Below are 132,315 nucleotides of genomic sequence, written 5' to 3'. Positions count from 1 at the left end.
GAAAGAAAGAGCAATAACATTTGACCGTTAAACTCTTGACACCCTGAGGCCCACATTTCAATCCTAATTTGTACTCTCGGTATTAGGTTACACGTGGCTTTCAAGTTACTTATTTGAGAGGGTTACTTCCAATGTAGCCCCTAATTGTAATTCATTACAAACTTTGACCCCCATATTTACAAGCAACTAAATTTGGTCCCAAACCCCCCATACAATCAACTAACTTTAGCTTTTGGTTTTCAGTTTCTTTTTACCATTTCTTTTTACAATTATTTTCTCTCTTTCTACTGTAAACCATCTTCATGTCTCGAAGACAAGTGTCGGTCGACCATCTACTTGCAAGTCGCACACATAAACACAAACATACATACTCTCTCTCCCTTTTTATTTCTCTTTGCATCTCTTAATCATATCTCATTCTCTTGATCATTCCTCTATCTCCTCATCTCACTTTCACAAGTTTAAGGAGACATTATCCTCGAGGGTTAAAAAAAATTATAGAGGATTTTGAGATGTGCAGCAACCTATGGATGCCAATGGAAATGAATATCCCATTAATTAAATTACCAAGAACCTTTCAGAGAATTAAGATATCAATAACTAAATTTTGAAAGACTTTTTAGTACAAAATGATTTTGTAAGGTTTCTTTTACGCAAGTTTAATGAAAGTAGTTAAGATGTTTGCTATTTCTGTATATACAAAAACTTGGGTAGAATTTCATGTTTGTCTGGGTTAAAAGTATGTTTAAATACTTTTCGAAATTCTACTGCTTGAGCAAACTCGTGCACAATGTAAAAACTTTTGCATCGTGTAAATCTTGCATAATATGTGAACTTCTATAAAACTTACTATGAATCCCATGTTGTACTCAAATGAGTGAAAAGTCTCAAAACCATATAGCGTATTGGATTGAATGCCTACATATAAATAAAAATTCTGGTGGAACTCAAAAAAAAAAACTTACTATGTGCAAATTCGTGAAAATTTACTTGCATAGTTAAGATTTAGAAAATTGATGGAAAAATGACCTAAGGACCTTTGGCAAAATAATCCTATCTACATACACAAAGTTCGCTTCGGGCCACATTTTCTTAGTTCGCTTCGGGCCTCACAAAAGTCAGGGCCGGCCCTGGCGGTGGTGAGGCGGTTGCCGTCAATCCGAAGGGAAAGTTTCCTCCCTTGAGTATCTAGGGTTTCTCTCAGAGTCTATCCCGAATTTTGATAAGTGGAAGTTCCTAAGTTCAAGGATTTTCAGTAGATATCTTGCCGGTGTGATAGACTCTAACGGAGAAGTTTCCTCCTTTAGATACTTAGAGTCCAAGCTAGCTTAAACACTTCGAGATGTATGACCGACTGAGGTACTTCTAGAAGTTTCGGGATTAAGTTGATAGGTCGCTTGGTGCTACTGCCTCCCCAGCTCTGGGCGTAAGGCACTGGCCGAACCTGTGTGGACCCCCCTCACTCCTTTGAAGACCCCACGGCTGATCTGTCCATGCCAAGGGCGTCTTGCAGGGTTGATTTTTTCTAGCCGACCTCCCAGTTAGGAGAACATTCGGTGGACCATCAGGAGCTCAGCGGTTCTGCTGCCTTTCACTATAAGAAAAAATCAGATATAATCGACTCCGATGACTCCAATTTGCGATAGTTAGTTTTTTCTCTGTCATTCATTAAATGGATCTTTTCCTCTGACAAAAAAAAAATCAACCCTTTTGAAGTTGGGAAATGATAGAGTGCCCAGCAATTTTGCCCATTAAAATGCCCAAATTTCCTCATTTGGAAATAAAAGCGGTCCCCACCGTAGTCAAACTTTGAAAAAACCTTGTCTTTTAGTGATTCCACGTCAGCTGGGCATTTTAATGGGCTAAAAACTGGGCACTCTAGCATCTCCCCTTGAAGTTTGGTTTATCAAGTCCAAGGGCTATACATAAAATCACAAAAAAAAATCAACCCTTTTGAAGTTTGGTTTATCAAGTCCGAGGGCTATACATAAAATCACAAAGCATCTTCTATAATCCTAATAGTTTTTATTTATCGGGTCTAAATTGTAGTAATGTTTTTTCTATAATCTCAATATAATATTTGCTAGATAACACTAACACAACTAATTTTGTTTTTGTTTAATAATGTAATAATAGAAAAGGTTGTGTCTAGTAAATAATTTTGGGAAGCTAAAATATAGTTGTATTTAGCAATTTAAGATTCAAAAAATTATTTACTAAATAAAACCAATAAATTAATTTTTGGTATTGTTTAGCAATTTAATAAAAAGTAAATGATTGTATCTAGTAAATAGCTTTTTGAAGCAATTGTGCAGCTTCATCTAGCATTTATCTATTTTTAATTTAGGAAGTGATGGAAGGAAAAGGAAATAGAAGAAGAAAACTGTTTTTTTTTTCTCTGTTCCCAAACAATCATTGCTATTTCAGTTTCTAATTTTTTACTTATTTGTTTTCTGTGTAAAAAGAAAAGGAAACTAAAAATCAAGCTATTGACTCCCAAAGTTTGTAGTTAGGTCAATCTCGGCTTGATTCGGCCGAGTTCATCGAGTTACTCATTTACCCACTAAATTGAGGTTTCGGCTAAGGATTTGCTTGGGTTCTACCTGAACCGTTCCCCGAGTAACTCGGTTAAATCGTCTGGGTCAGAAGACATAATTCATTATTAATGCCAGTCTCATGTTTAAGCCCAACATTAGGTGATAGGAAATTGTAGAAGCTTTACATATGCAACATTTCTTTTAAGTGAAATGGATCTAGGCCACAATTTTAAAGTCCACTTTCGACCTCCAAATTCCCCCCACCAACTCTGAGATCAACAGATTCTTATAGTACTAGTGATGATGGAGAAGATCGACAAGAATTGGTAACAAGAAAAGAGGTGGACAGATATTTCTTAGAGGCCAGGAGGGGGAGGAGAGCACGAAAAATGAGTAAAAAAAAAGGAAGAGGTGATCTCCATATAGAAAATTGATTTTTTTCTATAGAAAGGGAGAAATCCTATTTGGCCTGAAAATAGAGACCGATCGTAGGCCCGAAAGTCTATGTGGCCGACTCCCTTTGGTTTGGGTGTTTTTCTCTCCACATGTTCGGACCAATGGGAACCGACCACATCAACTTTCGACATGTGGCCGACTTTCATTTTCTGGCCAAATAGCATTCTGTTAGAAAAAAACAATGTAGTCCAAGATATAGCAATTAATGTGAACATAGTATACGAAAACTCAAAAACATGTTTGTTTACATCTCCTTTGTTATCTCTGTTTACATTTTATTTGCAGAATATTTGGCATTACAATATTCACATAATGAGCATTATCATTTCTCATGGGGTTGGTCCTGCCTATAAAACAAGATGTGAATATACAAATATTTGAAGTTGAGGATCAACCAAAGATTATTATAGTGCAAAACAATAAGATGGAATTAAACAAGAAACCTAAAGAAAGATTTCGTATGTTTCCTTAACACATCAAAATTTAATTACATAGAATCAAAATGCCACATCTTATACATAGTATAAAAATTGTACAAAAAGTTTAATGATCTCTTAAACAATTTATAATCCTTAGAGAATTGATAAGACTCATTTTTAGACTCAAATAATGTACATAAGATCCTACCAATGACTCCATATATATCTTCATTGTATAGTCTCTATTGTTGTTGATAGCTTGAATCAAATTCTTTTCATATCGGCTTCGAGTTACTGAAAACAGGTCCACCTCTTAAAAAACAACTTCACTAAACACAATTCGCGTATAGCAAAATCAAGCAAAACTTAAATAAATAAATAAAATCAGTTGTTAAGTTGTTTTTGTGACTTTCAACAAAAAAAAGTTGTTTTTGTGATTAGTATAAGAGATCTAGCTAGCTCCATGATGAGATTCATCAGTGACCAGCTCCGCGACGGCTTGGACCAGAATACGCTTGTCTTGTCCTGAAATGGTTGCTTATTGATGTAGGAGAAGGATTTTCATGGAGAGGCCTTGAACCCTCAACCGATGTCGAACAAGAAATAATGAGGAAAGTATAGATGATGATGAAGATTAAATTTAAGACAAAAATATTGAGATTTTTCTTCATTGTGTACTTTTTTGTTGTTGAGAGAAGAATATGAGAGTTTAGAAAAGTTGGAACTTGGGAGCCTATGAGATAGTGGTGTGCTAAAGAAAATAGCCCTTGAAGAGATTTTATATGCAAGGGATTTGACTTAGTTGTTTGAAATCCTTGGAGGGGGAGAAAGTTGTAGAGATAGTAGTTGGCTTGGGAGGGATAGTGTTTTTGGGTTTGAATGGGTATATGCACAAGATTTTGACTTTGAAATAGCTTCAAAGGAGATGGAGAGAAGTCAAGAAGTAGGCCTAAAATAAATGAAATTTAAACATTCTTCTCTCCCTTTTAGTATGATTTGGTAGGTTTTTGTTGTTAAATAAATAACTAGTCTTTATCAATTTCATTCTTTTTTGTGTTTGTGTTGTCCCTTTTTTGTGCCAATTTAAGTCTATTGTTTGATATTTTCTTTGACTCACTTTTACCTAACAATTAACAATAATCTTGATTTGTTCCCTGCCTTCCCACTCAACCTACCCCAAGTACTCAATTTTCATCTTTCTAAATTAAGATAAGTAAATTAAGTTTAAGAATTTTTCTATTTGACTGGAATGGGTCGTAACATCGGTCCAAGTATGTTGTCTCAGTAACTCGGTTCGGTTAGAGAGTCTAAATTTGATTCATATATAATATATTTTTTTTTCCATATAATTATATTTTAAACCAAAAGAAGGTTAAAATGAAAATCATTTTATTGTTAAGAATTAAAAAAAAGGGGGAGAAAGAATCAACATGGACCCAAATCATGAAGAATACTTTACTAGCTAGCTAGGTCAATTTGCATGGGTCAAGGAAGCTCACATCACCTGTGGATAATAAAACCTTATTTTGGACATTCAAATCTTAGATATCAACTCTGACCTTGACCTTAGTTGTTTCTGATAGTTTATAGTTGAACTCGGCCAAATTAAGCTGCAACTTCGGACCGTATCGTTCAAAATGAACTTGAGTTGCCAGTGGCATGTGACAAATCTAGACAAATAGACCTAGTTGCGTGGTCGCAAGCTCTCGTGTTACCAAACTAAGTTGGAATTCTCCAAGAAATGGATGTGGATTAGAAATTCAAAAGCTGAAACTTGAAAGAGTCAAAAGTTAATACTGGTTATCTTTTTCATAAACACAGACTAGACAAGTTATTTAAATGTTTACAAATTTAAAAAAGAGTATTGAAAATTTCATTTCAAAGTCTACCAACTTAGTAGTAAACAAATAAAGGTGGTAAAGATGAAGTCATTGTCGGATTTGGAATTCCTTCAATTTACTGATTTTTGGAGTTCTTTGATAGAATTTTGGATCCGTCTGTTTTCAATTCTTTCCTAAAAGTACTAATTAAACAGAGTTCCTCTATGTTGAAATTTATGCTATTTTTTGAGATGTTTGATTACCACAAATTATCATTTATTGAAGAGCAAAAGCTCATTTAATACTATTTTAGATTATGATGCTGGTTTCTTGGAGCAAATTACATAATAATTTGACATCGTTTGGGAACATGATGATTGTTGTACTGCAATTTTGTTTATTACTTTTGTATATAGTTTGAGAATTTGTTGAAAAGATCTTGACCACTGGAATATGTTGTATTTGTATAATTGTTGTAAGTTTGTTGTATCAATATTCGATCTATAATAATTTTAGAGACAATAGGAAAACAGTGATTCTAAAGTATCCCCTCACTTCTACTCCTACCTTACCTTTTCTCATACGTATACAATACGATAAGAAGGAGAAAGATGGTTTCTATAGAAAGTGTGATAAGTTGTGTACGACAAGAATTCATGTTATGCAAGTAAACCACGAATTAAATTCAGAGATCAATTTTAAAATGAACAAAAAGAAAACCCAATTCATTGCTATATACATACAACAAGTAAATCACAATACCCAGAAAGACGAACTTCACATTTTCCTGATTAAAAACATAAAGAATTTTCGCATTGTGTTTAATGTGATATGCTGGTCGTGCCAAAATGACCTCAATTAGTTGTCCGCTAGAGAGCTCTTTGAGCTCTCCAACTTTGAGCAATGAGATTAGTGGTTGTGAAAAATGAGAGATAAGTGATTTGTTTGGTTTTTCCGTTTCACCGTCTCAACAGATAATTATAACCATCACTCTTCTCAAACTTAATGCTTCCAAGCTACATTTGTTTCGTAAAATTTTAGTTTTTCGTCCTTAATTTGATCTTTCGGATGAAAATCTAACAAAAGAACAATTAAAAATTAAACTGCATTAGTGTGTTTGGTATAATGATGATGTAATCCTTGTATATTTTCTTTTCCACTTACAAGAAGTGGAATGTCAAATCTAGTCGATATATTCGACTTTCCTCACATTATTGAATATTGATTCTTCATCAACAACAACAAAAAGATCAATGTTACAATCTTTATTTATTGGTCATGAACTCAAAAAGTTTAGGCCAAATTTCCTTTTTGCCTGCGCCTCTGAATTCCCAAATCTTAACGGAATAAACAACCCTAGTCCTTCTTTAAATCTTGACCTAATTCCTATTCCCATTACACATAAGGTGTTTGCATACCCAGTTAGCTGGAAAAAGTGGACAGAGCACAAGCCACACGGGTGGCCTGGTTGGTCCAGGTGGGGAATTATACTTGGCCCATCTGGGCTGACCATTTTAGGTATTGGCCTGTGGGAGGGCCACAATGTCGGTACAGGGCAACAACCTTCTTACCCATGCATCACCCACTTTCACAAAATCAAAGTATAAGTCAAACAAGAGCAGCCTAAATGTGAAAAATGAAAATCAAGTCAACTTAGACACCTCACAGAGATATAATACCTAACCTCTATACAAAAAGAGGTTGAGACAGGAAAATGCAAAAAAGGTCACACCTCACAAAAGTCCTTTGCCGTCCTCATCTAACTTGACAAATTCTATCTCTTTCTCACTATACACAGTCTATATCTATATATAGATAGATATAGAGAGGGAGGTTTTAGAATGATAGATGGTTTTTGTTCATAATATAATAACAAGCATGAAGAGGTTTTATATGGTTTTAGTATTGATAATGGTTGTTATATCCATATGTCCTCGTATTGTTGAGTGTAGATTTCTTCGATCAACAACAACAACAAAGAGGAACGACGATGAGACAAGTGGTTGTGAGAAGATAAAAGATGATTCGGTTAGATTTTCTCAGTTCAGAGTCTCCACCAATAATTCTAAGCAATCTTCTCAAAATGATAGCTACGAAGCTACCTTAGTTTCTGGACCTAGTAAGAGAGGCAATGGCCATTAGACATTTTCCTTAACAACTTCTTTTTTTTATCTTAATTTTGATTATGCAATTTTGTAAATGAAATAGTTCTTCTTAGTCTCTCAAAGATTATATTTATGTCTTTATAGGTTTACTTGAAAGTTAGTAATTAAGTGCAATTACTTGTAATTAAGTGCAATTACTTGTAATTAAGTGCAATTACTTGTTAACAAATGGATAGTTTTTTTTTTTAATTTATACCTTACAACTATCAATATAGTTTGAGTTTCTTTGAAAATAAACTTGGTATATTTGATTTTGGTCTGATATAGGCCCAACACAACTCAAAATTGGTGTCAAGCTGGGCATGTTATGCGTTTTTTTTCTCATTTGGTTCTTCGGGTGTGGTTTGAGCCGATTCTAGTATTGCAGTGGTGGTCATATAGGTGATGGCGGCTACTCGCACTATGGATATCAACTTCTATTATGCGGCTGAGGTTATGGTTGCAGCCTGCAGGTTAGCTGGAAAGCTGCTAGATCCTAGATGGTTTGTGCCGTTGTGCGACATCTTTTGATACAACCTGCGGGGTTACAAACTCACAATAAGGAAAAACGAGTTTCAAGTTGTATTTTTCGGTTTTTAAATCTTATGACGTAACTTTATTTTTCCGTTTGTAAACTTTTGAAATATAAATAATACAGTGTTTACAGTTGTCTGAAGAAGAAGTTGATGTATTAGGCGGAGAGCGATTGCTCAGATAACCGCTTATCAATTTTGAAACGAACACATGGGAACTTCATAAGTGTGACTGAAAGTGAGAGAGAGCCCAGGCCATTCCAAGAGGTAGCTTTGCAATTTAACTACCTATTAACATACAAAAAAGATATTGTTTCAAAAGAGGCATCCTGTTTCTTGATCTCCATGAGAGTGTGTACTTTTTGCTGTCCAGTGTACTCTACTATGTTTTCCATTGAAAAAGTTGCATATGTTGAGTGAATCTCCCTTCAAAAGTAGTTTTCTGATGCCATACTTCTTAGCCCAATTGATTCCATCCATGGCTGCTTGGCTTTCCCCTTCATCTACTGTTCTTATGAGGAAGATGTTGGATTCTCCTGCAATTTGAATTCCTGCAAAATCATGAACTACAATTGGCAGAGAGGAAGTGAGCTATTGACAAAGGAGACATCATAGTTCATCTTTAAAAGCCCAGGGGGTGGCTCATTCCATTGCTCTGCCAAAGTTATGGTGTTACCGTGTTAGGATAATTTGTTAAGGGTCTTTCCTGTGTGCATTGAGATTTTTAAAGATGTAATAAGTTGTTCCACGTTATGATTTGCTTCTTTGAAATTTATATCGCAAACTCTTCTTCCACATACGCGAAAGAGTAATGGATATGATTTCTATAGTTGGAAGAGATTCAGATATAGTAGACTCCTTTATGTGGATGCTTTATGGAGTATATATTATAACAAATGACATAGGTTTTGGTGTCATGTCATAACTTTGGTTTATAAATTTCGGTCGTCCAATTTTCTTTTGTAAATCATAACCCTTCATTTTAAAGAGTCTTTGAAATCTATGACATAGATTTTTGTGCCATGTCATAACTTTGGTTTATATATCTTGGTCGTCCAATTTTCTTTTGTAAATCATGACCCTTCATTTTAAAGAGTCTTTGAAAAATAGATATTTAATATTCAAAATACCTACCCACTCCCTAAAAACTCTCTAACTCTTTTTCTCTCTTTCCTCTTTTCTCCCTTCAAACAACTCAATATAACTTCCAAAAAAAACTCAATATAATCTGAGTTATTATTTTAAATATATTTTTATTACTTCGATATTCGTATTATATCAAAATATTTAATAATTTTGTATAACATAAATATAAAAATTTCCATGCCCTATGGGCACGGGCTATACCCTAGTCACTCTATAAGGATGTTAGAAGGAATAGTTTCAAACAATAGTGCCATGGGTGAATATACACACTAATGTGGGAAAATTCTTCTCAGTTGGATATCGTGTTGAGTGTATATGTCAGTTGATGCTTACACTTGGATTACACTCCTCATACAATCCAATAAAAGTAAAGAATAGGAGAAATCGTCAGTTTACTATGCGAGCTGATGCCAGGGGCGGCCCGTGATCAAAGCTACCAAAGCGGTCGCTTTGGACCACAAATAATCAAGGGTCTCATGTTTCATATTTCGTATGTAACTTTCGAAAAACTAATTATATTTTAAATCAATTTCTAACATAATTTAAGGTGTAGTTTGGTGGTAAAGGGTTTAAATCTTGAATAAAAAGTCAGGGGTTCGATTCCTACCATTTGCATTGTTTAAATTTTATTTAGTTTTTTTCTAATATCCATTGTATGGGCCCCAATTTTTTATTTTGCTTGGGCCCCCCGATATACTAGGGCTGGCCCTGGCTGATGCCCTTCCAGTGGCGTGGCCGAGAATTTGGGAGTCCGGTGCGAAAAAAATTGGGGGCCTTTCTCTTCTAATATTAGAACGTAATTTTTTTACACATAATACATTTAATAAATATCACAAATGAATAAAGGTAGATAAATATTTTTTTTTTATCATGATGAATACAAATTGTGTATTTTTTTTCCTCCTCAACATTTATATGTAAAAACCGTACATTGAACCACACACCTATGGAAAAAATAGAAAAACAAGTATTTAACTTATAACTAGTCTTTAAGTATAACTAAAACTAATTGATTACCTTAACTAATAGTAGTAGTTGTTTTTTTTTTTGTTGAAATAGTTGTTGTTAGTAATACTTCAAGGTAATTCCTTAACAAAAACAAAAAATATAATGAGTTGATAAAATGAATAAAAATTGCCAACTAGGGGTTTTGAACCCGAGACATCAAGGTTATGCACAAGAGGTTAACCAATTAAGCTGCGTTGCTTTTTGGGATAATTATTGACTGCCAAATTATAATACCTGTTCCGTATTTAGGGACCCCTATCTCTCTCACAAAATTTGGTGGTTTGAGGGGGTCCGGTGCGACCGCACCGGTCGCACCCCCTCAACACGCCCCCGTGCCCTTCATGTTCACTTTTCTTTTATCAACCAGTAATCTAAGGGCAACTTCAATGTGGGCTGGCTGGGGCTCCCAATTCCCAGTCCAGCCCTATGAAGATCCAATCCGGGACCCCTGGGACTGGCCACTCGGTGGGGCTCCCAACCCTTGTTTAAAAATTTTGACTAACAAAACCTAATCTCTATTTCTCTTACTCCTTCCTCCCTAGACTAGATAAAAAGAAAACCCTAAAATCTTCTCTCTCTATCTCCATCTCTCCACAATCTCTCTCTCTCTCTCCCTACTGGAGATCCAACACAAGGTTCAATCCTCTCTAAAGAGCCGACAACAAAGTTCAGTCTCTCTCTCTAAAGATTCGACGACAAGGTTCATGCTCTCTTTAAAGATTCGGCGGCAAGGTTCAGTCCTCTCTAAAGATCAAGCAACAAGGTTCAGTCTCTCTCTCTCTCTAAAGGTTCGACAACAAGGTTCAGTCTCTCTCTCTAAAGATCCAGCGGCAAGGTTCTCTCTATAAAGATCGGAAAAGTAAACCCTCGCTAGATCCGACGAGGGTTCAGTCTCTTTTTCACTCTGCAAAGATCGGCAAAAGGGCTTCCTCTCAATCTCTCTCTGTAAAGATCGACAAAGTAAACCCTCGTCAGATCATACGGGGTTGTCTCTCTCTCAATCTCTTTTTTCTTTGAGAAATCGACTACGATCTACGTTAGTCGCTACAAGGCATTGATACATCATGAAGATCTGATAAGCACGATAACCGCCTAATTTAAACCATAATGAAAGAGGCCCAAAACCCAACAAATTTATTACAATATTTACTTTATATATTGCCTAAATTACATGGGACAAATGTTGATGGCAAACTACTTTCACCGAGACTCGATCCGACGACCTTATGGGCTTAAGAGGGGTGTCTAACCTTTACACCAAAGGATGGTCGACCTTTCAATCTCTTTTTTGACTCTCTCTCAGTCTTTCTTTTTTGTCTCTCTCGATCTCTCTCAGTTTCTGGTGGTGGTGGTCCGGTGGTGGTAAAAGATTTGACGTGAGAATATTTTTGATTGATGCGAGCATAATGTCACTTAGCACATTTCAGATTTGGAGCCCTTGTTTCAGACACATTTTGAAGTCTCAAAAATGTGAAATATTTTTCAGCCTATTCAGAAGTTGACACAATTCAACTCACATTTTAGATTTTAGTAATTAAGAAAACAAACATCTGAAAAAGAGACTGAGAGAGACAACAAACACCATCTTGTTCTAATCTTTTGTGTTAATATAATTGAGCCTCTAATAATAAGACAAAGGTTTGATGAGAAATGAATATTTGCAAATATTGTTAGAATTCATACATGAAATGTTCATGAACAAAGAACTCAGCCATGAAGCATGACCCTTTTCCATTTCATGTAAAACTTCATATATAACTTATCTAGTGGTGAGTTACCTTTTGAGTTAAATTCCTAAGGGATTTTTTTATTACAACATAAAAGTTATAGTAATGTAAAATAAAGATATTGGAGTAAACTAAAATACATAGTCAATGTTTTACTTGTTGGTTCATTTCTTAAAGGTGGTGGATTTGTATGTGACTATGTTTGGAGTAGGATTTTCTCTAGTGCGAGGTCCTCTATAAATTTCACATTGTTGGGATTTCTGAGCTAATTCCTCTAGAAATGTCATGCAAGTATCACGGTCTTACTGAAAAACCCGCTACCATAGAATCTCTTTATCATGGATGTAGTTGGATAGTCTGGTTCATCATAGAGAATCTAGACTAGTTTCATTTTTTCAAACCCATGATGTGGACACTGAAGTACAAATTCTTTAAATCCTTCAAGATACTTGGAGTTGTTCCACAAAGTTCTTAAGACTTTGTCTTGTAGAGGTAGTTTTGTGTTCCAGGAAGAATTTTAGAAGGAACGAACTGCTCAATTCTTCCCGTGTAGTGATGGAACGAGGTTGTAAGGCATACAACCAAGATTTTGCTTTCTCTTTCAGCGAGAAAGGGGACAACTTAAGTCTTAAAATTTCAGAGGCATATTGGAAAATTCACAGTCCCACAAATTTCTTCAAAATCCCCTAACTCGCCCATCCCATCTGGTCTTTCTACTAATGGATTGTTTTGTTACAAACTTGAAATAGAATTTTAACTTCATTGTTCATGTCGCTTAAAGTGAGTTGACAATACAAATCGAAATGTAATGTTGATCCCAAAATCCCCGTTTCATGAGTCATAGTGGTATAGTTTGCCAGATCATGAGGCATGGTGTTACAATTATGATGACAAGATACAAAATGAAACAAATGGAACTCTAACGAACGATGTTTTTTTTGTTGAAAAACGAACGATGTCTGATATCCATATTTATAGGTTTCACTTCCCATAGAATTTCCTCTATGGATCCTGTAATTGGGTCACTTATGATTTTGAAATCTCCATCAATTATGCAATTTTGCATTCCAACTTTGTGGGCCAATTCTAATGCTTGAAGAAAATCCCACTGCGGTGGTAATAATCGAGTTACCATTTATTTGTTTGGAGCCCCTGACAAAATGAAACCTAGCTCACCTCTCGCACATATACTGCTCGGAAGGTAAAATCGATCTGTCTACATTGATTTTATGGTGATTTATGGGGTGGTGAAACCCAAGTTGTTTGATATGTAGTGGTTGAGGCCGGTTACTTATTTATCTTTATCATAAGTTTGTTTTAAATTAGGGCAATGCTCTAAACAAGCTGTTAGACGAAAGAGACATTGTTGTCATGGCTTAGGCGACAAATCATTCTTGCAAGGGGGTATCCCTACTGTGGTGTATCTTGTTGAGTGAGTCAAATTCTGCTCGGAAATTCGAAGAATCCAGCATCACCCAGGTATTGGGGTGGATCTCCTTGATCGGCGATGTCAAACCCAAGGGTTTAACCTGCAAGGTTTGTGCAACTCTCAGAATTCTGAAGAACTCTATAAATACAAATATGTATTCGACTATCATACATAAATATTTTGATTACCGAAGTCATGACCGATTGGGCACAATGTGTCAATACACATCAGACACACAAATTGGCTCCTCTTATCATCAAATGATCTTTTTAGTGTGTCACCATCTCATACAGATACAACTGGAGATCATAAACCACATGTGATTTCTTATAATGTCTCTATTACATATCTCATATGTATATACATAGAATAAATCTTACAATGTAGGATCTAGATCCCAGCAAGTTACATTTTTTCTTTCAAGATTTACATTTTTGGTCTTTTTAATTTCTCACCTTCCTTTTACCCTCTCTCTCATCTTTTCTTTGATACGTTAATGAAAAGTAAAGGTAAATGAAAATAGTCGTAGATGATGGTAGTTATCATGGCCTTCAGCTAGACTTCACGATTCGTTTGTGTAAAGAATTGAACTAATCGAATATCAATCTTATTAGCTAGGTTACTCGAAAAGAGAGATATTACAATGTTTATGATATCCTTATATAGTCTTTAGAGAGAGAGAGAGAGATTAAACAGTATTTAGAGAGAGAAAGTTTAACTAACATTAACTAACTAATAGTTAGTTTATTAACAGCCTAGCTAAGAGCGCCCTAACACGAGTGCCTTATGCAATATAATCAGAGTGCCTTCAATTATAGCTGAGTGTGCCTTTATCCTGACGTTAGTTATGGTAGTTGACTTCATCTTCTTCAACTCTTTTATCAGCTGCATCTTCCTCATATCCCTTATCTCTCACAGCCCCCCTCAAATGAATGATTCGATGTTGGGAAGAACCATGAGTTTGCTACGAAAGAAATCAAATTGAGAAGAGAGAATACCCTTTGTAAAAATATCAGCCAAATTTGCTTCAGATGAAACAAATTGAATCTCCAAGGTTGAACTCATAACCAAATCTCGAATGAAATGATAATCAATCTCAATGTGTTTGGTTCTAGCATGGAATACTGGATTAGAAGCAAGATACTTGGCCCCCATATTGTCACAGGAAAGTCGAAAAGGAACAGAAACTGAAACCCCAAGTTCCTCAAGTAGATAGGACATCCATAAGAGCTCAGAGGTTGCAAGAGACAGAGCTCGATATTCTGCTTCTGTGGAAGACCTAGACACTGTTGTCTGCTTCTTTGAAGACCATGAAACCAAAGAAGAACCCAGAAAAACACAATACCCACTTGTAGATCTTCTGGTATCGGGACATCCCCCCCAATCAGAGTCAGAAAAGGCTTGTAACATAGAAACATCTCCTGACTTAAGCAAAATACCAGCACCAATGGTACCTTTTAGATACCTTAGGACCTTTTTGAGAAGGATTAAGTGAGAAGTCCTAGGCTCATGCATAAATTGTGATAAGTAATTGACACTATAGGTCAAGTCAGGCCTAGTCATAGTAGCATATTGCAAACCCCCAATTCAGAAGATATGTAGCAAATCTTGTAAACCAGGCTCTTGGAGCCTGTTTAAGCCCATAGATGGCTTTGTGCAGATGACACACATGATCAGGATATTGTGAATCAGAAAACCCTGGTGGTTGTCTCATATAAACTGTCTCGGTAAGATGCCCATGAAGGAAGGCATTTGAGACATCCAACTGCTGAATAGGCCAATGTCTAGAGATGGCTAAAGTGAGAACAACTCTAATGGTCTGGATTTTAACAACTGGGCTAAATGTCTCCATATAGTCAATACCCTCTTGCTGATTATACCCTTGAGCTACAAGCCTAGCCTTGTACCTTTGAAGAGACCCATCTGAGTTACATTTAACCTTGAATACCCATTTACACCCAAGAACATTCATATGGGTGGTTCTTGGTATGAGTGACCATGTTCCATTTTTGAGGAGAGCTTGAAATTCTTCTTCCATGGCCTGTTTCCATTTAGGGTCTTTAATTGCAGTTTTATAGCTTTTTGGTTCTGCTATAGATGATGAAGAGTGAGTGTTCACAGTAGGAAGAGCATGAGGTACTGAAAAATGAGCTACATGGTCAGGAATGGTCTTGGGTTTAACAATTCCACTCTTGAGTCTTGTTTGCATAGGATGTTTAGTGATATTGGGTCTTGGGTCCTCTTCATCTCTTAAGTCAGAACTTACTTGAGAAGGTGAACCAGTAGGAGATGAACCCTGGTCATCTATTGCAGGAGACATGTGTTCTGATGATGAGACAGTAGATGAAGGGTATACTTGATCATCTAAAGAGTATGTGGTATGATATGAAGGAACAGACATATCAACATTGATTGGGAGAGGTGGAAGTTGGAAAACTTGATAAGGAGAATTTGACTCTTTCTGTGATTTTGAATTTGAAAGGGACTTGTCTATTGCAAAAGGAAAGGTAAACTCATCAAAGATGACATGTCTAGATATGTACTCTCTACCTGTTTCAATGTCTAAGCACTTATATCCCTTGTGTGTTGGGCTATACCCAATAAAAACACACCTTGAAGATTTAGGACTTAACTTGTCAGGCTTAATGTTTCCTAAGTAAGGATAACATAGAGAACCAAACACTTTTATCATAGCATAGTCTGGACTTTTATCAAATAACATTTCATAAGGAGTTTTATATGAGAGAAGCTTACTTGGAGTCCTATTTATGATATATGTGGCAGCAGAATAAGCATGGAACCAAAACTCCTTAGGCATAGAAGCCTGAAACAGCAGTGTATTTCCCACAGAGGTTATCTGTATGTTCTTCCTTTCTGCTCTCCCATTTTGTTCAGGAGTATAGGGACAAGAACTTCTAAAGATAATTCCACATGACATAAGATGAGCATAGAAGTCACCTTTACTGAGTTCAGGAGCACCATCACTTTGAAAGCACTTGATAGATAAAGAAAAAAGTCTTTCATTTTGTGTCTGAAAGTGTTGAAAGCATTTCAAGCTTTCTGACCTTAGCTTCATAGGGTAAATCCAAAAGAATCTACTATAATCATCAAGAAAGAGTATATAATATCTAATTCCTGTCTTAGTAATGACAGGTGATGGCCCCCAAATGTCACAATGTACCAACTGAAGAGGAGCTGTGGTTGAACTTAGTGATATAGAGAAAGAAAGTCTCTGATTTTTCCCTAATTGACATGATGAACAAACATCTTTAAAGTTCTTAGATGTTATCCTAATCCTCTTCTCCCTTTCTAGAAGTAAAATGACCTCTTGAGATGCATGGCCTAACCTGTTATGCCATGTTTCAGCTGTTCCTCTAGCCAAATAGGCCATTTTTGTGTCTTCTTTAGGTGTGACATAAGGGTCCATCTGAAAATCAATACTGTAAAGATTGTTTACCATTGGTCCTTCTCCCAAGACATCCTTGGACCACAAATCTCTTATTAAGAAACCCCATGGGAGAAATTCAACACTGCAAAAGTTCTCTTTTGTAAATTTTGAGATAGACAAGAGATTCCTTTGAATTGTTGGAACATGAAGAACCTTCTTGAGATGGAATGTGTGTGAACCAGTAGCTAAACTTGCTTGTCCTGTACTAGCAATATGTAAACACTTTCCATCTCCTATAAGAACACCATTCTTTCCTTGATAAGGAGTAATATGTTCTAAATCTTCTTGAGAATGTGTCATATGGCTTGTTGCTCCTGTATCAGCTATCCATCTCTTATCTTTATGGTTTATAGAGAGATAGCTGTTTTCTTGTGACTCACTCTCAAATTCTTCCTCAACACCAAAGTGAGCTTGCTCATCTTCTAGTTCTAGAGGGTCAGATTCCTCTTCCTCTTCCTCTTCTTCTTCATCTTCAATTTCTTGAAGATGTAAATTTGCAAAATTCCTACTTGCTGATCTTGAGGCTTCTGAGGAGAAGTCCTTAAACCTTAGCCTACATTGTCTGGCTGTATGTCCCCACTTATAACATATCCCACAAGGTACTGTGGTGAAATCAAAAAAATTGTTCCTATTTTGAGGGGAAACTCTTACATTGGGTCTGAATGGTGTCTTTTGACCATTTTCAAGAATTTGGGTCTGATTAGAAGGCCTCATAGATGATGATCTTGAGCTATTTCTATTCTGTACTTTCTTGACAAAGTATAGCTCACTTGAATCATTATTTGATTCTTGCTCCTTCAACCATTGCTCATGGTGGATCAATCTACTTCTTAATTCACCAAAACTCAGATTACTATCTCTATTTTGTATGGTAATAACAAATTGAGAGTATTCTCTTCCTAAACCTTGAAGAACTATTCTTATTAACTCACTTTCACTCACTTTATCATTCACAGCTACAAGGGAATCAACAATATTTTTGATTTTACTCAAGTATTCAGATATGGGAATCGATCCTTTCTTTATGTTTTGAATTTTATTTCTTAAAGAAGACTTTTGTGCTTCGAATTCTTGAAGAAATACTGTTTCTAAGTAGCACCATATCTCCCTAGAAGTCTTTAACCCTAGAATATCAGATGCTATAGAATGTGTAATTGTGGCTTTGATGCATGACTTCACAAAGCTATCGGTTTTGCGCCATTGAAGGTAAGCTGGGTTTGCTATATCTCTTCCTTCCTCTACAATCAATTGAGAGGGTTCACTATAGGTGCCATCGATGTAGCACACTAGGTCATTGCCAATTAAGGCATTTTCAACTTGATCTTTCCAAACAAGAAAGTTCGATCCATCTAATCTCGCAGATATTAAATTCATAAGATTTGGATTATAAGATACCTGATTTTGATTTGAGTTCATCTTTGATTGTTTGAAGTTTGATGATGATGATAAAGACTGTATCTCTGATTCCTTGATGACAGAAGATCAGCTTTCTTCCTTGTTCTTGATTTCGGTTTGCTCTTCGAAAATCAATTTTAGGGTTTTTTGCTCTGATACCATGTAAAGAATTGAACTAATCGAATATCAATCTTATTAGCTAGGTTACTCGAAAAGAGAGATATTACAATGTTTATGATATCCTTATATAGTCTTTAGAGAGAGAGAGAGATTAAACAGTATTTAGAGAGAGAAAGTTTAACTAACATTAACTAACTAATAGTTAGTTTATATTAACAGCCTAGCTAAGAGCGCCCTAACACGAGTGCCTTATGCAATATAATCAGAGTGCCTTCAATTATAGCTGAGTGTGCCTTTATCCTGACGTTAGTTATGGTAGTTGACTTCATCTTCTTCAACTCTTTTATCAGCTGCATCTTCCTCATATCCCTTATCTCTCACAGTTTGCCAATGTTTCCTTTACTTTCCATTGAGGTCTATGTGTTTATACCATCCTATTAATGTATTTGTGCCATCAAATGTAATGCCTTCTCGAGAAACAAAGAAATAAAAAATTGAAATGACATTTACGGCTAAGACTTAAGAGAGGCCTTGGGGCACCTCGGCCACCATTTTTCTATCATTATCCAAATACTTGTGTTGGTTATCCTCTCAAGCCTCAGCCACCAATATTTCTTGAAGAAATGGTATTCATATAAATTGTTCAATAGCTAGGAAAACCATCGCCATCTTCACTACTTTTCTATGGTGGATAGATGTTCTTGAAGCAGATATTTACCCACATACTAGCAAAAAAAAACCAAAATTTAATAGAGACAAAGTTTAGTTGTACGTGGAATCGTGGACTATCATAAACCAAATACTCTTGTAACTTTGTACTCTTCATCATCATTAATGGTGTTAATTAAGTAGATATGTACATCATCAACATTCATAGCTAGCTACTCTTCATCTCTCTCTAGATTTTCTCTCCCTAATTAACGCCACCTCTAATATCAAAGACGAGGCCCACTTATAGCCACTATTCCATTTCTTAGTATGTAAAATCCTCATGATCCTTTGAGTGGCATAGCTTCATCCTAGCTTGGCAAGCAAGACATTGTTCCTAGTGTTTAAAGCAAGATTGTTAGCTTTGCTATTTAACTTCCTATTTACGTACAAAAAAGATATTGTTTCAAAAGAGGCAGCATGTTTCTTGATCTCCATGAGAGTGTATTTTGTTGTTCAGTTATTGTACTATGTTTTCCATTCAAAAAGTTGCATATGTCGAATGAATCTCCCTCCAAAAGTAGTTTCATGATGCCATGCTTCTTAGCCCAATTGATTCCATACATGGTTGCTTGGCTTTCCCCTTCATCTACTGTTCTTGTGAGAAAGATGTTGGATTGTGTTGCAATTTGATATCCTGCAAAATCATGAACCACAATTGCGAGAAAGGAGGGGAGCGAGCTATTGACAAAAGAGACATCATAGTTAATCTTTATAAGCCCAGGTGGTGGTCATTCCATTGATCTGTCAAAGTTATGGTGTTGGGATAATTTGGCAAGAGACTTTCCTGTGTGTGCATTGAGATTTCTATAGATGTAATAAGCTGCTTGATGAGACATGAAAATGTCCCATCTGAATCTCTTAACTAGGGCTAGTTAGTCCAGTTCGAGCAGTTACTCTGATGAATTGTGTGTTTCTTTTGTCCAGGTGTCTTCTACGGAATTGAGCTCAAAAAATAGCTAAAATCGGGAGAAAGACATGCTAGGGGCACTATGGTCATTTGCTGGTCCTGGAAATCTTAACCAACGTTGGTGCTCAAATGAGAAGTGGGGTCTATGACGAGTCCGTAGGCGAAAACATGAGTCGAATCGGAATCCGGATACGAAAATTGAAGCAAGTCAAAGTTGGGGTCAAAATTAGTTGACCAAGGTCAGCAAGGAATTCACTGATACACGTGGCGCGTTGAAGGGATGCAGATCGGGCGGCTCAGATTTAGATGCTCCCGGTGCTATTCTGCTGCATGCGAGGCGATCAAAACTGTCCGATGATTATCCTACTCTTCTTCCAATAGTCCTTGTTCCAGCGTAGCTACAATTCTAATTACTCCAGCCTGTCACCAATCACGTACACCCGCGTGGCCAGCAACCATCTTGCTCGGTCAGTCTTTCTCCCTTAGAGCATCTCCAATGCAACACTCAACTTGAAAAACTCAATTTGACACATAGGATTAGTTGAGTTTTTAACAAAAAACACTCTCCAATGCAACACTCAACTAAAATCTCAATATGATGTGGCAACAATAAAAAATTGAGTATCTCAACATTTATTGTTGTATTTCAATTGGTCCACGCCATCCTTTTATATACTAAAATAAGAAACAAAAGTAAATCGAAAGTAAATGTTGAGTTTTTTTTTTAGTGTTGCATTGGAGAAGAATTTTGAATTGAGTATCTCAATAGTGGCACCTAGGAAAGAGAAACTCAATTCACACTTGACACATTGGATTAATTGAGTTTTTGTTGAGTGTTGCATTGAAGATGCTCTTATCCCAACTATTTTGAAAATTAAGAAACTAATATCTTTAGAGAGAGAAAGAGGATTTTTCTTCTCTGATCTTCAAAATAATTAAAGGAAAGAGACCGAGAGAACTTGCTAAAATAGATTGTTCAGAGTAGAGAGAGAGAGGGAAAGAAATCAGAGATTGATTGAGTTATTCAGAGAGAGAGAGAGAGAGAGATTATATTTCTTTCTCTTTTAACCAGCGAATGAAAATCGTTATTAAGGGAAAAAAGAGATTGAAGAGACAGAGATGATTCGGTTATTATAAACAAAGAGAGAGCTGAAGATATTTGACTGAGCAAGGTGGGATTTCTCGGCTAAAGAAGGAATTCTAGAGATTGGGGAGATCTCCTACCTTCTGTTTTTAGAGAGAGCTTTCGAGAAAGAGAGGGAGGGGATTGTTGGATACTCCTTTCGGGGTTTATATAACAGGAAGATAAAGAAACAGAGGGATTATCTCACGACAAAAGAAAAGCCAAAACAGAGAGCACCATTGTTATCATCTCTCGGCTTAATCACCACCATCTTCTATTCTCATGTAATTCTATCTTTTTTGTGAGAGAAAGGTGAGATTATTAGAGAGAGAGAGAGGGAGTCATCTCTGTTTTGATTATTGATTGTACAGGAAATTGGGCAGGAGGCCCAATTTCTTGTATTTTTTTGTTAAAAAGACAACCCATCTTTTTAACTAGCTAGGCCCCAAGTAAGTTATAAAAATAGACTTGAAGGACATTTTTAAAGGCACCAACTTTTTAAGAGTCAAAAATACCCTTCATTCAATTAGAAATACTTAGTAATAATCTAACTAATAAATCAGGAACTTGAGTTTTTCTCATGAACGAACCGAGTTGGATTGTCGACGCCGATTAAAATTTCTGGGGTTTGAATCGATTTGGCTATAAGATAGGTTAATGTTTTTAGGTTTTGGTGATTTAATCTATTTGCTTGTTGTTTGAAGAGGCTTTTAAGGGGTTTGATTTAGTTTTTGGTTCTAAATTCTAGAGAGAGAAAGTTTTATATACTTTCAATGGAAGGAGAATTTGATAGTGTTCAAGGTATAATCCAACTTCTTCATTACTTTATTTTCATTGAGTTATGAACGATGGATGACAATTTGTTAGTTTTGATGTTTATGTTCAAACTTATTTGTTGGATTTATATGGAAGTTGTGAAAGTATAGTTGATGCAAGCAATGTGTTTGATAAAATGCTTGAAAGAGATGTTGTTGCTTGGAATGCAACGTTAGTTGGTTATACAAGACGTAGGTTGGTTGAAATATCTATAAAGTTGTTAGATGAAAGGCTTAAGAGAAATATTTTTTTCTTGGACAATCATGATTGGTATTTATGTTCAAATTTAGAATTTCATGAAAGCTTTGGAAGTTTTTCGAAGAAAAGTAAAATGATGGTGCTAGAGCTTATAAAATGACTATTATGAATTTGTAGGGGTTTTAGCTAGTTTTTCGATACAACATTTTATTAGACAAAATATAATAATTTGTAACAAATTTTATGTTAAATCAATTCAAAACTAATTTGCAAACCATTTGCATGGCATTGCAAGGTGTTTGCAAGGCTTTGCAAGGTGTTTGCAAGGCTTTGCAAGGCTCTGCAAGGTGTTTGCAAAGCTTTGCAAGGCTCTGCAAGGTGTTCGCAAGGTTGTGCAAGGTATTTGCAAAAGTCATGCAAGGTGTTCGCAAGGCTCTGCAAAGTTTTTGCAAGGCTCTGCAAGGTGTTTGGAAGGCTCTGCAATTTGTTTGCAAGGCTATCCAAGGTGTTTGCAAAAACCATGCAAGGTGTTTGCAAGGCCCTTCAAGGTGTTTGCAAGGCTCTGCAAGGTGTTTGCAAGGCTTTGCAAGGCAGTGCAAGGTATTTTCTTAGACTAGGGTTAGGTTGGTCTTTTTACTGAAATTGAAAATTACATAATTGCCATCAGGGAGGTGAAGCCTAAAAAACTTTGATGAATCCTTTTTAACCAAAATCATAATTTCTTAGGGAGTTTTGGCCAAATTCCCCATTGATTGTAGAGGGAGAGACAGAGAAAGAGATTTTTTTGAGAAACAGGGAATTTAATTGATCATTTAATTTCAATTTTCATCTTCATTTTTATCTCTCTATATTTGTCTTTATTCTTGGATGTATGAGAGAGAGGGTTAGAAGAATTGAAATACAGTGGAGAGAGAGAGAGAAAAAAAAATTGTGTTGAAGAAGACCTTGTTTGGTTAATAAGTTCTGCTGGAAAATTATTTTCCTCTGTTGCTGGAAAATCATTTTCTCAGAGGGTGCGTTTGACTTCTGAAGGGAAAATAAATTTCCAATGAGAAAAATTCTTTATTTCTCCCTCTTTATCTCTTATTTTCATATTTACTGATTTAATCTTGTTTGCCATGAGTAACTAACCATTTTATCTAGGGTTTTAGATGAAGTCCATAATAATTATTTTATCGATCTGATTTATATGTGAGTCAATCAATTCCGAGATCGAATTTCGTATGATTTAAGTTCTTATTGTTTTTAATGATAACATCTTCCGGATTTTAGACCATTCATGTTATAGAATCCGAGTAGTATAAAAATTAGTGACCAATGCAAGTAAATCATCTTTAGAATTGTTAGGTGGATGAATTCGAAAACCCTATGTTCTCTCCTTTTCTGAGTTTCTCTAGTACTAAATTATTTGTTATTTAAGTTTATTCGTTTATTTTATTATCATCTTACCACAAAACCACTTTCGAAAAGACATTGTAATAGTTTTAAGGTTAGAAATCGAGTTTGACTAAGTCTATGCGGATCGACCCCGGTCTTACCGGGAAATTACTACTTGACACCCGTGCACTTGCGGGTGTAGACCTTTTAAGGAAACTTTATAGGCCCATCACTGCTCCATGTTATGATTTGTTTCTTTGAAAATTATATCGCATCTCTTCTTCCACATATGGCAAAGAGCAATGGATATGACTTATATAGTTCGAAGAGATCCAGATATAATACTCCTTTATGTAGATGCTTTATATCACTATATAAGAACATCTCCAATGCAACACACCAACACTCAATAAAAACTCCAAAATCCTAAGTGTCAAGTGTGGGAAAATGGATGTCTAAATAGTCTATTTCCTACTGGGTCATTTAAAGATACCCTATTGAAAGACATTCTCTAATGAAACGCTCAAACGAAAGTTCATATTTTGACTCTAAAACTAACTGAAATGCTTATGCGACACAAACAGGAGGCCAAAAAAGAAGTTGGTCACAAATTGGGAGGCAAAAAGAAATTAACTCTAAAACAAATTGAAATAGAATCTTTCACTTCATTGATAATGTCGCTTAAAGTGAGTTTACAATATTAATCAAAATGTAATGTTGATCTTAAAATCTCGTTCCATGAGTCACAGTGGTATAGTTTGATAGATCGCGAGTAATGGTGTAACAATTATGATAACAAAATACCAAATGAATCAAATGGAATTCCAACCAATGATGTGAAAGATTTAGGTTTTGGGTGAGGAAAATCATATACCACCGTGTTTATTTATAATAGAACAATACTACAAAAGATGGAAATAAATAAAGAGAAATAACATAACTATAGAAACGACCCAAATCCTTAGTGTATCCAATCCTTTCATATCATAATAAGGGTAATAAATAAATCAAGGTAAATCTTCTTATGAATATTTCCAAGATATGAAAGGTTTGGATACACTAAGGACTTGGATAGAATTTCTTATATCAGAATATCTCTTATAACTATGTAATGAAAATAATAAATAGATATTATCTTCTTATGAAATATCTTCTCATGGAAATAATAAATAGATATTATCGTCTTTCGACAGAATGACTACATACTTTATTAACCACAATTGTGGTGATTCGTTACAATAATTGAATAGTAATCAACCTTTAGTAAGACCAAGTACAAGGAACCAAAGTCCCACTTCAGAAGTTTCACATATTGTATTATTACTTCATGACAGTGAAAGAACAAAAAGCATCAAAAACTTCTTACAAATCCTGGGCGTGAAGGTCTGGGCATTTAACGAAGTAACACAACTTCGAAAAAGTTTAAGGTATGGAAGACCCTGGTTTAGCTACCCGAACAATAATCTCAACTCTTCAGGGAAATCCAATTTTGGGTATTCATAAAGTGAAACTGATGGGTCTTCTCACCACAAAAAGTAAGCACATCATCGTCTTCTTTTACACTGGTTATAATCTTCTTTTACACTGGTTATAATTGACGACAACGTTGATGGTTTAGCCGAGGTGTGTTCAGTAATATCTACTTCCCACAAGAAGCACTATGTTCCTCGACTTAAAGTTGTCAAACTAGTCTCATGTTCGATATATAATGAAGATATGATGATCCATAGGAACAGATTGTTAAATATCAGTGACTATACTATAGGAAAACCATATACCTCTGTGTTTGTTTATAATAGAACAATACTACAACAGATTGAAACAAATAAAGAGAAATAACATAACTATGGAAACGACCCAAATCCTTAGTGTATCCAATTCTTTCATATCTTGGAGATATTCATAAGAAGATTTACCTTTGTTTATATAATACCCTTATTACCATCCCGCAAATTGAACGGAGGATCAAAGCGAAAGTTCAATTTGGAAAATAAATCCATGAGACGAAACTTGATGAAACCATTCTTCTACAAATTCTTCAGTACGACAATCATGGAATACATTGATGAACAAACTTTTATTTGGTGTAGATCGGTATTAATATTACGACAGTAATGACGAACAAACATGGCATAATCACACTGGATTCATGACCATTTAAAAGACACGGGCTAAACCACACTAGATTCAAAATCCTTTGCACTTAATCAGAACGGATCAGAGTCTCACGGCAAAAACACAGCTAATTTTGCTTATAAAACAGACAAAAACACAAACGGGAAGACATCAACCTTGCACTCCAAACAACAATAACAATTACAACCGATATTATCAATCGGTGAAATCTGCCCTTTACGGATATCGAACTTGCACCAAAATTGGACTAACTTCAAACTTACTTCAACACCAATTTAACTCTCAAAGCATCCATGAATCCCTTTCCCATTATAAAGAACATATCCATCATTATTATATACTCCAAACACATAAAAGATTTGGCATTGTGGATGCACTTTCTTTCTTGATGATATAAACCTTAAAATCCACAGCTGAACACTATAATATTTGTAACTAGAGTCGCCACCACTGAATATTATTGAAAAACATTTAAAAAAAAACTTCGACGGTAAACCTTGACTAAATTTATTGAGAAGTATGAACTAAGCTAATTAAAAGTTAGAAAAGAAAATAAAGGAAAAAAATAACTATGATTCCGGGGGACGGTAGTCATAGAAGCGGCTACCGCCCCGGTTAAGCGGAAGCTAAATAGGATCGAAACTCTACTTGTTAGAGTCTTTTAGGCTCTGATACCATGAAAGATTTAGGTTTTGGGTGAGGAAAACCATATACCTCCATGTTTATTTATAATAGAACAATACTACAATAGACAGAAACAAATAAAGAGAAATAACATAACTATGGAAACGACCAAAATCCTTAGTGTATCCAATCCTTTCATATCTTAGAGATATTCATAAGAAGATTTTTTATTTATATGTTACCCTTATATAAGAAGATTTTCATATCTTTGAGATATTCATGAGAAGATTTTCATATCTTTGAGATATTCATGAGAAGATTTTCATATCTTGGAGATATTCATAAAGGTAATATCTATATAACAAAACAAAACGGATTGTGATGACTGGGACAAAATAAATACACGCTGAATGGGACAAAATAAATGCTCTCCTCTCATCTTTTCCTCACTTTTCTCCCTATGAAAACCTTTCACTTTTCTTCTTCAAAGTAAATTACTACAACTACCCACTTACTATTTGTGAATTTCATTGGTTTCAATCTTTTTGTCTCCTCAGTTAACACTTTACCTCTCTTTCTTTTTCTCTCACACACATAATGAAGAACACTGTAACCGATAAAAGTTAATTGGAGACAAGTTCTCCCAATAATCTCTTCTTATTCTTCCCATTCTCTTTAAAACCCTCTGTTCAACCCAAGTTATTTATCTTATTTAATTATGAATCTCTTACAGCTAGAAAACTTCAATTTTTATTTGTTTTCTTATCATTCAAATCTTGGTTAATATTTCCAGGTTCACTTCAACTTTTTAGGCCTAATCCTAGGTATAAGTGTAATATTTCAATTTTGGTGATTCATATGATTGTTTGATGAGTATCAATAGAGTTCAGAAAAACCATATATGTATGAGATTTATGGAAATTCAAACTGGAGTCGGATTTGTTGGAAGAATGAGATCTTTTAGACAAGCATAGATGCCTTCTGCTACTCTACGGCTGCAATTGTAATCCATGTTTGTTTTCTGTGTACTCATTTAAAATCCAGAGTTTGATTGTATATGATCGCAACTTGATTATGTTTGTCCTTTATTACTTGTTTTGATTTGGGTTGTAAGAAAGTTGTTGTTTTTGTTTTGTAGTTGGAAAATGCAAATTTCGGGATTGATCTCTTGATTACTGGTTTTGGGATGTAAGAGGTAATTCATTTCTGGGTATTTTTATAGCTTCTTTTTGGGAAAAAGATCATCAATTTATGAAAGTTTTGATGCTTATGTTTGTAAGGTGGTTTGTTTCTCTTTTATGAAGTAGTCATTTTATTTTTTCTCCTCAAAATCCAACTAATTAAGTTTTGTCGATAAGGGGACTTAAACTTGGGAAAACTTTGTGTTCTCTTGAATGGTGTTGTGTAACCTGATATCTATTTTTTGTTGTACTCAAGGGACCAACCATATAGAATGTGGAAGTTTCACAAACCAGAAATCGTTTAAGGTGTTAGAGAATATAGGCCAACGACGGTTGTAGGGGATACCATGTATAGGCGGGTCACGGGTGTCAAACAAAATTCCAACTACTTAAGAATCTCTATTTATTTCTTAGCACTCATCGGGATCGTCTGTGTATGGTGTTTGATCAAATAATAATGTTTACAGAACCATGATTGAAGATAAAAAACGATTCATAGGGACGTATATGGATGTGGTTTTTTCCAATTACTTTAATTCTCTATGTTCAACTTGTTCTTGAATATTAATATGGTTCAAAATTTATGTAAGAAAATGAGATTGTTTTGATGCTTCCAAGGTCAGGACATATGTGTTTCAATAGTGCGTTACATATGTATTACAATATGTGTTTTACTATCTACACATACAACTTAAGTAAAAATTATCTACCCATCGACAAAAAAAAAAATAAAAAATTATCTTTTATAGTGAATAACTTACACAATCAACTAAAATACAACAACTTCTACAAAATTCCACATTTGGTTTAAATAATTGTACAAATTTAATTTATTTTTATTTTGTATCACAATAATCTTGTAAATTTGATTAGGGCATCATATCGATGAAGCTCTACACAATTTAATGTATAGATTTAAAAATAAGAGAAAAGTGTTTGTAGTTTGTACATGAGAAATTAGTATTTGTAAAGGGTTCGTGGGTATATAGACCAAAATAATATTCAAAAAAGGTTTATGATCCAATCTTCCCAAAACATAGATATTTAGTCTTTTTACATTATAGACATAATAACCCATTCTTTATGAGAGAACTACCGTCCATGTCCCTCCTACAAAAATCACGGGATTTTTAATTTTCCAGGATGAATTTGGAATGTTTCTAATGTGGGCGTGATTTAGGGGATTTAAAACAAGTAACGTATAAATCCGATTTTTCTCTATTTTCTAATCGTTTTGGAAGGCAAATCTATTTCCAAATCAATTCAAAACAAAAATCGTAACCAAATCAATTTTCTCTCTCTTTACAGATTTGGAAACCAAATCAATTTTCTCTCTCTTACTATGTAAATTTTTTTAGATTCAAATCAATTTTCTCTCACTTAACTTTCAGATTTGGAATATATTTTCTAGGATCAATTTAGCGTGATTTGGGGGTTAATATACAAAACATATATACCACTTTCTCGCACTTAACTTTTTGTTTTGGAAATAGTATATTTTTCTAGGAACATTAAAGCAACATATGTTATCGTTTTTACTCATACATAAATACACATAGAATACAAATTATAAACAAATACGTAAATTATGTATTATTTATGACGAGGAAACCATCATTTGTCAAGTATACAACATAATTTATCAAATGTATGTGGGTCTTGTTCAATAAATTACACACAATTTCTTTTACATTACATATAATTTCTTTTACATTACACATCCTTTACATTCTGTTACAAAAAAAAAGTACAAAATCTTTTTTGGTTCAAAAATGGTGCCCATCCATGTACTCTCCATTAGTTTCGTTGACTCACTTTGATTTGATGATTCTCTTTGAAATTTCATCTGGTATATCAAATCTACAAACATAAATACAAATACATTAAAGAAAAAAAAATCATATATTGTATTATAAACTACATGTACAGTTTCGTAAATTATATATAATGTTTGTCAAATTTTGGCAACATTTGAAGGTTTTGAGTAGTTTGGTAAACTTATCAAGGCTACTGTTTTGGGTGAAAATTACACGTAATGGTAAATAAATAATAAATAATTTATGTGCACTTATACTTAAATTATATACATAATGGTAATAACATGAAGATATACGTAAATTATATATACTTTATTGCAAAGTACACGAGATTTGATAGTAAAGCGAAGTATTTCTACTAATGAAATGAGTACTGTTTTAGTGTTAAAGCACGGGTAATGTTCTATAAATTACCCATAATTTACTATAAATTGTGGTAATTTACGATACAGTGCATGTATTGTAAATTCTGTTATGAGTAACCGTACGAAAGAACAAATGTTTCATAAATCCGTACGGATTGAAAACCAGATCTGAAAAAAAAATATGAGAATATCATTAAGCTTAAACTACAAATCTAAAGATATCTACTATGATGATTGATTGCAATAATGTTAAACTCGAGTTGAAGGATTAAACATCAAGATCAAAAACATAAATGAAATTTTAAGAGAGAGAAAGAAAATAAACATCAAACATTCGATTGATGATTGATAATCTGATCTCACGAAATATCAGAAACAACAGAAGATTAAACATAGATCTAAATAAATATGATATTATCACTGGATGCAAACATAACATACTAACTTTGAAGGAATCATTGAATGAGGAATAAACATAAAGATCTTAAACAGTTATGCAAATTTTAGAGAGAGAAAATAAACATCATACATTCGAAGTTAATGAATTAGTAAACAGATCTTATAGAACGAAATAATTAGGGTTTTAGTTATAAGAAGAAATATTAGATATTAACAATGGTGTTTATAAAGATTTCGAAAGTATTAAACCTGATAAATGATGAATTTGGACAGCAATATAATGTAGAAGAAGAAGATTTTCTGAGTTTAATGGAGGTTTGTCAACTAAATCGGTTTTAGAGAGATCAAATAAAGAGTTTCCGTTACTAAAAATAATGAAGATATCCTTACTTTGAATAGAAACATGATTGGAGAGAAATATGGAAGATAATAATGAAGATATCCTTACTTTGAATAGAAACATGATTGGAGAGAAATATGGGAGATAAATATGGAAAAAGATATGCATAGATTTCGAAGATAAATCAGTTATAAAATATGGAAAGGTTAGAGGGATTATGAAATAATATTTATTCTAGAGATTTGTGTTTTTTCTGTAGATGAGACCAAATGGACTAGATATCCATTTATATTATTTTTTTGGTTTTAAAACCCTTTATAGGATTAGAGAGGATTATATTTGTTATTAGGACCCCTTTTTTGGTATTCTAAATGTATTTATTTATTTGTAAATAAGTTATTTATACCAACATAAGTGAAAAACATTATTAACATAAGTGAAAAAGAGGCTTCAAATTGAAATCGCTCATTGTCTTCTTCAATAGATGAACTTTTTATTTCTCGAAACCATGTATCTTATTGTTCAATCTCTATATTCATTTCGTTGATTTTTCAGTTGTCTTCATTTTGATATTATTCAGTGCAGAGTCATGCATTTTTTTAAGACGCTAATCGAACACTTTTCTTCATTATTGTGTTCATAATCTTCTTCACTGGCGAGTTTTTTTTTCTTTTATGAAAACACTGACGAGTTTCACCGTGTCGGAGGCACGGGTTATATCTAGTATAAATCAAGGTAAATCTTCTTACGAATATCTCCAAGATATGAAAGGATTGGATACACTAAGAGCATCTCCAATGCAACACTCAATCTTAGAAACTCTGAGAGCCACCTAGGATTTTTAGAGTTTTTTCTTAAAACTCCTCTCCAATGGAACACTCTATTTGGATCTCTAAGATGACGTGTCGAGGGTGGAATAGATATATCTCAAGAGGACACTCTATTTCCAGAGTGTCCTCTTGAGATATCTCTAATTGTTCAACTCATCAATATTTGATTTTCAACCAATAGAAATCGAGTCTTCAATATTTTCTAAAATAACTAATTGTTTATTGACAAAAATAACTATGCCACATAAGTAAATAAGATAAGTTTAGAGTTTTGCATTGGAGACAAAAAAAATTGAGGATATCTATTAAGGCCACCTAGGAGCGAGAATCTCAATTGGAACTTGACACATAGGATGAATAGATATTTTTATGAGTTTTGCATTGGAGATGCTCTAAGGATTTTGATATAATTTTTTATATCAGGATATCTCTTGTAACTATGTAATGGAAATAATAAATAGATATTATCTAGTTTCCTAATTTAGTTAGAAGAAATTAGGAAATCCTAAATCCTAATTTACTCTATAAATAAGAGATGGGTTCTAGGAGTTTATGCATCCGATTACTATTCAATTACTGTAACGGATCAAAACAATTGTTGTTAATAAAGTATGTAGCCATTCTGGCTTTATCCGAGGATGTAGGCCGTGAATATCCGACTAAATCTCGTTAAATATTGTGTCTTTGCTTTATATTCATCTATCTGATTATAATATAATCGTTAATTTAATATGGTATCAGAGCAGGTTGTTCAATCCTGACTTAAGCTTCTGCAATTTTCTGACGATTTTTTAGTCGTTGTGATTAATTGATAAATCACTGCATCCATATTTTTTTAGATTTCCAAGTTAATCTTGTGACTTTTTCATTCTACAATCGTGAGTACGGTGCAACCGAGATTACAAGTTTGATTTAAGACGACAATTCTCCTTTCTTTTCCGTTACAAAATGTCAAAGAAACTTACTTCAACATGGAGTTCTGCAGTATTTTGATCTTTCCTCTTCAAGTTAGACACTTCACATCTTTCATGCTCCAACTTGCGGGAGGGGGTGGGGGGTTGAGATACGAGATACATGAGACGCATCGAGAAGGCGAAGATCCGACGATCAAGACTAATCAGGATATTAGAAGATATGGAAGATATAATTTCTTATATCAGGATATCTGCTCTAACTTGCAGGTGGGTGGGGGAGGGGGGGGGGGGGGGGTTGAGATACGAGATACATGAGACGCATCGAGAAGGCGAAGATCTGACGATCAGGATATTAGAAGATATGGAAGATATAATTTCTTATATTAAGATATCTCTTGAAACTATGTAATAGAAATAATAAATAGATATTATCTAGTTTCCTAGTTTAGTTAGGAGAAATTAGAAACCCTTAAACCCTAATTTACTCTATAAATAAAGTTGTAATGAATTACCACAATTGTAGTTAATAAAGTTCTAGGAGTTTATGCATTCGATCACTATTCAATTGTTGTAATGAATTACCACAATTGTAGTTAATAAAGTATGTAGCCATTCTGGCTTTATCCGAGAATGTAAGTCGTGATTATCCGATTGAACCTCGTTAAATATTGTGTCTTTGCTTTATGTGAATCTGTCTGATTATAATATAATCGTCGGTTTAATATGATGTCTCATTTTTTTCTTGAAAAACAACGATGTCTAATATCCATATTTATAGATTTCACTTCCCACAGAATTTCTTCTAGTGATCCTGGAACTGCGTCACTTGTGATTTTGACATCTCTATCGGTTACGACGCAATTTTGCATTCCAAGTTTGTGGGCCAATTCGAATCCTCCGTGAACAACCCACTTCAGTGGTACTAATTGAGTTACCTTTGTTTGTTTGGAGCACCCTCACAAAATGGAACCTCTCCAATTTCTTGCTATGGCCACACATGTACGACTCGGAACATAAATCGATTTGTCTACATTTTGGGTGATTAATGGGATGGTGAAAACCAATATTGTCTGATATGTACTGGTTGACGTTGGTTACTTATTTATCTTTATCATAAGTTTGTATCAAATTAATCCAATGCTCCTAAATAATTTTGCAGCCGAAAGAGACATTGTTGTCATGGCTTAGGCGACAAATCATGCTTGCAAGGGGGTATTGCAATTGTGGTGTATCTTGTTGAGTGAGTCCAATCCTGCTCTGAAATTCAAAGAATCTAACATCATCCAGGTACTGGAGTGGATCTCCTATTCTCCTTAATCGGTGAAACCTTAGGGTAAACCTGCAAGGTTCGTACCACTATCAGAATCCTAAAGGACTCTATAAATACAAATAGGCGTGTTCGACTATCATACATAAATATTCTGATTATTAAAGTCACGACGGGTTGGGCACAATGTGTCAACACACATCGGACACACAGATTGGCTCCTCTTATCATCAAATGATCTTTTTAGTGTATCACAACTCACGATCTTATGCGGATACCATTCGAGATCACAAACCATATGTGATTTCATATGATGTCTCTATTACATATCTCATAGGTAAATACAGAGAATAAATTTTACAATGCAGGTTTAGGCTCTAAATCCCATTAAGTATCATTTTTTCTTTCAAGATTTACATTTTTGGTCTTTTACCCTCTTTGTCATATTCTCTTTGATAAGTTAATAAAAAGTAAAGGTAAATGAAAATAGCGGTAGATGATGGTAGTAGTTGTTATGAGAATTGAAGGAGATGCCCTTCGACCAGAGATGCAATGCGAGCAGTTTGTCGGATAGGACAATTGATGAAGAAGATCATCAAGTCTGGATGATTTAGGGATCGTAGTGTTTAGCTAGAAACCAACTATGATCGTCGAATAACGAAGCAATTGGCGGCTAACTTCGTCCGAATCCTACAACGAGTCACACCAAAGAGTGTTGATTTAATCAGAAGATATGACTAGAGGGATGAGACATATAAACATGGGTTAGACCCATAGATATGTCCAAAAGGCCTAAAGGAAGTTTATGCAGAGATAGTATAAAAAGTCTGAAAAGGGACTTTGGGCCGGACACCTAAATAGAGTTTTTGGGTCCAAAAGAGGGGGCGGGCATGCTTGGTTGTGTGCCCTTATAGGGCCAGCCAGATCTCCCCATTAGGGCATGCCCTGACCGACCACATGTTAGGAAAACTAGAAAATTCCAAATAGTTGTTATTTTCATGTATTTCTTAAATCTTATTTAAAAGGAATTTTTAGGAAACCTAATTAGAGTTGGACTCTAACTTAGGGTTGTATATAATGTCTCTTGAGACTTGACTAAGGTGTGAAAAATTCTCAAGAAGATTTCTAACTTTACAACATCAAGTAGAGAAAGAAAGATAATTCCCAACTATCTATCCAGTCAAAGAAGAAGTGTTCTACAATCTGACCGCCATTGGAGTTCTAGCTAACAACAAGGTGGGAGATCAAGTTGATTGCTCGGTGTCCCAAGTGGAGGAGCTACAATTGGAGCTCTTGGTCTTCTAAAACGATTGGAAAGGTTCGAGGGAAAACTAGCGATTAAGGTAATTTCTAACTTCTTAGTTCATTATTAGTTTATGCATGAGATCTCGTGGATATTAGTGTTAGACATTAAATGTGTGGGATTCCGCTAACAACACTAGGAGACACCATAACCCAACAAGAATAGTCTCACATGAGAGAAAAGTAATTTAGCCAATAATATAATATTTAGGTCCTCTCTACTCAATGCCAATTGGTTTTGAGTTAGATGACCACAAACTTAACATAGTTATCAGATCTAGGCCCACTCTTGATGGGCTTAAATTCCACACGTGCTCCACGTCTCCCGTAAGAGAAAAAACACATATTTAGGCTCAAACAACGTCATACGTGACGAGGCGTGTGAGAATAATCCTGCAGGAGAAAGGCGACCTCGCAACCAATAATATAATGCTCAAGTCCTCTGCGCTAATTGCCAATTGAATTTGAGTTGCATGACCACAAACTTAATAGTTATCATTGCCTTCACCTAGACTTCATGATTGGTTTGTCAATGTTTTCTTTAGTTTCCATTGGGGTCTATGTGTTTATGTCGTCCGAACGTATTTGCGTCATACGAAGTAATGCATTCTCTACCATTTAAAAAACAAAACAGCCAGACAAGAGAACAAATAATTTTTTTTTTGAAATGACATGATATATGTCTAAGACTTGATAGATGCCTTGGTGCACCTCGATCACCATTTTTAGGTCATTATCCTGATAATTTCTATGCCTTGGTTTATCTTCCCAGGCTCTCAACCACCTATAATTCTTGAAGAAATGGTATTCATATAAATTGTTCAATAGCTTGAAAAACCATCACCATCTTCACTACTTTTCTATGGTCGTTAGATGTTCTTGGCACAGATACTAGTAAATCCACATACTAGCAAAAAATCAAAATTTAATAGAGACAAACTTTTAGTTGTACGTGGACTAGACATGAACCAAATACTTGTAACTTTGTACTCTCCATCATCATTAATGTCGTTAATTAAGTCCATATGTACATCATCAACATTCATAGCTAGCTACTCTCTTCCTCTCTCTAGATTTTCTCTCTCTAATTAATACCACCTCTAATATCAAAGACGAGGCCCACTTATAGCCACTATTCCATTTCTATGATCCTTTGAGTGGCATAGCTTCATCCTAACTTGGCAAGCCTCCCCTTCACTCATTCCTTTTTCTCTCTTCTATATAAACCCTAAAACTGTGCCAAACTAATTACTATAAACCAAACAAGTAGTACAAAAACCCTAGCTATAATGGATATCTGGTCATGGATGTGTGATCTCCCTAACTCAGACAACTGGCCCGAGTCAGACTCAGACTCCTCTTCACTTGTTTTCCAACTCACTAACACCTCCACCAAATCAATCCTACTCAAAGCCCAAAAAACTTCAGATTCAGACTCAGATAATCATCATTTAGTTACCTTCTCTATTTGTATAAATGGTTTTCATCCTTTTACTCCTAATGAAAAAACGATTTGGACTTCCGACACATGTAATCTCAAATCCGACAACCCATTTCTTCCTTTTCTTCTCCAACTAATCCATGAAACTATAATCCGTTCTCCTACTACTCAATCCACCGCCATGATTTCTTCCATTTGCCCTCGTTCTCAACTTCAAAAACTCAAACCTGAGTCAATATCTTGGATCGTTGAGTCTCACTCACCCGAGTCATTCTCCAACTTCTTCAACTTCATCTTTCTCTCTCATTTCTTCTGGATTTGTGTTTCTAATGCTCCATCAGAAGTGGGTTTTCTTTACTTTCAAAATTTATTCACTCCAAATCTTAATCTTCTCTCATGCAAACATGTTTTACGTAATTTCTTGATTTCAATTGGAATTGATGGTGAATTGTGTTTCATGCGCACCCTTGGTTACATGTTAGCAAAATGGTTTATTATAAGAGACACAGGTGTAGGTTTACAATTGTTAACTCCACTTCCCTCTAATGGATTCTCTTACACTACTGAATCTCATGGATTCTGGATCTTGAGAGGTTACTCTCCTATTTTATCAATGAATAATCCAAACAGTCAAAGTGAGTCAACCTTATTATTATTATCGTCTAAGTCGAAGCGAAACCAACTTGACACGAAGGGGACGGTGCTAAAATACGCTCTGGCGCACCAGCAACTCGAAGCTGTCCTCCAGCTTGAGTACTCGGTTTATTATAATGACGGTTTTATCCAAGTTAACGCGCGTGTGGATAATTTACGGTTTCGTGTGGTAAAATTAGGGTTTAATAAGGAAGAAGAAGATAATGAGTACTCAGAGGAAAAATACTTTCCGTCTAGAGTTCGGGTTTGGGTAGGACCTGAAGCCGGATCGAGTTATGTGTCCGGTTTAAGTTTGGGTAGATCGACTCAGAACCAGGAGAGAGATGTGGAAATCAAGAAGACTGTTAAGGGTAGTTCGGGAAAAATAAAAACCACCGGAAAGACGTCGACGAAGAGAAGTACAAGAAGTTGGAGGTTTGACCAGGATGCAGAAGGACACGTGGCGACATTTGAGGCCATCTTATGTGATAATGTAAGTGGTATTGAAATTGCCAAGTGGAAGCCAACAAGTAGTGAGGGGAATCCGAAAAATGGGATAAAAAACCGGTTAAATGAGGTGTTTAATAAAACGGGAGGAGTGGTATTTGCAGGGGAGGAGTATGGAGAGGGAGTAGGGTGGAGGTTAAGTAGAGAGATGGAAGGAAGTGTGTTGAAGTGGAGATTTGGAGGGAAGGTTTGGGTGAGTTATTTGCCAAGTTGTGAGAACACAACAAGTTCGAATATTGAAACTAGGTGTGTAGAATGGTGTGATGAGATCGACTTGCCCTTAATTCCAGGGAAGTACATGCCATTTTAGCATATAGTTCAAGATATTTGAAGAACCCAAGAACTTTTGTATTTCAAGATTATTTGCTTGGATTAGTATAATGTTATTCAGACAGTCTAAGAGTTGTAAAAATGTGTAGGAATCAAGTAGCTATAAGAATGTGTATGGTTTATGGATCTGATCTCTCCACTTTTTAGAATATTATAGTTGTATAGTTGGTCGTTCAAATAATATTTTCTATTAGTAAATAAGACAATATTAGATGTTTTAGATACTATATGTGATATATATTTGCAGGTGAATATTTATTTCGACCATATTTCTGATACGGCTGCTTATAAGCGAGTGGCTACAAAAATACCTTTAAGTTTAAGATAATACAGTAGGATTTGTGGTTGATCATGTAACATTCCTATTAGAAAATAAGACAAATTTTATATATTTTTGTATAGACATTATATGTGACATATCAAGTAACCATATTTCTGATACGGCTGCTTATAAGCGAGTGGCTACAAAAATACCTTTAAGTTTAAGATAATACAGTAGGATTTGTGGTTGATCATGTGACATTCCTATTAGGAAATAAGACAAATTTTATATATTTTTGTATAGACATTATATGTGACATATCAGTAAGTGGTTTATATGGACAACATTTATGTTTTTCATTGGACCACATTTATGTGGCCACTTATGAAGGAAAACTGGCCAGGTGGATTGACATGATAGTCAAATATAGTGATTTGCTATGCTTTGTCGGGAACAAAATGTGGTTATTGTTTGGTATCACTCATTAGTAGGTAATATACTTAGGTTGTTTTTTTATAGGAAAGTAGGGAAAGAAAAAATATAGTGAACTCGAGAAACATTTTCTTCAGGAACAAAAACCCTTTTCAGAGTTTTTATCGTTTGGTTGGTTACATGAAATTCTTGTTTTCGTCAAAACCCCATCTTCGTTACTTAGTTTGAATCAGTTGACTTGGAGGAGTTCATAGCTCCCCTTCACACACCATCAACACCACTATAGGTGTCATAAAAGCCCACAAGAAATTGGAACAAAAATATGATTACAGTGATGATGAAAGATTATTATTTACTTGAAATTTACTTGATTTTGCAGCTACTGATGCAAAAATACAATTTAATTTTGAAGAATGTAGAAGTGATAATTTCTATTTCCTTTCTCTAGTGATAGTTTCTTCAAATTGGCTTATTTATAAAAACAATCATATTCATCCAAGATATCCTCATTATTTTCTCAAAATCCACAACTAAATTTATCGTGTTCATGTTAAATACGAGTTTATTAAACTAATCTTAGAATTCAAATAATAAAATTGACAAGTATATATAGATATGGAGGAGACAAGTATATATAGAGCTTCATTTAGAAGCGTAACTTCATAAAATGATTTCATCCCTAGAATTTAACGAACAAGTGAAATCTAAGTACAGGAAATCACTGTTGTCGGAAAAGGGCTTCAATTTCTAGGATTATAGCTAATAAAAAGAGATGATGAGAGAGTTTTTTAAAGTGGGAGAAGAAGACATATCTGAACAAAATAGAGAAACAAGAGTTTTGTGGGAGATTCTCTCCCAGAGAAACATATTCTCACCGAAGGGGTGGGTAACAGTTTCCCCTAATTTTAGGTTGTGTTTGATATCAGAGAAATAATTTTAATGGAAATAAGAGTTCTTTCGTTTGGTAGTCATTTATTATCTGCGGAATTACGAACTTTGTTATTTGGTTGACAACTAACTTCTACGAATATAATATTCAATTAAGAATTTTTATTCACTCTTTATGTAGTCAAAATGACAATTTTACTTTTATGTTGTCAAAATTACATTTTCATCCTTATGGTGTCGAAATTACACTTTTACCCTTATGTTTTCAAAATAACAACGTATGAATAAAAAAGAGATTTTACTAATATAAAGGTAAAAGTGTGGAATGCCATTTTTACAAGATAAAGGTAAGAATGTCATTCAGGCCACATACGGTTAAAATGTCATTTTGATATTATCAAGGGTAAAAATGTCAATTTGACAACATAAGGGTAAAATTTCAATTTGATACTATAAAAGGGTAAAAATATAATTTTCGATATATAAAGTCAAAACGTCATTTTGACAACTTTGTAAACATGTCATTTGGTAAGGACAAAAATGTCATTTGCTCAATGTATACGTAAAAGTTTATTTTACTAAATTTTATGGGTAAAAATGTCATTTTGAACATATGGAGATAAATATTAGGTTCAAAGGCGGAACTATGTGGAGACCAGGCTGGGCAGCTGTCCGGCCTGATCTCCACATATTTAAGCCAAGCTACAAATTTTCACTATATATTACTTGGCTCTTGTGGGTAGCCAGTATGTATTCCAAGGGAGAGACGGGAGTTTAAATCCCATTACCATCCATATTCTCCTTTTTACTTTTTTTATTTTGGTTTCAAGTGACATTTTATTAGAGACTAATTGCTACACAAAGATCATGTTTTTACTTGGGTCTACTTTAATTTTCATTTTGGTTTCAAGTGACTTTTACTAGAGACCAATTGCTGCACAAGATCATATTGTTACTTGGGTACATTGTTGGCTACGTAGTGTTTTCTACCAAGTGTTATTGCTTAATTATATTATGAAGATCTTGGATTAATGATTAATAAAATTGGGTGACTTTCTTTTCTGTAAGATGTAGAATAATTGATAAAGAATTTGTCGATATTTCGGTACTCAATGGAGTTATCCAATCTTACGTGAATTTGTAAGTCCAAATGAAAAGATCACTGTTATTGTTTTAGTTAGATTATTAAGATAAATGTAAAAAAGTCACGATACGATTTGATGTTCTTGAAAAATTGTCTTGTGGTGTATCTTGTAAGGCCATATACATTATATAGAAACTTTAGGCTTGCCCTCTCTAGTATGAAATTCTGGTTCCGCCCCTGATTAGGTTTCATGTATCCGAATATATTAAACTACTAGAGTATAGCCCGTGCCTCCGGCACAGAACTATTTTGAAACACTTAACGCGTTTGAATATATATAATCAGTGAACATGAAAAGATGAGGTTGGGATTTATTTCAGAGGAAGAACTAAAATATGATACATTTTAAAAATGAAGTAAATCTTTAAATAAGATAATGAAGTAAATCGTTAAATAAGATAAAGAAGACGCATATCAATGACAAGACCCGGTCGAGGAGCAATTTGGTCATCTTAGCTTGCCCTTGTGTTACCACAAAGTTCTATAGGCGCCATGAAGTTGGTGAAGGCAAAAACGTGATATGGGCGTCATATCGGTTTTGGGCTTGGCTAGTAATGTCTATAGGACTTCCCTTGTCCTTTTGAAGAATCAGAAGATGAAATAGGCAAGGACAACCCCGTTCAGCAAAATGAGAGACACCCTAGTTAGCTTCATCTAGCATGCTTACTTTTTTGGCAAGGTGAAGGAAGACAATTCACAAGATTCTCCTGTTAAACCCTCTGTTGCATTTACACCCAATCACCAAGTCATGCTTCTCTGATCAGTCCCAGATAAGGTCCATGAAGTTGCAAGACTTACTGCTTAAGAGAATTGTGTTCAGCCTTGTCAATGTTGTCATATTTACCCCTCCAAACTATAATCAGACCATCCTTGAACAGAATAGGAACACATGGCAAGAAAAGAGAGATCACAAGCTAAATCTTGGAAAAACTATTTAATCAATTAGTACTAAAAAATCAAACCCAGTAAATGAACATCAAATGCATGAAAGAGGCCGACATAGGGGGGAAACACAATTTGATCATTGTGAAAACATCATACCCTTAACTTCACACCAATCCTCTTGCAGTTGCTAGTTTTCAACATGGGTACATCCCTCATTTTCGATACCACATTCACATACACCCCATTCCTTGTTGCACGTCATAATCAACCTGTTAGCATCCACAAACGACGATAGTGAATCGTGATTTCCCATCACATCATGGTATTCTTAGAATAGGTAAGGAAAAAAGTCCAACTTCAAACTTCCTTCAACATGGAAATAACAAAAAACAGAGCAACACATTATTTTTTGAAGAAAATGAGTATGACATTTTGATTCTCGACCCACTTACTGAGTTTCATCAAAAGAGAATTCAATCCTCTGTTCCTCATCACTTTCGTTTCTTCAAATGTTAGCCCATCTGCAACATTTTTCACAAGCTTTGGGTAGATTGGTGCATAAGGTTTCCACAACATCAAAGGAATAACAGGTCTATTTTTATGGTTATAATTAATGTTCCGATAGATATTCCCACCAGTTTTGTCCTATACAGGAAAATTATCAATGATCATCAGGACCTTACTCAAATACGTTCAAATAACATTACAATTTAGAAAGAACCAGACATTTATGTAACCATCAGATAGCCAAGGACAAGGCTTGAACCTCGACGTGGAAGCAAACGTTGTCCATGTCAAGTGTTGGAACACCCAAGCATTTAATCCTCACAGCTTTAGTTTTTTCCAATGGTTGTGGAAGTCATCCAACATGTGGGTAACTCCGCCGTTCCCTAAAATAAGATTTTAAAGCCGTCATTTATGTTGTTATGGTAAAGAAAAAGAGTCTTGAAAATCTATAATACCTACATAGTTGAATTAAAAAGATAATGAGGTAAACCACTTGAATCTTGGAACCATGTAGTATTTGATATCTATCTTTCCGTTACAGCTTTTGTCTTTGAAGAGACTGTTGGTGTAATGAAGAGGCTTTAGATACATGTTTGCGCTGTCGATAAGATGTGCCTATTTTGCAACAATTAACTCCACTTTTACTTGCTTGGAGAAGACAACCTGAAATTTAATTAAACAATATTTTGTTTGTTGAGTGTATGATGAATTGAACTAAGCCCAAAATTGAGAAGGGGCTTCTAGTGAATGCATTCTTTCTTTTAGACATTTCATCAAACACATAAATGGGAGCATAAAACACATTCACAAACACATAAAAAGGTAAATCAAATTTTGACATTTCTATCAAAATCATAACCTCCTGCTGAAAGAAACATTAACAAAGATCAAATCTTCATTATCTAATCCATCTAATCTTTTGAAAATAACTAAATTATGACCTAACAAAGCCATATCCTAACTAAATTTCGATTGGAAAGAAAACACAACAATTGGGAGAACAAACAATAACAGAAAACAAAACTAACTAAAAGAATGAGAACATACAAAGAATTGAGAGAACAAAGGATGAAGTTACCATTAAATAAACTTATGATCAATGAGAAATACTAACCTTTGCCCTGAATTCCTGAACAAAGTGAGAAAATACTAACCTTTGCCCCGAATTCCTGAACAACCAACCCCAAATGAGTAAGCAAATTCTAAGCTCTCTATGATTTCAGCGTGGCTTTTACTAAGGGAGAGGAGACGAAGTTACAATTACATAAACTTATGATCAATGAGAAAATACTAACCTTTGCCCTGAATTTCTGAACAACCAACCCAAATGATTAAGCAAACTCTAAATTCTCTATGATTTCAGCGTGGCTTTTATTGAGGGAGAGGAGATGTGTCGAGAAGATGGATCTGGTGAATTGAGAAGATGTGTCGTTGAGCAAACAGGAAATCAGCGCGGAGAAAGGAGAGGAGGGAGTAACTTGGCTATAGGCGCCCGGGTGCTGCTCAATCTAATGGTTGATGATAGTGGTGACGGGGGACGGACGGCTGGATTTATCCTGAGATTTGTCCCAGTCAGCACACATCCACCTATTTTATTATATAGATTTTTATTTTGATTTTTGATTTTTGATTTTTGATTTTCGATATTTTGACTTTCCATGAAAACTAATTCCGAGGGGGGAGCAAGGAATTAAAAGTGGACTATATCATGAAAATAGATTCCTTAGGGAATTAAAGACATGGAATTATACTTCGTATCGAACGGTGGAAATACCTATTTCCATGAAAATTCTTTTATTTGCATGGAAATAGGAGATATCAAACACACCCTTACGGAAAATAGAGAAAAAGAGGTCACCTGAGTTGAGTTTTTCCTTTCTCTAAAATGTCTATCAAAGACATATAACTTTTTAGAAACGTAGAAACTCTTTCTATCTTTCCAAAAAAATGGCCAATCAAACACAACCTTAATTGTTGATAATTAGAAGAAAACTTTTTTTATTCATTTTTAAGGAAAACATTATAACATAGCCGCAGATCCATGTAGAAACGAGTAACATACTTAAATTATATTTCTGCGCCTATTACACGAATGATGCCGTCAACAGCTTGGCGTTGTAGATTAATGTGGGAAACCGAACATGTTCTACAATTACAAACAATATCTTAACTTTGTCCAGCATTTTACCCACTGGAGCATAGATAAAAACCAGCTCATTTTGATATTCTGATTGGATTACTAACCGAAGAACTCGTTGGTGGTCTCTAGTTCTTAGGTCTTCGTGGTATGCTCTGGTCCTTTGAACTGCTCCACTGGGATTCGGTTTGGAGAGAGAGAGAGAGCGAGAGATTTAGAGAAAAGAGAGAGAGAGAGAGACCAAGAAAAGGAGAAAGAGAGGGGTCGTCGGATCTGGTGAGCGTCATCGCGATTGAACCCTCACCAGAACTTTGCCATCTTCGATGATAGAGAGTGATTGTTGAAAAAGAGAGAGATGAGGGAGAGATCTGTGGTTTCTTTTATGACCCTTCTTTTATTTATTCAGGGGAAGAAATAGAAATTAAGTTTTCTTTTTTTTTAAAATACCAATGAAGGGTATAAATGTCATTATTTTAATTTGGACTAAATGATTCAGATTTAAAAAATAAACATTAAATTGTATATTAAATTTCAAATTCAGCCAATTCAGATTCAGACATATAAAAGAAAAACAAACAACACCCAAGGTACTGTGATTAATCACTTTTAATTAGGCAAATCTTGTATTGCGAGTAAGCAAGGAGGACTTCAAAAATTACAAAAGAGGGTTCCTTTCCAGCTTTAATAATTAAAAGTCACAAGTATAATATCTGATTGACGTTAATATTTTTCTAAAAATAAAATTATCATCCGCCATTTGTTCTGCAAGCTTGGTAAAAATAGAAAAACCATATTTTTTTTTATAAATCACTGTACAAGATTGTAAATTGAATTTTGAACAACAAATAAATTGAGATGTGATTGTTTTGAATCATAAAGATTAGCATAATCATCGGCAACAAAAAAACTATTAATTAAAAGTAAATGGTTCATAGCTAAATAGATGGCGAAAAAGAAAGAACAAACGAACAAGCACCTACAACAAAAGAGATAGTGAGCATATTACCACATCCATTTCTGTCAACCTAATAAACAAAGAAAGATGTAACGAAGTAACTTACCGCTTATTGAGTTTTGGGACTTTAGCCAAGAAATACAGGAGAAAATATATATAGAAAGAAATAAGTAACACAGTTTTGAGAAGGGAGTGTGTAAAGGTGCTCCGGTTTTTTCACTCAGACCCATTTTTTTCCTTTTGAGCCCACAGACTAGGCAGGTCGGAGGGCACTAGGATTGCGCATAATCCGTGTTGGGCTTGAACATTACGGACTGAGGCCAGTCCTAGACCCCTCGGGTTGCTCGGTCCAAGGTCCATGAGAAGTGGCAAAATGGAAGGCGGACGTGAGTAAAAAAAAAAAAGGAGTGGCACCTTTAGAGGCACCCATTTGGAAATTAGCAGAAATGCTTAACGGACTATAGATGAAACAGTAAGAAAAGGTATTAAACTTGAATTTAAAAAAAATAAGGAGCCAAACAAAAAACGTCTCCTAAAGTAGGGAGCAAAGAGGATTTAGCACATTAAAATCACATTGAGAGTGTCGTCTAGAGAGAGAGAGAGAGAGAGAGAGAGCTTTGCCTCTTTCAGTTTGAATTCTGTGAGAGTCTCTCCTGAAAGGAAATGGTTGCCCTTACCTCCGTCGAACTTAATTATCTCGTTTTCCGGTATCTTAATGAATCAGGTCTCTTTCTTTCTCACTTATCCCTGAAATTCTCTATTTTCTGTTGTTGTGTCTGAGCTTCGTGCTTAATCCCTTCAATTTTTAGAGCTAGAGTTCTATATCCCCTAAATTTCTAAGGTACCTCTGCTATTTCATGTGGATTTGAGTAAACTAGGGTTCAAACTTTACTTAAAGACTATTAGCAAGTTGATGTTGAAGATCTATGTCTATAGGGCTTTGAGCTCTTACGTAATACTTGGACTTTTAGGGTTTTTAAAATTTGTGTCTATAAATGTGATCTACTATGATGCTTGTGTTTTTTCTGTTAATGCATGTTTAGGAGGTTCATACTTGAAATGTCAGAATTTTGATATCTGTGTTCCAGGTTTTACGCATTCGGCATTTGCTTTAGGATATGAGGCAGGTATTAATAGAAGTCCAATTGATGGTAATTTAGTTCCACCTGGTGCTCTTGTTACTTTTGTTCAAAAAGGCCTTCAGTACCTCGAGCTGGAAGCAAATTTATGTACCGTGAGTTTACTCATTGATCACCGCTCTTCTTTCTTCTGACCGTGTTTCTTGTATCATTTTTCTGTGCTGAGTGGTGTTTATTTAAGATTGTTAGGGTGATGATGATACCGAAGATGATTTCTCCTTTCTACAACCTTTGGACCTTATCACAAAAGATGTCAATGAGCTTCGACAAATCATAAAGGAGAAGAAGGAAAACCTTCAGAAGGAGAAAGAAAAGGAAAAAGAGAAAATGAAGGAGAAGGAAAAAGTGAAGGAGAAGGAACTTGTTCAGGAGCGTGAACAAGAAGGTAAGAGAGAAAGGGAGAATGACAGACAAGAGAAAGAAAGACAAAGAGACAGAGATAGGATGGAAAAGGCTAGGGAGCAAGAAAAGGAAAAACAGCAAGAAGAACACATTCAAGCTCCAGTTAGAGATCATGAGAACAAGGATGGCATCAAACATGAAGATAATGGAGTTTCTGGAGGTAAATAGATACAGCGGTTTATGAGTTATGTTGCTGAGATTATTTTTATGTCTTATTGAGTTAGTAATATTTTTCGTTACAACTTCTCTGAAAACAAAAAGTGGGTTTTGAAGTAAAAGTTAATCAAAATCATAGATGAGCAGGCGGTTGTTTATGAATCATGTTGATGAATTGGATGTGTTGGATCACATCTCTCATTTCTTTTCCATATACTATTCTAATTTCTTGTATTTGTGTTGAATATATAGTTAAGCTCCCCCTTGTCGTGAAAGTGTACGTGTTCATACTCGTTTGTAAATACCATATACACAATATAAGCTTATGTAGCATCTTTTACACATGAGTTTCAGGTTCCACAAACTCCAAATAGTAGGTCTTTGACTTGTTATTGGATCTACTTAAAATACGTCACTCTTATGAAAATTCTGATTACTTTCATGTCTCTAGGATTATATACCTACAGGATTAAGGCTATTATTATTTGTTTTTCTTGGGTTGTATGTTTAGTGTTTTTTCTGAGAACAGGATTGGGAATTCGGAATGTCAGAATTCATTATTTTTCTTGACCACTTTATAAGTCACAAAATCGAAATCCTAGCTAGAAGTATTTAGTGAAGTCCATTAATGCATTAGAATCAGGAGAACCCGATTCTAGGTGGCTCTGGATTGACTAATAACTGCTTCAAACTGCCTCATTCTAAGTGGTTTTGATGCTAATATTTATACTTAATGCAGTTATGCTGAAGTGTGAAATTTAACCAGAATTCCTTTGACACTTCGTCTTATTGTGTTTGATATGCGTAACAGGGCCAGAACCGATGGATATATCTACAAACTCACAGTCTCAGCCGTGTGAGATTCCTAGGTCCGATGTGACAATTTTGGAAGGTCATGCTTCTGAGGTTTGGCATTGCTCCTTCCGTCTTTCTTTTAGTTCTTATTTCCATGGGTCTCTTCTGTTATTTGTTGGTTTGATTTATCACATCATAACTTGCTCTAATGTGTAGGTCTTTGCTTGCGCATGGAGTCCAACAGGGTCACTTCTTGCATCAGGGTATGTAGATGTTCTTTTAGTATATCTGATAGATAGTGTTCTTTGCATGTTGGCCTGGAAGTTCTTTTCGCTCAAAGTTCGTAGTTTTGCTGGTGCATTTATAATTTATAATAGGCGTTCCGAGTCAAAATTCATTCTTTCATTCATCAGCCGCTATACTTCTATATAAAGTGATAAGATCAGTGATGTTACTGCTGTACGGTATAATACTAAATGGACTGTTGGATCATGCCACTGAGTAAATAATAGAGTTTGTTTTAAAATCATTATAGCTGCTGTACAGTTGATTATTATTTTAGCTTTGTGTGCTTTAACTTCTTTCAGTTACTTCTAAATTCTAATCCAGCACTTTTAGTACCCTTTTCCTGCTTTTCTGAAGTCTTTGAAGCGTGACAATTATCTAGGTCTGGAGATTCTACAGCTCGGATTTGGGCAATTCCTGATGGATTGTGTAGCTCTACTATGCAAAGTGGACCTCCAAATGTTATCGTATTGAAACATTTTAAGGGTAGAACCAATGAAAAAAGCAAGGATGTCACAACACTTGATTGGAATGTAAGTGTCTCACGACGAAAATGTTTTTCAGTTCATGTTCTAGGTAATTCAAATGTTTGAATTCCATGGACTTCGGTTACTAGTATACATTACTTCGTTGTTTATTATTCAACCTCAGATAGGTTTCTTGTTAAATGTCGTGTTGTGCCTTTTTTGTACATTTTCCATTGTCTGCCTTAATGTTGTTACTTTATTTATTACATTCTATTTCTCCTTGTGTTGTTACACAGGGGGAGGGGACACTACTGGCAACAGGTTCTTACGACGGACAAGCAAGAATCTGGAGTAGAGATGGTAAGCTGTTTTTGCATGAGAATCCCATTATCGTTATTTGCTTACTCATGAAAATGTAACAGAACCATGAGAGTTCATAGTCATAAGTTGTTACAAATGCTGAATTCCGAGTAAAATTGATTGTATAGTTGCTCGCCAAGCGGATAATATCTAGTTATTGGTCTCAGCAAGACGTTCTTGACAATGCCAATAGATGAACTTGGGAAGCATACTCGGGATTATAAAAAGAAAATACAAATAAACTGAAATCAGGCACTAGGTTAACTTGGAAGCACCTCAAAGTACCCATGTCAAAAATGTCTAATCGTAAGGGTCCACTTTGTGATTTATGTGGAGCTCCTCCCGTGTATGATAAGGAATCATATAGGGAGTTGGCTAAGGCACCGCTCGCGTTATCAAATCTCCAATTTCTTTGTACGTCGACTTCGAAGAGTCTTATTAGAATGATTTCGGTAGAGTTTGGGTCCAATGTAAACTGTATAAAAATTTAATAGGATACATATATATATATATATATATATATATATATATATATTGGTAATTTCATGAGGATGTTTATTCCTTTTACTTGTTCATTGATCATTGTTGAGACTTCATTCGTCTAAGCTCTCCGAATATTGGATCATCTGGTGCTCATCTTTCGTGTCGTCTGATATTTCACCAGGGGAGCTAATAAATACTTTAAACAAACATAAAGGACCCATCTTTTCGTTGAAGTGGAATAAAAAAGGTGATTATCTTCTTAGTGGCAGCGTGGACAAAACTGCTATAGTATGGGATATAAAGTCAGGGGAATGGAAACAGCAATTCGAGTTTCACTCAGGTATTTTACTACCCCATAGTGATGTTTAGAATCTATGGTATTTTTCCATCCATCTGTATCTGATACTAGTTAACAAATTCTCATATGATGAAAAACTTTTATGGGTATATTATCATTTTTGCAGCTCCAGCACTTGATGTTGATTGGCGAAACAATATGTCCTTCGCAACTTGCTCAACTGATGGCATGATTTATGTTTGCAAGATTGGAGAGAGTCGTCCTATAAGGAGCTTTTGTGGGCATCAGGTTCCTTATTGCAATGAACTATTGAATTCTTCTTATCTCTCTTTATTTCTTTTAGTTTTTGCAGTTTCCTCTCTGAAGCAAATATTTGATTGAATCAGTGGTTATTCTTTGGTTTCTTTCCAATCCTTGAGCAGTTTTCACATGCTCAAGCCTGCAAATAGGAATTATGAATATGGTACTGATGGCAGAAGAGATAAGTATCTCATTTTTTGCTTTTTCAGGGTGAAGTTAATGCTATCAAGTGGGATCCAACAGGTTCATTATTGGCTTCCTGTTCTGATGATGGTACAGCAAAGGTAATTGTTGCTACTTCAGTCCTAAATAGATTCTTCGCAGTCTGTGATGTTTAAAAAGGTTTACCATTGCAGTAAGTATTTTTAAATTTCTCTTCTATGAAACTTTGGAACAGATATGGAGTATGAAGCAGGAAAAGTATGTGTACGATTTGAAGGAGCACGCCAAGGTTTTCTGAACTTCCATTTATTTTTGTGTTGTCTTTCACTCTTTCCTTTCTGTTCTTGATTACTTTTGCTTTTATAATTTTTCATCCATAAGTCATGTTCACAAACACATTCAATATTTGTCCAGGAAATATATACTATTAGATGGAGTCCAACAGGACCAGGCACGAGCAACCCTAATCAGCAGCTACTGCTGGCAAGGTAGGCTCCTGTTTCTATATCATAATTATTGGTTGTTGACTAATTTGTTTAGTATCGTTAAACAAGAAGTACTGTTAAACTTGAACAAAAAATGCTTGGAAATTTATGTTTGTTGCTTAGGATGATTATAAAATAATGAAATATCAAAACAATTCTTAGGAAGAATTTGAAGTTTCTAACTCTAAATTCTTATAATGGAACCTTGAAATTCAATACTTTCTGCATAAACCTCTGGAAACGGATCTTAGCAGGCGGCCTCTTGTTCACAAGTGGGTCAGGCTGTTCAACTTTACAACTTTTTCTTAATGAATTTATCTTGAATAGGCTTAAGTTGCAAACAAGTATGATAACTAACTGAAAAGGTGTTGCTTGTCACCCGGTTGGTCCTGTATTAATTCAAATTTAAAAGATGTCCTACAAGCGCTTGACTTAGATTAATAATCGATAATGTCCATATCTACTTGGTATCCTCTTCTGAGATCTCGCAGGGATTGTAACATGATAAAATGTTAAGAGTAACGAATCTTATCGATTGATGTAGTGCATCCTTCGACTCGACGATAAAGCTATGGGATGTGGAACAAGGAAGCCTTATTTACAGCTTTAACGGACATAGGTAAGAAGCTCAAGCATCCAAATTCTACTCACAATAATCTAGGAGAACAGAATTCGTGTTTGTGAACTATGATGGTAGAATTGGTGTTTATTTGGAAACTAATCCACTTTGCAGGGAGCCAGTATACTCGGTTGCGTTTAGCCCAAACGGTGAGTATTTAGCAAGTGGGTCACTGGACAGAAGTATGCATATATGGTCCATGAAGGAGGGAAAATTAGTGAAAACATATAGTGGAAGTGGTGGTATATTTGAAGTTTGCTGGAACAAGGAAGGTGACAAGATTGCTGCCTGTTTTGCCAACAACACTGTTTGTGTCTTGGATTTCAGAATGTAGATTTCGCCCTTCCCTCCTCAACTTGATGATGGACTTCTCCAAAATACTGTCTTCCTGGGTGATGATCTATTCATCATTTATAATGGGGGTATGGGTTATGTTTTTTTATCGTTGTCGTGGATTTAGACATCAGATTTGCTACCTTGGTCTTACGTTATATTATATACTTAATTCAACTTCTGGGAATTTCTTTTTTTGTTCAATTTATTCAAACTGAAACATTTAGGGCCCAACTCGACATTTGGGGCAAACAGGAAAAATCAACTGTTATTACTGTTTAACCAGAAGATTGAGATCAGAACGATATAAATTCTCCCCTACGACATTAAATGGCCTCCCTTCATTGCTGCTAAAGATGTGAACAAGGTTTAGTCTCTATTTTCTAAGTATCAAAACTAGAATAGTTCATGTCTCAGTTTTGTTTTTTGAATCAGACCAGAGAACCCTGTATATTTCGGACAAATTTTAGCTGAAATCTATAACTAGAGCCCTAGATTGCCTGCCCTTAGCACCAAGCATATACCCTGAAATCTATACCTGGAGCCCTAAATTGCCCTCCCTTAGCAGAGTGGGCTGTTCATCGGTTGGATAACCGAAACTTTCAGGCCATCCAAAGACCGAACCGAAAGTAGCGGTTATCCAACCGAACACTATATGAGCGGGTTGGTTCGGTTGGATAACCCTCAAATCTCACCATCCATCACATATATTTATAGAAATAATAATATATATATATAATAGTAGGGACGGTTCGGTTCGGTTGTGACGGTTATCCGGCATGTAAAACCGTAGGCCGAACCAAACCATTCGGTTTTGCATTTTTTATATCCGAGCCAATCCGGATAACTATTGGATCGGTCCCCAAACCGCCAAAATCTGTTTGGATCGGTTTCGTTTGGTCGGTTCCGATACTAAATGTACACCCCTACTTAGCACCAAGCATATACTTGGAAGTCCATTCATGTAAGATAAGGTGCTACCTTGTGACCTAGGTGCGGGAGGTGCAATGTCTGATGTGCCCGACCTAGCTTGCATCGTATACGGCAATATGGTTTGCTTAGGCAAGCATCTTGATACTGGGCTACCACATGCATATCCAGTCCCACTAGTTTTTGGATGGACCAGAACAAAACCCTCTGTTAATCAGGCTTCGACATGGTTAGCAGAAGGGGGATGTTAACTCTGGCGGCTTGGGAGTTGGGACATTGCATTGGAATCAAAATGAAATCAATTTATGGGCTTGGGTTTCAATATGGAAGTTGATTTCTTTTTCTTTTCTACATCATCAAGATAATCCGAATGGCTCTGCAGTGGCTTTTGACGACTAAAAAAACAAAAAATCTGATAAAATTAAACAACCAACAGGATGGTATAGAGAAATGTAAATAGGACAAAATTTTCATCGGATATGAACACAAAATTCTCTAAATTTCTACCCAAAAAGCTGAAAAGATACATGATTGACACAAAAAATTCATCAGATATGAACATAAAGCTACCCAGCAGGAGAATTTTGAATCCTGATCTTCGAGCAAAAGGAAAAAATCAATGAGGAAATGTATGGCATAATATATAATCTTCCACTGACCCACTCAAAGCCGCTGCTACAATTCGCGCCCCTCGCCTTTAACCCAGCAAAAGTCAACCCATACATTTTCCATCCAGCGAGAGGCGAAAAAGGCAAAAGAGATCACATGGTGGAAAAAAAAAAATCTTTGAGATCTTATCCCAGTATAAAGCTTTTTTTACATATCTTCAAGAATTCACCACTACTCCTTAACCAAAGCAAACTCGAAGACCATGCTAGTTCTTAAACTTTAATCTTCAAAATATTCCAGTGGGATTTCAGAGGAAGAAGTCAATGTTGACACGCACTTGAACTGTTCAAGAATTGAATCAAGAGTAACGATAAGAACCAGAGCATGTTGTGTAATATAAATCGAACAAGATACACGAAATAAACAAAAACAAAATGCACCTTATGTTGATTGTATTTTTCTCTAACTGCTGCCAAAGAACCCCATTTTTTACTCAATTGTATATCTTGAACAGCAAAGACAGGATCCTTTAGATCGGAAGGTTTATATCCAGAGCAATGTTGCAACGTTGTGTTCTGCAAATTGTACAAGTTAGGCTTTCAAGTTTTTATTCCCACTACACAATAAACTAAAAACTTCAAAGGAACAAATTAATTCTGATCATACCCAAGGTTTTGTGTTTGGGTTTAGTGTGAACTTCGTAAGAAATATGACTGAAGCAGCGACCAAAGACGGTAAGAAACGTATGCAAGAATAATCCAATAAACTTAGCTCTGCAAGATAACAACCTAGGAACTCCATTTGCAGATTGGGATACTGTATAAGAAAACAAGCCATTCATTTAATAAACAGATCAAACTAGACAATGAATTCAATTGAGAGGATGAAAAACTAAAGTTTTTTCGGTCTACTTACACGAGGATTCTCTTGAGCAGCTTTGGTAAATCTTCTGAAGTAACATCAAACAGGCATATACCACAACACCAATTAGTCCATAGAAAATTGAATTAACCAAATTAGGAAATTAAATAAATAGATCAAGATATACAATGAGTTGAGATAAGTCTTGCCTGAGAAAAGTCTTTATTGTGGGACTACCCATCTCAAAATTCAAAACCCTTAAAACTTCTGTCTCCATTTTCACTACCTATATGTTCAATTCAGAACCATTAGTTTGATTAGATCCTCAAATAGTATACATAGAAAGTGAAGGTTTAATCATAAGGGTCGGAGGAAAGAGTACCTCTTCCTTGGTGTAAGTATTATCCGTTATATAACAGAAATCATCTACATGGGGCGGACTTATTTCTTCGTACTTCCTGCATCATGAATCGGAAATTTGTGAGTTGGTTTTTGTCTAGGAGCAACAAAAGATGAAGTAAGAAATGGAGATAAATTTAATGTGAGTGCTTACGAGGCAATGAGCATACAAGAAACACCAAGTAATTGAAGTCTTTGCCGATTAAGAGTATTTAAAGAAAGAAATCTATCGATATATGAAACAGTGAGATATATGGTATCTGCAACAAGCTTGTATTCATCTGCAACCTCAACTAACCAATCAACCAAAATCCCTCGCATTTTCGTCGTTATATCTTTCTGAATCTTCTCTATATAATCCGGCATTGGTCTTCTCTTTCTCTCCATCTATAATGTGATGACCAAGCAACTTCAATTAGAAAATGGACAAAAATACATACATATAGTCTCCCCAATTCACTTAAAGAGCTAAATAGGAACCCTAATTGTATAGACTAAACTTAAGATTCAACAATCCCATAATTTCATCTGATGAAACCAAAAACCCACAATTCTCATAGTAAAGTGATTGGAAAACCCATGTCTCAGATTAAAACCCTAACCCTAAATCAGATAAGAATCAAAACAAACAAATTAAGAACTACAAATAAAGCTCAAATTGAACATACCTCCATGGAATGAAGATAGTCATATATATCATAAGCATAAGGGGCACACATTTGAGGATCATCTAAGCTAACATCAACTTCAATTGTTTTCTTTTCCTTCTTCTTTAACCTAGTCTTGTTTTTCTGAGATCCACCAATACCAAAGTTCCCACTTGCCACAACATTTGTTAATTCTCCCAAAACAACTCTTTTTTTAGTTGGAGGAGGTTGAAAAGACTGATCAGATGATTCCATGACAACAGCAGCAGCAGCAGCAGCAGCTCTCTTCTTAGCTGCACGAGTAATGCGCATACAATTCTCTTGATCGCCACCCATACCCATCTTCTTCAACCTCTGTCCTTGATTCCAAAGTTAGGGTTTCAAAATATGAGAGAATTAGGCAAAGAAATACGATTAACTCCAAAACCCTTTTGAGAAAGACAGAGAAAGACCCAATCTGTAAAAAAAAAACTCACTCAAATCACCAAAACCCGCGTTAATTAAAAAAATTTCAAAAACTTTTGAAATTTGCGCGGGATTTCAAGTCCTTTTAAAGTCATGAAATTGTGTTTTTCTGTTTTTTGAGATTTGGGGGTTTCTTGTTAAATTGTTAACCCTTTCTGAAATTTTGAATTTTGGGAATCTAACATTAAGAAAAACAGTATCAAACTCAAAAAAAAAACTTTCCCGGTTTTCATTTTCAGCCAAAAAATGGCGGGTGGGGTTTCGTGTCGACAGCTACGGATTCCTTGAATTTGGGTAAAATTCTCTCTCTCCTACCATGTGTCTCTTTGACTGAGACATGACAAAATTTGGGGAGTTCTATATGTGCCTCGCGAAACTGCATTAAGCGCCCTCATACAAGCAAAATTGGCCAATGACCTTAAGCGCCCTCATACAAGCAAAATTGGCCAATGACCAGATGAATTGTGTGAAATAAAGCGCCTCGTGCAGCAATATGAGGTGCGTATAGAACTACCGGATTTACATCTGTACATGTAGTTGAATAGAAGAGTGGATTGACAACACACTATGCCGTATTAGGTAGGGTGTTGGTGCATGCTCAAAAGAAAGCCAAAGTAATGCCAGCGTGTCTGCAATTTGTTTTTTTTTTAAACCCTAAAACCATATTTCTTTCATAAGTGATACAATCACAAATTTACAGGGATAAAATGTTTATTCATCTCGGCCAGATACTTGAGAGTTACATAAATAAGTTCGCAGAACTTCGAATGTAAAGTGCCTCATGTATTGAGAGAAATTGACTAGACACTGACGAAAATAAGAAAGAAGAAAGATGAAAGGATCCTAAAGGCTAAAGATCACAAATTAAAAGACCCTATAGGTCAACAAAAGCAGGAAAAAAAAACTTAAAGAACCACCGTCGTTGTCGCCGAAAAACTGTCGTCGTCACTGGAAAACCGAGCACCACCAAAAACTTGAATCTTTCTATTTAGACCTCCAATTCTCTGACTCTATCTCTCCATATATAACCTATAAGGATAGTCTGCAATGAAGAAAACAGTTTATCATTACTCATCATCGTCGTCTTCTTCATCTGATGTTGAAGATCTCGAATCTATTCCTTCCGGTATGTATTGTAGTTGGACATCAATAGTCAATCCTTCTTCATCATGAAGTGAGGCGAACCAAGAACGATTAAAATCTGAGTAATCGAAGTAAAAAACGTGAATAATGCTAGTACGTCAATAATTTCCTCATCTTCTTCATTAATAACTTCTTCATCAAATCGGATTAATAAGAAACCAATGGCGTCATAACATGTTATTCATCAGTGGAAGACACACATTTATATTGAAAGAAGAAAGGAGGAAAAATCTATGGTGGATAGCAACTCGGAAAATCATTATGGAGAAAGCAATTCTCAATATTGAAGACCCTAGATACTATTAATGGAGGGAAAACAAACTACAACAGAAAGATAAACGGGTTCCGACGAAGGTATGACCCTTCGTCGGAGGAACAAACTCAGATCAGATCTTTAACAATTTGAATGAAAACCGCCTGGACTGGTGTTTTCCGGCCAAGAACGGCTTAGTAACCGCCTAGAAACAGTTTAGAAACCAAATGTGCCACCAATAACTAATATCACCACTGCAGAGCAAAAGCATTACTTGTTGAGAGTAAAGTTGTGTGTCTGCAATTTGTTAAGGATGCCGTTTTGAAGCATTCCAAATAGTCTCCCGGTAAAGATATTAGTGTTGATTGTTTTGTGTTAAAACTAAGAGATCAGGTAAAAGCACCTGTTAAAATTGGTGTTAGTCTCCGGTAGGGTTGGGAAAACGGCCCTGGAACCCGGGGTCCGGCCCGGACCGTTTTGACCCGCAGTCTGTGTCCTACCCGAGCCGGGCATACCCGGCCCGATGACCCGGGCTTATTGGGCCGGGACTCGGACAGGGACTCAATTCCGAGTCCTGCCCCGATAAACCCGCCCGACACCCCCGATATTGTCTGTCCGCTACCCGTCCGTGAGAATCTACCCGCTACCCGTCCGTGAGACCCGCCCGTCCTAAACCCGCGTAGTTTCTTAAGATCTAACGGCTGAAGTCAGGTGACATAAACCTCAGCCGTTAGATCTAAAGAAAATGACCCTTCCTCTCCTATAAAAGGACTCAAACAACTAAAAAAACCCTAAACCTAATAATGCCTCTTTGCTCTCTCTATCTCTGCCTCTCTCCCCATCTCTCTCTATCTCGGCCTCTCTCTATCTTTGCCTCTCTCTGCATCTCTCTCTATCTCTGCCTCTCTCTCTCTAATAACCAGTAACCTCCAACCCTCCATTAAACTAAACACTCATCTCATCTATTAATCTATTAAACAGCTAACCTAACCCTTCTCTCTCTATTCAAGTGTCGATTTATAATGCCTCTTTGCTCTCTCTCTATCTTAACAAAACTAAACACTAGTGTTTGCTTGACGACAATGATTAGTTAGTTTTTTTTTATATGAGATGGTTGTAAATTATTTAATGATGATGATGATATGAATTTTTATTTTTTAAGGATGTAATATTGTTTTTTATTTTGATAGTAGTGTTGTAATCTCTTGCTTCACTGTAATCTTGTTTTATTTTTATGATTTATTTTTATGAAGATTTAGGATTTAATAAATCAGATATGTAATCAGGTAGGTGTGATAATCTAGGGTTTAATTTCTTTTTGAAGATTTGTTATTATGAAGATTTAGGGTTTAATCTATGGTTTAATAAATCAGATTTGTTTTTTTTTGTTAAGATGTAAATCAGATTTGTTTATTTTTTGTTAAGATGTAAATCAGAGGGTTTAATATATTTTTTGAATCTTTTGATAGTCTAATTTTCCTAAATTTGTAATTTAGGGTTTCACACTAATATATTGTAGGATTTTATAAACATATATAAAATGGTATTTTAATTAATTATTTATTTTTTTATTACAAAACTGTGTTTTTAAAAATATTTTTTAAGTCTCAAAACCCGAACCCGTCCGGCCCGAGCCCGTTGGAACCCGTTCGGGCAGTCGGGCTCGGACGGGCTACGGGCACCAATATGGCGTGTTTGGTCCGACCCGATCCGCCCGACTCCCTACTGCGGGCTCGGCTTATTCGAGCCCGATCCGCCCGAGTCCGGCTCATTCTTGCCCGAGCCCGTCCGAGCCCGCCCGAATCCTACCCCTAGTCTCCGGTGGTGGAGATTGGCCAATGTCAATCTCTTTTAACCATAAATATATGTTGGTACACGCCGAAATTGTTGTATAGGAATCGACCCATCCGAAATTCTTAGCAAAGGTTCGCCGGACTTGGACCAGTCCGACAGGTTTCAGACTGACCAGTCCGAACCCTTGCTTAGGGGTTCTCGGGAGTATTTTTAATGGTGATTTTGGATCAAGATTGGTTTGAAATCAAAATTCCTCGCGTAATTTTTACTCTCTCTCTCGAAAACAAGGTTCTTTATCTCTCTAACAGTCTAACTCCTCATTGTTGATTCATGATGATGGGTTTAGCAACAAGGTAATTTCCATGATAAAGTGTTGATTATGATTCGAAGAAGGAGAATAGATGAATAAGAAGAAGAAAGAGAACAACTAGAAGAAAACATTTCTGCCGAAAAAACCAGAAGAAAAACAAAAACAAAAACAGGGGGCAGGACGGGTGCCTACAGAGGTCGGGGGCTAACAACACTTTTAGAGGATGCTATTAGCTGCCCCCTAACTCTGAATTTAGATTCTGAAATAAATAAGTATGTAATATACTTTGTATAGTTTTAGTTTTTTTACATGTCTTTACTTCTCTAATCAATTTAAACTTTAAAATCAGTCTTCTTTGTCAAATTCAGACTTATTTTAAAAGTTGAAACCATATGCACTTGATATAAAAGATGTGTTTCAAGATTTTTAGATAAAAACATGCAAAACAACTAAAGCTACATTTACAATCATTTCAGCTTTCAAATTCAGATTTACAAAAAAACAACTCAATTAAAATTAATTTACGGGTAATTTGATTTTTTAGTAGATGTTGCACCAATCTCCTAAATGTTATCAGTAATAACATGGATATTCAATACAAACTCGGGAAATTTTAACAACATATTTCCTTCGTCCCATTTTGTTTGTAGTTTTGGAGAATTCAATTTATTAAGGAGACCTTATTGTTTAAACAAAAAAAATGAGACCTTATTTATTGTAGTCAAATAAAAAAACTTTCCTAAACTACCCTCATTCAGTTTAGAGTATTTCATTAAATATAACGTTGAGTAAAGTGTAGAACTAATTAGAATCTTTTATTGCTATTGAAACTAAAAGGTAGTTTTGGAAGTGGCATCATGCTAATATTGAAATGAATGTTATAAAAAGAAAGTTAACAAACATGTTAGGACAACCATACAAGGAATAACAACCAAGAACATTCACTTCAAAACGGGGCGGAGGGAATATAAATAACGTTGTATTCACTTCAAAATAACACATGAGAAATTAATTAACCAAGGACATTCATTGTGGTTTGCAATATAAGTGTAAGAAAAGAGAATTGTATTGAATTGACTTGATATTCTTAGCTATTACATAAGAATATCAGTTTTAACAATTTTACTATGTGAAACTATATAACTAGTCTAACATTCCCGCTCAAACGAATGACTTTTGCGAGTGAAAAATTCATTAGTTTGCTAAACACAAATTGTACATTTTGACTTGTTATTGGTATGGAGACATCATTGTGAGGTTGCTATAAAAGTTGTTGTTATCGTTTGTTGTTTGTTGGTGTTGTTTTATTTTGCTATCTTGTTTGCTATCTTGCTTGTTATCTTGCTTGCTATCTTGTTTGATCTTGTTATTTTTTTTTTATAATAACCCTCACACATGATTATTACTCCAATATCATCAATGCAATAAAAAGTCAAGCCTTTGATCTTATAGATTTTATCCTTTTTCAAACACTAGCAATCACCATTTTTGATTTTTTTTTTCTCACTTTTATTCTTCTTTACACTCTTTTCTCTTATCTCCTCTTCATTTGATCTTATGAAAAACTAATGGAACAATAGTTTGAGAGTTCTCAACTTTGATATAAGAAGAATGAGAAAATCAAGTAAAGGATTGAACTCTTCTGCCATTAACGAACCGACAAACATGTTTACAAAAAACATCAAAAGAAAACCATCTTTGAGAATAAGCATGATTTCTTTGACACATTCTATCAAGCACTTGGTGTGCATCATTTAGCCAATCAAATCTTGGGAAATTAAAAGTCTAGTTTCAAGATAAACATAGGGTATATAACTATTCTAATAAAAAACCCATGAATTTTTCCCCCTCTCTAACAGTTTTCCAATTTCTCTTGGTCTGGACATCTCAAATAGAGGTTCATTTAAATGACCATTGATGCACGTCACATAGGATTCATATTGTGGAGAACTTGAGGCATTTGAAATGTTTGAGATCATTTAAGAGCTTATCTTTTGATTTCTTCAAGAAATTACTCTTGTTTTGATCTTTCTTCTTCTTGTTAATCTACATCATTATCAAATACTATTGAGAAAGTATTGAATAATGACTAGATTTGAATAATAGAAGAAAAAACTACTCTTAATGACGAAAAAAAACAACACTTGAAACATAAGCTAAAATTTGGCGGACGGTAGCCATTAATGGGACTATAGCCGCCGGCTAAACGGAAGACTAAGATTGACTAACTACTCCCAGGAAATAAAACCTAAGCTTTTATACCATGTAAGAAAAGTGAATTGTATTGAATTGACTTGATATTGCTAGCTATTACATAAAATCTTTATAAAGAGTTTTACAAGAGAAAAGTTTTAACAATTTTACTATGTGGGACTATATAACTATTCTAACAATAAGGGTTAGAGCATCTCCAATGCAAAAAGAAAAAACTCTAATCAGCTTATGTGTCAACTCTCAATTGAGGTTCTCTTTCCTACATGACATACTTGAGTTTCTCTAAATCAAGTCCCTCTCCAATGTAACACTCTGAAAAACTCTGGTAGTTACACATGTTCCACATACATTTAATAGGAAAAAGTAGTTGAGAGATAAACCCTTTTATTGGTCTTAAAATCAAGTTTGATGTCTTGGACACTTAAGACTTTCAAAAGAGATAAAAAGAACTTTCTAACTAAAATATCTTAAAATTAATTGCTTCTACACCATCTTAAGATCTCAATTGAGTTTTGCATTGGACAAATTATTTTTTGAACTCTAAAATCCTAAGTGTAGGGGGTCGCCCCTAGTTTATAGGAGGCCCAAAGTGGAGAATAGAGTTCAGGTCCCATTTGACTAAGATTTTTTTTTTTTTTTTTTTTATGATTGTAATATCGTTTTTAACAAATTATAATAAGAACGCAGCCATTTAGTTGAAATATATCCGCTAACAATAAACAGGTTTAAATTTTTGAGAGAATCCTTTTGCTTTTCTCATTCACTTGTTTTCTTGTTTCATTTTTGTCTCAGCCCTATTATTTGCTAATAAATTTTTTTATAAGTTATAATGTATTATTGACGAATCTAGTGTTTTTTGTCGTATAATTGTCACCTTTTTTTTGTGATTGATATGTCTTATTTTATTTAAAAAAGAATAGACAAATCATGGTTTGCATATTAAAATAGAAAAATATAAAAATATGGAAAATCAATGACTTTTAGTCCATTTTAATTAAATATAAAGGTAAAAGTCCACAAAATGGAGCTAAAAAGTAAAATATTGTACACAAGTGAAATTGATAATTGATTCCAGACAGAATTGATTGAGATTAGAATCACGTTTGCGCTATATAAACAAAATGATAAAAATTGAAAACCTAAATAATGTATACGGGATTATAAGAAATAAGTAAAAGAGAGTTTGTGGATGCTAGAGTCATCTCAAGTCATTAGTGCTGATGTCAAAAAAATGTTTTCCATTATATCAGCATGAAAAAAAGAGACTTGATGCCTGACAGCGTCCGTTAAGGCTAAATATTCTGTTAGATTGTCTGGGGTTATGGGTTCCTGCTCCTTGCTCCAGCTCTGGTTTCTTGCTCATGCTCCTTGGTTCCTGGGGGAAAAAGCTGCAAATGGTTCGAAAATCGCTCCGACGCTCAAGACAATCAGGTTGTTATTTGCAGTAAAAGAATGAATGTTGATTGATCCTTTTGGGGGCGAGTTATGAGGACTCTGTAGTAATGGGGGGGATCTCTCTGGTTAGAGACATCGAGTGTGTGTGGGTAAGACTTGAGTATTCGGTCTAGAACTCGTTGTGTGTCCTTTAGAGGACGATGGGGGACCCTTTTGTAGGCTTAGGTAGACCGACTGTGAGTAGACAGTCGAGATTGGGTAGTGATGATCCACCGTTTAGGGAAGTTTCCCACTATTCGTGGTTAAGTTTTTCCTTGTAGTTATCTCGTATCTAGGATAAATAGAAGTTCCTAAGTTCAAGGATCCTTCGTAGATATCCTGCCAAGGTGATAGATCTTCTGGGAGATGTTTCCTTCCGTGGGACTCTTGAAGTCCAAACTTGCTTAAACACTAAAGATTTGTAGCCAACTGAAATCTTTAAGGAGATACCGGGATTGAGTCGGTAAGCCTGCAACGCATTCCTGCCCTCCCAGTTTAGGGTGTGGGACAGTGGCCTAGCTTACGTGGACCCCCTCATTCCTTTGGAGATCTCAAAAGAGATCCGCCTGTGCCGAGGGCGAAACAGGGTTGTTGCTTCAAGCTGAACTATCAGTTAGGGGTGTAGGTAGCGGAGCGTTGGGGGTTTAGCCATTCTTTTTACCTTAAGCTGAGTTGACCCGTTGGACTTCAGGTCTGTGCTTGACTCTTTGACGTCAGTCAACGTCTGGACAATTTATGCATCATCAATTAGCAAGGGATCTTGCCGTCCCGCCATTTTAGGTTCACCATAAAATTTCAGTCTAAAATGAAATATATTAGTATCCAATTATCCTTGCTTTTGGAGACCTTCAAAATCCTGGGTCCAAAACAACCGCTTTGGCCCAGGGTCGCCCCTGCCTAAGTGTCACTTAAGAGTTTAAGATTGAGTCTTGCATTGGAAATGCTCAACGAATAAAACCACAACAAGCTAACTAAAATCTTAAGTGAACTCATAATAACCTTACTGACTTCGTGAGTATGATTCCATGCTTTGAAATTGTACAAAGATTAGATAAATTCCTTTGTTTACGCTCTCATTATAGCAATACACTGTTAGGGCCATCGCCTAGTGACTATAGTGTAGGGGTGGGAATCGGACGGGCTCGGACGGGCTCGGGCTTCAAAGTGTCGGGCTCGGGCGGATCGGGCTCGGATAAGCCGAGCCCGAGGTAGGGAGTCGGGCGGATCGGGCCGGGCGAAACACGCCATCTAAGTGTCCGTAGCCCGTCCGAGCCCGGCTGCCCGAGCGGGTTCCAACGGGCTCGGGCCGGACGGGCTCGGGTTATTTTACTAAAAATATATAATTAAACCATCATTCTAATATAAAAAAAACGAATATTAAATATGCTCATCATCATTAAATCTTACATTATTAAACTAATTAACACCATTTCTAATTAAAAAAAATAAACAACTAATATCACAGTTACATATCTTCTTCATTAAGCTACATATCAATCATCATCTTCAACTCATCAAAAAAATTTACATCTTCAACTAATATCACAGTTACAAACCCCTGTAATTAATGGATGAACTTGAACACCAAGTTTTTACAATAGTCTGATTTTGAACTCAAAAATTTACATCTCATTACTTGAAGCTTCCTGAAAACAACAAAAAAAACAACAGAATTAGATAACTTAGACGAAATGAAGAGGGAGGACAAGTTAGGTGTATCTCCCAAAGTCAAAGATATGTAAGCAAACATCACAATATAGCTAATCTGTAATCAAGTAAGAAAGAAAATGCTGTCAAAAAGAAATCTCTTAGAAAGTATGCACTACCAAGGAATCGTCACTCATTAACCGGGAAATTCTAACTCGCCTACTAAGGATCCTAGAAGTTCTAATCTGGTCTCTATAAAAAGACAATAGATGAAAACTGTGATCAATTGGACAACAGGCCAACTTAGCGTATCATTCGAAAAAGGTAAACTGAAGTGTAGATAGTATTCTTCACTATAAATACTGGGAAATAAGTGATTGTGCCTTCTTCAAGAATTTACACCAATATCATTTTAGGATAATCTAAAGATTAGCACGAATCCTCCACTAAATACTCACCAAAATGGTAATAGCATCTGCAGTACTTTCTCTTGTCAGTTCATCTTGGATAGAGTTTTCTGACGAGAAGGAGTGTAAGATTTCTGGCCCTAACCAGTGGCAGTAACTCTTCCTGTTGGACAAAAATGGAATTAAAATCTGTAATCACAAACAATTACCCAAGTAAAAAATAAGTAAATAACATCATTTTGAAGTATCAAGTAACAAAAATTTACTGTAGTTCATCACATATTTGCAAATCTGGACTACATAAACAAAATAAAGTGCAGTGTAATATTTTCTGCAAAGATGCCAGTCTATCTAAGAACAATAAATACATACTGTAGCCCTACATAGAGTTAAAATGTGCAGCAAAAGATAACATAAGAAAGAAAAGATATGCTTTACTACAAGCAAGGTACTATATTTTAATTTTTTTGGTGAATTTTGCTCAATACAATGAGAAATATGAATGGAAATATTATCTAACTTTCATTGTGAGGATGATCTTTAAGAAGAGAAGATCGACATCCTAAAAATACAAAATTCTACTCTGGGTTTATTCTGGAATGCTTATTAATTCGAAGGGAAGTTTCATAACCAACTTTGTGTTCGTGATCCACCACTTGGTTATCTAGATAAAACGCCAGAAAACAGTACGGGAGATAGGCTAAAATGAAAATGGAGAATAAGGTATTTAAGTAGCAAAGTAAGCGAACCTTCACTAAGTGAATGAAGGCCTTTTCCCAAGCAACTGCCTTCCCGTTTCCGTTGCCTGTTTCATCAACATTGTTTACCACCGGGTACGTCACTATGAATGCAGAAGCCTGTCATGAAGCATACACGGAATTACTCGGTGATAAAACTAGGTCCTACCTCTGATTACTACTAAATCAGTAACTTCAAGGATAAAGCTTAGTCATACCTCTGAATAGTTGCTCCCGGAAAAACCCCCTAGTGCTGTGCTAGGATCAAGAGGGCCCTTAAATGCACTCAAACATGTTTCCGTAGAGGTAAAATGCTGAAGATAGAAAATTATGGTAAGTGACTGTCATTGGTCTTTAACACTTCAAAACTTTAGAACTAAATATATACCAAGACAATGTTGACTAAAACATTAAACCAACTTACCAGAAAGCAATACTCAGCATGATCAAGCCCGCCATAATCATCATATTTTTCAGGGTCCATTTTAAAATACTGTAAACAGAAATCAGATGTATATAGAAGAAAATAAGATGCAATGATGTCTTATACAAAAGACGGTAAAAAGAACTTATGAAATATCATGAAGAAACATTGAAAATTTGATGATTCACAACATATCAACAATGAGTCAAACAATGTAATACTCTTTTGAAGACAGCTTTGCACAAGCCATCAACTAACTAGATAGCAGCTAACAGAGACACCCTCGTAATAGAAAACTACCATACAAATATACTGCTTTCGACATCCTGAAGCTTGCACATGCTAAGAAGAACAGATATGAGTTAAGGCAGATGCAAGGACTAATACCTGCAGAACACTTTGAGTCGCACAGTCACTGCCAAGTGGCTTCAAGCAGATGTCGGTCAAAGATACCAAAGATCCAGAATAATTTGCACGAAGTCCATCAACCTGTAAATTTTAAGCATAAAGAGGAGCAATATGTCATTACTTGAAGCTTCCTGAAAACAACAAAAAAAAACAACAGAATTAGATAACTTTATAAAACCCTAATCAATGGTTAATCAAACTACACAAGAAAAAAAAAATCAGAAAAGAAGATCCAATCGAAAAAAATACTACACATCATAAAATCATAAAAAGAAACAAGAAATAACAGTAACCATGAACCCTAATTAAGACAACTTCAAGAACACAAAAACCCTAACCCCCCAAAATTCTTTCCTTCATTTATAATCATACAAAAACCCTAAATCTTTTTCTTTATCCCCCAAATTTCCTTCCTTCAGAACCTACATATCACCATCATCACATCGAAAAAAAAAATAACAACAGACTATCATAAAATAAAATCATTCAAAGTTGAGTTCGAAGGCTTAACCGCGTCATTTGATCCGTAGATCATCGGCGTATACCACTGAACCGAACATTGAAAGATGATGGAGAATCTCATAGATAAAATCATAAAAAAATCTCATAGATAAGATCATAAGAAAATCATTCGAAGTTAGGTTTCGGTTCGGCTAGTTAGAGAGAGATGCAGAGAGAGAGGGAGGCAGAGAGAGATGCAGAGAGAGGGAGGCGGAGAGAGAGAGGGAGGCAGAGAAAGAAGGAGGCAGAGAGAGAGGCAGGTTAGGTTAGGTTTAGGGTTTTAGTTTTTGGGGGAGGTTTTTATGAGAGATGGGCCAAGGTGTTTAGATCCAACGGCTGAGGCCTCTCAACCGTTGGATCTAAACAATTCACGCGGATCGGGGATGTAGGGTTGCCGGGTTTATTTAATAATCGGGCTCGGGTAGCGGGCTGACACTATCGGGTCGGGACTCGGACGGGCTTAACGGGCCGGGACTCGGAATTGAGAACCTGTCCGAGCCCGGCCCTGTTAGCCCGTTATATCGGGCCGGGCTAGCCCGGCTCGGGGCTGCATCGGTCATCGGTCTCTCACGGTTCGGGCCGAACGGGCCGGATCGCGGGTTTCCGGACCGTTTTCCCAGCCCTACTATAGTGTAATTGGTGTCTGTAGGAGTTATTTGTGTTTTTGTGGTATACTAAGACTAGAAAACTTCGTGAAAAACTAACAAAAATTCTACATAAAGATTCAGAGATAGGTGATTAAGTTTCTGTTTAAAAACACATTTAAATTCGTTTTAACAACAAAAGTTTATTTAGGTTTTGTATACCGGCTCTTAAATTCGTTTTAAGCCAGAACTGGAGAGATATCAGTGCTGCGCGATCTAAAGACTTAATCCTGAACTTTCTAGAAAGATCTCAGTCGGCCGCATATCTTGAAGAGTTTAAGCCCGATTGAACTTCACATATCTAAAGGAGGAAACTTCTCATTTAGAGTCTATCACTCTGGCAAGATATATACACAGTATCCTTGAACTTAGGAACTTTCGCTTATCAAAGATCCGGGATAAACTCAAAGAGACACCCTAGATACGCTAAAGAGGAAACTTCCCTTACGGTTTGACGGCCACCGCCTCACCACCGCCACTAATTGCAGTCTGCCTAACTTCACCTATAAAAGGCCCCCACATCGTCCTTCACAGGACACGACCTCTTCACCCGAAAAGATCACCCAATATTCAGAGTTCCCATAACTCGCCCCCTAAAAGGATCGATCAATATTCATTCTTTTACTGCAAAGAGCACCCTGACTGTCTTGAGCGTCGGAGCAGTTTTCGAACCCTTTGCAGGTTTCCCCCCTCGGGAACAGGCGAACGGGAGCAAGAAGCAAGGAGCGAGGAACTGGAGCGAGGAGCGAGGAGCTGGAACAGAGAAGCAGAGAAGAAAACCAGGGATGAACAGAGGAATCTCTACTCTCACAACAGAATATACCATCATAATGGAGGCTGTCATGCATCAACTCCCTTTTTCATGTTGATTTAACCGGAAGCCAAAATCGACATCAGTAGGGGCAACGAGCTTTCCACCTTACGCTTATACACCGATTTTGGAATTTAGTGACGAAAGAAAATTTAGATCAAATATTGAATATTCCCTTTGATGAGGAAAGCAAAATAATATTTAGATTATAGTAAATATTCTTTGATAGAATTTGTAAGTAAAGTTACGAGTGAAAGGAAAACCAAACCAGAGCAAAAAATGGAGCAATATGGGACTTTGACTCGAACACTTTGGAACTGCTCAAAGATCTTTTTTTTTTAATTGTTCAGCGTGTCTCGAACCCTTGACCTCTAGAGTGAAAGACTATACTTCTTACCAGTCCAACTAGGTGTTGTTGACAACTGCTCAAAGACCTTACATGATTTACATTTTCTTATTAGTTTATAATATAATATGACTATTTATATGTATTGGTTAGGATTTTTGTTTGATGAATTTGGAAAAAGTTGACTATCTACATGTTTTTGAACTAAATCTTACATACCTTTACTTAGATTTATATTTTGCAATTTAAATCATTTCACATAGATTTCTATGTACATAAGTGTGTAATATGGACTATGACGATGCAAAACTAATGGCATATCAATACCAAGCAAAGTTTGCAACAGAGAAATTTTATTAAATTCCCATAACCTTTTCTCTTTACGAGAAAAAGATAATTTAATTTTTTTCTAGTCTGACTTTTTATGTATTTTCGTAATTTACAACTTCTTGCAAGAACTTTGCAACAACTTGCAATAGCGTTGCAACAACTTGCAGAATGGTCATAAAAAATATTAGATTTTTAACCAGATAAAATAAATGAAATTGGATTTTTGACCAAACAAAATATAACTTGTTATTTTAACTAAAAAAACAAAAACTGTTTCAATTATCTTCTACAAACATCACATTTCTTATTTAAAAGAAAATAATAATAAATCTTGTATCTATATAAAGAGATATTAATGAACGTTTAAGACCACCTAAAAGCTTTATTGTTGGCTACAGTACTCAGCCGTCCACACGTGATAATGCACGGTGATGCATTTCTGAATTGGAGTGATCGATAAAAGCTAAAAATAAAACTATGCTAATAATTGAAATAGTTCATATTTTAAGAGATCAGGTTTTAAGGAGTTAAAGGTACTCAATGTTACAAATCTGCCCTGTTTAGTTTGTCAATGAACAACAATTAAAAATAACAGGAAATTGGACGATTTCCTGATTTTTTTGGTTGAAAAGATATCTTATTTTTTTAAAGATCTAGACCCCAAATAACTTTTCAAAATATTCCTGGAGGACAATTTTGTAGGTATTCACATTATCAAGGTAAAAAATACCCTTTGTGTATGAAAAATACCAAAAAAACAAATTTCTAATTAATTAGAAAGTTGTTTTCTACCGATGAAAAAACCAAACGAGCGTGGAAAATTGGGCGATTTCGCCGAGCTGATTCTATAAGATCGAAGTCGATTTCCTGGTTGTTGATCATCAATCTATTTTAGGATTTTGTGATTGAATCTCTTTACTTGTTGTTTAAAGATGGTTTTGAGTTAGGTTTTTGTTGAAAAATTCTAGAGAGAGAAAGTTGCAGTTCCCAAGTTTTGAATCTTTAAGGCTGAAGTAAATCTTTTACTATGTTAGTTCTGATGTTTTTATGTTCATGTTCAAACTTATTTGTTGAATTTGTATGGAAGTTGTGGAAGTATAGTTGATGCAATGAATGTGTTTGATAAAATGCTTGAAAGAGATGTTGTTGCTTGGAATGCAATGTTAGTTGGTTATACAAGATTTGGGTTGGTTGAAATAGCTATAAAGTTGTTTGATGAAATGCCCATTGAGAATTTCTTGAAAGTTTTGGAAGGTTTTCGAGGAAATATAAAATGATGGTGCTAGAGCTCTGCAAGGTGTTTGCAAGGTGTCTGCAAGGCTATGCAAGGTGGTTGCAGGGCTCTGCAAGGTCTCTGCAAGGCTATACAAGGCTAGCAAAGTGTTTGCAAGGCTATGTAAGATGTTTGCAAAAGTCTTTCAAGCTCTAGCAAAGCTTTGAAAACTTTTCTCATGATTGATCAAAATCACTTGAGATAACCATGAACTCTACTAACATCATGTTCGTCTTCTTTTTACGGGGGTGGAGCCCCGTTTTTTTTAAGAAATTTATATGTATCTTTATATTGTAATTGTTGTTGACCTTCTTTTTACGGGGGTTCCGCCCCTGCTTTTTTGAAGAAATTTTCAAAGAAATTCATACAAAAATATGGAACTTTAGAAAAAATGCATAAAAATATAACTTTAAGAATTTGACATTTATATTGTAAATGTCGTTGACATTCTTTTTACGGCGGTTCGGTGGCGGAGCCCCCGTTTTTCTAAGAATATTTCAAAGCAATTCATACAAAAAAATATGTAACTTTAGAATTTGTAACTTTGTAAGACATTGCAAGTATTTTGCAAGGTTATGCAAGGCACTGCAATTACTTTGCAAGGCACTGCATGGAGTTTGCAATCCATTCAAAACATATAAAGACAATATAAAAATATAAAATACACAAACATTGTTCAAAATGTAATTACCATAAATAAACTCAATATCACAACAAATCAACAAAAATATTCATTCATTCGTCAAAATATTCATATCCAAGAGACAAATTCATACATTTTTTTCCTTTTTTTGACTAATAGTAATTCTCATCAGTAATTACATCAACAACTAACTTTCTTCTTAGTTTTGTCATCTCAGATGGTTTGATCTGCATTCCTTTAATATCACCACCCTTCGTGATATTTGAAATAAACTGGCACACGTATATAAAGCATAATCGACCATGTAGAGAAAAGACAAGTCATTGAGTTGATAAATAACAAAAAACATTACTTGCTATAATAAAAAATGATGATTTTATACTTACGAAGTTTCTAATTGTTGTGGACAGTTTATTTGCATTCTCGTTATTCGTGAAGGAGGTTTTGGACGTAAATTGTTGCTATTATAAGCAAAAATAAGACCGACATCTACAATCTTGAAGGATTTGCAACAACCTTGCATGGCTTTGCGACACCCTTGCAACATATAAACACTATTGAGGGCAACATCATATAAGCGCATCACAAATTTGGAACGAAAAGAACAACAAAATGCTTATCATCTAGAGATATTATAAACCCAACAGATATTATAGTATTGTCTAATTATATAAAATTAAACCTAACAAGGTGTTTGCAATGCAGTGCAATGCCTTTCCAAGACTTTGCAAGGCAGTGCAAGCTCATTGAAGCATTTTGGCGAGCAGGTCTTGTGCATCATTTAAACGACCCGATTTCAGCAAAACCTAAACAAAAGCCTTGCAAGAGACCTAAATGACATCATAAAATAGAGCTTATAGACCTATATACAAAAAAAATTATGCTAATTTAGTGTTTGGGTCAAGGATAAGTACCAGCTTTAGTGTTTAGGTCACAAGTTTGTCCGTTATAGGGTCTGAGTCACAGACTAACAGTTGACCCATTGACTAATGACGATAGCTAACTACCGTCATTAGTCAACATGGTCAATGGTTAGTCCGTGACCCAGACCCTAAAGCCGGTACTTATCCTTGACCCAATCACTAAACACAAGCTGATGTGAGCCGTTCCAAGTCCCCTTTGTTGCTGCCATGAAAATCGAGTTAGTCCCTTGAAATCCCAAACTCGAAGGTGCTTCCATGAACGTCCAAGCTGCTGCCACCTTCAATGAACCGAGCTCAACTCCTTCTTCCCGTGTCGGCGTAAGCATTGGCTTGTCGGCTAAGCTTTTGCCGGTCATCCCTCTCTCTCTTTCCCTCTTTTCAGGCTCTCTTAAACCCTAACTCTGAAGAACCCTAGAAAACCCCCAACTTCAGAAAACCCTAACTTTTGTCCCCTTTTCATAATAAAAGGTGGAGATCTATTCATTTACTCATCCAACAACTTTCGATACAATCGCCATGGATTCAGATCTAAAAAACAAGGTAAAATCAGATCTAGAATCTTTTATTAAATTAAAACAATCTTATCATCGATTAGGTCGTGGTGGAAACGAAGTTATCTTCTTCACAGTCTTCCAAGAACTGGAAAATGATCATTCGTTTCTGTCATGGCTAAATTTCTCAACTACGATATCTACTATATATATCTATCAAATGTTACTGATGATTTTGACCTAAAAATGCTTCTTCTTCAAACAACAAATCGATTAGTTATTTTTATTAAAGATTTAGATCGATATTTGAATGAGAAATCAACATCTATAAGTTTATCAGGGATTTTGAATTTCATGGACGGAATTTTCTCTACTTGGCTGAAGAAAGAATCATGGTGATTACTATGAACAACAAAAATACCAAATTGATCCATCAATTTTAAGACCTGGAAGAATTGATGTTCAATGTTATTTTCCTTTTTGTGATTTTAATGCATTCAAATTTATTTTCCTCTTTGGAACGGCTCACAGCACGCGATTTAGTGTTTGGGTCAAGAATAAGTACCGGTTTTAGGGTCTGGGTCACGAACTAACCATTGATCCGTTGACTAATGACGCTAGTTAACTACGTCATTAGTCAACGTGGTCAATGGTTAGTCCGTGACGTAGACCCTATAACGGACAAACTTGTGACCTAAACACTAAAGTCGGTACTTATCCTTGATCCAAACGCTAAATATTCCTAAAATCGATATAGGTGTTTAATACATCAAAATTTTTATGAACAAAACATCTATGAAAAAAACATCTATGAACAAACTTAGATGGTTTTAGGGTTCGAGAGATAAGGGTTCGATCCATTGTTACTGAAATCAACATGCTAAAATCAACAAAAAGTAATGTTAAACCCTAGCTTTTATCAACATGCTTAAATCAACAGAAAGTTGTGGTAAACCCTAGCTAAAATCATATTGTAAAACTCATAATGCTAAAATCAAGAAGAAAATGCAAAAACATTTAATGTTACCGACCTTAGATTAGAGAAAGGATTGAAATCATGAACAAAGATTAAAATCGTGAGCAAGGATTGAAATGTTCGGTGATTTTAGTGAGAGAAAGAGTGAAAGATCAAACCAGGACATCATAAAACAATAGTTAAAATCAATATAGGTGTTTAATACATCAAAAACTTCTATGAACAAAACATCTATGAACAAACTTAGATGGTTTCAGGGTTCGAGAGAAGGGTTCGATCCATTGTTACTGAAATTAACATGCTAAAATCAACAAAAAGTAATGCTAAACCCTAGCTTTTATCAACAGAAAGTTGGGGTAAACTCTAGCTAAAATCATATTGTAAAACTCATAATGCTAAAATCAAGATTAAAATGCAAAAACATTTAATGTTACCGACCTTAGATTAGAGAAATGATTGAAATCATGAACAAAGATTGAAATCGTGAACAAAGATTGAAATCGTGGGGTTAGAGAGAGAGAAAGTGTAATTTTTTAGACTAGGGTTAGGTTGATCTTTTCACTGAAATAGAAAATTACATAATTGCCACCAAGAAGGTGAAGCCTAAAAAAGTTTGATGAATCTTTTTTAACCAAAATCGTAATGTCTTAGGGAGTTTTGGCCAAATTCCCATAAAAATAAACTGAAATGTTAACTAAAAAGTTTCTATACGAGATGATAACGGCCTATGTCCATTTATATTTTTCTTCATTTTCATTTTGATATGGAAATTATGGTTTGCTTTCTTGCAGTGAATATGTTGTGCAAAGTTAGTTATTCCATTCACTAACAAGGACATTTTAGATCGATTGATCAACTTCTACTAGTGGCCCGGTTGAGGCGAAGGGACAATGGATGAGCGGAAGGTGATTTCACACCATCCCTCAAAATTTCGTCCAATTGTGACACCCGTAACTTCGGTTTTGTCTGTTTTAGTCTGTCACCTTTATACTTGGCCGCATCAATTTCTTTCATGTATTTTTCAGCCAAATCCTCTACATCAGGAACTCGAGCAACTATACTATGAATTCCTTGATCCCTTCCGATTTCCAGATGAACCTATTTCCTTCAAAATTTGTGGTGAATATTCTTGCAATGGGATTCCGAACGATTATATCAGTGTAAGTCATATAAATTCCATTTCACTCTACCAAACCCAAACAACAAAATAGTTGCCCTGGTGTGAGCAAGTTGATCTGAATTGGCAACTGGTTATCGAACAAAAAGTTATTTTGCCATTGATTATGATTCTAAGGGTCACTTCATCAGTTAGCTTTATTATTACATGTTAAAATGATCACGCATAGTAGACTCAACTATAACCTCAACTGTAACAAAAGTTCTTACTTGCTAAAAACATAAAGAGCTGAAAACAAGCCAAGAAAACAAAGATTAATTAATATCCCAGTATTCGACCATTCTTCGTTGTCAACCAAGGGTGGTGGTGGTGGTGGTGGACTGGTGATGATCATCTGGTAGTGGCCGTCATCTACTTGTGCTCCAACAGGATAAATGCTCTCTTCAAGAACTAACAATCTGAAATTCCTTTTAAATTTATTTTCTGGCCAAGGCAAACTACCATATTCACTAAAATTCTTCATTTTCATGTCATAAAAATAAATAAAAGGATGTTCATCCAAGTCAGCAATTCGACTTGTTATCATAAGCAATTTTTTTCCTGGAATTGATTGAATACCATGAGTCTCATAATTTTCCATACAAAAAGGTAATTCAATCATCTCCCAAATCCACTTATAGTTATTCTCACCTTCTTCCTCCTGGTCAATAAAAGTCCACACCCTCATCTCTGTCACCTTCTTTTGATCATCATAAACCATTCTCTCCATTATTGCCAATTGTCCATCAACTTCTAGTATAAATTCGTAATTGCGCCTATATCTTATACCATTGGGGGGTGGTTTTATCAATCTAAATTTCTCTTTTCCAACATCAAATGCTAATATGTTTTCCAACCGTTCCTCGGGTGGACAGGTGCTTATGAACCAATATATAGAACCATTCAAGTAAATTGGAAAAGTATGCTGAAATATAACAGGTGGTAATTGGTGAATCGTTCTCCAAGTATTTTGACCAACCGTCAATACCTCAGCACCAATTTCTCGATAATTATTTTTCTGTTGCCACACTAATAAAACTTTATGTTCTTGGGTAACAGGATCAAAACCAAATCCACTTGCACGACCAAAAAGATGACCATTATTTTTCCAAATATTTGATGTAATCCATGGTGATTGTTCTTTAGTGCAAAGATTGTAAATAAGAACACAACCTTCCAAATCATCGACGAAACATAACAGACCATTAACAGGTCCGTGTATGCACTTATCATCCCATGTACGTGGAATATTTGTCACATCTTTAATGCTCCTCTTGAACAAATCTAGTGTGAAGAAACTAGTTCCTAGTTCCCACGGAGGACAGGTGAGGATCGTATAATGTGATACTATGAGGATCTTGTTATTTGATTTTGATCGACGACTGTGTAACGAGAAAAAATGTTTGTTTTTTTTAATCAGAGACAACCAACTCTTACTTACACACTTGAACCGCATAAGTGACTTTGCCGGAAGTCTACTAAGTATGTCCACCATTATTTCATTAATAGCATAAACTCCATGAAGATTTAAAACATCGTCCGTGGCGGCGGTTGTGGTGGGAACAGAACCTTCACTATCTTTGCTCATTGTAGTTTAAACAAGCTTATTTCCTTGTCTCTTTAATTTCTTTCTTGTTCAAAACAGATAAATATATATATATATATATATATATATATATATATATATATATATATATGTTTGAACTAGGATTATTTCCTTGTAGAATAATAACTACTTTCTTTTAATGGTTCTATATATCTCTTTTAATTTCTTTCTTGTTCAGGATTATTTCCATGTAGAATCAATCCCCTTTTAGTTAGTTAAACTTCCCTTAAAAACCCATCCACTCTTTTAGTTAGAAGATTTTGATAAGTAACCTGGTTGACACTTAAACTTCTACTTTTTCTTATGTCATAAAAGGAAAGGGAATATACAAACTCCCATACAAAATTAACAAGGAATGTGATGGCTGAGTGACTCGGACTGTTGACATTACGTGGCCGAGAACCCTTTCTTTTATCACTGGGCCAAACATGATAAGATTATATTGTGTTCATATTATACTACCAAAGTAGTACTTTTGTCAACATTTGTTATCCAAGTGGTGGATAGTATTGTCATAAACTTCATAATCTTGGACGTTCGATTATCATATGAGACAGAATCTATAGTTTATTTTAACTTGGGTTATTAAAAGATATAAATAATGTGATTTGTTGGCCTTTAGACCAGTAGTTTATTTGGACTTTAGACCTGTTTGTTTCAAGAACTTTAATTTCGACAATGCTTATTACATTTTTTATGTATCCCTGCCATTGTGATGACGTAAAAAATGATTTCGTTCCTTAATTTTAATATATGCTAAGCGAAAATGATACTTGAAACTGACAGTCAAGAGAGAGAAATATATAGACAGCTAATTTGGATTCCTCATTTCCCACCGTTCATCTACTGGTCCTGTTTTTACTTCTTCATTTTAATGCCAAATAGCTACGCACCCCTATTTTATTAGGAGCTTTAATGCTATGCCGGCCAATCTCTCGACCCAATTCCTACGAGGGTAGTTGGCTGATTCAGATCTAGTGAGCAAAGGTGTTTGATTTTCTATCACTAAATCACACACGTCTAAATACTTAGTCGGGATATTCATCGGACATAGCACTATTTTTCTTTTATTAGGTAAACAAACGAATCCGTTCGAATTTTTGTAGTTTCTAACTACCTCGTGTCCCAAGAAAAAAAAACTAACTTGTGTCACCCGTCGTTAGATCGACCAATCATGATACGTTAAAGAATAAGTTGCTTCTAAAGGCACCGGGCCAAAAGGCTGTTAGCATCCGGAAATTTTATTGTCTCCGGTCAATGGTCATTGACTCGAGTTCTCTATAAGCACCGATTTTTAATGTGGGTGACGTTCACCTTCGTTTGCTTATTCCATCCTCTTCCAAAAACAAAAGGAACTCCAAATAATTTTTCTTCCAAAGCAAAACCTTAGAAAAGCGTGCAACATTCTCCGGCGGCGACAACGACACCTACCGGTGACCATTATTTTTCTTCTAAAACAAAACTCAGTCTAATATACCTGAGAGAGATTGTTCGGTTGATTTCTGTATCTTCTTCTTCTTGGAATCAATCCTTCAACTACCAGTGCTTACGGTTTAATCTAAACAATCAAGGACCAATAGCAACAACATCTCAATTTCATTTTCTATCACCAGAACATCTCACATCACCCCTCCCACTAGTTGTTAGGTGAAAGACTGTATCTTGATTCTCTAGGAAATATATATATATATATATATAACAATGGTGTTTTTTGAGGTGAGCCGTAGATTTATGTCATGGATATTCACGTCCATCCGATATTCATCAAGAATTATTTAATCTAACGACTAAAATTGAATCTCAAACCCACTAAATCAGAGGCTCCTTAATTCTCTCCCACTTTTTTGATAACCAACCACAAAAAACCACTATATCCCACGATTTCTCACTATTAAAAAATAACCACTCACCCACTATTCTCTCCTTCCCACTTTTTTTTTTTTCAGAACTCTCCCTTAACATCCTATAATCTCTCCATGTTCAGAAAATTAGTTACAAACCACCCACTAAATTCTATTCCTTCCCACTTCCTACTTATTTTCACACCAAAATTATGTCATGGCGGAGACACAGGCTATACCCTAGTATATATATATATATATATATAGAGAGATAGAGAGTGATGGGTAATAACACCCACATACGAATATACGATCACATCATATACTTTAAGCTCTCAACAATCGATCCTTCTTTATTTATCAAACTCTTCTAAGGGGATCATGATGTTAGTCAAATATATAAACATAAACAATGAGTTCATGGGATAAACACATGTACCCGCTAATTCTTCCTATGACATAAAAAGACCAAGAGACGTCATGCTCATCACGATAACACTTTATCTTTTAAATGAAAATTGAAGTTCTTGATAGGTTGTGTACCTTTCTCCATGTTGAGTTTAGAGAATAGATTATAACTTCTTCTTTGATTAAAATGAACAAGTATACTCTTTCCTCTTCTCTTCATCAAGTCTATAGAGATGGAAATTCTAACTTGAACTTGTATGAGAAAGAGCATATTTTCCATCCATATCTATCTCCTATTTATACAACAACAAAAGGCATTTCCATCATTGCGTTTTGTCTTGCCTACCATAACTAGTTGTGTTCATATGGGTGTCAAGCATCCCATGTGTCAAGACAACAACTTCATTAGGTGTCTTGTGTCCCTTATATAGGTGTAAAGACAACAAGGCAAGTGCCTATTATGTGTCAAATAACAAGTTCATAAGGTGTCAAGACAACAACACAACAACACAACACAACTTATTCTTGAACAAGATATAGAGTTTTTCCTAAGTCCAATACTTAATTGGCTAATTGAATGTGACATACTATTGGGCTTCTACGTATTAGGCCCATTCGTAAAGTACAAGGCCCAAATTTTACATTCTCCCACTTGGCCCATACAATTGAAATCATATTTTTGGAAGAAATTATCATTGCAAATCGATTAAGGTTCTAAAAAATTATGCGCACATTTAAGAAACTCAATCCGAATCTAGTACACAATAACAAGTAAGTTACTAATGTGAGTCATAGCGGTTATACATCGTAAAGCGACATATTTCCTTCTATGTACCACAACATTAGAATTCTCCTTATACGATCATCATAAGGAGATTAGATACAAAATCATTCGCATAATTGATTTTGTTTCTTATAGCTCGAATGTCTTCCAAGACAGTTTCAGTCTTGCCAAGACTATTCCTGTAACTTTTCAACTCAATTCTATTATGTATACATGAGTAAGCAGGAATAAGGAAACATAATATTATGAGATCTCTATAGTGTTTGTAGAAACTAATATGTTCATTCAATCCATAACGTTACAAAGATAATTAAGACCCATTATGGCAACATGTTCCTTAAATGTCTTAGCTATCAATCCTTTAGTTAATAGATCTGCAACCATAAGCATAGTACTTATATGTTCTACAACCACTGTATGTTACCTGACCTCCTCTTTGACAATAAGATATTTGAGCTCAAGGTGTTTGCTCCCTCGAGAACTAGAATACTTATCATTCTTAGAGAAGAAGACTGCATCACTATTATCACAATAAATTCTCAACGGTCTGGCAATAGAGTCGACGATTCCAAACCCTGAGATAAAATTTCGCAACCATAAAGCATGAATTGTGGCTTCATAACATGCCACAAACTCAGCCTCCATTGTGCACGACGCATAAATACTCTGCTTAATACTTCTCCACGATATAGTTCCTCCGGCTAAGAGAAACACATATGCCGATGTGGATTTTCTACTGTCAGAGCACCTAGCAAAGTCGGAGTCTGAATAACCTATCACTTCCAGATTGTCTGTTCTTCTAAAAATAAACTTATAGTCCTTGGTTCCTTGTAAGTACCGCATCACCTTCTTTGCTACTTTCCAGTGAGCCATTCCTGGTTACTTTGGTAACGACCAAGCATACCCACCACAAAGCTGATGTCAGGACGGGTACAAATCTGCGCATACATAAGACTCCCTATTGCAGAAGCATAAGGAATGTTTTCCATTCCTTTTCTTTCAAATTCATTCTTGGGACATTGCATAAGATTGAATTTGTCACCTTTCTGTATAGGTGTTTCAGTTGGTGAACAATCTTTCATGCCAAATCTTTCTAAAACTCTTTCCATATAACTTTTTGATAGGCCTAAAATAGGTCTATTTCTCCAAGTGTAGGGATCAAGTTATAGTAAAGTTTGTAAATCGAGAAATCGTTCCAAGAGACAAGTAATTTTATCTAAATCTTGAATGAACACCGCCTTTAATAAATTTGATTTAATTTTGACAAACTAAATAGGAAGGGGGTAAGATGAGAAAGAAAAATCTAGGATTTAGAATCCACCATATTAGTTCACTTTTTAACACATATAATTAATCAACTAAGCCTCTTTCTTTATAACTCAAAATTTAATATAATGAACTATATAAATTTCGGGAGGTATTCTTGATAAAAGTATTTCATATTCATGTATTTAAAGACATTAAAACACAATCAAAAGGTTTAATTAATTAAATCACATATCTTAAAAAGATCCATAATAGGTTTCATCATAAACCCTAAATATAAGATTAGCTATTCATTGGATCTAGAGAAATATTCATTAAACTACAATTAAATGGAATTACAAATGGAAAATGAAAACAAATCACCAAAGGAGATCTAGATACATAGCTCCATGTGCCTCCATGTTGATGTTCAATATTAGCTCCAAATGTGTTCAATAATATTACACCAAAGATTCCAAATAGTAGCTTTTTTAGAAGATGATAGAAGAGAAATAGATTTAGAGAAGAAGTTATAGAGAAATTAGAAGTTTAGATGAAGAAATTAGAAGTAGAAAGAAATTAGAAAGAAGAGATGAAGGTGGTAGAGAAAGTAGAAGAAGATGGGTTTTTAGGGTTAGACCTAGAAGAAGAGGGAAAGTATGAGATTACAAATTAGAGAAGAGGGAATACGTTGGAGAAAGAAATAGGTAAGAGGAGGTTGAGAAGGTTTTCAAGTCTAGGGCTTAATGGAGGAGAAAGAGATTTATTTATAGATGGGGTTAGGGTTTTTGTTGGGTTAAATGGTAAAAAGTGGGTAAATGAGGGTTAGTTTTGGAATTTTAGGGATTTAAAATATAAAACCCTAAAAATACACAAGTGTAGTGGCGGCTAGTGTTTGCTGGTTGAATTTTAGATGCTATAGTGCTTCTCGGTTATGTGGTGAAAGATGCGGCAGCAACGGCAGCCATCAGATGGAGAGCGTACGGATCTGGACAGTGTTATGCGAGGGCCACGTGGCCGGGAGCATGAAAACTAAGCATCTTCGGGTGCACGGGATCATAAGTAATGGAGCTGAATCTCGACAGCCGTTAGATCTTGATAACGCGGAAGGTTGCGGCTGAGATTAAAACGTGAGCAAGGGACTAGCGAAACTAGTTGCAGCGCGCCACATTAGATCAGGCCTATAAGGTCCATTTCGCTGCTTAGTGGAAACACGGGAATTGGATAAGACGACCTTCCAGTCTCGACACGTGTCCTTAGGTATACCGCGGGCCAGAATCTTGCCCGACGTGTACCGAATGCTGACCAAATGTTCACCTGACTTTGACTTTACATAATTCCCTCGTCCGAACTCCGAATTGACTTCCGTTTTCTCCTATGGGCTCGTCTTGGGCTATACTTTTCAATCACGAACTGACCTCGGCCAAATTACTAGAATGTCCTTGACTCCAAATGACTAAAATTCCCTTTGTATTTGTTTCTAACCGTTTTTCATACCTAACTCTGCAAAAGACACTTAATCAAGAAAACAAACCATTTTATTGTAATAAAGACCCGAAATGAACTAACTCGACTAAATTAAACGACTCAGATGGGACATTTTCATGACCCATCACTTTTCTGAGACAATCCCAAAATACCTCGTTTTCGATCTCGAAATATATCTATTCCGATAACAAATTTTACCTCATTCATATCTTTCATTTCAAAGTTATTAGAAAGAAGTTTCTTGGTCTCATATAATAAACCAAGATCATTAGTCGCAAGAAGGATATCATCGACATACAAAATCAAATATATAAACTTACTCCCACTGACCTTTTGATATATACATTGAAAAACAATGTTTTCTTTAAATCCGAAGGTCACAATGGTATCATTAAACTTCAGAAACCATTGTCGAGAAGCTTGCTTAAGTCCATATCTTCACTTATTCAATTTACACACCATATGTTCAATCCCTGTTTCAGAGTAGCCCTCTGGTTGCTCCATGTAGACCTCTTTCTCTAAACTCCCATTCAGAAAAGCGGTTTTTACGTCCATTTGGTGAATTGTAATGAGCCACCAATGCCATAATTATTCTAAATGAGTATACAGGCGAAGAAGTATCATGATAATCAATGCCTTCTTTCTGAGTGAAACCTTTTGCTACAAGTCTGGCTTTATAACGTTCATCTTTACCTTTAGAGTCGAGTTTGGTCTTAAAGACCCATTTACACCCGATTTCCTTACATCCTTCAGGTAATTGAACCAAATCCTAGACTTTATTTTGTTTCATTGATTTCAGCTCTTCATTCATTGAATCAATCCATTTAGAAAAATCATTGCTTTCCATTGCATGTGAAAATGAAACTGGATCTTCTTTGTTTGTCCCAATACCATTTTCAAATTCCTAGAGGTATATCAGATAGTTAGAAGAGATAACAGGTTTTCTTATTCTTTGAGACCTGCGTAACTCTACTGGATCATGAACTAATCGGTTATTGACTTGTTGTTCATTATCACCACGATGACAATTATCGATAGGAATCACAACCTTTTCTGAAGATAAGGGTATGGGAACTGTTACGTTTACTTCGTCAATAATTACATTTCGTGATTCAGTACTCCCACTAGTGTCATGATTCTCAAGGAATTTTGCATTGCTAGTTTAAACAATTCTTGTGGTATGGGTAGGCCAATATAATCTATATCCCTTAGATTTTTCAGGATACCCAATAAAGAACCCACTAATGGTTCTGGAATCCAATTTCTTTTCTTGAGGGTTATAGATTCTGGCTTCCGCTGCACAACCCCAAACGCGAAAGTGTCTTAAACTAGGTTTCCTTCCAGTTCACAACTCAAAAGGAATTTTTGGAACTAAATTACTAGGAATTCGGTTTAAAACATACTCAGCAGTTTTAACCCATAACATAATGGGTAAAGTAGAGTTGTTCATCATGCTCCAAGCCATATCCATTAGAGTTCTATTACGCCTTTCAGCTACACCATTCTGCTGAGGTGTTCCTGGCATTGTATACTGTGCACAAATGTCAAGCTTTTCTAGGAGTGCAGCAAACAGACCAGGATGTTGTCCAGATTCGTCATACCTTCCATAATATTCACCACCTCGATGTGATCTGATGATTTTCACCTTTCTGTCTAACTGTCTTTCTACCTCGGTGATAAAAATCTCAACAACATTCACAACTTGAGATTTATCATGTAACAAGTAGAGATATCCATAACGTGAAAAATCATCTATGTAGTTGATAAAATATTTTTCTCCACTAATACATGAAGTAAAGAAAGGTCCACAAATATTAGTATGGATGATCTCAAGAAGTTCTTTGCTCTGATGGGCCTAGAAAGTTTCCTAAATAGGTTACCACCCGCAAGTATATGGGCGTCAAGTAATAGTTCCGGTAAGACCGGTTCGTTCCTCAGAGACTAAGTCAATCTATTCTGACTCCTATAACTAATTTGGATTTACTTCGGTGTAAAATGTTGTGGTGGGAAAAATAATAAATAATTCAAAATGACGGGAAAATAAAGTGTAAAGAGAAGTTTTATATGGAGAAAGTCTAGGGTTTCGGAATCCACCTAAATATGTGTAAACTATTGCCTAATTAGTGACAAATCGATCTTCTATAACTCAAGGAGAGACAAATCTATCATCCTCGGAAAATACAACTTTCTTAGAACAAAATATAATGTTTTGATTTCAAAAATAAATATTCAAGTGATAATCTAACTATTAACTATCAAATCCTAAGCATGAGACATTAAAGACACCTAGTCTAAACATGAATCATCAAAATATAAGTATAGTTAATGAAAGACATATCATGAATTTAAATAAGAAAAATCAATTTATCATTTAAAAGTACTTCGAAGATTTTAGGTATGAGTTGAAAAAGTCAGACATTTACGCGATACTAAGGTTTCATCCTAACCCTAGATTAGATAAATTAGCTACTCATAACTACAGAGATCATACTCATGGTACGAGAGATAAAATAAATAAAATAAGTGAGGGAGAAAAAATTGGAGAAGAAACAACCTTTTTCTCGTAAATTTTCCTTCTGATTTGCAACCAAACAGACCCTATAGGATGTATTTTCCTGCTGTTTTTCCACAATTTTGCCAAACACACCCTCAGGGAAAACGATTTTCTCGTCTTCCCGGAAATGGATTCCCTGTGGGAAAATTATTTTCCTCACCTGGTTTTTCTCTCTCTCTACTGTTTTCTCCTTTTTCTCTCTCTAAACTTTCTTTTTCTCTCTCTAATACAATAATATAACTCTCTATTTCTTTCTCTAACCGAACAGTAAAGAAAGGAGAAGAAAATAAAAATAATGAATTTTATAATTGATTAAATCTCTCTCTCTCTACAAATCAGTAGCCTTCTCTCTGTAGCTCTCTTTTAATCTGACCTTATCTCTCTCACAAAGAGAAGGATTAGAAGAAGAAAAAGAAACAAAAACAGAAAAGATTCAAACTCTCTCTCTCTAGCTCTCGGTTTCTTCTTCAATGGCTGAGCTCCAAACCGAGATGATGATGGTCTCTCTGTTTAAAACCGTGAGGAGAGATCCCCTTCCCTGTTCCCCGCTCTCTGTTCTTATAGCCGACAGAATATATCTCTCTCTCTAAAATAGAGACTAAAGTCTTCTCTGTTTCTCTTTCTAAATCGAATCCTGGTTTAAAATCTTTCTTTTCCAACCGAGCTGTCAAAGAGAATAACCCTCCCCCTCTGTTTCCTTCTTTGATTCAACCAAGTTCCCTCTACAGAAAATCTTCAGCTTTCTCTCTTTCTAGCTTAGTAAGATCAAAGAACATCTCACACTTTCCTTGCTTCTCTATAATTCGAATTTTGAATTCTTTCCATATCTTCTCTGTGATTGACTGCCCATCACATACTCTCTCTAGATTATGTAAACAGCCGAATCCTTCCTCTTAATTTCTCTTCTCTGTTTATCTTCAATTCGATCTCATCAACTTCTCCTTCCCTGTTTATCTTTCTAAGATCTCTTCTTATGATTCTCAATCTTTATTCTTTGTTTTCTAAGGGAGAAAAATATTTATTTCTCTCTCTACTGTATCTAGAAGATAGAGAAAAAATGGGGCCAAAGAAGGAAAGTTTAATCAATCAGAACCACGTGAATCTGGCCTGTCGCGTGGCAGATATAGGTTCTAATGAAGTGCTTCGCGGCCAAGTGAATAATGTTGTGACACTCTATGCCGATATAACCACGTGTCCCTTAACCGATAATGACCGCTAGATCCTTTAGGGCTACGATTCTCACATAGGTTAAGTCTCCACTAATGATCGATTAAGTTCTCTTAGAAAAGTCAACTCTTTCCCTATCTAACACTCACATGGCTAGTGCACAACAACTCCAAGACTCGAAATTCGTTGAAAAACTTTCAGCAAAAGCATAGTACGACCAACTAGACTCTATAACTATTAACAAGCAAAAACAACTAGACTCGCCTTTTCAATCCAAAAATTAAAAATTTTGGACCCTTTTGAATATTTGAAATAAGGACTAAAAATTCAATCCCCTATCCCCAAACTTAAACCGAACATTGTCCTCAATGTTCTGAATTTCCATGGAAATAGGTATTTCCACCGTTTGACACGAAGTATAATTCCATGGCTTTAATTCCCTACGGAATCTATTTCCATGAAATAATCCACTTTTAATTCCTTGCTCCCCCTAGGAATTAGTTTCCGTGGAAAGTCAAAAATCAAAATAAAAATATTTTAATATATTCGGATACTTGAAACCTAATATTTATCGCCATATATGTTCAAAATGACAGTTTTACCCTAGCATTTAGCAACATAAACTTTTACTTACACATTGGGAAAATGACATTTTTATCCTTGTTACCAAATGACATGTTTACTAAGTTGTCAAAATGACATTTTCGCTTTCTATAGCCAAAATTACATTTTTACCCTTTTATAATATCAAATTGACATTTTACCCTTATGTTGTCAAAATGACATTTTTACCGTCGTATAATATCAAAATGACATGTTTACCCTTACGTGGTCTGAATGACATTCTTACTTTTATCTTGTAAAAATGGCAGATCTACTTTTACATTAAAATGACAATTTTACCCTTTTATATTAGTAAAATCTCTTTTTCATCCATACGTTGTCAAATTCACATTGTTATCTTGTTTTGTTCACATCTTGACATTCTTACGCTAAACTTAGCTATTTGACACAAGGTTAAATAATTTTACCACACGGGGATAAAAATACAATTTTGAACACATAAGGGTAAAAATATAATTGAGACAGCATAAAGATGAAAATGTAATGTCGGCAACATAAAAGTAAAAATGTCATTTTGACTACATAAAGAGTAAATAAAAACTCTTAATTGAATATTATATTCGTAGAATTTAGTTGTCAACCAAATAACAGAGTTCGTAATTTCACGAAATAATAAATGATTACCAAACGAAAGAACTCTTATTTCCACGGAATAAATTCCGTGGAAAACTTTCCATGGAATAAATTCCGTGGAAAACTTTCCATGGAATTATTTCTCTGATATCAAACACAACCTAAGAGAATTGTAATTCATTTGGAATGGGTCATATTGAGGAGGCAAGGAATTCATAATGAAGCGAACAAGAAAAGGTTATTCTACATTCATTCCAAGTCCATTTAATCTTGGTGCAATGTTAGTCATCTCAATCAAATGCTCTTGCATTCCTTTTACACCGTCATACTTTATGGTGGTAATTTGAGCCATTAATGTGTCAATCGCTATAATGAAGTCTCTAGCATTATCAATTTGAGAAAAAGATGTTTTTATGTTACTCGCAATAGTCATTTGCACGAACATCATACTAAGTCAGTTCGACTTTTTCCAGACATCAAATTTATTCTTTTCATCAGTGCTACTTGACGCAGTTAGAGTAGCAGGTTTATCAGACATTAAGGCACGATCTAAATCAAGAACACCTAACGTGAACTTGATATGTTCGTTCCATTATGAAAAATTTGATCCGGTAAAGACTGGAACAGACGCAGCTTGCGAGTGAAGAGATATAGGCGCAAATACTGCAAACATAACCAAGTCATAAGCACATAAACTATATATCAAAATTTCTCCTTTAGGATTAAATTAAGACATACATAACATCAATTATCTATATAACAAAACAGGACTTGGTTTGTTGACTGGGACAAAATGAATGCTTGATGACAGAGACAAAATAAATGTTCATTGGTGTGGATTGGACATTGGTAGATCAAAATCCAACGGCTCACTACCCTCCCAATGTCCAACTCATTAAACCAAAGAAAAATGGTCGTCAATGTGTTACAAATCCTTCGCCTTCTCCCGTTCATACTCCTTTTTTTTACAGAAATGATATATGAGGCGAAGAGGTAGGCATACACAATAGCGACCCAATCGGTTGTTGACACGTGGCCTCGTTTTATGTTTCAAGTAGTTGGAATCCCGTGCTTATAATTGTTCAACTTTAGTCCACGAAATAGACTTGTTTCGTGTTAAGTCCCCAGCACATTCCACATTAAATCCCTCCTCGCTTTCTAATCTGAACCGTCCAGTAGGGTGACGGTCCAGATTAGAAATTGGTCAATTCTTCCCCAACGTATCACTGTTGCTTAAACAGTTAAACCCTAAACCTCCCTTCTCTCTCTGACCTATCTCTTTGAAAACCTGACCTAAGGATCAAAAGTGAGGTTTCAATATTTTTCTTTACCAATTTTTTGGAGATTTAGAAAGGTTTTGGATAATTACCTTGTTGGTGAAGTTTAATTTTTGAAGATTCATCCACTCTCAAGTCAACTCAACTCCAATTTCTGGAAAATTTTTGAGGTAAAAACTTCTAATTAAGTTAATATTAATTTTAGTTTGATAATATCTAATTTTAGTTTCATAATATTTTGACTTAGAATTTTTACAATACCAATAAAATCTAGATTATGTTTGATCGCTCATATTTTATTCAACTAATTAAGTCAATATTTAATTTTAGCTTGATAATATGTAGTTTCAGTTTGATAATATTATTGACTTAGGATTTTTACAATACCAATAAAGCATAGATTATGTTTGATTGCTCATAGTTTATTCAACTAATTAAGTCAATATTTAATTTTAGTTTGATAATATCTAGTTTTAGTTTTATTGGGTCAACCTTTATTTGTCGTATAATTGTTATCTATTTGAATTGCACTCACTTGCATTTGTCGTCAGTTATTACTTGAACGTACCTCTTTGTAATATATATTTGTTTACTTTTTAGTAACTACTTATGTGGAGAAATGACTTCAGAAAGTGGATATTTTGAGCGCACTATTGTATCAGAAACAGAAGTAGAAGTACCTAGGTCTGAAATGGAGTTTAATAGTCTTGAAGAGTTGTACAACTATTGTCTTTGTTACGTCAAAAAGGCGGGACATCCAGTGAAAAAGACATCACAGAGAAGAGTAGAAGGAATTTTAAGATATGTTAAAATAGCATGTGCTAAGGGGGGAAAGTATATATCGACATCAAATAATCCTCAACCAAGTAGCAAAAGTGGTTGCAAAGCAGGAATTAATGCTAAGTTGCAAGACAACGGGAAATGGGAGACTACTATTGTGAATCTTGAGCATAACCATATCCTTAGTCCAGGAAAAGTTCGTCATTATAGATGCAATAGGAAGATTAACTCGTATGTAGCTAGACAACTCGAAATATGTGATTTGGCTGGGACTAAGACAAGTCGTAGCTTTAGGCAACAAGTGGTGGCAGCCGGTGGACATGAGAATGTCCCATTTACCGAAAGAGATGCAAGAAATTATATTGAAAAGAAGAGAAGGTTACGTCTTGGAGAAGGAGATGTTGTTGCTATTCAACAATATTTTTGGCTATGCAAAGAAAGACCAATGGTTTCATTTTTTCGATGGAAGTAGATCATAAGTCTCGTTTACGTAATGTTTTTTGGGCAGATAGGAGGAGTAGAGAGGCATATAAAGAATTTGGAGATGTTGTGACATTTGACACAACTTATCTAACGAATAAGTATCATCTTCCTTTTGCCCCGTTTGTTGGAGTGAACCATCATGGGCAGTCTATTTTATTGGGTTGTGGGTTGTTGTCTAATGATGATGCGGAATCTTTTTCATGGTTATTTAAGACATGGCTTACTTGTATGGACGAAAGAGCTCCGGGCGGGATTATAACGAATCAAGATGCAGCCATGCAAATTGCTATTCATGATGTATTTCCCAATACAAGACATCGATGGTGTTTGTGGCATGTAATGAAGAAAATACCTGAGAAACTCAAAAGTTATAAAAAGTTCAATGAAATAAGTTAGCTCTTACTCATCTTGTCCATGAAACGCTTAGCACAGAAGAGTTTGAGTATGAGTGGATGCTTACTATACAAGAGAGAAGACGATGGGTACCAATTTTTGTGAAAAATCATTTTTGGGCGGGAATGTCTAGTACTCAACATAGTGAAGGTGTAAATGCCTTTTTCGATGGATACGTTGGTCCGAAAACTACCTTGAAACTTTTTGTCGAACAATACAATATAGCTTTAAGGGATAAAGTCGAAAAAGAGGCAAAAGAAGATTGTAGGTGCTACAATTTAGAAATGCCATGTGTGAGTCCATTTCAAATAGAAAAGCAAATAAGGGAGAAATACACACTTAAAAAATTTGGAGATTTTCAAGAAGAACTAAAAGGAAAAATGGTTTGTGATACGACAAGTTGTAGAGAGTCTGCAAATGTGTACGAATATACTATTTCAGAGGAGAAAGAATTTGGCAAAGACTCGAAAACTTATTCGTATAAAGTCATGTTAGATGTTCAAGAATGTGAAATTCGTTGCAATTGTTTGTTGTTTGAATTTAAAGGAATTTTGTGTCGACATGCACTAACAGTATTATGTAAGAACAAAATTAATGTCATTCCAGATAAGTACATTCTAAGGAGATGGAGGAAAGATGTAACGAGATCATACACAAAGATTAATGTGAACTACGGTCGATGGGATACAACACCTGAAGAAAAAAGATACGAAAAATTGTACCAATCTTTCACCGAAGTGGCTTCTGTTGCAACTGAAAATGAACGAATTACCGAGCAGTTGAACGATTATATCCTAAAATTTAAGCCAATAATAGAGTTCCAAGATAAAGTGGGCAATGATTCTGGTTATACCGTTGACTGTGCAGAAAATGCACGACAAGATATTCTTGATCCGGTATCACGCAAAGCAAAGGGGCGCCCTCGGGAGAACAGATTCAAGAGAAAAAATTACAAATTGAAGAAACGTGTAAGTAAACTACTTCTTTGCTTTCTTACCTCTCTTATTTGTTTATATGTTAACTAAATTTGTTGTTTTCTTTGTTAGTGCACTAGTTCTAAAATGCCGACATCTAGTCCGATTTGTAATATGATTCGTGATCCGATTCCAGTTCCAGGAACGTTCCTGATCCTTTTGATGATTTAACAACTACTCAAGAGAGTCAACCAGGTGGTATTGTTACACAAGAAAATATGATCCTGACACCTCCACAAGAAATGGTAATTCATATCTCCTTATACTTGTTTGATTCATTTAGAAAGTATAGTATATGTATTGATCTTTATCTTATTGTATGCAGTCACATATGAACTTATTAATGGGTGTACATCGTCTCCAAATGTACAACCTTCCAGGGATATAAAATGGAGAATATGACAATTATAGTACATAAACCAACGAGGAGTAAAGGTCTATACTATTTTTTGATTCATTTTGATTTTTTTTTTATGTGAATTTATCGGTTGTGTGAATCCTTAATCATTGGTAGTTTATGAGTAGTTTTATTCAATTGTATGTGCACTAAACCGTGCTTATTTGTTTGTTTTGGTGGACAGGAAGATGAACCGGTCGACACAAGTTATAGAAGTGCTTCTTGAAGCTTTGACAGGCTGGTAGTGCTTGAAGCAAAAGTTCATTTGGTTTATCAAGTTTTTTATATTTTTTTTAACTACCTGCAAGAACATCTGGTTTGACAGACTTATTTAGATTATTAATTCCTATGTTTGCTTTAGTGATTGGATTCAGATAATTTAATTTAATATATTTTTGATTTCATGAGTAATGTTTTTGAAATGTTATTGATCTCTATACTCCGACCTTGAGAGGGTCCTTCGATTCAACGAAAGACTTAAAAATAATGTCTAATTTTTTTTTACAGTAACACACTAATACAGGATGGAAGCAACATTAAGTACCAATGAGGAGGACATTTATGATACTAACGGTTAAGAGTTGTTCAGACACACAATTAGTTTTTATTTTTTTTATTTTTTTTGTTGAAACATTAATTACTTATTGGTAATATGAGACTTGGTTACTTCATCTACATAAAAATGTATTACATTGATTTTCATTTGGTTAGGGAGATAGTTTTTTTTTTTTGAAACAGGGTGATAGGTTTTTTTTTTTTTTTCAGGAAATTGGACAGAAAGCCCAATTTTTTGTTTTTTTGTTAAAAAGACAACCTATCTTTTTAACAAGCTAGGGCCCAAATAACTTTTTAAAATGTTCTTGAAGGACATTTTTACAGGCACTTACTTTTTAAGGGTCAAAATTACCCTTAATTAATTGAAAATACCTGGAAACCCAATTTCAAAAATAGGAAGTTGTCTTAACAAATGAAATGGACGAGCTAGGGAACTTGGAGAAAACCGAGCTGAATCTCGAGGGTTTGAAATCGATTTTTTCTATAAGATAGGTTGACCCAATTTAGGTTTTGGTGATTTAATCTATTTGGTTGTTGTTTGAAGATGATTTAAAAGGTTTTGAGTTAGTTTTTGGTGAAGAATTCTATAGAGAGAAAGTTTCAATTTCATCCATAATTTGCTAGGGTTTCAAAAGTTTTATATACTTTCATTAGAAGGAGGATCTGGTAGAGTTTTAAGGTATAATCTAACTTCTTCATTGCTTTAGTTTCATTGAACAATATATTATGAGTTATGAAAGATAATCATGAGTTTTGAATGACAAGTTGTGGAAGTATAGTTGATGCAAGGAATGTGTTTGATAAAATGCTTGAAAGAGATGTTGCTTGGAATGCAATGTTAGTTGGTTATACAAGATTTGGGTTGGTTGAAATAGCTATAAAGTTGTTTGATAAATGTTGCTTGAAAGAGATGTTGCAGTGCAAGGTGTTTGCAAGGCAGTGCATGGTGTTTGCAAGGCTATCTAAGGTGTTTGCAAGGCAGTGCAAGGTGTTTGCAAGGTTATCCAACGTGTTTGCAAAAACCGTGCAAGGTGTTTGCAAGGCTCTGCAAAGTGTTTGCAATGCTATGCAAGGTGGTTTCAAAAATCATGCAAAGTGTTCGCAAGGCTCTGCAAAGTGTTTGCAAGGATCTTCGAGGTGTTTGCAAGGCTTTGCAAGGCAGTGCAAGGTGTTTGCAAGGTATTTTCTTAGACCAGGGTTAGGTTGGTCTTTCTACTGAAATAGAAAATTACATAAATGCCACCAGGGAGGTGAAGCTTAAAAAACTTTGATGAATCTTTTTTAACCAAAATCATAATTTCTTAGGGAGTTTTGGCCAAATTCATTTTTTTTTTTGTGTGATGAAGGAACATGGTGATAGGTTAGAGAGGGAAGGGAGGTTATCATTATCAACAGTGCGGTTTTTGGGGGGAAAGGCTTTGGGGGAGGATTGACCAATTTCTAATCTGGACCGTCGCCCTATTGGACGGTTCAGATTAGAAAGAGAAGAGGGATTTAAATGTGGAATGTGCTGGGGATTTAACACGAAACAAGTCTGTTTCGTGGACTAAAGTTGAACAATTATAAGCACGGGATTCCAACTACGTAAAACGAAGCCACGTGTCGACAACCGATTGAGTCGCTATTGTGTATGCCTACCCCTTCGCCTCATATAGCATTTCTGTTTTTTTTTAACCTCCTCATCTTCTAGGGACATAGCCTAAAACTTACCATTTCTTCATCTTTTCTTCTTCTTCCATCTCATCATTGTCAAAATTGCATTCTTAATAAAAAATCAATTAGAGTGAGAAAAGACATAACAACATAACACAAAGAGGGATTCTTTATCTCGATCAAACCCCATTTTCTTCTCTTCTGAAAGGATTTTTAGGGTTTCAATTAATTAGCACAGGTATCGGATCGATTTTTCAATTTTCTTCAGTTTGATTTTCGTTTCTTGGATCTATTTTCTTTTTGCTTTCATTGTTCTTACTTGAATGAAAATTGTTGTATTTCGATTATAATCTATGTATTTGAGTTTAAATTTGTTGTTATTAGAGATAATTAGGCTTTGGATGAATATGTATCTAAACCCTTAATATTTCCTTCTCGGGCTGATTTTCCTTTCGCGATAGTTGGTTCATTCACTCTTTCTATTTTTGTTGTTCAATGCAAATGTTATATATGATGGGTTTGTTACACTTATTTCTTCTAATTTGTTGTGTATTTGAAATTTGAATTGATTGATACGAGGAAGACGTGATAGGGGATCGTCCAATATGTATTGCCGCTGTGGATTTATCTTGTAAGGTGTAATTAGGGATACTTTTCTGTTTGTCTATGATTTTTATTCTTAGGTTTTTTTTTATGGTGACGAGAATCTATACTTTTATATATGAATTTAGTAGATTTACCCGAAAACGACCACAAGAAGTTCACGAATAGAATATAATTCGTTGATCATTTAATGTTATGGAATGATGAATGTGAATGGTTCATGTTTCCGGGCAACAGTCCAATCTTATCTAATTACTTCTATATACAAATACAGTGGTTCATTAAGTCAAAAGTAGTTGGTGCAGGATGACCTCTGGCTTCCCCCTTCGAGAGGAACTTTGAAGATTAACGTTGATGGCTTTTATCGAGAAGGTGAGGCTTCAGCTAGAGAATATCAAGGTAACATCGTTGGGAGTAAACAATGGAGGTTCCCCCCATTTCTCCGCTCCATACGAGTTGATGGGAATCTGTTAGGGCTCGAGTTGGCTACTGACTTGATTTTAGAAGTTTTTATATTGGAGACTGATTTTAGAGTTTCTGGTAATCTCTTATCCAAGGGTGATTTAGATGCCCCGTGGAGGTCACAAACTAATGTGATAATGCTATGTGGACGGTATAGATCTACCCTAGCAACGCTATCCTACTGCCCAAGGGGTTGTAATGAAGATGCGCATCTTTTGGCCGTTGCGGCTTAGCCTATATATTTTTAGGGTTTGGTTTTTTACCTCAATTTCGGTTAACTTTGTTTCATTGTAGTCCTGCTTTAGTTGTCTTCTTTTATCTTTGGCTCTAAGGTTCTGACAATGTAATATTTTTTTGGTTGAAAGTATTTTCTTCTCAAAAAGTAGCGGGAGACGTATATCACATAGGTTAATTTTTGAACTTGTATGCAGGTTCCGACGATTTTTGAAACTTACTAAGAATGTTATATTAACAACATTAGAAGGTACGCCCATCTTAAAGCAAACGGTAATATGCTATATGTATACTATTGTTGAGTTATATGCGTAGAAAGTTGCACATTTCTTTTAGTTTGGTTAGGGAAGGTTTGGGAAGAATAACAACACTTGCACCAAAATGATTATTTGGGCAATTGGCCTTTATAAGATGCTCAATATGTTTGAATTTCATTTAGGCTTTCTTTACATTGTTGTATTTCGATATATTTTTTTGCTTTTAGCTATGGTTTGCATTTTGCCTTTGTTCATGGTTTTGTGCATCCAATACTCATTTGCGTACAAGGGTAAACCATAAAACAGACGGTGAATCCATCATCCACAGAAGACTTATTGGAAGCTCTCTATTGTTCTTATGGGTTTCAATGGATTAACAAAACTATCTTCTTATTAAATTTTAAAGTCAGTTTCTACATTATCTTAATTAGAAAATTATCTTTTTAATCTTTTTAATGAATTTTCAGGTTGCTATACTTTGTAGTTATGAGTGTTTTTGGATTGGACTAATGGTGTCGGAAAATCAATTACTCACATGTCCTATGAAAATCCAAGATAATTTGAGTTTATAGAACCGTCAGACAAGATCTCTGCGTTTCTTGGTAAGAAAATCCAAAGATAGATTATTCAATTTATCTCAACTCAATCTTTTGATAAGTTGTTGATTATTTCCTCTTTACATGGTTTTTATTTTATAGATGAGAGAAGTATTGATGGTTGAAAATAAACAAAAGTATCAGAAGTGAAGAAGGTGGAAACTGTTACATGATTTTGTCTTTTGAATTTCTTTTTTCGAAGTAGATTATTGTGTTTGTGATTTTTTTTTTTTTTTTTTTTTTTTTTTTTTTTTTTTTTTTTTGTTGAGGTTGTTTGTGATCTTTCTCATTCATCATATGAAGTATCTCTGTAGGTTGTTTTTCAAGCAGGTTTTTGTAACAGTTAGCATGGCAAAAAGCCATAAGTTAATTTTGTAATCCTATTACGTTTCTTCAAGTTTTACCCATTATAAGAACCTTAACTAAATCTTAGATAATTTTGTATCTCTTAACTTGTAATTTCAAGTTCGCAGATGGGCTCATCAATTGCTGCACTTATAATTAGGTTTAAATGTATCTTCGTTAATCTTCTTCGCTTTAACTTGTAAATGACAACTCCTTAATAATTTTATATCTCTTGTAAATGTCACATTTCATTTCAGTTTATAGGTTGTTGTTCTCCATTGTCTCCCAATTTGCGATAATTAGAAAACTTTGCACTAATTTTCTCATTCTAGACCAAAAGTTGGCATCACAAAGTCATTGGTGGTTATATTTCTATGCACAAGTCCCTATAAATTTTATGAGTTGTTCAAATTTTATGAGTTACAGACACAAACATACCTCAAAGTTGTTCTTTCTCTAGAGACAGACGAGTTTCAGAGAATATCGAGAACTTTTCTTTCTTTGTTTTCTACTTTTGTCGGAGTTGTAACTATTTTTTATATCCAATTTGTTTATTTTTTTTTTAAATGTTGGCACCATATGAGTAAATATCATTAGGTTTGGCACTAAAAGTCCATTTCCTATTGGCTTATACTAATTTAACCTTCCCAATATTGACAACACATGTCCATTAACCGCGTTCAGATGACTGTAACACACATTTTATGTCAGTAAGCCATCTTTCTTGATCCCATCTTCAATTGTCTCAACCTTTGTGTTCATATTTGTTCGCCGAACTGGAAAACAAATAATTGAATTTATTCGATCGATTCTCTCCCCTCCCACCGTATTCATGCTACTATCAATTCAACTTTATCTCTCTCTATATTTTCTCATCAAACCATACGGGGAATTGAATTTATTTGATAAATTTTCTCCACTACAACCACACTTATTCTTCCCCTTTCCTCAGTATATTTTTCTTCATATTGCGTCATTGAACCAACAAATCATACAATGAAATTTTTCATTACATTTTTTCTCCTAACATAATCATTCGATAAACTTCCTTTCTTCATATTTCTTACTCCTTAAATTGGGAATTTAAATACGGAGAATTCAATGAAAAGAAAAAATTAGTGATTTGAAAACGTATTGATTGGGATTTTGGGAGTCTTTTTTTTCGAGTATTTATCTCGCTCCTTCTACAATTTGCAATTTGCGTTAGGGTTTGGTCTTCCAAAAATAACCCCCGTTGATCTCCTGAAGTCATTAGTATTTTTCTCTCCACCTCTTCGTTTAGGATTTTATATTTGTTGCACGTCACATGATTTTCATTTCTATTTTCATTCGATGTTGTTTTTGTAGTGAGGTCTTCTCCGATATCTCAGATCTAACGTTGATTGCTCAGAGATATAGTTATTTCAAGGTTTGAGCTAATCAACGTAGTTTAAATAAGTGTCAAGTTTTTTGCGCATAAGGTGATAAAAATATAGAGGGATGTATTTTCTGATTTTTGTTTCATCATTTATGGAGTATTTATTAAAAATGAGAATGTGTGTATGTTTGGCAACAATAACCATGGTGGTTCGACATCTAACCATTGCAAACAGGAACTGCAATTCAGTGTGTTTTGGTGTGACAAAGAAACGTTGTTGTGGTTAAGGGACTCCTTAAGTCCTTATAATAACATATGACATAGCCCAAATGTCTTTACAAAATCGTAAATCATTCTTTTTCTCTCTAATTTTTTGACGCATTTAGTGCTCTACACATCATCCGTGCCGGAGGCACAGGTCATGCCTAGTTTTATATATAAAGAAAATTCATTGGTATCTAACCTCAAAAATGTTTATGACCTTTGGGCAACACAAACGTATTTTAAGTGATACTTTTTATATATAAACAAGTCCACTAGTGTATCATCTGACCTCAAAATTTTATGATCATTGGACAACATAAACTAATTTAAGATGATACCTTGTATTTCTATTCTACAACCCTTTTAACTTATAAATCATCTTTGGACAAATTATTTACCAAAAAAATCGTATAATGCAGTTATATGGACCGTTTCATCGCATAAGAATATTACAATAAGGTGAGCCATCATTGATATGTATACTTACTTCATAAGTCACTTTGGTGACATTCTTACTTATTATACACATCAAGGTCACTATATAACTTTCTTATATTTTCTTAAAGTTATACCAAAACTTTGGTATAAAATTCAGTCGTAACCACGATCATGCCTACCAGGGTATAACACCATCCCTGTCATTTAATTAATGATCGTTGCCACGACCATTAGAGTGGTAATAATCATACCTTTCATTTAGTTTATGATCGTTGCCACGACCATTAGAGTGGTAACCACAATCTCTTTCATTTAGTTTATGATCGTTGCCACAACCACTAGAGTGGTAGCCACCATATCTTTCATTTAGTTTACGATCGTTGCCACGACCATTAGAGTGGTTGCCACCATCTCTTATTCCATAATAACACATTTATAATACATCATTAAAATCAAAGATTCATTACTGATTTTGATCTAACTACAAAAGTCATGGCTTTAAGAGTCCAATAATACAAACTCTTGTCAAGAACCTTTCAAATTCAATAAAGATTTTGGGCAAACATGAATATCTACACCCATGGCTCTGATACCACATGTTAGTCAAACATATAAACATAAACAATGAGTTCATGGGATAAAACATGTAACCGAAAATTCTTCCCATGACATAAAAAGACCTAGAGACATCATGTTCATCACAACAATACTTTATCTTTTAAATGGAAATTGAAGTTTTTGATAGGTTGTGTACCTTTCTCCATGTTGAGTATAGAGAATAGATTATAACTTCTTCTTTGATTAAAATGAACAAGTATACTCTTTCCTCTTCTCTTCTTCAAGTCTATAGAGATGGAAATTCTAACTTGAACTTGTATGAGAAGAGCATATTTTCCATCCATATCTATCTCCTATTTATACAACAACAAAAGGCATTTCCATCATTGCATTTTGTCTTGCCTACCATAACTAGTTGTGTTCATACGGGTGTCAAGCATCTCATGTGTCAAGACAACAACGTCATTAGGTGTCTTGTGTCCCTTATGTGTCTAGATAACAAACCATTAGGTGTAAAGACAACAAGGCAAGTGCCTCTTATGTGTCAAACAACAAGTTCATAAGGTGTCAAGACAACAACACAACTTATTCTTAAACTATATATAGAGTTTCTTAAGCCCAATACTTAATGGGCTAATAGGATGGGACATACTATTGGCCTTGTACGTATTAGGCCCATTCGTAAAGTACAAGGCCCAAATTTTACACATGATTCCGCTAAAGACCATGTTAATCCATTTGCCCTCTAGATCTTATCTTGTTGCGTCAGTTATATTAGCAAAATAACATCACAAAGATGTAATTTTTGCGAACAAATGACAATTTCAAGTAGAAAAAGGTTCATACTTCATAAAAATTAGGCATTTTTGTACACATTGTATCATCAAGACCATAAAACTTATGTCATTTAACTTTGATGTGATTAAAGCAATTTCTACTCTCTTTCCTCTATCTCTCTTCCTCTCTCCAGATCCATTATTTTTCGAGTTTAAGTTCTGTGAAGTAGTTTGGAACCCTCGCCGGATGTGGCGAGGGCTCCTGTTTCCCTCTTTCTTGTTCCACTATCTCTTTATCCTTCTCTCGGCGGATTTGGTCGCGGCGGTGGTTTTAGTGGTGGTGGTGATAGAGTACGGATCTGGGATGGAAAGATTTGATTTTATGATTGAATCTGGTAGTGGTGTGATTAGTGGTGGATTGGAGGGTTCAGATCTGGCAAGGGTACAAGGAAAATGTTGGTGATCCGGATCTGGTGGGGGGTTAGTGGTGGTGCAGTGGTGGTGACGGTGGGCTCTGGGACTCAGTGGTGGTGCGATGGCGTGGAGTTATTTTGCAAATGGTTGTGATTATGGTGATGGTGGTGTGGTGATGGTGGGCTCTAGGATTCAGTGGCGGCGGTTTTGCGGTAACGGTTTTCTGGTGACGATAGCGGTTTTCTGGTGACATCAGCAGTGGTTGTTTTAGTTTTTTCTTGTTATTTTGTTGACCTTTAGGGTCCTTTCATCCGTGATCTTTAGGATCCTTTCATCTTTCGATCTTTAGGGTCATTTTATGGAGTCGGTGTCTAGTCTCATTTCTTTCTTTTCATGAGACACTTTGCATTTAAAGGTATGTAACTCTCATGAAGTTTTCAGAGGAGGGAAATAATTATGATCATCCATGAAACATTGTGATTTAATCACTTATGTATGAAAATCTGTTTCGCCTTGTTTTAAAAAAAAAGACCCTAAAATTTAAAAACATAACAAAAAAAACCCTAGATTAACTCAAAATTTCTATCAAGAAACTGAAAATCACTTACTTTCTCTTTGTTCTTGTCTGTAAAATCCCATGGAACATTAGGATTGTTATCTGGTGAATCAATATGTTGTAAAAATAAAAAGAAAATGGGGGAAAAATCAAGGGTTAAATGATTCATAGTTAAATCAGAAGTGAGTATGCGAAGAGTAACAGAGTGACTTAACGGAAACGGACGAATATGTCTTAGGGCATCATTGTTATGTCCGAAATTCTGGTTGGATTTTGTGAGATGGATGGAGGGGTTATGGTTAACGCGACTTGGTTGGTGCCTACATAGTTGGACGGTGCTAATAGAGAAAGGAGTGGTTGGACTTAGTACCAATAGAGATGGTTGCTAGCAGCCTTTTGACCCAGTGCCTATAGAAGCAACCTAAAAAATGCACAGGCAAAGTGTCCAATGTAAAAATTCTAACGATCATGCGACGCTATACATACATCACCCCATGAGTTTTCCAAAACTATGGTCGTAACACTTGGAACCTTAATCCCAATTTCGAGCATACACTAACAATATTTTTTTTTTTTGAAGTCGACTACGATCTACGTATGTCGTTACATTTGGCACTTGATACATCATAGATGTGATAAGCTCGATAACCACCCACTCAAACACTAACAAGACCGGGCCTATAGCCCAACTAGACATGGCCTAAAGCCCAACAACATTATTTACACCTTAATAATCCCAATTCAAATAACCAAAGATTCCACCTTCTCTGGGATTCGAACCTGGACCTCCAGGACTTTCTGGAGTTTATGTCGATACCTTGGAACAACTTGGGCTACCAACCGTTGACATACGCTAACAAGTTAGATTGGCAGAAGCATCATTGCTTTCATGGGTAGTTATGTAATTTGGTCACTGAAAAGATGGTAGTTCAATACGTAAAACATTAATTCATAGTTATTAATTAAATTATGACAAGTGATTGTAGGTGGTTTTTTTATGAGTTATTTCCCTAGTGGCCCCCAACTTTGTGACCAGCTTCCCGCCTGGCCCCATACTTTACGAAAAATACTTATATGGCCTCCTTCCGTTATAACACCGTCACTCTCTCTCCTCCATCATGTTTTCTCTCTCTGCCAAGTCACGTCACATCATCTGTTATGCCACCTCATCACCTTCTCCGCCAGAGGTCGTCGGCCGGCCAAATTTCCGGCCGGCGACCTTCAAACTAAATTTTTTTTTCTCTCTCCCTCTCTCTCTCTCTCTCTAAAACTACTCAGGCGAAGGTAGTTGGTGACCATCTTCCCGCCTGGCCCCCTACTTTACGAAAAATACCCATATGGCCCCCTTCCGTTATAACACCGTCACTTTCTCTCCTCCATCATGTTTTCTCTCTCTGTCAAGTCACGCCACATCATCACCTTCTCTGGCAGAGGTCGCCGGTCGGCGACCTTCAAACTAATTTTTTTCTCTCTTCCCCTCTCTCTCTAAAAGTACTCAGGCGAATCTCCCTTCGCCGGTTGGTTTGTTCATTGAAGAACATACCGAGATCTGTGAAGAACAGATCTCGGACTGTTCTTCACTGAACAGACCTGGTATGTTCTTCACTGAACAGACCTGGTTTGTTCTTCAAGAACAGATCGAGATCTGTTCTTCACAGATCTCGGTATGTTCTTCAATGAACAAACCACTCCGGCGAAGGGCTCCCTTCGCCGGAGTAGTTTTAGAGAGAGAGAGAGGAAGAGTGAAATTTTTTTTTTGTTCGAAGGTCGTTGGCCGGAAATTTGGCCGCCCGACGACCTCTGTCGGAGAAGGTGATGAGGTGGCGTAACAGATGATGTGGCGTGACTTGGCAGAAAGAGAAAACATGATGGAGGAGAGAGAGTGACGGTGTTATAACGGAAGGGGGCCATATGAGTATTTTTCGTAAAGTGGGAGGTCAGGCGGGAAGGTGGTCACAAAGTTGGGGGCCATTAGGGAAATAACCCTTTTTTATTGTTAGGGGCATTGATGTTGAACTTGAAAATGTATGCTTAACAAGTTTTTTTTTTTTTTTTTAAAATGTTGAACTTGAAAATGTATGCTCAACAACAAAAAAAAGGGTCTTTTTTTTTTGTTGTTGAAGCATATGCTTAACAAGTTGGGACAAATTCATTTCCAAATGGAAATATATATGCTGACACTAGAATGAACCGTTTAAAAACATGTTCATGTTGTGTTCTATATATACAGCCAGGGACGGATCTACATGCAGGCCAAAGGGGGCCATGGTCCCATTGACTTGCTGCAAATCGTTTTAGAAATGTTAATTGTCCTCTGATTTCAGATAATAACGTTCAAGTCAAACTCATGACACATATACTGTGTGGTTGAGATGGTGATGGTGGTAGTTGAGGACGTGAGAGACTTGAGTTCGAGCACGGGTAGGTTTAGATTTTGTCAATTTTTATAAGGTTTTTGGTTGCCCCCCCTGATTTCTACTCCTAGTTCCGTCCCTGTATACAGCCAACTTGTGCACGTGGGAGTTCAAAAAAAAAAACTTGTGCATGTGGGCATCAGCGGACATTGTTTCTTTACTTTATGTAATTCAAAAATATAAAGTCCACAATTAGATTAATTGGTTCACTACTTTCATCATGAAGACAACAACCTTTGGTTGGAGCGGTAAGAGATTTAGTCTTCTATCTTAAAGGTTAAGAGTTTTTAGTACGCTGATACTTCAAAGTAAAACAAAATCATGTTATCATAAAGACCATTAAGTTTGACCTGATTTCCTTACAAAACAAGGGTGCACCTATGCGCGCCTAGCAAAATTGCTCTTCACACCTCCGGAAAGAGATAGACTCTAGTCAATTGAATTTGGCCTTCGACATCTATATGCATTGTTTTCAGACTGATTAATCCGAGAGCCAAAGCAAGGGACTCGGAGTCGTACCAGTCCGACAGGTCTTGGACCAAGGCCGATAGAACTAGAGAAAACTGAACGGAGAGATCCCAACTTTGTGGCATTTGATAGGCATTACTTTCAAAGCAAAGTTTTTCACCGGTAACCTATAGAAGGGCGGCAAACATAATTTAACAACGCTTCAAAAGTTACTCTCCATTCATCGGAAAAACAACTGATGACTAGGATGGTTAGGCGGAATGGGTCTCTTCTGGAGTTCCTTGTCGGATTATTGTCGGGAATGATCTTTCACTTGCTAGTCAGGAAATATTATTGCTTCTACAGACCCAATATATCTGTGCCCAGTCCTAAGGTGAGGCAGCCATCCTTTCCAAGTCAGATCTAAATTCATTTAAAGTCTAAATTTACTCTAATCAGATATTATAGTGTCACCTCTTGAAGTCCCAATGAGTGAATTTTCAGTTAATTTGGGTCAAACAATTGACCCAAATTAACAACAAGCCTTTGGAAACCAACAAACGGAGAAGTGTTCTGGTTAAGAAGAAAAACATAATTACGTTTATTACCAAATAACAAATATATATCTAACCACTAACGAGTAGAAGCAACGTTTGCCAAACTGATTAAAATTTAATCGAACTAATTGAATCTAGATTAAATAAGTCATGTTAGTAGAGAATAATGTGTCGTTTGGCAACACTAAAATAAGTTACTTTTTTACTTATTTAAGTAGAAAAGTCAAAAAGTTAGTTTGGTACGCAAAAATTATCGACTTCATTTAAGTTAAAATTTGACTTTTTCTTGAAGTTAAAATTTTTAGCTTCTGACTTCAAAGCAAAGTAACTTTTCTTTTAGACATGCATGAATTTTTCTTGACGAATTTTTTTTGTCTATCTCCACTCCACTACCACAACTAAACTTCTACCATAGCATTCTACCCTCACCACCACCACAACAAGCATTGCACCTCCCCCACCACCCTACCTCAACTACCACCACACCAACTTTTGTACCACCACCACCACACCTCGACAACAACCACCTCGTAGCTCCACCACCACTACCATCGTTGTACCTTCACCACCACCATGGTACCTTCACCACCACCACCACTACCATCATCGTACCTTCACCACCACCACGGTACCTTCACCACCACCACCACCACCACCGTACCTTCACCACCACCGCCACCACCACCATACCTTCACCACCACCACCGTACTTTCACCACCACCACGGTACCTCCATCATTACCACCATACCTCCATCAATACCACCTACATATCTTATCCACCACCTTCACCATCATAACTTCGTCACCATCACTCACATACCTTATCTACCACCACCACCGTATTTCCACCATCACCACCACCGTACTTCCACCATCGCCATACTTCCACCACCATCGCCACCATCATACCTCCACCACCACCGCTGTCACCATCATATCTCTCTACCACCAGCACCATCAAACCTCAACCACCACCACACCCCATAACCATACCTTCATGACACTACCACGACCACCACTACAAGAGTAATCGTGGAAATCATAAATAAATTTAAATTAAAATCAAGTATCTCTATGAGAAATAAAAATAAAATTATCAAAAGCAAATTGAGTTCCCAAACTAACTTTTTGACTTTTTTACTTATAAGTAACATTTTTGCCAAATATACTTTTAGAATTTTTTCACTTTTTTAAAGCAAAAGAACTTCTACTACAAGCAAAAGAACTTCTACTACAAGCAAAAGTACTTCTACTTTTGGTTGCAAAACAACACCTAAAACTAAGGTGTTGTCTGTTTTTTCTTTTTTTCAGATCTGAAATCTGAATTGGGTCTAAATTCAGATTTCAGATGTTTGTTTTTCAATTTAAAAAATTCTGAATATTTTGCTGAATTAAATACACATCTGAATTGGCTGAATAGAAACCCACTTATTTCAGACTTTAAAATGTGTCTAAAGAAAAAATGACGCATATACTCCCGGGAAATTAAACAATGACTGTTTGTATTCATCTTCTTCCCATCGCCAATACCACTAACGCCAACATCGCCAGCACCACCGGCCACACTTCCGCCATCACTTTATCCTTTTCCTTCTCTTTCTATCTCAGATGATCCAAGATCCAAAATTTATCTCCTAGATCGGTTGTCTTTGCTTCAGTAGGTTTGATTTCAAATTAAGTTTTTGTTCTTTATGTTGACTGGGTTTTGTTCATATATGAAGTAGAAACCGTGTTGATTCTTCACTTAGATCCAATCATTTCATTTCTGTTCTTTTATCTTAGATGGGTGATAAAAGATCAACTCTGATGAGAGATCAAGAAGATATAGCAAGAGAGTGACGGTGGAAGTGTGGTAGGTAGTGGTGTAGGGGGAAGTTGCCTCTGTTTCAGTGATGAAGGATTTCTTTGGTTTTCCAGAGAGAGAGAGAGAGAGAGATAGAGAGAAAGAGGGTAGGATAGAGAAGAATACAAAGAAAGAGGGAGATGGAGGCTGGAACAAGGGGAAAGAAAGAAGTTTAGGGTTTGAGGAGTGGTTGCCCCGGAGCTTAATTTGTTACCTTTTCTTGTTCTGGAGGTGGACTTTTAGGAAAGTTTGATTTGACTAGGTCTAAAGATATAAAAATGAAAATGAGGCTATAAATGTCAAAATAGTAATTTAGATATAGGAATTCAGACGGGAAAAACAAACATTCTAATTCGTATTCAGATTCTACCAATTCAGATTCAGCCAATTCAGTTCAGCAAATTCAGATTCAGACACAAAATAAAAAACAAACAACACCTGAAAGATGTGACTTGAGAGAAACATATGAAAGTACTTTTTTTTTTGTTGAAAGACATATGAAAGTACTTGGATTCGGCCTCATTTGGGAACACATATAACTTATTCCAATAGCTTTTGTTGTAGTGCTTAAACAAAAGTGTTGAATAATAAGCTACAAGGGTTGTTTGGCATGATAAAAGAAAAGCGTTTTTTGTATCTGCAAAAGCTATAATGTGGCGTTTGGTACGAAAAAGCTATAATGTGATTTTATAATAAAAACCTCATGTAATATGAAGGAAATTTAACCGGAGAGTGTTACCATTGTCTCTCTCCCCAAGATCAGAAGGAATTTAACCATGAATGAATTACCATCGACACTTTTAAAGAATGAAAATAGATTCGTGTTATTAGATGATTTCGTATGATTGTTTTGAATGTGAAATAGCAGTCATGTACACAAATTAGAACCTTGCATATGTTTCTTCTTTGATTAACTAGTTTAGTTTCTGTTTTTATGGTTCATATATACTCGCATTAAATAATAGGGTTATTTCTCAAATAGCACCCAACTTTATGACCGGTTTTCTGTCTAGCCCCCTATTTTATCAAAAATACCTAGATGATCCCCTTTTTAAGATTCCGTTATAACATCGTTAATTAGTAATCATTTCTTTCTCCTCCATCTCATCACCTCTCTCTGCCACCTCATCTTCTCGCCACCTCATCGTCTTCTCCGATAAAAGTCGCCGGCCGACCAATTTTCCGGCCGGCGACATTCAAACAAAAATTTCTCTCTCTTCTTCTGTGGATATATTCTCATCACAACTACGACTTCACTTGGATACGAATCAGAGGTACCAACTCTACCTGAGATCCATCAGGAATTTCCGAGACTAAGAGTGGATCTGCGTATGCGGAACCCCCACTGTCTAGGTTTTCATTGGCATGACATGAAAACAGAAAAAGAAAAAAGAAAACCTGTTTTTCTCTTTCTTCTTCCTCTCTCTTCTCTCTAATCTCTCTCTCTAACAACATTAAATGAATTAAAGAAGGATTCAACAGGATCACAATATCAATATCAAAACCTAAAATTAAACAACACAATATCAATATCAAAACCTAGCACCTTCATTACGAAAATTGAAACAAATTAAACAACACAATTTCAATATTAAAACCTAAAATCTATATCAAAACCTAAAATTAAACAACACAATATCAATATCAAAACCTAGCATCTTCATTCCGAAAATTGAAACAAATTAAACAACACAATTTCAATATCAAAACCTAAAATCTAAACAAACTTAACTATCATCATCATCATCATCGGCGATGATTTTTTACCGGTGGTAACTTTACCATTGATGCCGCTCAATAACCAGATGTTAATCATCATCAGGTTTTCATCTTTGCTCACTTTTGTAGGATCACAATTTTCCTTTCCATGATTAATGCATTTCCTATTACTAAGATTTCCCATCTTCTTCTTTACTCCTTCCTCCATTAATCTGTTATCAATATCAGAGTTTCCTAAAACCCTAGAAATACCCACTGATAAGCTGTAAGGAGATGTGGGTAGGATAGTTAATTAGTGAAGTAGTGGGTTAGTAAGTGCTTGATCGAATTAAGAGAGTATTTGAGATGTGGGTAGTTGATTAGTGAAGTAATGGGTTAGTTCTTTTTAAATTGTGGGGCCTAAGAATTAGGAAGTAGTTATTTTCTTTTCTTTCTATTTAATCTCTGTAATCAACAATGGATATGAAGTTGAATTTAATCAAAAGAATTGTGGTTAATTCTAGCCCTAAGTAGAATTTTATTTCCAACTTATTTCATTGCTTTGATTGGGACCTATCAGTGGTATCAGAGCATTATTAAGATGGCTACTAACAAGGAAAGGATTGAAAATTTGGAGGCTTCATTTGGAGGACTGCAAGACAAATTCCATCAAGTCGAGATTAGTATTACCGACAAACTTAAACAAATGGAAGCGATGATCGGTAAGCTATCTGAAACATTGATCTCTAATAAAGATATATCCAGCAGTAACAACAACAACCAAAGTGGTCGTTCTCACTCCATTAGAGATGACACCCGCGACAGCTTTGAAGGCAGGCAACCGATTTTTTCGTCAAAAACGGCTAAGTTGGAGTTTCCTCGATTTTCTGGAGAAGACCCAACAGAATGGTTCGCAAAAGTGGAACAGTTCTTTGAATATCAAGATACAAATAAAACACAAAAGGTGGCGTTGGCGTCCTTTCACCTTGAAGGAGAAGCAAATCAATTGTGGCAATGGTTACGAAGGGCTTTTGGAGAAGAAGGCCGTGAAGTAACATGGGAAATATTTCAAGAGGAGTTATGGGCAAGGTTTGGTCCTACGGAATGTGAAGACTTCGATGAAGCCCTTTCGAGGGTTAAACAACATGGCACATTGCGTGACTACCAAAGGGAGTTTGAAAGATTGGGTAATAGGGTTCAAGGGTGGACACAAAAGGCTTTGGTAGGGACATTTATGGGAGGCCTTAACCCAGATACTGCTGATGGCATTAGAATGTTCAAGCCAAAATGTTTAAAAGAAGCCATTAGCCGCGCACGAATGAGGGATGAACAGCTTACACGGCATATGAAAATCATGCAACCTTCCGATCAACATGTTACTGAATGTATTCCCGTTACAAAACCTAAAGCAACTCCACCGATGAAGCGACTCACATGGGACGAAATGCAGAGTAGAAGGATGCAAGGACTTTGTTTTAATTGTGATGAAAAATTTAGACCCGGTCATAACTGTCGTGGGCCACATATTCTACTGTTAGAAGGCACCCTTGACGTTCCGGATAAAGAAAACGTAAGGACTGGTTCATCAACATAAACCTTGAGGACAAGGTTCAAGTTCATGGGGGAGGTATTGATAAGCTGTAAGGAGATGTGGGTAGGATAGTTAATTAGTGAAGTAGTGGGTTAGTAAGTGCTTGATCGAATTAAGAGAGTATTTGAGATGTGGGTAGTTGATTAGTGAAGTAATGGGTTAGTTCTTTTTAAATTGTGGGGCCTAAGAATTAGGAAGTAGTTATTTTCTCTTCTTTCTATTTAAACTCTGTAATCAACAATGGATATGAAGTTGAATTTAATCAAAAGATTGTGGTTAATTCTAGCCCTAAGTAGAATTTTATTTCCAACTTATTTCATTGCTTTGATTAGGACCTATCACCCACTATCACATTTGACCTTTTTAGCCTCTTCTCCAACTCTCCTGTGTTCTTATCAGATAATTCAGGAGTTCTAATGGAAAACCTAGGAGATCGCCTAAGACTTTCAAATCCCTTAATCATAAGAAAGAAGATGTTAAGAGATGAAGTGGTTGATGAATGAAGAATAAGATATTTCTTCTTGTTTCATGATGTGTTTTGAAGTGGTTAGTTATATATGTTAGCCAATTTGATTTGAGAGAGAGTTGTCACTAACTGGGATCCAAATTGAACACATGATGATGAGAAATAAAAAAACAGTTGAAGCCAATGAAGAAAGAAGGTCCAATGGAACAAGTTTTGTATGATTCAATGAAATTCAACCTCTCTGGAAAGGATTGCTCCGGCTGATCTAAAACCTCCACAAAGATTTTCTTTACTCTCTTCTCCGACGGGGACATCTAATTTCTCTACATCTAATGGTCTCCGTCAAGAAGGATTTGGTTCGGTTTTTAGTGATGGGTTGTATAGAGAGAGATTAGTTAGAGAGAGAACAAGAAAGAGAAGAGAGAAAAAAAAAGTTTTAACACCAGATATAGGTCTGTTCAAAAAAAAAAGATGAGAGAACACGAGAGAGAAGAGAGAAAGACCAGATCTAGATGAGGTGGCAGAGAGGAGAGAGAGAGATGATGACTAGTTAACGGTGTTATAACGGAATCTGAAAAAAGGGGTCAACTGAGTATTTTTATAAAGTAGGGAGCCAGGCAGGAAACTGATCACAAAGTTGGGGGCTATTAGGAAAATAATCTTAAACAATATTCTGCCTTTGAAGATATCCTATCTTATTAATGTGTGAATGGAAAAGGTGACATTGAATTTTTTTTTTCCACCTAGGAGACTGTTAAATTCACGATTATATAATAATCGGAGATATGATAAACATGAAGTAAAAGACACGATAATTAACGTGGTTCGGTCGAATACTCAAGACCTACATCCACGGATAATACTTCTTTATTAATAATTCACCACATACAATTGTATGTGGGTTTGATCGGTTACATTGGTCAGACATAACTCGATGAGTTTGAATCCTAGAACCCTCTCCTATTTATAGATGACTTAGGGTTTAGGGTTTCCTAGTTTCTGATTACTAAACTAGGAAATAATACAAAATCTATCTAATATTACCATTAGATATTAGATAGTTACAAGAGATATTCTGAATATAAGAAACTAAATCTTCACATATCTTCAATATATCTTCAATATATCTTCAAATATCTTCAATATTCTGAATTCTTCTTGATCGTCGGATCTCGCCTTCTCGATCCGTCACGTACATACACGTATATTATTTCTGCAACTTATCTTGACCGCCGGATCTCCTATTTTCGATCCTCCTTATGTAACGTATCCTATTACCCCCCCGCAAGTTGGAGCACGTAAATTTTGAAGTGTCCGACTTGGAGAGAGAAAAAGGAAATACTTCTTGATTCGTCGTATTTGTCTTCTTGCAACTCTTGGATTGTGGATGCGTTGGAAGATGATTGAACGATGATTAAGTCACAACCAAAAGGTTGGTAGTTGCGGTCAAAAAATTGAGCGAAAATCAATGATAACGAAACTACATGTATTTTTCTCATGTATGTAAAGTTGGTCATTGTATGAAGGAAATGTCAACAACTGAAAGGTTGTGATGATCAATTCTTGTCGTATAAAAACGTCAAGTATGAACTTTAGTAGTGATAACAAAATAATGTTGTTTTGTTTAAAATCGACAAGAAATCATTGTCGTAATTGCCAAAAAATATTGGAGAAGAAACAACCAAAAAGATTGTCGACATTAAATTCATTGCCAAAAATATGCAAGATCGATATAATTCCGAAAAAATAGAGATATTCTATTCATTGAAGAGATATTCTATTCGGTGGAGAAATATTCCAAAATGTTATTTGGTAGAAAAGACCAAAATAGAATTGGAAATAATCATAAGAAATATATGATTATGAAAAGTTCGCGGTTGAATTCCGGAATTAAAATCTAAAATATGAATTCTTTCTCCGTTGAAAGAAAAGTCCAAACTTTTGGTAGAGAAATAAAATCGTCATAAAAAAATGACTTTGGAAATGTCACGGATATATCCGGAAAGAAAAGTCAAAATAGATGAAATTAATCTATTTTAGTGTCACATATCGAACTAAAAAAGGTGACAAAAGAATTGCGTCACAGATGAATAAAAGTGACAGTGGAAAATTGTGTCACAACTATGAATAGTTGGATATAAGTGACAGTAAAGAAATGTCTGTCACAAAAAAATCCGACAGTTGAAACTGTGGCAAAAGAGTTTGTCACAAAAATAGTGAGTAAGATAAGCTGTCCCAAATATAAATTTGGGGAAATTTTGAAACTTCTAAATTAGGGTTATCCAAAATTGAGAAATTTCCCAAAATTTGGGTTTCCCAAATCGGAAGGTAATTGAAAAATACACAAGATAGATCATCTGTGATGTGGATGAGACTCCAAATCGATGATTGGTATAGACCATAGCTATCCAATTCGGTCAAAAATCGACCGTCGATTGTTTAGTCTTTAGAGAGAGAAAGGGTCGTTCGTCGGTCTAAAACCGAGAAGTGGAAGGTCAATTTCTCACCAAACCGAGAAGAAATCGGTGGTGGTGTTTTCAAATCGAGTGAATTTATCGACTGGAAATGGAAAGGTCGCCGAAAAATCAACAAATCAAACCCTAGGGTTTGTATCGCAGGGAAAGAGGAAGAAGACGCTCGGCTAAAAGGAATTCGCAAGTGACGTCATCATGAACTCAGCATGACGTCAGCGTGCGTAAAAACACGGGTCAATGGTCGCTGACTCGGTCAACAAAGTCGAGAGATACAGAAACTTTCGTGATCTCCGATTGTTGGTAAGCTAGGGTTCCGGTCAGATGGTAATCCGGTCACCGTCGAGCAGCGTTGGAGAAGATATTCCGGTCACCAAAGTCCTAAAAGAGATCTAGGAGCTCTAGGTTTCGTCTAGAAGTATCGGCGAAGAGGGGAAACAGCCGTTGAAGGCTTAATCGTTGCAGCCGACAGGAAAATTCTAGAGAGAGAGAGTGATTTGAACCGAAGGAGATCACTGGATTTTTCACAAAACTGAAAGGTAAAACGGTTTGTGAAGGTTTAGGATGGTCCAAGACGTTGGAAGTGTTCGTCTGGTGTAGAAAAGATGCCGGAAACCTAATCGGTTTAAAGCCCTATATGCAGTCGTCGGAGAAGAAGACTCAAGTTCGCGGTAAAAGGAAGTTGCGAAAGATGACGTCAGCATGACGTCATGATGACGTCAGCGTGCGTAAAAAAACACGGGTCAGAGACAGTGGACTGGTCAACATGTTTTAAGGGGTTGTTTGGTCGCGGGTTTAAAAAAAACCGGGTTTTTAATTTGTTCTAGAACAGGGTAAATACGGGATCGGTTCTCTGAAAACAAACCAGATCTGAGATTTTGGTTCTGAAAATTCTATTTTTAATTTCAGACCTATTTTAGGTCTAAAAAAATTCGAAAAAATGTGAAAAAATTGGAAATTTTGAAATAAATACAGAACATACCTTTTTTTTTTTCACATAACCAACCATGAAGACTGCACTTTCCTTTTCTTTGTAACACCGATGAGAAATAATCACAAGATTAACTTGGGAAAAGAAATCGACGAAATAACTTATCGATTATTGAATTACAATGAGATATAAAAAAGTCATTGGAATATGATATTCACAAGAAAAACTTGGGAAAAAAAATCGTCAAAGTAATTGATCGATTAATTATGTCACAACGAATAAAAGTGTTGGAAATTTTGCGGAAGCATAAAACACGAACAAATAGCCTGCTCATGATACCATGCTGGGAGACTCAATGATTTATGTACAATGCTACACAAACTTCACAAGTACCATGCCATCCGAAAACTTAAACTTTGTTAATATCTTAACCAGAATCATCTTACTCCTAACAAAAACTATTTTGCTCGATCCCTTCCCTAGTTTTGCGAAATTGATCCCAATTGATCTATCCCGCCATGTTCGACCAACTTGGTAAGCATAATCCTCCAAAGAATAGGAGAAATCATGAACAAATGAACCTGACTCAGGTATAAAACTCTTAAGCAAACTGAGATAATAAAGTTTCTCTCTCTAGAATGATGGTATCTAATGAGAGAATATAATAAACCAACCTTCAAATTTGTAAAAAAGCAAATAGAAATTCGTAAAAGCAAATAGAAATTTGTAAAATCAAATGAGAACTGAATGCATAAGATGATCAAAGTCCATTCATTTGGTAAAATATTATAAAGTGAAACAGAAAATTGGTAGGAAACAAAAATCTTTTGTAAAACAGATTTTGATTAGTAACCTAATTGATGCTCCTCCAAGAATCGGAGATCAATCATCAATTCTTCCTGTTAAATTTGGCTTAGAACAGTGTTCTATCATAACCCTAACCTGTTGAAGAAGAAGAAAAGATGGGAGAGAGAAACACTTGTCCGTGTCCGTATATGGCTTCCCGAAAAAGCATTAAGCAGAAGCCAGGAAATTCCGGCTTCTGTTTTTTAAGAGAAACGGGCTTTTTTGGCTTAAAAAAATATGCGATTTTTCTAAAAGCACTTTAAATAAGCTAGAAGCTGGGCTTTTAGCTTGTTTTAAGCTGACCCAAACGAGGCCCTCCTCTCTGTGATGACTGATTTTATAAACGGCCCGTAACCCTAAGTAGGGGTGGGAATCGGTCAGGACCGGTCGGTACCGGACTCTAACTTCATCGAACCGGTCGACTCGAACATAAACTGTTAGTGACCACCTATTTATTCGGGCGGACTCGGACGGTCACTCTCAAGAATTCTTTGTCCATTGACCGTCCAAGACCGTTTATTTTACCGGTCCAGTCGGACACCGGACGGTCTCGGTCCGGACTTTCCAATAAATTTACTTAATTCAGAACTTTATTTTTATTACCACAAACAAAATTACTTGCAAATGAAGATGTTTAGCCAAGAAATCAAAAGTAAATATAAAAAAGAAAAACACACAGTTGATCATCATTTGACAAGATATAATTAAGCCATGCACTATTGTTTGGTCTTCTAGAGGACTATATGACTATAGCCAACGATCATCATATTCATATGTCTATAAAATTCAACGGTCAACTTTTAAAAATGAGGACAGTTTAGTCGGTCAACCTATTCGGTCACTCGTATCGGTCGGTTAGCGGTCGGTCCTTCAACATAGAATTTTGACCGTGACCGTCCGCCAATTCTTTCGGGCCGGTCGGACACTGACCGTTATGACCATCGGGTGCCCATGGACACTTTTTATCTCGGTCGAACAGATCGGATAACGGTCTTTCGGATCTTTTTCCCACCCCTACCTAAGGCCCAAAATTTGGGAATAATAGGAATGAATGCCCAATTTGAAAAAAAACCTATTTTATAAAAGTACGACTTTACCCTAAAATAAACGTGAAAATATTAATGAAAATTTGTACATTTCTGTACAAAATCCATTTTGTAAAAGTACAACTTTATCCCAAAATTAACGTGAAAAACATTTATGAAAATTTCTGAACAAATCTTAGTTTGTTCTCAACGATTTTGTACATTTTTGAACAAATTTGTTTTTGCTCAAAATTTGTTTGCAAAAATGTTTTGCATTTTGCCTTTGACAAACACAGACTGACACTAACATTTTAGCTAAAGAATTTTTCGATTTATCTTGTGAAGAAATAAATGGTTTTCGCATTTTTTGTTTTGCTTCCGCCATAAACATTTAGACTAATGCATTTTATTTTATTTTACACACTCATTAACGGACAAATAATATTTTTGTTAATGCACTATATATCTTATTAACAACATAATTATATGTGTTATCTACATTTTGTAACAAGTCAAGACACGTCAACATTTTATAATAAGTTAGATAGTTATTACATATTTTGTCAACAGTTTGTAACAACAAATCTATATATGTCGTCAACAGTTTATAACAACATATTTATATATGTTGTCAACATAGAAGGGTGAAAAGGAGATTATGAGAAAAATAAAACTGTCATGTTAACAAAATAATTATATATGTTGTCAACATTTCAAAAAATTTTACAAAATGAGTTTTTTATAATATTATTTTTGGGTGAGCTTAATTTCCTATTTGGGTCTATTTTTTGCGAGGTTTTCACTAAAAATCTAACTGGTTGTTCTAAGCAAAGCAAAAAAAAATTTGTAAAAGGCCAGCGCTTTGGGGAAAGCTAAATAGTTTCCGGGGTGTGAAGACTTGGTCAAAAATTGGTCAATTTTGTTTGACAATTTTATATAGGGGGAAAGCAAAATACTTCTCCACCTCAGCTCTCTCTCTCTACCTCACCTCACCTCTATCTTCTCCGATTAGGTCGCCGGCCGGAAAAATTTTCGTCCGGCGACCATAAAAAAAAAAATTCACTCTCTCTCTCTAAAAACTCTGGCGAAGGAGTTTCCCTTCGCCGGAGTTTCTAGAGAGAGAGTGAAAAAAAAAAAAAATTTCATGGTCGCCGGTCAGAAAATTTTCCGGCCGGCGACCTAATCGGAGAAGACAAAGAAGTGAGGTGGAGAGAGAGTGAGGTGAGGTGGAGTGTTTTTTTTTTATTTCCCCTTAAAATTTATTTCCCCGAAAAATTTCTAAAATACTACATATTCCTTTTAAAATTTCACACCCCGGAAACTATTTAGCTTTCCCCAAAGCGTTGGCCTTGTAAAATTCTTGGTTTTGTGGATTGATTTGTTCTGACAACGAAGTCATTTGGATTGAGGAATTGTTTGGAAAGTTTCTCAACTAAAAAAAAAACAGAACTTCTTATAAAAGATTATCATATGTCTTACTTGATCAACAATCAAAAGAAGTTACTAAATTACTTTTGTAAGAAGACTCAACAAATGTCTACAACTTTTTGACTGGAAGAATGTGCTCAATCCACTGGACAACTATCCATGTACTAAAAGAAATCAAGAAACTAGTCTCCTCTTTTGTCTACATTTCCTTTTTGTTGTCAACAGAAAGTTCAATAGCAAAGCTAACACAGTAACACTCTTGCTATTAACTCTAGGAAAACTGGTATTAACTCTTCCTCTTGTGTCCCTAATTGCACTTTGCAGGGTCCATGGCCATATAGACCAAAATAATGTTCAAAAAAGGTTTATGATCCAATCTTCCCAAAATATGGATATTTAGTCCTTCTACATTATGTACATAAAAACCCTCACTTTCTAAACACAGAACCGTCAATATCCCACGCTCAAATTTCGCGCGTTTTGGAAAGATAGAGTTGAGCGTGATTTGGGAGATTTATTAGAAAAAATGGATTGAAACAAATCATAATTTCTCTCTCCTCTAAATAGATTTGGAAATCAAATTATCTCTTTCCTATAATCCGAATCAACCAGAAATCAAAATCCTAACCAAAACAAAACGCCATCACCACGGATATTTCCAAATCAATTTTCTCTCTCTTCTTTACTGATTTGGAAACCAAATCAATTTTCTCTATTTTACTATGTAAATTTTTTTTTCGATTCAAATCAATTTTCTCTCACTTAACTTTCAGATTTGGAAAGAGTATATTTTCTGGGATCAATTTAGCGTGATTTGGGGGTTAATATACAAAACATATATATCACTTTCTCTCACTTAACTTTCAGATTTGAAAATAGTATATTTTTCTGGGAACATTAAAGCATCATTTGTTTTCGTTTTTACTCGTACATAAATACACATCGAATACAAATTATGAAACAAAAACGTAAATTATGTGTTATTTATGACGAGGAAACCATCATTTGTCATGTATACAACGTAATTTATCAAATGTATGTGGGTCTTGTTCAATAAATTACAAATAATTTCTTTTACATTACACATCGTTTACATTATGTTACTAAAAAAATGTATAAAATCTTCTCTGGTTCAAAAATGATGCTCATCCATGTACTCTCCATTTGTAGTCTTGAGCAGGATAAACAACAGTTACACTATATTGTCGAAGAGCATATCCAAATGCTTTTGCACCACCAGGAAACAATTGAACAACTTCAGTAAATATTTTATCCGAGCCATCAGGTTTTAGTTTCGTTAACTTACTTTGATTTGATGACTCTGTTTGAAATTCCATCTGTTATATCAAATCTACACACATAACTATACATACATTAAAAAAAATCATATATTGTATTATAAACTACATGTACAATTCCGTAAATTATGTATAATGTTTGTCAAATTTTGACAATATTTGAAGTTTTTGAGTAGTTTGGTAAGCTTAACAAGGCTACTGTTTTGTGTGAAAAGTACGCGTAACGGTAAATAAATAATACCTAATTTATGTACACTTATACGATGTTTTAGAATTTATTATAAATTATATATAATGTATAACAAATTACGCGCATTTTACATAGTCTTATAAAAACATGGTTCGGAAGATGTTTGCGTAATGTACTAGAAAGTATGAAAATTTACTGTAAATTATCTATATGTATATTCTGTTATGATAAAGGTACGAAATAACACCTGGTTCATAAAATTGTACGAAACCAAAGATCTGAGGTGAAGAAATATCTAGAAAATCAAGAAGCTAAAACCTAAATCTAATGAAAAATGATATAATAATCGGATGAAAACAAAATATAATCGATTTGAAGGAATCAGTAAAGAAGGATTAAACATCAAGATCATAAACAGTTATGAATATCTTAGAGAGATAAAATAAACAGCAAATTGAGTATGTTCATGAAAATAGTTTTCAAAGTTAAACAGATTCAAACAAGATTTGTGTCAAAATCTGATGTTTTTAGAGAGAGAGAATATGATTCTTTAACCTGAGAAGCAATATTAGATCTTATCAATGGTTTGAACAAAGAGTTTCACAGTTTAAAACCTGATAAACAATGGAGGTTTTTAGACTGTTGTTGTAATGAAGATGAAACAATGAAGGTTTGTATTGTTGTTGGTGAGTTTAATGGAGGTCTATTGGAGCTTTCGTTTTTAGAGAGAGAGAAAGTTTCCAGATTTCAGTTACGAAAGATATTGAAGATAGTGGTTACTTTGAATTTAACGTGATTGGAGAGAGAATGTGGAGATAAAAATGGAAAAAAGATATTTTGGATGTTAGAATGTAAATCAGATTTTATATATAAAGAAGGTTAGTATAGGTATTATAAAGTAATACGTAATCTAGGGATTGTGTTTTCTCTCTAGATGAGATCAAATGGACTAGATATCCATTTATATTATTTTTCTAGTTTTGAAACCCTTTATAGGATTAGAGAGGACTATATTTGTTATTAGGACCCGTAATCAATAGATAACATCTATGTAACTGATCTCAATTATAATCAATAGATGTTGTGTTCGTAAAAAAAGAAGAAATCAGCAATAAAAAGGGGTGAAAATTATAATTCCCATCAACAGATACATGGAGTATCCCCAATCATTTCATGGAGCTCACATTCCTTGTCCTTATCAAATTCATTACCCAAGTTGGTTTCCACCTCAAACTAGTGAATCTCCTCGGATACCAGAACCTTGGTTGAATGGTGGTAGTTATGGGATCCCAAATGTTGGAGAATGCCATGGTTGCTGCAACCATGGTTTTCCTTCTGGGTACTTTAACTATAGGCCACCGTACTCTCAACTCCCACCACCACCACATTTGTAATACCACCCTTCTCCGTATTCGTCATACCTTGATCTTCATCCTCTGCAATATCATCCTCCACATTACTCGACGGAGAAGCCAAAGTATGAAACCGAGAAGCCCACACAGAGAAGCCATTGTTGTGGGTGTCGGAATCATACATGCAGTGGCAAGGAAGATAAGGGTGTGAAGATTGAAGAACCAGAAGTTGAGAAGAATGAAAATGATTCATCAGGTTTCGCTGAGGAGAAAAACCTATATCCGTTGTTATGGGTTCCACCTGAATATGTGAAGAACAGATCAGCTAGAAAGCTCTCTGAATCAGACCCAACAGTTTTGAGTGGGTGGTTTCCATTTGATATGAAGAAGAACAAAGAGGGAAGTAAAAGCTTGGATTCTGCCGAAGGGTTCGGAATGGATGGTATCCATTTGATTTGGACAATCTAAAATCTTCGGGGCGCGATGTGCATCCAGAAAGAAGACAAGATCAGAAAAAGGAGGTAGTTAGAGACACTCCATGTCCTATTATCTGGATGCCTAACTACCGAAAATGAAGTACAATATTATCCCAGTGAATTTCCCTTATAATTGTAATCAAGAGGCTGAGGCAAAACCTGTAGAAGACACTCAAAGAAGGGTGGAGCCCAAGGTAAAGAGAATGAGGTAGAAGAAAAGAGAATTCCTGTTACAGAACTTCGAGAAATTGGAAAGAAGTACCAATTGGATGATCACAAAAACTCGAAAAACATTTCTGTGAAGAAGTCAGAAGATGATGGAGATAAGAAAAGTTCCCAAAATGAGAACGCAGAAAAGGTCCTTCTTCTCTAGTTAAACCAAAATTACCTCCTGTTTGCTTGAGGGTTGAGCCGTTGTCTCAGAGGAAAACTAGGTCTCTCAGTCCTCCTACACTTCAGGACAAAGTGGTCAGGGAAAGAGACAATGTTTCGAAGTTTGACAAGCAGCGGGATGCAACTGGGAAGGAGCATGTATGTAATGTGGTTCCAAAGTCGGATACGACAGAAGATGTCGAGAACCAAGAAAAGAAGATTTCCATGTTGGAGCTCGAGCAAAATGTGGAAACCAAATCTCGAAGGACTATTGACGTTGAAGATGGAGGCGAAAGGCTTGGTTCTCCGAATGAAAAACTCGTGGGGATTTTAACGCTAAGAATGTAGAAGACAAGACTGGCTTGGAAAAGGAAACAAAAAAAGCGGTAGACAAGGAAAAACAGAAGACGAAATACGCACCTAATGAAGCAGCAGTAAAGATTCAATCGACCTATCGTGGATATGATGTGAGGAGGTGGGAACATTTGAAGAAACTAAGGCAAATAGCCGAAGTAAGGGAGCAAGTGACCGAGGTAAGAAACCAAGTCTCGGCTCTGGAGTCCTCTCATATGCAGAGAAATGAGAAGCAAACGGTGTTCATCAGTGAGACGATAATGAGTCTTTTGCTGCAACTAGACACTATTCAGGGTCTGCACCCGAGCTTGAGAGAAGTCAGAAAATCAATCGCAAGGGAGCTTGTCTGCTTTCAGGAGCAACTGGATGCATTGACTACCCAACATGTCGAAGAACTGATATTAAAGAAGATCGATGAGGAGGGTCATTTGGCATCTATCACTGGGGATAACAATGAGGCTACCAACAAAAACAAGAGTGTGCAACCAGGATTAGGATTGGAGTCCACAGACTCAGGAAAGAATTTGTTATGTGGGCCAGAAGAAGAGAGCACACTCAATATTATTAGTCCGAATGTTGGGGAAGTTGTGCACCTATCTGTTTCAGAAGCAGACTACTTAACTCAACCTATCCTTGCACCCTGAGGTGAAAGAGGGAGATGGAAAGGAAATTTTGGAGAGATTGGCTGAAAATGCAACCTCCAAGTTGACATGGAAGAGCAGTTTTTTATTTTTTTGAATAATGCAACCTGCAGGCAATTCAGTTGAAGTCACAAATAAAGAATCAAACTCTTCGGGTGTAGGAGAGATCGACTTCGTGAAGCCTGAAGAACCCCATCTGGATGAACAAAAGCCAAAGCCGTAGAAGCCCATGGTGTGATTGGCAGAAAAGGAACCCCAAGACTTTGCGAAGCTTGAGGAAACCCATCTTGATGAAGAAAATCCAAAACGAGAAGAGCCCATGGTGCCATTGGTAGAAGAAGAGCCCCAAGACAAATTGCATCAAGAAAAGAGCAACATAGAGTAAGGTAAGTGAAGTTCAAGCTAAAAATAAGGCAGAGGGTGAAGATATGAAAGCCGAGTAGGCAAGAGATGCCAAAAATATGGAAGCAGAGGCAGGAACAAATATCGAAGATATGACGCTAGTTGATATCAACAAGGCCATGGGGAATTCTTCCGAAGCTGTCAAAATAGAGAAGATTGGTGTTGCTGGACAAGAACAAGAGGGAGTCGAGGCATCTTTAGGACCCGACGATGTTAACGAACCTTCTTTAAGTGGGTCAGAAGAGGAAAAGAAACTGGTGAAAGAGAACGAGAGACTGAGGGAAATGCTAGAGAAGTTAACGGAAACTGGTAACGAGCAGTTAACAGTGATATCAGGTTTAAATAGAAGAGAAGAAGTTAATGAAGAAGCAAAAGTTGAGAATGAAAATCAAAAGAACTAATTGGTCTCAAAAGCAGTCAAAAGGGTGCCTGAAAGTATCATTATCTTGGTGCCGAGCCTTGTGCTAGTCTAAATGTCCTTATGATCTGTATGTAATGTGTTTTGATATAATGGTTGTGAAGAAGTAGTTTTGTGTTCTGATGTCCAATGCCATTGTTAAGACTAGTATAATATAATGGTTGTGTTTGAAAAAAGAAGACAATAAATTAACATGGATAACAAACATAATAGTAGTATGATCAATCAAAGAGGGATAAGAACAAATCATTCTCAAACTCATAACACTGCCCAAAAACATGGATAAGAAACATAATAGTAGTATGATCAATCAAAGAGGGATAAGAACAAATCATTCATGCCAAAAATTGTTTAATCCCTACTTAACTCTAAACCCTCTCTATCCCTAAACCCTTCCTTCAAAATGAAGTAGAAAGAAATCACTCTTAGTAGATATACTAAACAGACAAAAGCAGAACTACTAAAACAGAATCAAGAACATGTTTAACTTTCTATTCCAGATACTACTAATGAAACAAGAGAGGCTAAATGTAGGAAGAGGTAACATTCCTTAGATTGTAATCAACAATTATTCTTAAAATCCTACCCACTGGCTGTGGCTGTGGGGGTTGAGTCACTGTTACTCTAAATGAGTAAGAATCAATTACCTCTCCAATTCCTCCTCCCAGCATGAGAGTGAACTCACATAAGAACCCAACTGGAAGAGTAATAAAATCAGACCTCCAATGAATTGGAGAGTTTCTTGTCATCTCAACAAGAGGAAGGAGTAAGCAGTTGCCTAGGGTATATGACACACTCTGTTCTTCACCCTCTAGAATTTTGATTACAACAAGTTGAACCCTCACATAACTTGTTTGGATCTCCCTCCTACGTTGATGTTGATGAAGATTAAGTATAGCTCTGTTGTTGTTGTTATTGGTGATGAGAGACAGAGAGGGAAAACATTTCTTGGAACCCCTGTTGTTAAATTCAAGCTGCTGATGTGCCCCGTAATTTCTTTTCTTTGCTCCCAAGCGGCGAAGATAAAACCAGAACAATCCAAGCATTTTGCTTCTTCTTTGATGGAGAATGATATGTGACTGATTGTTTAGACAAAACCCTCATACTCATACTCCCTCTCTTTTATATATATATATATATATATATAGAGGCTAGGGGGAGGGAGAGAGGGGTGTGGTGTGTGATTCGCATCATCATTTGCTCTGACAATTTTGATCGTGGTTATACAATGCAATGCAATGATGACTTTCTCTCTCTAGTTTCTCTCACTAGAATGAGAAGAATTCTAGTGAGAGAAAACTGAGTAACTGATTAATTAGTAGGTGGTCATGGAGGAATGAAGACAGTAGTGAGCTCCAACCTTATCAATGGAAGAATCTTCTTTAACTGAAGCAAAGAGAAGTAAGATTTACTCAACAGGAGTAAAAATTGGAGTTTTCATCTTCATTTAATCAAGTTCAGACAAGTAAGAATCTACGGTTAGTAATCACGCCGGAGATGCCGAATTCACCGGCCATTTGTTCAGTGGAAATTTGATGAAATTCTTTAGAAGATCTTGAGGTAAAGAGATTCCGAATTCAAATCGAATCAATTTTATAGTTCAATTTAATTTCAGTTTGTCCCCGTACTTTAATTGCTTCTTAAATAACTACCAATTTTGTTTTTCTCTTATTAGGGCGAGGAGGGTTTGAAATTTGAATTTAGGTCAAGATATTTCTTGAACCGCATAAAAAGGTTCTTAACGTTTAATTAGTATGTACTAGTAGTAACTTTAGTCTGTACAATTGCTTCTTCTTTTATGTTCAGGTCTCTTCTTAGCCATAAATCCGCGTCTCTTCTTCTCTCTTTGTTTTTGCCTTCTTCCCTGGTACAGCCGTACAGGTAGTAGTAGTAGTAGTCAGGAATTTATGTAAAGTTTTTTTTAACCTTCCTTTCGTCCAAATAAGCTAAAAATATAAAATACCCAAACCAGTAGTAATTACTCAACACAAAAAAAAAAAAAAAAATAGTAGTAATTCACATCTTCTTGGTTTCTTTCTATTTTTATTGTAGTATATCTATAGTATTATATGGAGTAGCAACACTTATAAGACATTTTGTTTGTACCCAACTCTTTAGTCAAAAGAGTCGAGTACAATATTAGTTAAAAAAAAAAAAAAAAAGTACAATATTGACTATTTTGGAGCCTTTGGATTAATGGTGTAATTGTTGTGGGAATATTCTTTTGGATCGTTGTAATTGCCAACCCAAGTTACCCAACTCCACCTTCATCAAAAAAAAAAAAAGTTACCCAACTCCGAGGAGCTAGCACATAATTTTATTCTTTGGACGTGGGGTGGGAATCGGTCCGTGCCGGGCTGGTCGGGTTCATGTCATTCATCGGGTCGGGCCGGTCGGGCTTTGAAACTCTCGGTCTAATCGGGCTTTCGGGTTTAATCGAGCGGGTTATTTAGAAAATCCTAGTTTCCAAAATCCGTCCAAGTCCGTCAAACTTTTCGGATTTCTCGGGTATCGGATTTTCACCAAAGTTTCAAAATATTTCGGTCGAAATAATCGAAATATTTCGATAGTATCGAAACTAAAAATTAAGTTTCTCTAAACAATGTTGTGTCAAGGGCACTCCGCACTTGGAGAACAATATATGTATAAATCTATATTATACACTTCAAATACTTTAAAAATATGTATATATCTATATTATACACTTCAAATACTTTAAAAATATGTCTACATATATATGTTATATATGCATAAATAAATACATACAAACAAGCATACATATAATGTGCATAGGTATTATCGTATAAATGGATGACATTATTAAGCGGGTTATGTCGAGTAAAAATTATCGAGCGGGTTCAGGCGGGATGCCTGGTAGCACTTCAAAACCCGTACTCGACTCGTTGATTTCATCGGGTCGATCAAACTAAACCCGCCTTCGAGTTTCGGGTACCCACGGACTCTAACAGATTCGGATACCCGTAACGGATTTCGGATTTGAGGATTTTTTTCCCGCCCTACTTTGGAATCCAATTTCGTCTAGTACTGAGAGTGGGGTAACAAACCCAACTCCAAGATTACAAGTTATAAGATGGAGACAACAAACAAGTATTACTCGGGGAAAGTCCTGTTGCAGCTAATTTTAGGAGGAATGAACTTCATGTGAAAAAAAAAAATCTTAGAATTCTTGTCATATTCATCACGTCGTCTTAGAAACAATTTGGGTTATTTCCCATATGGCCCCCTACTTTGTGACCAGCTTCCCGCCTAGACCCCCACTTTACGAGAAATACCCATATGGCCCCCTTCCGTTATAACACCGTTACTCTCTCTCTTCCATTTCTTTTCTCTCTCTTCCAACATGTTTTCTCTCTCTGCCACCTCGTCAAAACCAACCACCTCATCACCTTCTCCGGCAAGGTCGCCGGCCGGCCAAATTTCCGGCCGGCGACCTTCAAATATAAAAAAAAAAAAATCCTTTTTTTCTCTCTCTTCTCTCTCTCTCTCTAAAAAAAAAAAAAAATAATTTTTAAATTCTCTCTCTCTAAATTCTTTCTCTTCTTCTTCTTCTCTTTTCTCTCTCTCATCTTCTTCTTTCTCTCTCTCTTTCCCCCCTCTCTCTATTCACTCTTTCTCTCGACCTCTGGCGAAGTCGTCGGAGGTCGAACAGAACAGTCTGTTCTGTTCTGTTCTAACTCGAACAGAACAGATCTGTTCTGTTCTAACTCGAACAGAACAGATCTGTTCTGTTCAGATCTGCTCTGTTCGAACAGATTCTGTTCTGTTCTGAACAGAATCTGTTCGACCTCCGGCGACTACGCCGGAGGTCGAGAGAGAGAGAGAATAGAGAGAGGGGGGAAAGAGAGAGAGAAATAAGAAGAAGAGAGAGAGAAGAGAAGAAGAAGAAGAAGAAGAGAGGGAGGAGAGAGAATTTAAAAAAAAAAATTTTTTTTTTTTTAGAGAGAGAGAAGAGAGAGAAAAAAAGAAATTTTTTTTTTTTATATTTGAAGGTCGCCGGCCGGAAATTTGGCCGACCGGCGACTTTGCCGGAGAAGGTGATGAGGTGGCTGGTTTTGACGAGGTGGCAGAGAGAGACAACATGTTGGAGGAGAGAGAAAAGAAATGGAAGAGAGAGAGTAACGGTGTTATAACGGAAGGGGGCCATATGGGTATTTCTCGTAAAGTGGGGGGCCAGGCGGGAAGCTGGTCACAAAGTAGGGGGCCATATGAGAAATAACCCAAACAATTTTTGTATGGACAGAACAAAATAGGAAAGCTATATTATTATAATCTTTTCTACTCATTTTAGTTTTGGAGCACCAAATCTTTCTTTTTGGAGTTTGGGAAAAGAATGTTAATTTTGTATTTTTACATGGAAGTGACAATGGTTTCCAAGTAAACATAGGTCGGAGTCTAGACTAGCTCTTTTTACATAGATGTTGTAACCATTGTTAACTTGCACGACATTAGATTACCTGTAATGAGGGTAGACACTTCAAGAAGGGTTAACCTCAAATCTTAAACCACGAAGAAATGGATACAGTAGTAAAGATGGTGGCACGTAAATCTCATCGAAAAAGCTAACAAAACAGAACAAATCTAGGTAAAGATTCATATCGGCAAGATCAAACAACATGGGAAATCATCCTAACTAACCCTTAAATTAACACCACAAAGAAATAAAAATGGATACCTGAATCACCAGAAACTGTTGTTTACATTCCCATGCATTCACCAAGGAGTGGGATCCTCAAGTAAACTTGATCTTGATCACTAGTTCATAACTAGTTATAACTAGTAATCGGAGATAAGGGACTCTTGGCCCAATTGCAGGAAATACTAGCAGTTCACCGGTAAATTCAAAATGTTTAAGTTGTTTTGATCTAACAGACAGTCGCCTGGTTTGAAAACATATTTCTCTCATGAATACATCTCCCTCCTTCCTCTTTGTTTTCTTTGTCTAAGTTTTCCTCTCTTTCTTTATTCCGATTTGATAGCTTTAGTTAACCTAACGTTTTCTTAATCCAACTCTCTTTCAGGTGGGGTGCCGGCTAACCGGCTGTGGAAGATGATGACGAATCACGGTAACAAGTGGCATTCACCTCCTCTCCATCAGACACGACAAGTGGCATACTGGCTGACATCAGAGGGCATAAACGTTTGGGTGCTTGGTTTACACCATAACCATTATACCCACATTCCATTCTAGCTGCAGCTCATTTCCCAATTGCGAACACGTAGAGCATCCTAAATGGATTGCATGCAATCCTGACTTAACATCCCAACCATACTTAATTAACCCACACGCAAATTACCTCATCTTCTCTAACCTTTCATCTTCTCCCATTATCACTTTACGCTTTCTAATGGAGAACCAGACTCAAAATCAAGGCTCTACAGAGATTACCCAACTGGCTACGAATATGGAGAAACAACTAAATATCCCTAGATCCTCTGAAACAACTGTGTTCTTGGCCAAAAAGCTCACCCATTACAAATCTGGATAAAAAGCTCATTGGCAGATTATGTAGCCACCATTTCATCCCCCTCTACAAAATACAAAACCAGCTTAAGCGTAAGTGGGAGGTTTCTTTCCCGTACACAGTTGAAGTTGTTCCTAACAGACAGAACTGCTTTATCTTCACATTCAAAGTTGCAAAAGACAGAGACAGGGTCCTGATTAATAAACCATATGTTATTTTGGATTATCTTCTAATCCTGCATGTTATGGAGGTTGACACTGATCCGGAAACAATCCCTCTCAAGCATGAGATTTTTTCTGTCCAACTGTCTCCTCTTCCTCAATGTTTGCAATATGAGTCTGATCTCAGGGTTATTTCGAGTCCTCTTGGACATGTACTCCGTTTCTTCCCGGCTCAATGGGGATCCCTACCTGGAGACAAGGTCAAAGCAGATGTGGTCTGGGATGTTACTAAACCTTGCCCGTCAGGTACTTTTGTGCAATTAGAAGGAGATAAAATTAGAATTGAGTATAGATTCTTCCCATTTCCCAAGTCAACATGTCTATACTGTAGAATCATAGATCATTCTCCATTCCCATGTCAGGATTTAGTAGAACCAAACCAACAACCAATAGCTAGAGATGCTTCTCGGCTCCCCACCACTTTAGAATCTCTCATCTATTCAAACCCTTCACTCATCTCAAGCATCATTCCCACTTCTTCTTCTGCTAAGGGTGTCTCCATAAATCCCATTGAAATTAAAGAATCTGAACCTCAAGCTTCTATAGGCACCACCATTACCACCCCTCCTATTATACACACCACTAGATTTCAAGAGCCCACAAGAAATGTTATTTCTCCTACTTGGACTAAAGCTTTTCTAAAGGAACCTACACCTCGGCCTGGTATCACTATAAGAGAACCAACTTCACAATCCCCTCAGCCCTCAACTAAAAAACAGACATATTCGGGAAAAGGAAAGAAGCCAATGCAACAGTTAGATTTTACAAAGATGGATAACAGAGCAAAAAGGAAACTTTTGAGTGATGAAAGTCTTGTTAAGGGAACAATCTATGAGGATACTGACTCTTTTCTGGTAGGACTTGAACAGTTGTGGAAAAAGCACAAAGATAACTCATCCTTCAATCATCTAAACTCTCCATGGACTTCAGAATTCAGTACTGGTCCTATTACTTCAATAGGAATTGATAAACCTTCCTCTTGTGCCCCTTTCTCCTCAACTGATATCCCTTATATCCCTACTACCTTCCCGGATATAAACTTTGATCACCTCTTTGGAGCTACTCCCCAATCATCAGCAAAACAAAATACTCAATCCAAGCCCAGGAAGAATCGTACTCCTAAGCAAAAAATGATGATTCAACTGAACTGTACAACTGCCCAACCTCAACAAGATGTCACTATCCAGTCTCAGAATTATCAAGGCAACTGCAATGTCAGCTCTCAGGATCAAAGTAATACTGTGATTCAGAATCAAAATCCCACAAATGGTCAAGGCAGCACCCCACCTTCTACAGCCAACCAGGTAACCACTCATCCATATATTAGCAATTACAATAATTTAAATTACAATACCATTACCTATAAAATCCTGTTTCCTATTTTACTTATAAAAGTTCTAGTCATGGATAATTCGTATCCTATCTCCATCCTTAGTTGGAATTGTCAGGGCTTGGGAGGAAAGGTAACTAGATACCATCTTAATAATCTTGTTAGACTTCATGATCCTGATTTTCTATTCCTCTCAGAAACAAAGAAGAATGATCCTTATGTTACTAGCCTTTTATCTTCTTATCACTTTGAGAATTATATTACTCGACCTCCTGTTGGTCTGAGTGGAGGTTTGGCTATTAGATTCAAAAGTCAGTTTAAGGTTCAAATTCTTCATCAGAATAAAAATTGGATCCACATTACTACTAATACCCTGCATGATAATTATCAAATATCTCTTGTGTTCATATATGGAGAACCAAACAGTATGAATAGGATGGACTTCTGGAATAGTATGGGTGATTACTTTCAGCACACAGATACAAAGAGTTTGCCTGAACTTATTATAGGGGACTTTAACATTATATTCCACTGTCATGAGAAAAGGGGAGGTATTGCACCTTCCAGCCAGCAAATAGGTCTTCTTACAACTCCAGTTCTTGAGAGTGGTTTTTTAGAGTTACCTTATATAGGATTCCCTTACACTTGGACTAATAATCAAAACAACAATACCTTAGTTGAACAACTACTAGATAGAGCTTTGGCAAACCAAAATTGGCTCAACCTTTTCCCTCACACTAAAACTACTCATCTTCATAGGATAGGTTCAGACCATCACCCCATACTTCTTCACACTACTACTGAACCTAATTGTAGGAACAAGCCTTTCAGATACAATCCTATATGGTTCAAAGACCCAGATTTTGTTTCTCTAATAGACTCTCATTGGTCTCATTATGATATCTCTCACCCAGCTATTAAAGTTCATAACAAGCTGATAGGACTCCAGCCTATTCTTCAAGAATGGAATAAGCACCATTATAATGTTCTTCTGAATCAAATTAGAGATACCTCGGCTCAATTACAAGAATGCAGAGACAAAAGCAAGTACACAGTTTTATTAAAAAGCTTGAATAATCTGCTAGATACTCAGGAGAGATTCTGGAAACTCAAATCTAGAGACAAGATTATCACTTTAGGAGATAGAAACACAAAGTTTTTCCATGCTTTAGCCTCATCTAGAGCTAGGAACAACAAAATCAGAGGTCTTAGAAATGGGGCAGGAAAATGGGTGGTAAACAATCAAGAAATGGAATCAATTCTTAAAACTCATTTTCAATCTATCCTTTCTACCCAAACCACCTCTCCTCCTACTTTTCTGGAGAACCTTTTTCACCACAGCATAACTGAGGAAAACAACCTCATGTTAACTACCATACCCTCATCTGAGGAAGTTGAACAAACTGTCCACAGCCTGAAGGCTGATAAATCCCCTGGGCCAGATGGTTACTCTGCCTCCTTCTTCCATCAAAATTGGGATGTAGTATCCACAGATGTTATTGACATGGTGCAATTATTCTTCTAATCTGGTAGTATTGCTGTTGATATAAACCAAACCCATATAGCTCTCATTCCAAAAACTCCTAATCCCTCTCAACCAACTGATTTCAGACCCATAAGTCTTTGTAACACTACTTATAAAATCATCTCAAAGATCCTAGCAAATAGACTAAAACCATTGTTAGATTCTTTCATTAGTCCTCATCAATCAGCATTTGTCCCTGGGAGACATGGGACAGACAACATCCTCCTTGCTACAGAGATTGCTCATTCTATGAAGCATCAAAAGGGTAGACAAAAATATCTTGGTTTGAAATTGGACATCAGCAAAGCTTTTGATAGAGTATAATGGAATTTTCTCCTGGATATTCTTAGTAAGCTGGGGTTTTCAGAAAAGTTTTACAACTTAATCCATCAATGTATCTCTACCAACAGAACCTCTGTTCTTCTTAATGGCATTCCTGGACCTTACTTCTGCCCTAGAGGATTAAGACAGGGAGATCCTCTCTCCCCCTATCTTTCCATAATTTGTATGGAAGCTTTAAGCAGAATGCTCCATCAAGCTCAATCCCTGGGCCAAATACAAGGTTTCAAACATTCTAGAACCTCTCCTGTTATCTCACATCTCTTATTTGCTAATGATTGTCTGCTGTTTATTAAGATGGATATACCTTCTGTCCATAATCTGCTTGATCTTCTCCATAGGTTTGGAAATTCTTCAGGCCAAATGATAAACTTTAACAAAAGTGGTATGTTCTTCAGTTCAAATGCTCACAGAAAACACTGTCGAATGGTATCCAGAATTCTCAAAGTTAAGCAAATCAACCAACAAGATCCTTACCTTGGTACTAATATTTTCGTTTCCAGATAAAAAATAACCCCCTTTCTTCCAATCCTTGAGAAATTACACAAGAAGCTTAGCATATGGAAAAAAAAAACCTCCTTTCTCAGGCAGGTAGAGGTGAGATGATCAAGTCCTCCTTATCTGCTGCCCCTAGATACCAGATGGCATTATTCAATCTTCCTAAAAAGGTTAAAAATGCTATTACATCTCTGCAGAGAGACTTCTGGTGGGGAACTAAGACAAATACTAGAACTCTTTATTTGAAAAATTGGAATTCCATATGTAAACCAAAATCTCTAGGAGGTCTGGGTTTTAGAGATACTAACCTTGATAACCAATCCTTAAGAAGCAAAGCTTAACTGGGATATCAGGAACAATTCAAATTCTATATGGGTTAAATTCATGGCTGACAAGTACCAGTTTCATCCAAATTCAGTTTTACACACTCCCTCAAATGCTTCTTGGTTATGGAAAAACATTGCCAAAAACCAGCATTTAGTGGATCAGCACATCTCCTGAGAGGTTGGAAATGGTCAACATATTAACATATGGGACAGTTCTTGGATTCCAGGAATACCTCCTTTAGGTCACTCAAACTCAAACAGAGATTATATCTGGGTCTCCCAGCTTATCACCTCCTCATCAACTTGGAATGTTCCCCTACTTCAGCTTCTTTTCCAACCTGATATCATTGAAAGAATCCTATCTATTCCTATTTCCTCTAATCAGGATACTCTTAGATGGAACATCACTCAAGATGGTAAATTCTCAGTCTCCTCTATGTATAAGCACTTAACTCACACCAACCCAACTCAGACACCTGTTACCACTTCAAATTGGAAACAAATATGGGCAGTTAGAGTTCATCCGAGAATCTTACTGTTCCTGTGGAAAATGGCTCATAATATACTACCTGTTAATTTGATTCTTAATAGATATAATGACAGCATCTCCACTTTATGCCCTCTTTGCAAAGAAGCTGAGGAATCAATTATACATCTTCTTCAAAATTGCAAAGTCACCCAAGAAGTGGTCAACCATTTCATGTCCCCCCATCAGCCTCATTCTGTGTCAACATCTTTTGAGGAATGGTTTAATCTTCATTGTGATAAGGATTCTAACAGTAAATATAACAATTCTCTTAACCCTTTAGAAACCTTATCAACCATTATTTGGCACTTATGGAAACAAAGATGTGAGATAGTCTTTAAGGACAAAAGTCTTGATCTCCCAACTCTTTACTCCTTAATAGATAGTTTTGTTTCTGTCCAAACAATGAATCTTAACACCTTCCTTCCAAATCAACCACCTGTTATCACCAAATGGTCTCCACCACCCCAAGGTTATTTCAAAATTAACTATGATGCAGCATGAGACAGATCATCTTTACTTACTTTCATTGCCATTTGTATAACAGACTGCACAGGTAGACAGCTTGCCAAAGGATCAACCAAGCTCCTTAGCCGATCAGTAGATGAAGGGGAGAGTAAAGCATGCTATTTTGGAATAGAATGGGCAAGGCAACACAACATAAATCGAGTCATTTTGGAAGGAGATTCGATTAACGTCTCCAACTTTTTGAATGGTCGTCAAAGCTCGATTCATTGGACTGCCAAGAATGTTTTGAAAAAAGTTAAGAGCATTGCTTCTTCTCTAGATCAAGTGTCTTTTTTGTTTGTTAATAGGCAGTTCAACAACTTAGCACATAACCTTGCTGTTAACTCTAGAAAGGCAAATACTTGTATTTTCAATTGTCTTTCTTCTTGCACTCTTTCTCATTGTAATATCCTAAACTTTAATCAATAGATATTACTTTGTCTTAAAAAAAAAAAAAAGTAAACATAGGTCTATGTTCTTATAGGCACAATATATTACTTTTATAAAGATAGACATGCGTAGTTTTTTTTTTCTTTTTGTATTATGACATATATATACTAGGTACAAAGAATATGACTTGATTGTCATATAGGTATCTTTCGTGTTATAGTGGGTTGCTAGCTCGATACAATTTTATGCATATTGATGGTCCAAAAATTAGACATCAGTTAGAATAAAGTGAATGAGTTAAGACAATACCGAAAACCTATAATTGTGGGTCGTACTCAAATACTGTCAAGTTTGTTTTGAAATTTAAGAGAAGACTAGGGGATCCACGTATGTGAGGCCGATACCACAATCCCGAAATATTGGGCATAAAAGTGTGTCTAATGCCTACCAACTTAATCCCGAAATGTTTCAACAAAAAAAAACTTAGTCCCGAAATCCTATCAAAGATCTCAGTCGGTGAGGATCTTAGGTATTCAATAAATTTGGACTTCAAAGTCTTTCAAGGAGGAAACATCTCCAAAAAGATCTACAAACTCGGAAACAAAATCTATCAAGT

The 132,315-nt window shown here is 35.7% G+C and overlaps 8 protein-coding genes, 3 long non-coding RNA genes and 1 pseudogene across 19 annotated transcripts; 8 read left to right on the top strand and 4 right to left on the bottom strand.

Moving 5' to 3' along the window:
* Window positions 1-18,983: 18,983 nt before the first annotated feature.
* Window positions 18,984-27,614, top strand: LOC147544972 (uncharacterized). The gene is made up of 3 exons (XR_015239659.1): window positions 18,984-21,724; window positions 27,213-27,269; window positions 27,512-27,614. It is a non-coding gene; the product is annotated as an uncharacterized LOC147544972 (long non-coding RNA).
* Window positions 27,615-35,139: 7,525 nt separating this feature from the next.
* LOC147544971 (uncharacterized) lies at window positions 35,140-37,598 on the top strand. Its single transcript, XM_086637638.1, has one exon. It carries the CDS (start codon window positions 35,779-35,781, stop codon window positions 37,378-37,380), a length of 1,602 nt encoding a protein of 533 aa, XP_086493764.1. The 5' UTR covers window positions 35,140-35,778; the 3' UTR covers window positions 37,381-37,598.
* A 2,813-nt stretch (window positions 37,599-40,411) lies between these two features.
* LOC147544970 (uncharacterized) lies at window positions 40,412-43,122 on the bottom strand. Of its 2 annotated transcripts, XR_015223995.1 has the most exons (7): window positions 42,814-43,122; window positions 42,633-42,687; window positions 41,978-42,181; window positions 41,767-41,901; window positions 41,464-41,532; window positions 41,168-41,280; window positions 40,412-40,995 (listed from the first exon to the last, which is right to left on the bottom strand). It is a non-coding gene; the product is annotated as an uncharacterized LOC147544970 (long non-coding RNA). The 2 variants fall into 2 exon arrangements; XR_015223996.1 differs by lacking the exon at window positions 42,633-42,687 and having other exon boundaries at window positions 42,810-43,122.
* A 2,001-nt stretch (window positions 43,123-45,123) lies between these two features.
* On the top strand, window positions 45,124-51,081 carry LOC147544969 (WD40 repeat-containing protein HOS15-like). The gene is made up of 14 exons (XM_086673458.1): window positions 45,124-45,334; window positions 45,699-45,844; window positions 45,939-46,311; window positions 47,119-47,213; window positions 47,319-47,365; window positions 47,770-47,920; window positions 48,151-48,214; window positions 48,879-49,037; window positions 49,162-49,283; window positions 49,505-49,579; window positions 49,693-49,746; window positions 49,872-49,945; window positions 50,487-50,561; window positions 50,676-51,081. Exons 1-14 carry the CDS (start codon window positions 45,274-45,276, stop codon window positions 50,893-50,895), a joined length of 1,716 nt encoding a protein of 571 aa, XP_086529584.1. The 5' UTR covers window positions 45,124-45,273; the 3' UTR covers window positions 50,896-51,081.
* Window positions 51,082-52,267: 1,186 nt separating this feature from the next.
* Window positions 52,268-55,137, bottom strand: LOC147544968 (putative cyclin-A3-1). Of its 2 annotated transcripts, XM_086673460.1 has the most exons (9): window positions 54,362-54,956; window positions 53,848-54,080; window positions 53,677-53,752; window positions 53,504-53,580; window positions 53,349-53,382; window positions 53,222-53,249; window positions 53,100-53,146; window positions 52,874-53,008; window positions 52,268-52,775 (listed from the first exon to the last, which is right to left on the bottom strand). In XM_086673460.1, the coding sequence occupies exons 1-9, from the start codon at window positions 54,680-54,682 to the stop codon at window positions 52,713-52,715; spliced, it is 1,014 nt and encodes a 337-aa protein (XP_086529586.1). In that variant the 5' UTR covers window positions 54,683-54,956; the 3' UTR covers window positions 52,268-52,712. The 2 variants fall into 2 exon arrangements, with proteins under 2 accessions (XP_086529586.1, XP_086529585.1); XM_086673459.1 differs by having other exon boundaries at window positions 53,100-53,249; window positions 54,362-55,137.
* An 8,179-nt stretch (window positions 55,138-63,316) lies between these two features.
* Window positions 63,317-66,401, bottom strand: LOC147544967 (uncharacterized). Of its 3 annotated transcripts, none has more exons than XM_086635163.1 (6): window positions 65,556-66,401; window positions 65,169-65,237; window positions 64,963-65,058; window positions 64,757-64,864; window positions 64,059-64,170; window positions 63,317-63,599 (listed from the first exon to the last, which is right to left on the bottom strand). In XM_086635163.1, exons 2-5 carry the CDS (start codon window positions 65,226-65,228, stop codon window positions 64,099-64,101), a joined length of 336 nt encoding a protein of 111 aa, XP_086491289.1. In that variant the 5' UTR covers window positions 65,229-65,237; window positions 65,556-66,401; the 3' UTR covers window positions 63,317-63,599; window positions 64,059-64,098. The 3 variants fall into 3 exon arrangements, with proteins under 3 accessions (XP_086491289.1, XP_086491290.1, XP_086491291.1); XM_086635164.1 differs by having other exon boundaries at window positions 64,059-64,117; window positions 65,556-66,363; XM_086635165.1 differs by lacking the exon at window positions 64,059-64,170 and having other exon boundaries at window positions 65,556-66,363.
* Window positions 66,402-73,896: 7,495 nt separating this feature from the next.
* LOC147544966 (putative F-box protein At5g50220) lies at window positions 73,897-75,258 on the bottom strand. Its single transcript, XM_086635778.1, has one exon. It carries the CDS (start codon window positions 75,256-75,258, stop codon window positions 73,897-73,899), a length of 1,362 nt encoding a protein of 453 aa, XP_086491904.1.
* Window positions 75,259-87,856: 12,598 nt separating this feature from the next.
* Window positions 87,857-88,489, top strand: LOC147544965 (protein FAR1-RELATED SEQUENCE 5-like). Its single transcript, XM_086635776.1, has one exon. The coding sequence runs from the start codon at window positions 87,857-87,859 to the stop codon at window positions 88,487-88,489; it is 633 nt and encodes a 210-aa protein (XP_086491902.1).
* A 529-nt stretch (window positions 88,490-89,018) lies between these two features.
* On the top strand, window positions 89,019-90,255 carry LOC147544964 (protein FAR-RED ELONGATED HYPOCOTYL 3-like). The gene is made up of 2 exons (XM_086635775.1): window positions 89,019-89,861; window positions 90,193-90,255. Exons 1-2 carry the CDS (start codon window positions 89,019-89,021, stop codon window positions 90,253-90,255), a joined length of 906 nt encoding a protein of 301 aa, XP_086491901.1.
* Window positions 90,256-92,503: 2,248 nt separating this feature from the next.
* On the top strand, window positions 92,504-94,850 carry LOC147544963 (uncharacterized). 5 transcript variants are annotated; one of them, XR_015224382.1, is made up of 4 exons: window positions 92,504-92,710; window positions 93,381-94,021; window positions 94,496-94,630; window positions 94,727-94,850. It is a non-coding gene; the product is annotated as an uncharacterized LOC147544963 (long non-coding RNA). The 5 variants fall into 5 exon arrangements; XR_015224385.1 differs by having other exon boundaries at window positions 93,372-94,021; XR_015224384.1 differs by having other exon boundaries at window positions 93,350-94,021.
* Window positions 94,851-106,796: 11,946 nt separating this feature from the next.
* Window positions 106,797-108,164, top strand: LOC147544962 (uncharacterized). Its single transcript, XM_086636995.1, has one exon. It carries the CDS (start codon window positions 106,895-106,897, stop codon window positions 107,885-107,887), a length of 993 nt encoding a protein of 330 aa, XP_086493121.1. The 5' UTR covers window positions 106,797-106,894; the 3' UTR covers window positions 107,888-108,164.
* Window positions 108,165-117,690: 9,526 nt separating this feature from the next.
* On the top strand, window positions 117,691-120,684 carry LOC147544961 (BAG family molecular chaperone regulator 6-like; annotated as a pseudogene).
* Window positions 120,685-132,315: the final 11,631 nt, after the last annotated feature.

The sequence above is a fragment of the Eschscholzia californica genome, unplaced genomic scaffold (assembly GCF_041429995.1).
Source record: "Eschscholzia californica isolate CP2 unplaced genomic scaffold, dmEscCali1.0.p SCAF_4, whole genome shotgun sequence".
NCBI classification, from domain to species: domain Eukaryota; kingdom Viridiplantae; phylum Streptophyta; class Magnoliopsida; order Ranunculales; family Papaveraceae; genus Eschscholzia; species Eschscholzia californica.
The sequence above is the reverse complement of the archived record's forward strand: the minus strand, read 5'-3'. Positions and strand labels throughout refer to the sequence as shown.

Coding starts and splice junctions, on each gene's coding strand:
- LOC147544971 (XM_086637638.1), top strand. CDS start 35,779: ATGGATATCTGGTCATGGATGTGTGATCTCCCTAACTCAGACAACTGG.
- LOC147544969 (XM_086673458.1), top strand. CDS start 45,274: ATGGTTGCCCTTACCTCCGTCGAACTTAATTATCTCGTTTTCCGGTAT. Junction 46,312..47,118: donor AGATAATGGAGTTTCTGGAG/GTAAATAGATAC, acceptor TATGCGTAACAG/GGCCAGAACCGATGGATATA. Junction 49,580..49,692: donor CTGATGATGGTACAGCAAAG/GTAATTGTTGCT, acceptor ACTTTGGAACAG/ATATGGAGTATGAAGCAGGA.
- LOC147544968 (XM_086673459.1), bottom strand. CDS start 54,682: ATGGGTATGGGTGGCGATCAAGAGAATTGTATGCGCATTACTCGTGCA. Junction 53,581..53,676: donor ATACTTACACCAAGGAAGAG/GTACTCTTTCCT, acceptor TTGAACATATAG/GTAGTGAAAATGGAGACAGA. Junction 52,776..52,873: donor AAAAATACAATCAACATAAG/GTGCATTTTGTT, acceptor ATTCTTGAACAG/TTCAAGTGCGTGTCAACATT.
- LOC147544967 (XM_086635163.1), bottom strand. CDS start 65,228: ATGGACCCTGAAAAATATGATGATTATGGCGGGCTTGATCATGCTGAG. Junction 65,059..65,168: donor ATGCTGAGTATTGCTTTCTG/GTAAGTTGGTTT, acceptor TTCTATCTTCAG/CATTTTACCTCTACGGAAAC. Junction 64,865..64,962: donor CCGGGAGCAACTATTCAGAG/GTATGACTAAGC, acceptor GCTTCATGACAG/GCTTCTGCATTCATAGTGAC.
- LOC147544966 (XM_086635778.1), bottom strand. CDS start 75,258: ATGAGCAAAGATAGTGAAGGTTCTGTTCCCACCACAACCGCCGCCACG.
- LOC147544965 (XM_086635776.1), top strand. CDS start 87,857: ATGACTTCAGAAAGTGGATATTTTGAGCGCACTATTGTATCAGAAACA.
- LOC147544964 (XM_086635775.1), top strand. CDS start 89,019: ATGTCTAGTACTCAACATAGTGAAGGTGTAAATGCCTTTTTCGATGGA. Junction 89,862..90,192: donor ATTACAAATTGAAGAAACGT/GTAAGTAAACTA, acceptor TATTGTATGCAG/TCACATATGAACTTATTAAT.
- LOC147544962 (XM_086636995.1), top strand. CDS start 106,895: ATGGCTACTAACAAGGAAAGGATTGAAAATTTGGAGGCTTCATTTGGA.